The sequence below is a fragment of the Pocillopora verrucosa genome, chromosome 8 (assembly GCF_036669915.1).
Source record: "Pocillopora verrucosa isolate sample1 chromosome 8, ASM3666991v2, whole genome shotgun sequence".
In the NCBI taxonomy this organism is placed as follows: Eukaryota; Metazoa; Cnidaria; class Anthozoa; order Scleractinia; family Pocilloporidae; genus Pocillopora; species Pocillopora verrucosa.
In genome coordinates this window covers 2,417,696-2,560,191 of record NC_089319.1, presented here as the reverse complement: position 1 = coordinate 2,560,191, position 142,496 = coordinate 2,417,696, and the positions used below count along the sequence as shown (strand labels likewise).

The 142,496-nt window shown below is 38.2% G+C and overlaps 9 protein-coding genes, 4 long non-coding RNA genes and 4 pseudogenes across 26 annotated transcripts; 5 read left to right on the top strand and 12 right to left on the bottom strand.

The window, feature by feature from the left end:
- LOC136282858 (uncharacterized) overlaps positions 1-3,025 on the bottom strand; it is a 4,957-nt pseudogene extending 1,932 nt beyond the window's left edge.
- A 111-nt stretch (positions 3,026-3,136) lies between these two features.
- On the top strand, positions 3,137-7,483 carry LOC131790250 (uncharacterized). The gene is made up of 4 exons (XR_010718449.1): positions 3,137-3,468; positions 5,400-5,557; positions 5,992-6,077; positions 6,180-7,483. It is a non-coding gene; the product is annotated as an uncharacterized lncRNA (long non-coding RNA).
- Positions 7,340-19,071, bottom strand: LOC131783203 (NACHT, LRR and PYD domains-containing protein 12-like). Of its 2 annotated transcripts, XM_066170669.1 has the most exons (4): positions 18,954-19,071; positions 18,748-18,797; positions 17,341-17,466; positions 7,340-11,435 (listed from the first exon to the last, which is right to left on the bottom strand). In XM_066170669.1, exon 4 carries the CDS (start codon positions 11,290-11,292, stop codon positions 8,188-8,190), a length of 3,105 nt encoding a protein of 1,034 aa, XP_066026766.1. In that variant the 5' UTR covers positions 11,293-11,435; positions 17,341-17,466; positions 18,748-18,797; positions 18,954-19,071; the 3' UTR covers positions 7,340-8,187. The 2 variants fall into 2 exon arrangements, with proteins under 2 accessions (XP_066026766.1, XP_066026765.1); XM_066170668.1 differs by lacking the exons at positions 17,341-17,466; positions 18,748-18,797; positions 18,954-19,071 and having other exon boundaries at positions 7,340-11,615.
- On the top strand, positions 18,228-19,246 carry LOC131783205 (uncharacterized). Its single transcript, XR_010718450.1, has 3 exons — positions 18,228-18,310; positions 18,758-18,844; positions 19,077-19,246. It is a non-coding gene; the product is annotated as an uncharacterized lncRNA (long non-coding RNA).
- Positions 19,247-35,486: 16,240 nt separating this feature from the next.
- Positions 35,487-45,770, bottom strand: LOC131781170 (uncharacterized; annotated as a pseudogene).
- A 6,325-nt stretch (positions 45,771-52,095) lies between these two features.
- On the bottom strand, positions 52,096-88,038 carry LOC131770158 (uncharacterized). 11 transcript variants are annotated; one of them, XM_066170672.1, is made up of 15 exons: positions 87,990-88,020; positions 87,597-87,690; positions 87,429-87,503; positions 82,086-82,181; positions 81,395-81,517; positions 70,502-71,213; positions 69,996-70,161; positions 60,987-61,478; positions 59,140-60,173; positions 58,251-58,293; positions 53,718-53,828; positions 53,470-53,592; positions 52,765-53,042; positions 52,313-52,358; positions 52,096-52,191 (listed from the first exon to the last, which is right to left on the bottom strand). In XM_066170672.1, the coding sequence occupies exons 6-13, from the start codon at positions 71,199-71,201 to the stop codon at positions 52,766-52,768; spliced, it is 2,946 nt and encodes a 981-aa protein (XP_066026769.1). In that variant the 5' UTR covers positions 71,202-71,213; positions 81,395-81,517; positions 82,086-82,181; positions 87,429-87,503; positions 87,597-87,690; positions 87,990-88,020; the 3' UTR covers positions 52,096-52,191; positions 52,313-52,358; position 52,765. The 11 variants fall into 11 exon arrangements, 1 of the variants encoding a protein (XP_066026769.1); XR_010718434.1 differs by lacking the exons at positions 52,096-52,191; positions 52,313-52,358; positions 52,765-53,042 and adding exons at positions 54,699-54,850; positions 55,085-57,391 and having other exon boundaries at positions 53,556-53,592; positions 53,718-54,079; positions 87,990-88,038; XR_010718435.1 differs by lacking the exons at positions 52,096-52,191; positions 52,313-52,358; positions 52,765-53,042 and adding exons at positions 54,036-54,079; positions 54,699-57,391 and having other exon boundaries at positions 53,565-53,592; positions 87,990-88,038.
- LOC131778400 (uncharacterized) lies at positions 74,032-75,565 on the bottom strand. The gene is made up of 2 exons (XM_066170814.1): positions 75,353-75,565; positions 74,032-75,219 (listed from the first exon to the last, which is right to left on the bottom strand). Exons 1-2 carry the CDS (start codon positions 75,563-75,565, stop codon positions 74,032-74,034), a joined length of 1,401 nt encoding a protein of 466 aa, XP_066026911.1.
- On the bottom strand, positions 76,137-86,434 carry LOC136282857 (uncharacterized). Its single transcript, XM_066170813.1, has 2 exons — positions 85,245-86,434; positions 76,137-76,417 (listed from the first exon to the last, which is right to left on the bottom strand). Exons 1-2 carry the CDS (start codon positions 85,870-85,872, stop codon positions 76,137-76,139), a joined length of 909 nt encoding a protein of 302 aa, XP_066026910.1. The 5' UTR covers positions 85,873-86,434.
- Positions 88,039-91,018: 2,980 nt separating the features above from the next.
- LOC131769429 (uncharacterized) lies at positions 91,019-97,550 on the bottom strand (annotated as a pseudogene).
- A 155-nt stretch (positions 97,551-97,705) lies between these two features.
- Positions 97,706-99,240, bottom strand: LOC136282785 (uncharacterized). The gene is made up of 3 exons (XR_010718451.1): positions 99,129-99,240; positions 98,728-98,749; positions 97,706-97,815 (listed from the first exon to the last, which is right to left on the bottom strand). It is a non-coding gene; the product is annotated as an uncharacterized lncRNA (long non-coding RNA).
- Positions 99,241-100,722: 1,482 nt separating this feature from the next.
- Positions 100,723-104,852, bottom strand: LOC136282856 (uncharacterized). Its single transcript, XM_066170812.1, has 5 exons — positions 104,773-104,852; positions 104,312-104,645; positions 103,311-103,499; positions 101,559-101,578; positions 100,723-101,194 (listed from the first exon to the last, which is right to left on the bottom strand). Exons 1-5 carry the CDS (start codon positions 104,850-104,852, stop codon positions 100,723-100,725), a joined length of 1,095 nt encoding a protein of 364 aa, XP_066026909.1.
- Positions 101,228-128,350, bottom strand: LOC131786187 (uncharacterized). 2 transcript variants are annotated; one of them, XM_066170707.1, is made up of 14 exons: positions 128,208-128,350; positions 127,710-127,867; positions 122,471-122,509; positions 122,265-122,314; positions 105,986-106,055; positions 105,821-105,892; positions 105,490-105,542; positions 104,312-105,180; positions 103,625-103,804; positions 103,311-103,499; positions 102,400-102,565; positions 101,835-102,250; positions 101,521-101,578; positions 101,228-101,432 (listed from the first exon to the last, which is right to left on the bottom strand). In XM_066170707.1, exons 4-8 carry the CDS (start codon positions 122,306-122,308, stop codon positions 105,147-105,149), a joined length of 273 nt encoding a protein of 90 aa, XP_066026804.1. In that variant the 5' UTR covers positions 122,309-122,314; positions 122,471-122,509; positions 127,710-127,867; positions 128,208-128,350; the 3' UTR covers positions 101,228-101,432; positions 101,521-101,578; positions 101,835-102,250; positions 102,400-102,565; positions 103,311-103,499; positions 103,625-103,804; positions 104,312-105,146. The 2 variants fall into 2 exon arrangements, with proteins under 2 accessions (XP_066026804.1, XP_066026803.1); XM_066170706.1 differs by lacking the exon at positions 127,710-127,867 and having other exon boundaries at positions 128,208-128,310.
- On the top strand, positions 106,233-110,235 carry LOC136282784 (uncharacterized). 2 transcript variants are annotated; one of them, XR_010718447.1, is made up of 4 exons: positions 106,233-106,710; positions 108,682-108,907; positions 109,550-109,651; positions 109,754-110,235. It is a non-coding gene; the product is annotated as an uncharacterized lncRNA (long non-coding RNA). The 2 variants fall into 2 exon arrangements; XR_010718446.1 differs by having other exon boundaries at positions 106,312-106,710; positions 108,682-108,839.
- LOC131785892 (NACHT, LRR and PYD domains-containing protein 12-like) lies at positions 110,906-115,918 on the bottom strand. The gene has a single exon (XM_066170661.1). It carries the CDS (start codon positions 115,454-115,456, stop codon positions 111,758-111,760), a length of 3,699 nt encoding a protein of 1,232 aa, XP_066026758.1. The 5' UTR covers positions 115,457-115,918; the 3' UTR covers positions 110,906-111,757.
- Positions 119,631-122,932, top strand: LOC136282782 (uncharacterized). The gene is made up of 7 exons (XM_066170705.1): positions 119,631-119,760; positions 120,051-120,139; positions 120,891-120,995; positions 121,194-121,272; positions 121,746-121,827; positions 122,275-122,361; positions 122,649-122,932. The coding sequence occupies exons 2-7, from the start codon at positions 120,124-120,126 to the stop codon at positions 122,670-122,672; spliced, it is 393 nt and encodes a 130-aa protein (XP_066026802.1). The 5' UTR covers positions 119,631-119,760; positions 120,051-120,123; the 3' UTR covers positions 122,673-122,932.
- LOC136276761 (uncharacterized) lies at positions 122,527-126,921 on the top strand. The gene is made up of 5 exons (XM_066170703.1): positions 122,527-122,774; positions 122,971-123,102; positions 123,367-123,411; positions 126,086-126,152; positions 126,631-126,921. The coding sequence occupies exons 1-5, from the start codon at positions 122,682-122,684 to the stop codon at positions 126,897-126,899; spliced, it is 606 nt and encodes a 201-aa protein (XP_066026800.1). The 5' UTR covers positions 122,527-122,681; the 3' UTR covers positions 126,900-126,921.
- Positions 128,351-137,347: 8,997 nt separating the features above from the next.
- Positions 137,348-142,496, bottom strand: part of LOC131786907 (uncharacterized) — a 6,595-nt pseudogene continuing 1,446 nt past the window's right edge.

Here is a 142,496-nt window from a genome sequence, read left to right as displayed (position 1 = left end):
ACATAAAACAAGGACGTTAAAATTGTACACTAATAAGCTTAGCAAACATAACAAAAAATAACTGATTGTTCTTACTGTATCAACAATGTGGTCATGGTGAGCAAGACCATACATTGCTGCACCCAGTCCAAAAAATTCACTGTCACTTTCATGTTCAGACATGAGTATGGATAATGAATTATAAAAGCAGTTTCCATCCCCACTTGAGTAGAAGGGCTCCAGACCAAGCTCATAAATGGACTAGTCAACATAGCTGGAAAATCTCTAAAAGCAATAGAATATAAAGTTAATAACAACCAATACAATAAAATTTATAAATGAAAATAATGATAATAGTAATAATGATGATGATAATCATTCCAAGTCAATAACTCTTACTGAACTTTTTACTGCTCAGGAAGTCTGCACTGATTCTCACTGCTGTTAAACTGATGTGAAGAGATCTTCGGGAGATGTTCCAGACTGTGAGGAGATAAATTTAAGGTCACCTCCCAAGGCAATCTGACCATGCACCCTAAAATGTCCCTTGCAATTTGGGGCTTTATGATTGTATGGATTTCAGTCTAGGAAAGGAAAAAACACCTTGCATTAATAGGTAGATCACAAATTGGTAATAAAACAAAAAAACATTAATATTAATAGTCAAAGGTTGTTAATTAACTCTCATTATTGTTTGCCCTCATGATGGATTCCTCATTAAATGCCCCAACCCTAATCAATAAGTTGAAAATGAAACTTTTTGAACATCACACTAAAGAACTGGAATTGGCCTGGCATTAGTGGACCCTTAAACAAACAATATCCACCTTTTGGAGTTAGTAGGACCAAACTGCTTGGACATAGCCCCCTTAACAAGTTTCTAACTAAACAACTGGTATTAAAACTTTAGCTGACAGCTGATGAAATGACATAGAGAATGTTCAGGAATGGTAAATTCAAAACAAAATACTTGCATCCTAGACAAGATTAAATTGTGAAATAAATAAATGAAATAGTATGTTTGTTTGCCACACATACATGCACAAAAAAGTAATGAACAAAAAGAAGGAGTTCAATTAATAACAGGAAGCTTACATCTTCATCCAGTTTTCCTAGAATACTTGGCATCTTTGATGTTTGGATCTGATTCAGTTCACTGCAGGTTTGCAGTACAGATTGCCACGTATTACCACAGTAAACTGATTCACTCCCAAATTTCCTCTCAACAATGTCCTCAAATAGAAGAGAAGGCAGGATGTGACCTTTGGGAGTTGCAAAGGGAGAATCAGAAATGGAAGTGGTGACAGCAGATGTTGATGAAAGAGCAGGAGGACAAATGGGGCTTGCAAAAACTTCAGGGGCAGATGAGGGAGGATCAGAAATAAAAGCAGAAGCTGGTGCTGATGATACAGGAATGGGAATCACAGGACTGAGAGCAGAATCATCTAGACTGTGATGTCAACCTCTTGAGGGTGCTGTTGTTGATTCCAATTTCTGTATGAATGCATTATTGAAATTAAATCCTCCAAATGTGGTCGCTTGCTGCTTTTATTTTCATCTGTGAGCTCAACTTCTTCAGGCCACCAAACTTGTCTGCATGCTTCTTTCCCCCATCCAGGCTCAGATCTCCTGACATGAAAATACACCATATATATTCTGCAAATTTATGGGAAAATTGACAGTGGGTGCTTAAATTTTTATATTTAACAACTGCATTACTACTCAATTTAGCACTTTAAAGAAACAAAATTGTGTGTTGTATGATTAGAATAGACAAATTGCATAGCCTTTTAAGTACATCACCCCCAAAACTGTTTGCATTTGTGAAAAATGAACTGTTTATCCAGTTTGCTTGCTAAAATTTCTTTACTGTTTTCCTCAGATCTACTACTCTAAATTGCACAGGGTCTTCTGGTGGTATGTCATCATCAGCTGCCATTTCTTGAGCTTAAACTTGTTGCACTATAGGAAATAAAAATTCAAACTGTATTGTACTGTAAATTAAAATCTGGAAGCAGAAAGGTGGGTACTAGACTAACAAAATAAAGTACTTATAACAGATGCAAAGCAAAATGAAGCTAAAATGCACTCAGAATTTAATGAATTAAACCAGTTAAAATAAGTATTACTTGTATAGAGAAGTGAATGAGAAATCAGAAAAATGTTCCATATCTTCCAAGACTTAAAATATACTGTGGGCTATAAATAACATCAATCAGTGCCTTAAACTGTCAAAGCATTAAACCTGTTGCAATCCAGAACTGGCCTTACCAAAATGCAAAGCAAAGTGCTGACAGCTTAGTCCTAGCATACCATTCTTGCATCTAAAAACAAAAAGAGAGAAATAGAGCAAAAATAGAGGAAGAAAGCCACGCAGACAGACAGAAAGGAAGGAAGGAAGGTAGGGCTAGTTTAGAATAAAGAAAATTCCAGAGGTACTGCATTGTTAGGGATGTAGATACAAACAGTTTCAAACCCGATATCATGGGCTTAAAAAAACAATTTTTATTTAAAGTCTTGTTAAATTACATTGGGAAATTCAAATAAATAAATAAATATAAAAACAAAAATATAAAATTAAAAAAAGGAAACACTGAAATACTTTTGTTTGCATAGACTTCATGTACTGTATATCCATCTGGTTGCGCTTGCTTGAGTCTGTCTCAAACGCCTCCTGAAAGAAAATAGAAAATGAAAATCTCATATACAACAGCTTACAAGCTGAACAAAAAAAATCATGCTCCCACACGTGAAATATAAAACTTACAAAAAAAGGACTCTCTTTTTCTTGCACGACCAGCAGTAGCTGGGGGATCCTCCTCGTGACTTTGGGCTTCCTAAAAAAATAAGGAATATCGAAAATAGATCGGTGTGAATTAAAAAAATTAAATACAATAATACCACACGATCACGATTCTCCGGGAAAGTCTGATATGCTCGTTGTAACAAAAGAAAAGAACTATGGAAGAATGAATGTCAGCGCCGAGAAATATACTTGCTCCTTTTTACAAAATGTGATAAAATTAAAATGCGTTCTTTCCGCCATAATGATGGGCCACTGTAATAGGTGGTGTATGTATCATAAAGTGTACCAGCAGCTGGTGGTTATTTTCGTCTCAAAGCCCCTCACGGTTTCAAAATGCCGAATTATCGTGGGACACTCGTTAAATCATATCTCTTGTGACTCGTCCTGGTTCAGCCCTGACACTGGCCAACGCTCTTCGGAATCATGTTTTCAGGGTGTCACCTCTGCATGTTGATATTGTTATTGATTGAACGTGAAAGCTGCCTCATCAAACGTTCTCACAGTTGTGCGTTTTACTCCCCTTAACCATACAACAGATGCACGTGAAGTCATAGACTGACTTTTATTTTGTATTAGTTAACTCCAAGGAACAAGCGGAACGAAAACATCGTCATGTTGATGTTTCAGGAAAGGAGAAGGTGGTGACGACGAGAAGCTGCCGGAGGAAGAGTCTGCAGCTTTTAGTGAGTGAAATGTTTTTATCTGGTACAAATTCAACATAGCAACCTTTGATTTCTGCATGTATATCCTCAAGAATGATCAAGATTAACTTTATTTTTCGCAGTAGATCAGTATGTTCGTATTGAACGTGACAATTTTTACTCCATTTGAATGATAGTTTTATTTGAATGTGTAGTTGTTGACCCACCCCCCCCTCCACGTTTCCCTCAGCTTCTGCTGCTCCCAGTTCAGCTTCTGCTGCTCCCAGTTCAGCTTCTCCAGTAGTTAGTAGCTTTATACTTTTCAAAGAGCATTAGACTAACTTTCGAGATGATGAAGCTGTTAACAGGCCTGTAAATTATTCTTTTGATGATTTCCCAATGACATTGTTAGACAGTCTTTGAGAATTATGAGTCACTTGTGAATATCAAAGTGAAACCAGCCCCCTGTTCCTCTTCCTAACCAATGTCCTCCCCAAGTTGGTGGAGTTTAGGAGTATTTTAGTTTTCCAGTTTTCTCTGGGAAATAGATATGCGTAGTGGTATGTCTACAAAAAGGCAGGGAATCTTTAAGAGTTTAGTCTTACCACAGTGACCCATAAAGTCAGAAGTACATTAATACAAATGATGATTCCAATTGCTGCACAGTGTGTCATACTAAGGAGTGTTGTCATGATAGTTAAATATTTAGCATACTATTTTACCCTCTGCTTGGTTTTAACCATAGGCAATGGTTTAAGATTTTTTGTTTCCTTAAAGAATAATACCAAAGAAGAATTAAAAAAAGAGAAAAAACAAATTGAAAATGTGAAGAAAGGAAATACAGAATACCATAGTTACCACTTTATAGCATTTATCTTTGTCAGCCACAAGGTATGATAGTTGTGTTTTAATTCTTAATTTGTTGGACAGGCCTCCCATTTGATGGTAGGGATAGTGAAAGGCAAAATTGTTCACTTGGTAACACTTCAAGTACTGTCCCTGAGCTGAAACACCCCTTATTTTTGTCCAAAAATACTCTTTCACTGTTGATATTAGTTACTGACAAGGACATTCTTAAAACATAGGCATGCTATGCATGCAAGAGAATTTTTTTTTTTTTGATGGCTGGGTCAAAATGGGAAACTAAGCAACTGATTTTTGCATTTTTGTAAAATGAAAAAGAGTATTTACCTATGAAAGATTCTGATGAAGATATTGTTAAATGGAGAGTAAAGTTAGCAAAAATGAACAACATTAGTGCAGAAAAGTGGTGAGAAAAGTATCATATTTCAAAGCATAACAACATGGGCTCTTTATTTGGTAATTGCCTATCTATACTTTGCCCCATTTGTGTGGAATACACGATAAGATGCAGGCTGTCTAGAAGGAATTGACATGTGATGGGATGAAGTTGACTAACAGTAGCATTTAGTTCCATGTGAAATTTTTTCAGTGGAGTGGGGTTGTGTTGTAAAATTTAGGTTGTTTACTGGAAAATGGCATACTATCTGAGAAAGTCTAATCCATAGCAACAAGTTAACATGTAATTGTATCAGGAAAATACCTTTTAAACACAAGATGACTAACAGAAGCATGGAGAACTTTTAAAAGCAAAAATAAACAGATAGTCCACATGACAGTTGACACAGAAAGTAAATATAACTTTGTGATCTTTTCAGCTTTTGCAAAAAGAGCAATCAAAAGGCAAAAATTGTGGTACCCTAATTTCATGATGTGATAGGCATGAGGGACAGTATTGTGACACTCTGATTGGTGTAAGCATACCTCATTGCTGTGATCTGATTAGTGTGAGATACATACCCTGATGCACAAGTCAGATTAATGCAAGATACATATCCTAATGTGCCCATCCAAGATAAATATCTTTTTATATGCCAACATAGGGTCATATACTTCATATTTCAGCTAATAACTCAAAAATCACTAAAAAATTAATCTTTACTCTTTTTCAGGAAATGTGAATTTTCAGGAAATTCTGATCTGTCTGAGTCAGAGCATCTGCTGTATTTATCACTCTTCAGGGGAACAAGCCCCTAAAACTCAGTGCTACGGTTCTGGCTCAGTAAAACACATGCACGCATCATATCTGTTGAAATGGTTCAAACAAGAGGTAAAGAAAACTTGTGAATTGTGCCATTTAAGTGATATCAAGAAAAAGGGCAAACCATATATGCTGAGGTAATTGTTATTTCTAAGCCCTTTTCTATTGAGTTGTATTGGTACAGTTGATCTTCATTTTACCAGGGTCAACATATTTGTTTTGATTGTCACCATTTTCACCACCTTTGTAACCTTTGTCATACCCCTCCCCTCTTGGTCCTCTCTTTTCTTCCCCCCCCCCCTCTCTTTGAACTTTCGTCCCTCTCTTCTCCCATGTTTCTGTTGGGAAATTGAACAAAACAAAGGTGTTTGATAGATTAAGGATCTTTCTTTACTGAATGAAGTAGAGGAAGCAAGACAGTGGGCTACAAAGAAAATTGAATGTTTTTAGAACCAAAGTTAAAACCATATCCTTTTACTATTTCCAAATTTTCACATTTATAGACTGCCAAGTTAAGATACATGCAACCTAGCTAAAGAATTATTGGCATATTTCCAGAATTCCACATTTCCAGACTACTGAGATAAATGTAAGTTAAAGACTAATTTGCATATTTCTAGATGTACCAAGTTAATATGCTTGTGAGTAAGCTAACTGACATATCACATATTTTTACACATTTTTCTCTAAGGTGATGAATTTGATGTGTAGCACATTCCATTGTGATGACGTGTTCTGTGCTCTTCTACCCCAAGTTAAAGTGCAATTTGTTTATATTGAGACAAAGAACTCCTAACAATAATTGCAGATGAGCATGTCTTAATCCTTTACTTCTTGGAAGCGATTAACATGTAGCTTCTCCTTGTTGTATTCATACATTTTCCAGCACAAAAGTAACGAGAATACCTTCAAGTTTTAATCTTGATCTAACTTCAAATTCTCAAAACTAATTTACAATGAAATGTATAGCAGCTGCAAGGGAGAAGTAGCATTCAGTCCTTGAAAGTTAATGGGTTATAAGCCTCAGAGAACAGAAAGTATTATGGTTATAGTTGTTACGAATACTTAAGATTAAAATTGTTAGTAGGTGACAGATTCACATGTTCATGTAAATAGGGTATTGAATATTTTTTAACTTGTGAAAGAAACTTGATTAAAAATAGGGTCAAGCAATTTTTCATTGTGTGTTAACCCTTTGAGCCTTTCACTCCCATGAGTGACCAAGACAGAATTTCTCCTTACAATATCAATACAATATCAAGCAGACAAGTGATGGGATTGAAGAAAATATCAGCTGGGGGAAGGGGAAGGGGATTATTAGTTGATCCAATACCAAATTCTCAAAACTAAACATGCATATTATGAAAAAACTAAACATGATTGTGTATGATGAAAATTTGGACCAGAATTTTCAATATCTGGTTGGGCATTTATTTGAGGTAATAAGCTATTTTCATTTAATTTTTTAAAGATGTTTTATTTCTGGTTTAAGACAGGGTGTGGAATTTTGGTCTAGGTTTAAAATAGGGTTGGAATAATTTTGTATTTCAACCTAAGGCAGGGCAACAGTTGATTTTAAGAAGGGTGCTATCTCTGCTAAAGAAAAGGTACCGCTGAAAAAAACCTCTATTTGAGCTGTTCATGTTTCTCAGATAAATTATTTATACTTTTGTTTGATATTGAGAAGGCTTTACCAACCCCTCCTTCCCTTGCCCCACCCCCATTGTCTTCCTTTGTCCAATATTTGTTTTGTTTCAAAACTTTTTGTAAAGCTCTTTACTCTGTCTGATATGTCTAACCATAGGGGCTGAATTGATAGCAACACAAAGAATAAATCTGCTTACATGATTTATTCAACAATCATCTGATAAACTTAAGAGTTCTGCTCTTATCTACAAATACTAGTCAGTGAAATCTCAACTGTCAGAGTTTTTCATTTCAACATGGTAATAGTAACAGGCAAAAAATATGTGCAAAAATACTCCTATATTTAAAGCTACTGCATACACCTTTAAAAAAATTGTGTAACGTAATATATGTCTCTCTAACCTACAATAAAGTCTTTTGTCTTTGAAAAGTAATGGATTTACATATTTACAATTTGTGTACAGTATGAAACTACTCGAACCGGATTCTTTTGATCGAAAAGAAAAACAAACAAAAAAAGAAAAACAAACTAAAAAAAAAAAGAAAACTGTTATCCTTGCAAGCGATCTGAATCGTATTTACTCATCTGATCCGCCTATAATCTCCAAAAAAATTTCAATAAACTAAACGGAAAACTATTTCGTGTGACAGACATAAATGATCAAATCATACAAAAGCATACAGTAAATTTAGGATCGAAATAAACCAATCATAAAATGATAAAGTTTCCTGAGAGGTCCGAGGTTTGTTTGTTTTCTATGCAGTAAGTTTTGTGTTTTAACTTCAATGTTAATTGGTTCGTTTACAAAAAAAGACACTTTGACATCCTTTGTTCTCAATAAACATGTTCATTGGTTCATTTTTCTTCATTTCGATCCGGTTCAAATAATCTCTCTGCTCTGAGCGCTTCACAAACTTTGTTTTCTTTCGTTCATTCACGATTTTAGTGGTTGTGTTGTAATTGTCACTGAGCTGGTTGCCTCACATTTTGAATTGTAAGTGATTATTTAACTTTTTTCCCAGATTAAGCAATTATTTGTGAATTGGCGATGTTATATAATAAGGCGACAGTTAGATTGACTATTGCTAAGTAAATTATTTGCGTGTTGTTTACCTGCTTCTGTGATTTTATTGTACTTGAGCCGTAACGTGTGTAGCTGACAGTTGTTGTTGTTGATGGCTTCAGCCAAGTGCTGTGCTCCAATGTCTGAGATGTTATTGTATGTGAGGTCTAACGTGCGTAGCTGACAGTTGTTGTTGTTGATGGCTTCAGCCAAGTGCTGTGCTCCAATGTCTGAGATGTTATTTGCTCCGAGGTCTAACGTGCGTAGCTGACAGTTGTTGTTGTTGATGGCTTCAGCCAAGTGCTGTGCTCCAATGTCTGAGATGTTATTGTCTGCGAGGTGTAACGTGTGTAGCTGACAGTTGTTGTTGTTGATGGCGTCAGCCAAGTGCTGTGCTCCAATGTGTGAGATGTTATTTGCTCTGAGGATTAACGTGCGTAGCTGACAGTTGTTGTTGTTGATGGCTTCAGCCAAGTGCTGTGCTCCAATGTGTGAGATGTTATTTGCTCTGAGGTCTAACGAGCGTAGCTGACAGTTGTTGTTGTTGATGGCTTCAGCCAAGTGCTGTGCTCCAACGTGTGAGATGTTATTTCTTGCGAGGTTTAACGTGCGTAGCTGACAGTTGTTGTTGTTGATGGCGTCAGCTAAATACTTTGCTGCTTCATCTGTCAATTGATTTCCTCTGAGGTCTAACCAGCTTAGTTGAGATTTACTACATTTTAACAACTTACAAATTTCAAAACAACCTAATGGACCAAAGTTATTGAAGGCCAAACCTAAATGTGAAATTTGTTGAACATTCTTAATTACAGTAACTACTGAAGCACAATCAACAGGTGTGAGTTGACAATCATTAAAATTTACAAAATTAAAGTTAATTTGTTGTAGTTTTCTCTGAACTATTTCCTCCATCTCACTACTTTCGTTAATGCATTTAAATAATGTCACTGCTAAATGTTTTTTGTCTTCAGTCGGCCAACAAGTTACTTTCCTTGGCTCCATATCGAATGTCCACTCTTCGTTGTACCACACGTTTTCTTTCTCTTCAGTTTCCACAGGAAGAAGGTCTGTGATGATTTCGCTCGGTAGGTTTTCTTTCTCGTTCATTAGTCCTGCTAGAAACTGAAAAACCAGCTGCCATTTGCCGTCTGCGATGTTCGTAGAAACAAAGTTCCTCAGTTTTTTTTCATTCATGTTTGCTAGGTGCCTCGCAGCGAAAAACTCTTGCATTGTTAAATGAATGAAACAGAATTGTTGTTCACGTTTTAGCGGGGTAGTTTCACGGTCGGGTAAACGGTGAAAAAGAGCGCTGCCTTCCAATCCGCGTACTTCGTTTCCCCCGAAGACCAGCCTTCCTTCTTTAATTCCTTCAAATGCCATTTTTTCAAGTTTCTCGAATTTCTTTTCCACGTTAGGGGGCAAATTATCTGATTCAAAATCTTCGCGAGTGAAATTCTTGCCACGGAATTCTTCGCTGTGTCTTAAGTAAAATATTTTCACTGCTTTCTTGTAAATATCTGTTAATTTCGTTGGTAGACTTAGACTTTTAGAACCGTAGAACTTCGCCATTTGAAAGAGACTTGAGCAAATGATGAAGCAACTCGCAGGAATGTAGCATAGAGAGAGAATGTTCGTGTTGCCGCCGATGTGTCGCCATATTGTTTCGCCCGCATGCTTCTCCTCTTCAGCAAATTTGGTTACGTACTCTTCGACTTGTTCGGATGAGAAGCCGAGGATCTCGAAGACTTTGTCGAAATTAACACGCTCGATGCATGACAAAGCCGTAGGTCTCGTGGTTGTCAAAACGGCAGCTCCGTTGAGAAGTTTCCCGGTCGCGAGTTTCTCGTATAGAGCATACAAGGGCATCTTCTTGTCTGCGCAGTTTTTAAATTGAGGCTCGAAGTTTTCCTCGCCGATCTTTGAATTAAGTTTAAATTCATCGATTCCGTCGAAAATTAGGAGAACTCTTTGGGGGTTCTCAAGGATGTAATTCCAGACTTCATCATCTATGTGATCTGAGTGGGAATGTTCTGACGATGTGAGCAGTTCCCGGAGGCTAAGGTCGGTTGCCGCGTTGAATGCTCTGAATTTGATGAAGAAAGCAGCATCAAAATGGATTTTATCATCAGATGATTCATGGAATACTTTGTTAAATGCCCAGTCTCTGAGGAGTTTGGTACAGCAAAGTGTCTTTCCGATTCCGGGACGACCAACAATCAAAACGTTTTTGTTTTCGTGGTTAAGAATGTCCTCCGGCCCTCTTGGTGTTGTGTTTTCCCCACCCGATCTGGTGTAGACTTCGAGTTTCTGTCGTCTGTCTCCAGTAAAGTCATAATTAGCCATGTCTGGAACAACGACAAGGTTTGTATAAATCTGATCCAGAGTCAAATGTTTAGGTGGGCGTCCTTCGCCGGGAGTACTTGAAAAAGGCGACCGGAGTTGGGGAGGTTGATTTGTCTCTTCTTTAATAATTTCCTTTGTATTCTCGATGAATTCCTGAAGCGGTGGTTTTCGGAGTTGTTGAGTTTCTTGCTCTGTTCTTTTTTCTTGCTGCGGAGGTTCAGGTCTCGACAGAGTCGATGTGGTAGCATTTTGCGAGTCGGCATGGAAGGGATTCAGGTGAGCCTTTAGAAAGTTGGAATTTTTCATGAAACTATCCTCTTTCCTGGCTCGTAGCAAAATATAGACGGTTTCTAACAGAATGCCAAAGAGAAAAATTCCGTTCACGACAAGAACAGCGCGCATCCAGGAGTTTTTCTTAGTTGCTCGTTGATTATGACAATCGTGCCAGACGCCAGTAGAATTCCTTGGCTGACTCCCTCCAGAGGTTAGATAACAAGGGAAGTTGGGGGGGAAGTCCCGAGGATAAATAAACTGTTTTTGTAGAACCATGAAGAGAACTCCTAAAACAATCCTTGCGAAAAGTTGACAGCAGTAAGCGATAAACAGCTTTTTACTAGAAAGTACGTTTCCTTGGTCGCGCAACTGCCCCTCGAGATCACGGTTACGAGCGCTTGGCGACAGTTGATTGATTGTGAGGCTCGCTATTTGGGAGTAAATAGCACAGACAGTTCCGATGAGGAAGAAATTCATGATCACGAAGGCATAGATAGGAAAATCGTGTTTGTTATACTGCTTCTCGTATAACTCGAAACATCTTCCACGGACAAGGTCGATGTTCTCACTCTTCGCCCCGCCACAGCGGAAATCATACCTGGATTCGCTGTTTTCTGCGTCTGCAAAAATGCCAAGGAAGATTACACCGATCAGGATCCAAATAACAACTACGGCATGGCTAACTGTGTTAAACGTTTTTGGTTTAAGTAATTCCTTGAGATTATCCATTGTTAGCGTTTGTATTCTCACTGTTTTCGATCAGATGAAAATCGCATTATGTCGTGAGTTGAAATACTGAAAGTATGGTGACTTCCGGTCAGTCATTGCTACATAATTCACAGTTTCATTATTGGAAGAGCTACAATTTTAATTCTTGGCAAAGTTACAGCTGTCAACTATTCAATGGTTTGTTTCTACCTGTCATCTTTTCTCGATCACTCAGGAAGCTGATATGGGAAACGGAGAGAGGAAACTCCCTAAACATATCTCTACTTAAGTGCAGAAATGCACGCGGTGACCGAAATGGCAGATTTGAAGAAACTTTGTCAAACCGAGTGGTTGTTCATGGATTTGGCGATTTTGACGAATTATAGTGAAATTCGTCAGAGCGATTTTGACGAATTTTCGCCGTTTTTGTTACTGCACGCATTTCTAGACTTTTTTCGGAAACTGAAATGGATACGTGCTAAAAGTGTCATTAATCCGAAATTATTTTGATAGAGGCTTTAAAAAGACAATCACAAGTATGGCGAAGGCTTTTGCTTTCTGACTCAAATTGCACGCTTAGTAGTGTAACCAGAAAAGATGTGACTCGTCGCTGCACAATCTCCTTCACCTTCCCCCTCTATCTAAGCCAAATTAATTTTCTAACTAATTACGAGCGCCTCTAGACCCGCCTTGGTTGTTCGAATTTCATTTTTCTCACCAGTTTTCAAGATCGTTTTTTCCGATTGACTTGTGCGACTGCCAACTGTGATACAAAAGTGAAGACATAGGAGACATTCCCGTATGAAATTGAAACTACGGATCATTTCCAGCGTCAAAGGTTCTCTGTTGTACTGCTTTTTAGAGATTTACGTTGATGCAGAGGACCCCGTCATTTATTTGTTTGTTTGGTTGGTTTTTTTTTAGTTTCAATTTTTTGCGAAAGTTAAGGGATAAGAATAAGCACTTAGAGTGAAGAAACGATGCAGGAAAAAAGAAATTTAGGCTTCGACGGAATTCGGACCCGCTCCTCCCAAATACTAGTTGACCACCGTCGGACCATCTAACCTGAGAATCTACGTAAATTTGGCTGTTCCTCTTCCTTCATGCGGCTACGTAGCTCAGTTGATAGTCTCGGAAGGCACGGGCTGGAAATCCCTCCGAGTTTGAACCTTCTCAGCATTTCAGGCTTCTTTTTGGCAATCACTTCAACTGCAACTTATCTGAGAAGATCGGTTCATCTCCCTTACTCAGTGGTACTTTATGTGGCCAGAACTTAATTACATGATTTTGGTGATACGGTATTTTGCGGGGTTATACTTTTACGATCTCAAAACAAGGCCGGCAAATACAAAAGAAGGGAATAAAAATTCGCGATTCAAACGTTTCAAATTCATTTTAGTTTCCAAAATGTCGTAACTTTTGACGACTGGACGAAAGATATTCGAAGGAGTTTGACCAATCTAGCCGATTCAGATGAAGATGATAGCGAGAATCTTTGTAAATTAAAGACAACACTTCGCAACAGAAGGTAAAAAATTAACTGAATTACCAGTAGGACCAGTTAATAAAATTTGTGTTTGCCGATACATATCCTGTATATGTTGTTTTTTTACATTTCAGATCATTTTTTCTGTAATTTAAATGTTCTATAAGGAATTAAATTTGGCGAGGATTTTTATCCGCTGGACAATAATTTCACATTTTTTCTACAGTTTCGAAAAAGGCGAATTCAAGCACCCATAAAGGGTATCACCCACAAGCCAAAATATCATAGATCTCAAATAATGAAGTTCACACTATCGCTATACACCTCGTTCTTACAAATAGGAATATTTACGCGCATCGATTAATTATTTTGATAAAAACAGCATTTTCCTTAAAGTCTTTTTAGTTTAAGGTAGCTGGAAAGAGCTTTCCGAAACACGTACTGACTGTATTGAAAGCGTTCAAAAATCAACACTTCCTCTTCGGTCTCCTCGCTGAGGTTGAACCAATTTCACACTTGTTGACTAAAGGATGGAAAAAAGTGCGCGTGACTTGGCAATCGCTATTATTATGCTAATGTTATTATACAATTTTTAGGGACTGTATCGGAAATTCCTCGATCGGTATCCTCGCAACTTCAAGATTTTCTTTTTCGCGATAACGCGCCACTGTTGGAAATTTTAACGACTTAAATCTAACCGTTTCAACGTTATGATGCTGCTAAGTTTACATTTGACTGATTTAAATCAATGTAAAGAAATCGAAAGATTCCTTTTCCTTTTTCGTTGGGTAAATTTTCAACATGTCCTCCTCTTTGTTTTATTTCTGTTTGTTGCCAATTGGCGACTTTTGTCGAAATTTCAGTCGCCAAATGTTGTCTCGCAATGGCGACCAAAATGGTCGGAGCTTGGGGAGCTGCGCTAGAGCCTGAAAGATGATAAATTGTAAAATGATATGGACATTTGACAATCCTTGAAGTTTTATTTAGGTTTGTTTCTGACAAGAATGTGATAAGTGGAGTATGTTTTCAGGGAAATTTGTTTTCAAATTAAAAAAATTGAAATAAAAGTATTAGATACCAAGTTTTGTCTGCATTTATAATTAATAGAGCTAAGCATTATTTTGGTGTCATAAACAAACCACATTACCACAGTTTGAAATGGAAAACAAACAAAACAGTTTTGGAAGTGCTTTTTTTTCTACTTGGCACCTTGTTTTTCTCTGAAGTCTCCAAAATACTTTGTTTGCGTCAACTACAACTTCAAAAGTATCTATCTTCGCTTCCTTTGAGTTTGATTTTGGCTTCTTCGAAAGAGGAGAATAAATGAAACCTGAAGCGGACCTTTTGATTTGCTTGTCAGACTTGGAGACAAGTTGACAATGGATCGAAATTAAAATATTTGGGTGGCATTGTTAAAAGTTGACAAGAATCGTAATTCATGCACACCCTTAAACCTGTTAAACCGCTGAGGAAGGAAGGCATCGGGGTCTATTAGCAACCGCAATCACTAAAAACACACAACCGCAAAAAAATTAGATCAAAACCGAAAATCGCATGCAAAACAGCCTTAAATTTCCACATCCTAGTGATCAAAACGCTGATCGATCCGATGCAGTGGTGACAAGTGGAGCATACAGAGCTTTTTGCGGCTATTCGGGATCAGTGGAGACGCATATTTTCCGCTCCGATCGAAGAGAAACGGGACCCAAATAGTAAAAACCGAAGTTTTCTGGCACAAAGACCGAAAAACCAATCTTAAAAATAGCCAAAACCGCAAAACCGAAAACCCCAATACCCCAACCTAAAAGTGACTGGGATCTAATTTCTCCTTACAATATCACACCTGAATCAAACATTGAGGTCACAAGAATACAGAGAATTATCACCAAATAAAGCAGCTCTTGTTTGTTAAACGAACTCTCCTTACCAGCCCCTCAGAAAATGTATGACAAAAAGTTTGGAGAATATGTATACTGATGTTTGGGTGTAAAAAGGTAAACAAAAATTAGCTGATGGGACTTCAAACAAAAAGGCAGAGATCAGTTTGTTTTTTATTTTTTAAATCAACATCAATCTAATGGAGGAAACCACTAAATCTGGTCAAAATCAACTAAATAATGATTCAATACTAGTTGGTCTGTACAATTTTTCATAACTGAGCATTGACCATAGTATTCATACAGTCAACTCTTCATTAAACATTGATGTCCTTCCTTCCATTCAGCTGTCATAGGGGAAATTTTATTTACAAATTTCATTCCTTTTTTTTTAATGATTTACTAATATGTTTTCTTTCCTCAAATTTTTCAGTGCGAGATTCCATTCTCTCCTCTAAACGATGCTGTTATTATCATGGGGAAAATTTTACATTCCTTATGAATAAAAAATATGCTAATTTGTACTGTTCAGTTTTCTTTCATTACATGACAGGTAGTAATATTGTCAGTGTGAAACATTAATTCCTGATTAGTGCAAATTACTACAAAACTAAACATAAATTGGATATATAATTGTACTCCTTCTGGGTTTGTGGTATGATTAAATCTAGAGTGAATATTCAAATTGGTTTCTTTAGTGAAATGAGAATTTGTGTGCTTATTTTTGAGCAATGAAACATTTTGATGTGAAGTGACCTCAAATATTTGTTTTCAATTGAAGGTGGAACAAATTGATTTTGTTATCATAGTTGTGTCTGTCTACTTGGTCCACTTGCATCAAAATTGCATTTAAGCCTGTCAGGATCTCTGGATGCCATATTAGAAAAATCTCTGAATACATCATTGAATGTAACATCACCAGAAACAAAAAAATGACAGCAGTTAGTATGGCGTAAGAAACCGTTCAAAATTCAGTCAGGGTATAAAGGTGTTTTCAAAATATGCAGTATGCTAGAAGTTTGGATTCATTGTAATCATATATTACTATGTGGTGTGGTAGTCTCGATGTAACTCCAAGGGTACTGATTGGTTCTTGCTTGGTTGGTATTTTTTCTGGTGGAGAGTTTCCACGGAAACAGACATAAGCTGTGCTGTATTATTTTCTTTTTCTCGAAAACCGCAAAAATTCAAAGTAAACATATATTTTCCAAGAACCATATACTAATCTACTTACTAACATCACTAGCTCAAGCCATACTGAGGAATATTGTCCCTTAGTTGTTTTTGTATGGACCTTACTGTACCCAGTCTGTACTGCCACAGAGGGTCAGCCTTTTCCTGACTTTTTTCAAGTAGGTATGCTTTACACAATGAGATATTCTTTCTCCTTTTTACTTTGTTATCACATTAAAAGAGGCCTTCAGATGGCGGTGATTGTGATTTTAAAGGCTTCACACACTCTCTCTTCTGCAGAGAGAGACATGTTGAGATAGCTATGATTATCATTTTAATAAGTATCGGGAATGTTTTTCAATATCTCAATTTTCTACATATGTATCCATACCCATACATACTGTTCAGTTACCACATCTCCCACTCTATGTATTCCTTAAGCATTTCAAATTTCTTATTTTTTGGTTATACAGTGACCTGAATAATGCCGTCATAAATGGAGATTTTCCCGAGGATTGCCTCTTCTGGATATCTTGCATTGATTCCATGGATGGAAAAGAAGGTGCATACATGATATAGGGCCACTAATGAACTACAGTATTTCCCTGAACAAGTGCCTGGGCGCTTATTTAAAATTATCAGCTAAAAGGGGAGGTGCTTATTTGAAGGAAGGTGCTTAATTGAGATAAGTTTTCCTTTCAACAAACTGTATCTTTATTTCAACTAAATCTTAAACAGAAAATAAAATGCTATACTGTTATTCATGTAGATGTTAAGTCAGTATTAACTGAGCTGTCATTATTTATCAACTATTTTCTTCAAATGCATCCCAATAACTTTATAATCAATGAAATTACAGGTCTCTGTAGAATAGAGAATAGTGTAGTTGAGCCTGGGAAGGCTAGAGTATTTACCAAGGGCAGGGAAATAGGACAAAAATGAAAAGAACAGATAATGCACAGAAAAGAACTCTGTAAGCACATGATGATGGAAATAAATAGAAGTGAGTAAAGGAAAAGGAAGTACTTTTCTTTACTGATTCTGCTGAAGTTGAAGGTTAAATAAATTGGCCATAAAAACAGGTTTTCCCTGTATCCCTGCTAATTTAAGAAATTGAGGGGGGGGGACTTATTTGACATTTAGGCCCAGGGGGTGGCTTTTTATTCAGAGGAGGGGGCATTAATTAGGGCATGGGCACTTATTCAAGGAAATGCAGTAACCAAACACCAAACATGATATTAAGCTTTTACATAAATTGTGTAGATCCCAAGCTAGTCTTACCATTAGGAGGAAATTAAATGATTTTTTTTCTGTTTCTAGCCATGCAGGCACTTGGTGGCCAAACTCTTGGTGCATCTCAGATTATTCTGTGTACACCATCCATGGGGGGGTCAAGCCAACTCACACCTGTGGAGAGATATGCAGGTAAAAAATTCAATTGAGTTTTGCTTTACTCTAAGATAACTTCTATTCTGGAAAAGCCTCAGCCATTAACTGAAAATTTGAAGGCTACTGTGGGAACTCTCTTGATGCAAAAGTATGGGTATTTCCTCATAGTGCATGCAAAACAAGAAAATCAAAGCTAAAGCTATTATAATTAACTTTTTTTTGTTATTTTTACAAGGAGCTTTTTTGACTTATCCCAAATAAGTGAGGCGGTGCAAAGGGCAGCAGAAGCCGTGGAAATTGCACATGCCAACTGGTAATAGATCTTTCTGGAGTCCCTTTCTTGTTGGACAAAGCTTTAATTTTATGTGCACCATGATATTACAATATGATACAATTTTGTCTGATACATGGACAAAACTGATTAAAGACCTCATGTAATCAAAATAGTGCTCAAAAAATTGTTGTCAACAGTACTGAGCAACTTACTGGACATATTTTAATAGCCCAGGCTTGCATAATTGTCAGGCTGAAAAAAATGTTCATTTTGCCCAAAAATGGCCATAACTTGGATCAAGTTGTAATCAAATAAATTAAACCAAGCTTGCATCGCAGAAAAAACTGTTAAGTCCTGTAATCAACTATACCTGTCACTCTGATGAAGGGCTAACACTCAAAAGGCAAGCGTAGAAACTCTTTACAGTGTCCAATTTGCATTTATTTAAGATTATCTTGTTTTACCCTATGTGTCAATTGTCTCTAAACATATTTGATTACTGCTAGGAGGAAGATTTTGGAATCACGAGCTTTGCAGAGTGAACAAGATGAGGTGTTCCATGCAGCTCAGGAAGCAGATGCTTCTAAAGTATGGTTATTTCAACAGATTTTTACCTTAAAACAAGGAGATTTCTTTAGCCTTCTTCTGCCTTAACCTTCATTATCACAGTGGTTGATACAGCCTTTATTTTCATACATGCAAGTTATAGATTGATTGGCTAGTGGGCAACAGGTTAAATGTTTTTTGATAATTATATGCACCAAACTAGTTAGCAAGAAGGGAAAAAGGATTGAATGGTAATTTAGAATTTGATTGCATCAACCATTACAAATCATTTGAGGAAATTCATTAAAATAAAATGATACAAATCCCAACGTATCAATGAACACATTTGCATTCTTCCAAATGATGAAAAAATTGATTTCTTTTTAGAACCAGCTGCAAACAAATATTTCTGTCAATAACACTTAAAGTTAGAGACTTAAATTTGGTATCAGCTACATCTTAATTAAAAATGTTCTTACTTAACAACAGAGGAACCAACAACAAGGTGCAGCAAGGCCAACATTTCAACCTACAGAAAGAAAAGACAGAGAATTAAGCCTCCCCGAAAATGATATGGTAAGTGCTTCATATCTGAAATAATTAAGACTGTATTTGTGTTGTTTTAAAATGCTCTTTCAAATAATGCAAACCCTTTTGCAGCTTACTTAAATGGGGTTATACATACATTTAAACTCTCACAGCCAGCAAACATGCTCGATAAGATCTGGAAAAATATAATAATATAAGAAGAAATAGATAAAATATTTCAAAGGTATACATTTTCTATCATTATGTTGTCTTTTTCAAGATACAAGTAGCTCTTAAGATGAATGGAAAACAAATGTGTTTCTGACACAGGCCGAAGAAATACGCAATTTGCGAGAAAATCGGATGAGAAAAGGACCAAAAGATGGTGTAAAGATTAAAGTTTACACGCCCAGTGGTTTGTTCAAAAGAACGTTTCACAGAGGAGGTTGCTATCAAATAAGTATGCATGATAACCTTGAAAGCAAATACAGCTTTAAAATAATGTACACAATAATCCAAATGTTTTGATATTTTAAGAAATTATAAGAGTTATAACACCACAACATGAGAGAGGAGATTTGCTTTTAAAAAGTGCTGCTGCACATCCCCTCATGTAGCTCATATTATGCAATTTTTTATTAACTACTTGTAGGAGGTGTATGACTGGCTTGGGAGTAGCCAGATGCAGCCATTGTTCTTTTTCCTGGAGACACAGGAAAACAGGACAGTATTTCCAACAGAGGCTATTAAACCTCCTGGAGAGGTGCTGCGGCTAGTAGAAAAGGTATTGAATCAATTAACCAATTCAAGTATTGGTGTGTGGTATTTTTAACCCTTGAATTAGGTTCAAACCCCATGTTTCTTTTTTTGCAATCAAAAACTGCAGATTATTTGATAATGCCATTCAGAGAACTTTGTTATCTTGTGAGCAATATTCAGTTTTCATCAATCACTGTATGTTGGGCAACACTCTAAAATGAACTACATGTTTGAACATTCTTTGCCAGTCAGACTAGAATTGAGTTGAAGTTTTTTTCTTTACTTCCAGTCTGAACAGGAAATGGAAAAACTCATGTCAGAGTCCCCAGAAAAAGTAAGTACACATGTTGTACTTACAAGTTGAGGCTTTTTAACACTCTATTTCATCTCTCCTGACTTTTCATACTGCTTCATCCACATGGCCACATTTATCATAACATGTACCAGAACACCTCTATATGTGTGTATCATCTGTTGCCTGCAGATTACAATTCTTTCTGTCTGTGTAATTTTAGTCAGACTTATTCCAGTTTTTTTTTTGTCTGGTTTAAATGTGGGATTAGGTGATATAGGAAACCTTAGCTAGGGTTAGATTTGCCAGCAGCTGCTTGGCTACAGCCCTTGCAAAATGGCTTTTGGAATTCCTAGGAACAAAGGTGTGAATTTTCACGGTAAATTCAGACTGGGAATTCCTAGGAATTCCTAGGAATTCCCAACCATAACAACTCTGGTTCTAAAAACCTAGAAATTCCTAGAAATTCCCAGATATTCCAAGTTTATAGCCAACAGGACTTGGAATTCCTAGGAATTCCAACTCAGAGAACCAATGACTTTCCCTGAAAAGCTGTAAATCTAAAAAATTCCTAGGAATTTCTGGGAATTTTTGGGAATTTTTAGGAATGTTTAAGAATTACTGGGAATTTTAAGCAAAAATTTGAGGCTAAAATTAAAAAAACCCAGCTAAAATTCAAGTATTCAATGAAATTTATTTAGAAGCTTAATTAAGGCTTTCATGTAAAATATTTTTGATTAATTATTAACATCAATGTGTGGTAATATTAGGATGGAATTTGATTTATTTTTCTTTTCTTGAAAACTTCATACGGATTAATCCTCAATTACAGCTATTCATATAAAATAGTTCTAATCAATCATTAAATTTGGTTTGACACAAATTTAATTTTAATTTAATTGTGAATAAAATCTGTTGATTCTTTTCCATAAAATACAATATCTCAAGTTATATTTGAAAACCAAGCACTCTTGGGAGTGAAGGGGCAAATTACAGACAAATAAAATTGATTTTTTGATTAAAATCTTGTTGTAACTGTAACAATAAATTAGAATGAAGTTATCCTAAACTGAAAACTTAGCTGCTGTTTGTACTGTTTGTATTTTTTTTCCTGGGCTCACGATGAGTTGGCCTTGAATGAGGTTGTCTACAAGAACCTTGACCATTTTGTATCTGGATTCCTTGACATCTGAATTTGAAAAAAAAATGTATTAAAATATGTATATTTAAAGCTCAGACCAGGCTTTTAAGATGGCTATGAGGAAAAGGGCATTCATTGGATTCTCAATTTGAGAAATCTCTGTTATATTGAGTGACTTTTATATTGGAGTTAGTACATCTCTCTCATGGATTTTACTAAAAAAGGGCTGAACACATTATTTTGTTTTTACCAAGGAGGGCTTCTTTATGTACTAAGGTTTGTTTAATAACAGTTCCTATTATAAATCTTGAATGTTCCCAAACGTGACTAGAGGAATCTTGAAACCTTACAGATAGGTTTCTTTCATTGTAATTCACAAGCTTAAGAAACTGCGGCATGCATGTGACCGATTCGATTCTCAGAATTATTCTAGTTTCAGTTGCGCCGAGCGTTATGTAAGCTTAATTCAACCCGCTACATCTATTCTTTTATAGGATTTTAATCACGTAACGAATATCGCAATTTTTACTCACCACAAACTTTCAAAATCGTAGCTTTACAGATGGCCACTCGATCCTTGTTTGTACCAGTCAATATGTCAACTGTTGTCCCTTCTTTTAACTCCACGGCGCCAACGACTTTCTTTTCTTTTACAACACTCACGCTATTCTCGTTTTCCCATTGAACCACAATAAAAGCTATCTTTAGAAATGTTATATAAAGCAAAACAGTTGAGAAAAGCGATCAACCGATGAAAAGTACATTCAAAGATGAGCGCCAAATGGAGTCTTCTTTGTTTCCAATCACGGTCATGAGCACGTGGATCTTTTAGGCTAGCACAGTGAATCCGCTGGCTTGCCGATTGCAGTGTTAAGAGAAGCGCACAACTTTATTCTGACTTCTCCAACCGGTTCTCTGCTTCTAGAAGATGGTACCTTGGTGATATAAATAATGATGTGAGCTCACTCTATGTAGAAATAATCGACAAGAATCGATCGTATTACAAATGCACGATTTGTGGCCGAAAGTTGTCGAGGAAACAAAGACTCGAAACTCACTTGAGTTGTGTTAATGGCAAAGGTGAGAAATAACACAAGCCAATCACAGTTTTGAATGCGACTACAAATCGTCTTTTACCCTCATATTTATAAAAGAAGGATACCACATTCGGAAGTATAAGAGATACATAGATGATCCCAGTGTACCAGTACCTAAATCTACAAAGCTTGACCGTAACAAGCGTTCAGCAACACGTTCCAACACCGCCATCTCGATTCCTCAGTCAGTCGTTTCCACTGAACTTAAAGCAGTATTGACAACAGAGTAGAGTGCGTCTTACAAAGGAGAAACATTTGTACAAGAGACAGAAGTAGCTATATGCGATTACAGAGGTGCGTTGGAACTCTGGTCCACAAATAGTTATGCACTACCCGAAGTATAAATTAAACAATTTTGTTGATAGCTGACAGACAGAGAAGAACAACAAGTAAACTTAAGAGCTGTTATTATTGAAGTGTGACTAGCACTTTTCATTTTTATATAAAGAAGGACTTGTAATTTGCACCAAAAATAAAAAGATGTAATATTTTTTGGGAGATCCAGTGATTGGGACATTTAAGAAATTAAGTTATGAAAGGAAACTTGGTTGGTACTTCTCACTACTAACAAGTCTTGTTGACAAATATTTTCAGATCAGGGTTTCAAATAAAGTAAATTGAAGACGTCATTTAAAAGGTGTTTTTTCTCAAAGGGAACATTGACTACCTCTGTCTTGTCTGCATGCCAAATGTTTGCAAAGTGTGTGGATGATCCACAAGTATTGGAACTCTTACAAAAACGTTTTGTAAGAATAAAAACAGCAAAACAAATTACAGCAATTAGTCATGAAAATAGAGCAAAAAACTGAAAAAAAAAAGCAGCAACAATAATCATGAAAAAAGAAAGATTAATTAGGTGTTGAATTTGTTTGTCTAAGGCATGAACTTTCTACTAAAAGTATTGTCAACAAAAAGTCTCTGACAGCGTTTGAGGCAACTGAGCTTGACTGTTCCAAGGTTTTCTAACAAAAGCAACCAGTAATGTAGGTTAGGGAAGTAAGATAATAATGTAATTATTGTTAATAATTGTGGAAGTTGACAATTTCCATTTAACATAACTGACAGCTGGTTCATGAGAAAATCCATATTAATGTAAAGATTTACAAAAACTTAGTTTGAATAATAAATTTCATGATTTTTAAGTTATAAACATGTACATGTATGTATATCTCTTGGTAAGTTTTGTATAGCATACCTTTTATTGAGCCAAAGTTTTAAGCCTCTGAAATTACTCTTTTTCTTAAAACCTTCACATTCAAGGTATTGAGAATTTCTTAGAAGTTATGTGGACCTCAGGGTATTAAAATTGCCTCAAATTCAATTCCCAGAAATTCCCAAGAGTTCCACACTTCTTAAATTATGGGTAGTTTGTAAAGCTGAGAATTCCTAGGAATTCCTAGGGATTCCAAGTCCTCACAAAACTGGAGTCTTCTTTTCCCAGAAATTCCCAGTAATTCCAAGCTTTTTAAATCAGAGTTAATTTGCATAGTTGGGAATTTTTGAGAATTCCTAGGAATTCCTAGGAATTCCCAGTGTGGTGTTCGGATGGCACGAGAAACGGAGATATATTCTTTGATTTCAACACAGAACTTTTAATAACTTCTAACATGTGTCGTCGCCATTACCGGAAGTGATCATACATCGAATCATGAACGGAAGCGAGGCTGAATTAATGTAAACGTAAATCGAATACAGCACATCTCCCCCTTTAAGATAATAAAAGAGAAACTACTTAGACATACTTGTTTCTTATCTAGCGTGAAATTCAAAATCAAAACAACGTCAATCAAATGTCCTCAAGTAATCGTCATTTTGTTAAGAAACACATCCTGGGTAGCTATTGTCGTTTGTCTCTGCACTAAGTCTCACACACACTAGAATACGCGTTCATAGTTATGACTTTCTGTCTGAGAAACCAGAGAAAATCTGGCCAGAAAGTATAACTTCACTTATGGCACATAATCCTTCAATCTAGATGAGGGCTTAGATTGACGGCCAGATCTGGTGTACACTTTTGATGTGCCAGTTCCTTCTGCAGTGTTAGCAGTTTGGGGTGAAGGAAGTTTAGGTGATGGAGGTACTGGCACCGGTGTGGGTTTGGCTGGAGATGTAGCTGCAGCTGGGGGTGGGGGTGGTATCTTGTTGATCTGTACTCTATTCCTTCTATATGACCCAGTGTCCGTATGGATCACATAAGAACGAGGTGTGCACTTCTCCACTACTATTCCAGACTGTCCTCTGTCTTGTACCATCACTTCATCTCCCTTCTCTAAGGGAACAAGAGGCCTCGCTGAATGCCTTCTGTCAAAGTGCAGCTTCTGTTCGGTTTTGTGATTGTCTTCAAACTGACGTAGGGCATGATTCTGCACAAGGTTTGGGGACAGCTGAGACGGGGCCACCGGCACTTTGGTTTTTAGCCTCCTTGACATCATTAGCTCAGCTGGAGAATAACCATTAGCCAATGGTGTCGCTCTATACTGTAGCAAAGCAAGATAAGGATCTTGAGAGCCAGCTAGGAGACGTTTAGCTGTTTGCACTGCTCTCTCTGCTTCACCGTTGCCTGAAGCATGACCTGGGCTGCTAGTGACATGTCGAAACCCGTAATCTAAAGTGAACATCTTAAATTCCCTTGATGTATAGTAGCTGGCATTGTCAGATTTTACTTGATCTGGAATTCCGAATCTGGAAAATGCACGTTTCATCCTGTCTATGACCTCTGCTGAGGCGGTTGAACTCAGACTAGCTACCTCTATCCATCTGGAGTAGTAATCAATCATTACTAAATACAGTCTTTTATTGAGTTCATAGACATCAGTGGCTATGTATTGCCATGGTCGTTGTGGGAGCATGGTAGGAACTAGAGGTTCTGGAGGATTTTTCCTGTTAGACTGACACTTGCGACAGTTTTCAATTAACTCCTCTATATTCTTCATCATGCTTGGCCACCACACTGTGTTTCTGGCCAATGCCTTGCACTTGACAATCCCTTGGTGACCGTCGTGGATCTTATCCAGGACTTCCAATTTCATAGACGATGGTATAACGACTCGAGGTCCCATCATCAACAGCCCTTTAACCACTGTCAGCTCTGCTCTATGAGCAAAATAAGGGCTGACTAAACCCTTGACATTATGTTTTTCAGGCCAACCTTCAGCTACATAGTTCATAATTTGCCTGCATGCTTCATCCTCCTGTTGATGGATCATAATATCATCTAATTTGCTATCACTGATAGGCATTCCAGCTATGACTTGATGAGCATATAAGTTCACTTCCTCATGAAATGAATCACCTGATTTGGCTGGTGTTGGAGAACGGGATAGCGTGTCGGCAGTGTACAACAGTTTTCCTGGCACATGAACAGGTGTGAACGAGTATCTCATGAGCCTCATTCTCATTCGTTGAATACGTACGGGTAGTTGATCCAACTCCTTCGTGGATAGCAGTGGTACAAGAGGCTTATGATCAGTCTCTAGTATAATATCCTTTCCCAGAATGTAATCTGTGAATCGTTCACATGCGAAGGTACTAGCTAAGGCCTCCTTTTCAATCTGGGCGTACCTTTTCTCTACATCCAGAAGGCTTTTGGACGCATACGCCACTGGCGCCCACCTGTCACCGTGCTTTTGCAAAAGCACTCCGCCAAGTCCGTATGAAGACGCATCTGCTGACACCTTGGTCTCTAGTGAAGGATCATATATTTGCAACACTGGGCTGCTCGTCAAGCATTGTTTAATCTCTTTAAAAGCCTGTTCCTGTGCTGGACCCCAGCACCATGCACTGTGAGAGCTCAAGAGTTCACGTAGAGGTTGTGTCATAGTAGCAAGGTTGGGTACAAACTTCATGAGCTGGTTCACTGTACCCATCAGACCTCTTACCTCACTCACATTCTCTGGAGCACGCATTTTCAATATAGCCTCAACCTTCTCTGGAGAGCTTTCCACACCATTAACTCCGATCCGATGACCTAGAAAGTCAATCTGGCTTTTGCTGAATTGGCACTTATCCTTATTCAAGGTGACACCTGCTGCTTTCAGCCGTGTTAATGTCTGTACGAGTCTCTCGTCATGTTCCTCCTGGTTCTTTCCGAACACGACAATGTCATCCATGAGACATACCACACCTTGTTGACCACCTAGTATTCGGTAGATCTCACTCTGAAACTTCTCTGGGCCAGATTTGATACCGAAGGGAATTCGCTTATATCGAAATCGACCAAATGGTGAGATGAACGTGGTCAGTTTCCTTGAATCTTCATCCAAGCAGATTTGGTGGAAGCCCGCATTGGCATCCAGTTTAGAGAAAACCTTAGCACCTCCCATCAGAGCAATTGTATAATCCACTGTGGGGAGCATGATTCTTTCTCTCTTCACTACTTCGTTAAGCTTCGTGAGATCCACACAGATCCTCACTTTGCCATTTCCTTTAGGCACCACGACCATAGGAGAACACCATTCCGATGGTTCTGTGCACCGTTCTATAACATCTAGCTCGATAAGCTTGTCAAGTTCAGCTTTGGCTAGAGGAAGTAGTGGAATAGATATCCTCCTGGGAGTCATCACACTGTATGGCTCTGCGTTTTGCTCGATCTTAATCTTATATTCTCCTTCTAGCTTTCCTAAGCCTTTGAACATTGATCCGAACTCCGCTGACTGGATAGGATCTGACGTAACTTTTCCAATGAACTTAACGACACCTAGATCTGCACAAGCGTCTCTACCTAGCAATAGAGAGCCTTTTGGGAACACATATATATCCTCTCTGATTGTCTGATCACCTTTCTTTAGTTCTGCAGTAAAGAATCCAAGAGTTGAAAGGTTGCTTTGATCTGGGCCACTAAGAGGCCTGTCAGGCTTCTGCAAAATGAAGTGTGAAAACTGTGTATCATACACAGCTTTGGAAATGACTGTCACATCTGCTCCAGTATCAACAGCAAATTTCAGGCTCTGACCTGACACCTGGACTTCCGTAAACCATGCACTCCTACGTTTCCTGTTGTTGATACTCTCAATAGAGTAACTTTCATCACTGATGCTTCCTAAGAAGTAGTACTCATCTGAGTCAGACTGCACTTCTGCTACCTCTTGTACAGACCCTTTTCCTTTACTACTCCTGCAGACCTTGCCCCAATGTCCTGGGCGTTTGCACTTGTTACATTTACTGTCTTTTGCAGGGCATCTTTCTCTGGGGTGCACCTCCTTTCCACACCACCGGCATGACCGGCTATTCGACGCCTGGGAGCAATTTGATGCACTTCCTTGCTGCCCGTTACTACGTGGTCCCTTGTCACGAGGGCCTCCTTTCCGCCTATGTTGAACTGCCTGCACTTTAGAAGTCTCTCCTTTTATATCCTGAGCCCACCTTCCAGAACATTCTTCTGCTCTACACTCATTTATCGCTTTTTCTAAAGTCAGTTCACCATCTCTCAACAGCCGTGCTCTGACCTTATCACTATTTATACCCAATACGATCTTATCTCTGACAAAATCGTCCTTTAGTTCACCGTAGGCACACGTAGACACGAGAGTGTTAATTTGTGATAAGAAATTATCGAAACTCTCACCTTCTGATTGCGTATACCTGTGAAACTTGTAACGTTCATAAGTAACATTTGTTTTCGGCGTGCAGAACCTCTGGAATTTCTCCAGAATTAATTCCGGATCCAGTTTGTCCTCTGCTGGTACATGTTCCTCCCCTTCGGGGTCACCTACCGCTGGAGCCCATGTGAAGCCATTGTAGATTTTCAGCGCCTCCTCACCTGCGAGATTTAGCAGTATAGCACTTCTCCTTTCCTTACTGGCAGTAGATAATCCAATGGCGTTCACATATAATTCGTACTGCTGCTTGAACAACTTGAAATTCTCACTTGCATTTCCCGATAGACAAAGAGCTTTCGGTGGTGGAAGATTCGTAGCCATATTTCCGCGTAATTCCTGATCACTGATCGCTAAATATCCGTTCTGGACACAGTTTATATCTTCTTGTTCACTTCTGACACCATGTGGTGTTCGGATGGCACGAGAAACGGAGATATATTCTTTGATTTCAACACAGAACTTTTAATAACTTCTAACATGTGTCGTCGCCATTACCGGAAGTGATCATACATCGAATCATGAACGGAAGCGAGGCTGAATTAATGTAAACGTAAATCGAATACAGCACACCCAGAAAACTGGGAATTCAGTTCGCAAGGGAGATGCTTACACACACAAGCCTGATTAATTTGATGACCATTATCTTGGTTATATTGTTAGTCACTAATTCCATATGTTCTCATCAAAATAATATAATTGAACATCATTATTATAAAATACTATAATAGATTACATTTACTTTATAAGATCCTTTTAATGCCTATAATGTACATCCCTTGATATTTTGAAAGGTTATTGTGAACATTCATGTTATATTAAAGCATCTACAGTTAGTATAATGAATTTCCTGAACACCTGTGATGATAAAAAAAGACCCTGTCCTTGCTTAAATGACATAAAACACAAGGGATGTTTTCAGAAAGTGTATAAAAATTTTTAAGTATGAGTTTGAACGTAAAGATTTTGCATTTAAGATTAAGTGGATTGGAGAAATTCAGCACGTTTAGTTATTTTAAATGCCCCAGTTTTCTATGTTTTTAACTTTTTTAAGTGCATCTTTTTTTTCTTCTGGTCAGTGTTTTCTGTCAATGCCAAATCCAAGAGCAATTTTGCGAGCATTGCTTTAATAATAGGTACACATGCACACATTTATAGATAATTGAAAAGGAAAAAGGGAGGGCATTGACATCTGTCCCTTTACGTACTTTTGCAACTAGAGAAAAACACACCTGAAATTCCTCAACTCAATGTATTTCAGAAAATCTTACAGCTAGATTTAGTGTTGGAAGGTGCTTTTGTACCTGGAACTTGCAACCTGTACTATAGAGGTGGATGGTGTGTTCCTTTGCAAGGTCTCACCTAGAGCTCTATTGCTAGATTTGACAGCGGAAGGTGCTTTTGTACTCTGGAGCTTGCAACTTCTACTATAGAGGCCGAAGGTGTATTTGTCTGTAACGGCACAACTAGGGCAGGGGTTCACCTGGTGTTCTATTACTAGATTTAGCAGTGAAAGGTGCTCAAGTACGCTGGAGCTTGCTATTTCTACTATAGAGGCAGAAGGCGGTTCCTCTGCGAGGTTTCACCTGGAGTTCTATGACTGGATTTAGCAACGGAAGGTGCTTTTGTACTCTGGAGCTTGCAACTTCTACTATAGAGGCAAAGGTGTTTTCTTCTGCAGCCCTGGGCGAGGACTCACCTGAAGTTCTATAGGTAGATTTTGTGGCGGAAGGTGCATAGGTACTCTGGAGCTTGCAACTTCTACTATAGAGACGGAAGGTGTATTCCTCTGTGGTGCTACAACTAGGGCGAGGTTTTACCTAACGTTGAATAACTAGATTTGGTGGCGAAAGGTGCTTTTGTACTCTGGAGCTTGCAACTTCTACTATAGAGGCAATAGGTGTGTTCCTCTACAAGGTCTCACCTGGAGTTCTATAGCTAGATTTGGCAGCAAAAGGTGATCAAGTACTCATTAGCTTACAAATTCTACTATAGAAGCGGAAGGTATTTCCTCTGTGGCACTGCAACTAGTGCGAGGTCTCACTTGGAGTTCTATTACTAGATTTGGCGGCAGAAGGTGCTTTTGTACTCTGGAGCTTGCAACTTCTACTATAGAGGCAAAGGGTGTGTTCCTCCGCAGCCCTGGGCGAGGACTCACCTGTAGTTCTATAGGTAGATTTTGTGGCGGAAGGTGCTCAAGTACTCTGGAGCTTGCAACTTCTACTATAGAGACGGAAGGTGTATTCCTCTGTGTCGGTACAAGAAGGGAGAGGTCTCACCTCAAGCTCTATAAGCAGATTTGGCGGTGGAAGGTGCTTAAGTACTCTGGAACTTGCAACTTCTTCTATAGAGGCAAAAGGTGTGTTCCTTTGCAAGGTCTCACCTGGAGTTCTATTGCTAGATTTGGCAGCAGAAGGTGCTTTTGTACTCTGGAACTTGCAACTTCTACTAGCTAAGCGAGTATGACGTTAGCGAGAAAAGAAAAAAAATACATCGCACGTGAAAACACTGCATTATAACCATAAACATGATTTAGTTATTCTTCTTTTTGTAATAAATAAAGAGACAGTTTCGTTGAGATGGTCAAACTATACGTTAGGCTAAAAGAGTTCCATTGCCTTTTTAAAATTGCTTGAGCCAAATTTGAATCATAGGCTGACGGCAATGAGACCAATTTCGGACCCGACGATTGTAACGAATAATTTAAGGACTCGAGCATTAATATAAAGCACGGTGATAAGTCGAAATCCATTTAAATAGTAAATACAGACATGGGAAATAATATCAGACACGGAAAATAATATTAGACACGGGAAATAGCAGACAATGAGGAGGTCTGAAAGAGGCCAACAATAACGGACCCTGTTAATTGATTTCCGACACGAAAATTAATTTTTCGATAGGGAAAATGCCCTGACTGAATTTTGAACGGTATGTTACGCCATACACACGCCCCTGTACACGACACCAAAGGAACCTCGGCCAAGCTCATCTCCCGCTGCAAAGTTAATTTCTTCCTTTTCCACAACAGGCAGTGGGGTGTAGTTCGCCTTGGCGCTTGTGTCGGAAGCAGAGACACTCGGAGGTTCCAAATCACTTAATTGCAAACCAAAACTGGCTCCGACGTAGTCTTTTGTTCCCCGCAGTGCACCTCGATATGATAATTACTTGGTAAAGAAGCTGGCAGACAGCAATGTTTGTTACCTGCTTTGATCTGGATTCCATCACGATACCACACGTACCATGCATTTGATTACATATAGCAGGATGATACAACTCCCAATATCAGCTGTTTGTCATCGTAGCCCCAAACCTCAGATGGAGGGTGCACGGTAAGGCTACTGGATTGCACATCTGCGTGAGGAAACACTACCTTGAAACCTTCTTCAGACGTGGGGTCGTCACCCCGTTGAAGAAAGACTTTTTCACCTTTAGAAATGTCGACAACGTTGAAGCCACAGTCCAATTGGTCAAAATCGGTTAACGGCATGTCTTGAATTATAGGATCTTGAAAAGAATAAACGTCGTAGCACCGTGCTCTTGAGAATGACATAACTCTCATTACCACATCAGAAAATGACGAGTTTGTAACGCTTTCGTAGGTAATGTGCAGTTTATTACCACTGACAGTTTGATCGGGGAAGGGGCTTTTTCCTAGCTGGTTCTTTAACACTAGGAGGACGCTTTGGTTTTCTTCAGTTGTGCTGACGTCTTTTGTGTACTAGTCGCCATAAGATGCTCGAAATCTCCAGATATCTGTGTTTTCCTATCAGCGCCATTCGCTGATCCTTCCGCTCCGTCTCTTACGAATGTCGACATCAAGTAAACGTGAAATCGGCTGGCAAAAAGGCCCCGTGATTTTAGATACTCTTGAAAGGTGTAGGTTTTTTTCATCAGTATCAGTGAATGTTATTATTATTTCCTGTGCGTAGTTACCTAAATGCAAACACATATCCGGCGTTCTAGGGCACCAAACTTAGACACTTGTTCTGGGAAGAAAAACTTTGTGGCTTTTCCCTTAAGCAAATCCACCGAGATCTCATCGACATCACTGTACTTGAACTCACAGACGCCTCCACCGTCTTCTAGTCTTACTTGTTTAAAGCGAGAGTTACCTGAGGAATGGTGAAGCCAGCCAATGTGCATTTTTCGTTGCTTTACTGACTTCTTATCCACTTGAGTTCGGGCGGCGTGGGTTTTTCGTTTCTCATCTTTAGCTCTATTTTTTTCTGATTTTGTCGACTAGATTCCTAATTCTGGCCTCTTTTTGAACTGCGGAAAAAATTATTAATCACGTCATATTACATGCAGTTTTTTTCAGTAACAGAAAATCTGACGAAAGAGAAAAAGTTTATAACTGCAATGAGCTTTCTTTTGGGTGAGCAGCTCCAGTTGTCTTTCTATTCTATCGACATCAGAGATTTTATTTAGTCCAGTGGTCCAAAATGATTTTAAAGTAATAAGGCACACATGAAAATCATTCCCTTCCCACTATCATCCAAAATGATCATAAGCGAGAAATACGGGGTTATATATGCAAATAATGTGAAGTAGGGTTTCCAGGAACCTTATATTTTGTGGGGTGGAAATACTGCGTTTGTAAGCTTTTAGCAAGCTCCCCCAAAGACGCAACATACCTTCTGATATCTGGGCTCCGCTGATTTCAGCTGTTAAAGCCTTTATCTTTCCTACATGACCTATAGCCAGTCCCATGCTTTCAAACTGAGTATCTGAAATAATTTTCAAGGTCTGCATACTGTAAACCTGTTAGAAAGTAATGCAGACGTCACTTTTAGCGATGGAGGCGAATAGATTGTTCACCACAATAATTCTCCTTCAGCATGCAGTGGATTTTATTTTGATATGTGTTATTGTAATTTAATCTTTTTTATCATCTCTTCGCCATCCTCATTCAAATACACTGGCCACTAAAGACGTAACTTCACGGTAGCTGTTTGATACATTTGACGCCTATGAGTCTCCCCTCAACAACTGAAAATTACCTTGTGTTGCTCAAATATTGGTTTTAAATCCTGCATAGCAGAATTCGTTCGGAAAAGGGCCAGCTGTAAGACAAAATGGGGATGTTTACTAACGGCCGCTGTCACGCAACATTATAGCAAAGTCACACAACAGAGTGAAAGCCTTTGAGAGGTTACAGTTACTTTCGATGCGACGTTATTTTAAAATGCATGAAAACTGCTTACGGTTAAAAAAAAGCCAAGATTTTCACATTCACGATATTTTTGAAAATGCACTTCTTATAGTATTAATCATACAACAATTTTCTTTGCGAGTTAGATTGAACACTGTGTAACGTAACACGATTATCTCGTTATTCAGGGACAAGCTGATTGCTAGGGTAGGGCCCGGATCGCACTTGGACTTTTTTTGTTTGTTTTGAGTGAAAAATCTGTCAAAAGAAGCGTGAAATAAGTGCGACCCCCAGTTTTACACGCCTTTCGCAATTCGTCAAAAATTTTCTACAATCGTCAGAGAACCCGATGTCCTGCCTCAGTGGCCTCCAAATTTTGGCCAAACAAACATTTATGTTTTCTTAAACATTCAGCTGTCATGATTTGAAGGCTATGTCTAGACAGAATTTCATCGGGAAAGAATATTTTAGTCTGCTTCTCTAGTTTTTCGTGCGATAGCAGAATTTTCTTCGTCCATCCAACCCTTTTTCTTTCGAGGGAAACGAATTTGAGCGCCAGCTTTATTCAAATGTCTATGACTCGTGCTCCGGGTCTGGTTATTCTAGCAGCAATTTAGAGAACATATGTCTGTGATTCGTACCCCGGGTCCGGTTGTACAGGCAGCAATTTAGAGAAAATATGGCTTGAACTAGAAATTCTCCAACCGGTGCAAGTATTGAAGCCAGCGTCGACCAAAACGCAAATGATCAGCTGGAAAAAATTATCCGTTCCTCCGTAGCAATTCGCGCAAGATTTTTTTACATTTTCTTTTTAGAGTGAGATGGGTTTGTGATTGACATGAATCATTCCGTGAATTTTTGGTCAATGGATTTTAGTTTGATGCGACCGCAGCTAAAAATTTGGCAAATATTTGAATTCGCTCTTAGTGTGACCCAGCGTTAATGCTTAATACAAATGATTAGAGGCTGCCGGTCTCAAGAAGATAAAAAATTTCGTAAATCATGGCACGAGCGAACGAGTGAGGTTTTTGACGCATCACAACTCGTGAATTAAAATCGTTCGTGCACATTTTCCATGATATTATGCTTTCATTTCATACATACTGATATTTTTTCACGTTTCAATTCAAAGGTTGGATGCGAACGACTGCGAAAATACATCGTTCGTTCAATCGGAGACACTAACGATAGTACTTCACAATGAAAATCACAGTATGTATGAAATAAAAAAATCTTAAGAGCAATTTTAGACTCTTGGGATCCTTGGGGCCTCTGTACACAACCTAGATTGACATGATTTGTAGCATGCTTTCGCTGCAGACGAAATATCAGTAACATGCGTCTGCCATTCAATTTTTGGTTGCCTTATCGTTCCAAAACAATAGTGATTTGACACATTCGTAACGAAAAGGGTTGTAGAGACTTGCCTAGCAAGCGTTACTGACTCAGAAGGAGTAGAGCAAGCTCAGTTGTCGAACAGGGGCTGATAATCGAACTTAGCTCAGGCCTCGAGCTGTATCACTTTAACTAATAAAAATTTATAAGGTCGCGTCTATACCTTTATTTAGCGGCGTGCGGCTCGCGATTTTCAAAAAGTGTCGAGGCTGGTCTCGACTTGAGTACTATTTTATGGGCTCCCCTTTAAATAAAAGTCAGATATAAAACACACTTCTTTATTCCCTTAACATCTGATTGTTGTATAACCGTTGAAAGCCGTAAGCTGAGAGTTCAATTAATATAAAGTATATTGTAAGAACTAAGGTAAATCTTTGTATCGTGTTAAATGATTTAACCCGTGATAATTTCTTACGAATAACACACTCCGAAACTCACTAAATGCTAATAAACATCCTATACTAGAAAACGACGACGCCCTCAATTTAGCCAAAGGGAACAAAACCTAACTGATTGCCTGCAAGACCAAAACCTTGCTTCCAACAAAACTACTGAGCAAGGGCTTATTTCTAAAATCATTTTGACGAAAGCGTCACGGTGCTGTCAGTTGCAGAGATAAATATTCGAGAATTAAACTTAAGCATCGATATTTGATCGAAGACTAAAGAAAGAGGTTCTTCACTAACATAATAATCTTACGCTGGCCTCTTTTTGATCTTTGTTTTCTCAATAATACGAAGGCACGAAATTAAAAACAACTGAGCTAAACTAAAACGATTACGTGCCGTGAGAGCGGGATATCAAACAAGCTACTTGATTGTTCTGTTGAGAGTTAAAAGACGGAACCAAGGCCTTTCAGTTAACCCTAAACTACAATAGACTGTCTAACGGTCATCACACTTCCCCCATTACGAAAAATCTCTTACTTCCTTATCAATAGATTTGATCGCACCCGAAATATTCCATTACAGTTTTCTTCAAGCTTGTCCATTGGCAAAATGTTCACCTCTGGGAACAGCTAAACTCCGCGGCAAAATATCGCGTTTTCTACTTGATTGCTTTGGTCGCAAAGTCTTGCTTCAAAGCATGTTTTGCTAAATTTAAAAAAGCAACATGGAAATAGATTTCTACCTGGTATTTTTGATATAAAGAAACATAGGGTATGCTTATTTCCTTTTTTTTAAGATTAATCGACCTTAAAAAAGCCAGCAATGTAAATATAACAAACAGCAAATATAGAAACTATAGTGCGCAATTGTCGAAGACATACCAAGTCAGCCACCCGCTAGAGGCACAGAAAATTATGTTGTTTATAAAATATCTTCTCACGAGCACAAATCATTGACTATGCAAACGTTCGTTAATCTTTCCCTCCCAACTGAGGGAGATGCTGAGGTTGCCGCTGACGGAGTTCACCAGAAAGGGTTCCCTTTGTTGAGGAAGCTGCTCCAGAGACGGTCATTTCCATTGATTTGCAAGCAGCTGACTCTAAATAATAACAGACAGATCTGGTTTACACATTAGGATCACGAGGAGGGCCCACTAAATAGCAGTCCTAAGACGACTACCTGCTTTAAAACAATGCCAATAAATTAAATTTTGTGCGCACACAATAATCTGATATCTGGCACTGATCATTATCCTCTGAAGAGTTGTGTCACAAAAAAACTCACTTGCTACCCACCACCTAAGCCCCCAAGCCCATGTTACATTGTTATGACCCAACCCCCCCCCCCCCCCCACATACACATACATATACACATACACATACACACCCACACGCACACACGCACGCACGCACGCACACACAATAATCTAATATCAGGGACTGATCATTATTTATCCCATGGAGGGTTATATCACAATAAAACTCAAACTCATTTGTTACCCACCCCCAAGCCTATTTAACATTTTTAGGACCCACACCCCCCTCATTTGCAGTAAATTGGCATTCAGTTTTCTATAGTCTCCCACATATACTCTGTTAGTGACGACCGATCCCCTCTCCATATCCCCTGAGAACCATATAATCCCCCCCATTCGTCCATCCCCTTCCCTATCCCCCCCCCCACCTCATGCGATGAGTTATGAGTTGTGGTGTGAACGGGTGGTGCAGGGAGGTCTTGGGTCTTTCGAGGATGTAAATTTTCGTGGCGCCTATATTTTCCACGTTTCACAAAAACCTTTCTAAGTTTATCCGAATGTTTGACGATGTCTGTATATGATGACTTCTCTGCTAATTTGTCTGTCTATTTCATCAATAAACATGGTGGTCTCCCGATGCAGCATGTGGAAAAGAAGTGATATTATTTTGCCCTACCTTTCTTTGTACATATTCTGTGTCGCAGACATGACGCCATCTAAAACAGACAAAATAAGCACTTTTCACTAATGTATAGACAGCAGATATTTCATTTGTTACTTCTTATCATAAATAAAACTTCTAAGTGTAGCATTCATATTTTGTAGAGGGTCGAAGCTGTTTCTTTCGAACTCGAGAGAGGTGAACCTCTATTTTGGGTTCTCCTTTCTCTTTTTTCAGAGATGACTAAAATTTCCTTTTCCCTGATGAAGAGTGAACAAATCGTAATTGATTTTTCCCTTTTCTGCCGGTTTTTGAAAACTTCATAAATTTAATGACTTGTTATTTTACGCAAGGGGTATCATACCTAGAGCCTCTTTCAGCATCTTTCCATTGTACTTCAAAGAACAGAGCTTTTCTTTTCTAGCGTAGATTTGCTCTATGTGCAGATTTCCAGACTCTCCCTCAGAGCGCGATGCCATCGTTTCGATGAGGAGTTTTTTCTTCTCCTCATAAGCCTGTTTTTCCTTCACAAACTTTTTAATCCTCTCAGGGTCTCTGATCTCCTTCTCCTTAGATTCCTCATCTTGGATTAGCATGTCGATGTACTCGCCAAAGGCATCGTTATAGGGGATCATGGCGTTATTTTTGAGAAAGACGCCGAAAAAGCATGCGCTTTCATAGATGTATTTCTTTTCTTTCTTCAATTCATCAATTTGCGCTTTCAAACAACTAATGAACTCTTCCTTCTGGGACTTCATATCTTTTTTCTGCAAAATAATCTTCTGTGTTTCCTTAGATAAGAATTCCTTCTGTTCGAGATTAGTTTTGTAGGTGGTATGCATGTGGAGTTTGTAGCTGTGAGGACATTTGCTGCAAACACCATCATTTCTCATTGCTTTACAATCACGAAGCTTCTCGTTGTTGAGAGTCTTATAAGGCACTCCTGAAAGGTAGCAATGATCATGGCAGATCTGACTATAGACAGTACGCCTCACACGATCTTCACCAACATTCACATACGTCTTACATCCTTGACCAGCACAGACAGTTGTGGGGTATTCTTGCTTCACAAACGTAAGATCAAACCCTTTGAACTTTAACTGTGCTCGAAAACGGTTGATGTCGTTGTCGCAGGCTTTGCACTTCTCTTTTTCCGTTTTAATCGTCTTCAAGTTGAAATTAATTATTTCGACAGCTTCCGCCATGGGTTTGACTAAGGCCGCTGTGTATTCCCTTGCATTGTTTAGGCTCAAAGTCTCTTTCGTCTCATGTGGCTTCATTTCCATCACTTTATGAAAGAGCTTGGTCGTAGTTTCGCGCGACAGGTCCCAACTCTCTTTGTAGATGCCAACCATTTTCGGTGTAAATTCAATTCCTTTCCTGCTGCAGGCAAGAAATCTGTCGATGACAAAGCATATTAACATGCATAAATACGAAATAATTTGTCGATAGACATATCTATTTAGTATTGAGTAAAACAGTAGATAGCGTTGAAGGCGTGCCCTAATTAGCTACTCAAACTCCGGCTATTCTTTGCCATTCACATCCAAGCAACACGCGCAGGATTTGTGTCCTAAAATATTGTAATCGTTGCAGTAAGAAATGAGTTTAAGTCATATCTTTGTACTAGCCTCTTCCATCCCGGTAATTAGTTGTTAAATATTTATTATCTACAGGAGAATGAGAAATTTTCGAGAGTTCAAGGGAGGAAAGGTGAACAACTTTCGACGGTCGAAGCTGTTAAAAGTGATGTACTATGGATGCAGTGCAAAGTAGGAAAGGAGCTTTAAAAGTAAAAAAATGGGCTTCTGACCTCACATTTTGTTTTCAACTGTGGTATGATTGAATTATTTGATTGAATTATTTACAAAAATTTAAATAAGTCTCGTAGTTTTAACGGATATAAATTTACGGCAAAAGTAATATTGATCATTGCGTGGCCACGCGAAGAAAACGCAACCGTTAAAAAACCCCTTTCCTTTAAAGTTTAACAATCACTCAATTCTGTAACTTTCCTTATTTCAGAGGCCATTGAAGCGCGATGAATTAAAACCCAGTTTTCAATGATATTTCTCGCGATCGATACGGGGGAGTCCTGAAATTTATTTCATTAAAAAATTATGATAACACATTACTGCTGAACTTTAAGTTTTTTTAAAATCTGTTTAACTTGAAATCCTCCTTAGTCTTAGCTTATTTAGGGTCTGGTGTGTGAAAAAGGAATAAGAAATAAGTAGATGAATTTAAAAAAATCTGTGTTCTCTGGAATAAAGTTTAGACCTTGGAAAGATAAATACCTGAAAGCTTCGTTGTCGAAACAAAAATAGTTGGAAGGCGAAAGATCGATTTAAAGCTTGTTTTTCTCCAGGAGTTCCTTGAGAACTGGCAGGGTGTCTCCTGGCTGGTAAAACGTTCCCCTGGAGTTAGTAAAGGCAAATATAATGTTGGATTGCAGTGATTTATGAAGGTGCTTAAGCAGCTCCAAAACACAAAACCTGAAGGCCACAGTCAACCTGGGATTGTTTGGCTTGAGGAGCACCACCACGGCGTGGATCTTGTCGTAAATGCTGAGAAAGGCCATAATTTCTTCAAAGTGTTCTTTGTCTTTGTCAGTTCCTCGACAATCCCCAATGCCTGGAGTGTCGATAAGGTGGAACTTGGCGATCTCTGTCTCAAACATATACTCCCGAGGGGACTGGGTAGCAGACCGACCGGTGGCGAAAATTTCATTTGCATCAGAACCAAAGCAAACTTCCGTCCCTTCCCCTTTCTCATTCGTATAGGCAAACCTGGAATAAATAGACCATTTTACTGTCAAAATAATATATATTTTGATTAAATGTATTACGATGTATCTCTACAGGCCATCTTAATGACAGAGGTTTGGGTTTTCCTGACGGGAACTCGACTGTGTCTTAACTCCCTATAATTTATCGGCCAGAATTGTGTAGTACAAACTCAAAAACAATTATATTTGTTTTACTTCTCAAATATTTCAATTCTTTGAATTTCACAAACTCAACATATCGATCAAAAACGTAGACATGAATAGCTGCCAGACAGGTTTTGGTACCGTCGTCCACCAGGGATTTTCAGGAACGAGTGTGAAGTAAACGCCATGTAGATAAATGTTCGTTGAATGAGCAACCTCCTCAATTTGAAAGAAATCTAATACAGGTCTCCAATAGACTACACAAATGAGATAACGTACTTCAGTGAATCCCAATAGTCACAGGAGGAGCAAGAGAGAGAAAGCGGGTGGAAAACGCGTAGAAAAGCAAAGCCGCAACAATAGTTTGAAAGGTTTGATAAACAATTGAGACAAGTTGTCTGCTAAATAGCCCTCGTCGCTACAATTATAAGTATATCTATGGCAAAGAATGGCGAAGAAAAGTGAAGAAGGTAAAGAAAATATACTGGTAAAATCATGCAGGACTCGTGCGATTAAGTAACCTAAACCGCTGAAGCAGGTAAGACTCAAGAGTGTTGCTTCTCCATATGGATATACCAATTCATTCTCCTGGGTGGAGAAAGATACTCTAAGAAAGAAGTGCTTTTCCCAAGAATGCAATTACCTACTCAGGGCTCGAACTCCACTCGGTCCTTTCGATCCGCAGTTCAGTTCGCTAACCGTTGGGCCTAACGTCTTTCGAAGCATGAAACTGCTTCGTATTATCAAAAAATTCAACAAAATGTTTAAATTACCAGAAGGTTCATATTTTTACCTAAAAGGTATCAAAACAGTGAATTCACGGGCATCAATGGCGGCTTGAAGAGAGCTATGCTTCAAATAGTTGACAATCCCATTGATCCAGGTGGACTTCCCGACTCCTGTCTCTCCCAGTATCAGAATATTAACGTCCTCTCTTCTCTCCATTTTCATGGAATTACCTTAAGCAAACAATGAGAAATAAATCTGTTTAACAACCCTTGACGTGACTTGCTTATGTCTCCCTATCTCTATTTGCCCTCTTCATTCAAAGGTTACACGAACGCCTTTTCAATTTTTTATCATGTAATTGTGGTCCTGATCTGATGAACGGATGCATGAGAGCCATCGGACGTTCAACAAACGAGAACAGTCCGGATTGAGAAAAGCTTTGAAAACATGAATGTACTCTAATATTTTAAATATATATTTGGTAAATATAATGCTTTATTCACTTTTACCTCCTGTTTCCTTCCTCCTTTCAGGATCGAAAATTTTCACTTCCAAGTCATCAAACCTCTTATCCAACTCTTCTTTCATTTTATCCAATCTTTCCTTGATACTGACTTCATCCATCACCCACCGTTTAAGAAGCTCTTTGTAGTGTTCCGCGAAATCAGGGTCTATGCATTCCTTTTTCAGATCATCGATAGCACTTCGGTAACCAGCTCCTCCCAGTCTCACCAATGCATCTTGGATGTCCTGCCAGTATTGTTTAAATGTTACATCATCAACTGAGGCCTCGCTGGCATGACCATAAACTGTGTTTCTGTAGTACTTGATGCGCGCAATGTCCGCCTCAAGGGTTGTGTCTGTCACAGGAGGAAGTGTATCCCAGCCGGTAGCTGGACGAACAAGACCACAAATGTTCCTCAACAGTACCACCAGTAGAGTGATATCGAAATCTCTTGATGAGACTGATGATTTGATGGCAGGGTACAGTTTGCCCCATTGTGATAGACTCAGTACTTTTCTTCTTCTGAGTTCTTGTAGCGCATCACGAATCTCTGGAGTTGACAGAACTTTTTCCAGGTTTTCTGGTGGACGCTTTTTGTCAAATGTCTCTCTCAGGATATGGGAACTGACATCCACTAGAAGTCTGCATAACCGGGCGTAATTAGCTGTCTTTTCTGTTGCATGAAACGATGGGGCCGCTGCTGAAGCCATTTTTCCTGAAATACAAAAATTCACCCCGCGTCAAAAAAACACAAAGAAGCGTATCACGATTCTGAAGAAATTACTGAAGAAAAGTTTGGAACCGATGGGAAGTTATCTGGCCTTGAATTAATTTCGCTCTGGATGCTGTGTGTATAGAACTATCCATCCTTCCAACAATCAAAATGACGTTAGACGGTAGACGGTAGACGATGGATTGTGTGACGGAACATAATCAAGAAGTTTAAAATTGTCACGCAATCGCGTGAATGTCACATAAATCCTCCTTTCGCGAGGCGTTACGTTACGAAATTTAAAATTGACACGCAATCGCGTGAATGCCACATAAATCTTTCTCTAACGGCGTTACGTGGGTGACCGCCTAATACAAGTTCCACGAGACAGAAAAACAAATGGGAAAAAAAGGAGCATTTTTTGCCATATTGGGCCACCTTATTCACAAAAACTTGCTTAAACCACTTCTGACATGGACGAGAAGGAAGACAAAAAAATTGTCAAAGATCGTGGGAAAGTAAAGATATTGAAAGATCCTAGTCGAACACGGCTCTGTTTTTGTTTACACACGGGAAACTGCGGAGAAAATCGTACGCCTGGCAGGAGTCGTGCTGACCTGTCAAAACTTTTTACTTGGCGTATAGAAAGAATTCGCAAAGGGAAAGCGTTACGCATCATAAGAACAAATTTGGTGCGCTCCGCTCTTAATATGAACGTACAGAGATTCAAAATATGCTTGAAGAGGGGAACAGATGATACCCGAGGAAGATCAGGAGAATTATGAGTCTGTAGTTGTATGCTCCTGAAGAAAAGGGTCACTTAAAAACAAAGAAAATAGCACACAGAAGAAAATATTGAGTTTTGTAACGCAATATTATCTGGCTTTACCCAACCCCAAGAACATACTTAATCAGGGCTAGGGCATCCCTCAGGGTCAACCAAAATGGACGAAAATAAATTTGATGCATGTTTAATACAATTTTCCCCACCCTGTAAATTGACCAGTGTGCAAACACTGTTCACCATATTGGACGACCGCTTTTAAAATACAGGTTCGATTAACGTAACGCATTGCTCCGTGAAAGAAAGATTTATGTGACATTCACGTGATGGCATGACAACTTTGAATTTCGGGATCAGGGCCCGTCATATACCGTCTACCGCCTTCCGTCTGTCGTCTACCGTCTATCATCTGTGTTTGTGGGCATGCATGATGAGGCAAAAGAGTTCACACGAGGAAAAGTTCGTTTTTTTTGATTAAGAAATTTTTTCTTTTTTTCATCAAGCGACGCACTCCCCTGAAAATGTTCAGCAGTATAGGCGAAATCTCCTGGAACATTTCCATTAGAAAAGACTAAATTCCCTTGCGACAATGACGGATTCCTCTTAAGTTGAATGAGTAAAGACAGTACGTTTCTAAGGAAACTGTGGTGCTGCGTCAGTGGGAGAGTATAACAGGGTAATTTAGTGTTAACAACTAAGTTGAAAAAATTGGCCACCGTAAAAATTTTAAAGGCTGACGTTTCGAGCGTTAGCCCTTCGACAGACCAATTGGAGGAATTGTAGGTTGTGTGTGGGTTTATATGCAGAAAATGGAGCTACGTTATTGGTGGGAACATGGTGACGAGAAAACAAGAATAAATTAGTTAGATGAAAAGCGCTCGTTGACACCGTGAGTATTAAAGGTGCTGATTTGGAAGATAAGTTTTTATTCTAGAGTTTTTCGGATTTCCGAACTGCCAACATGTGGGGAAAGACCGCAAACTGCTACATGCTGTTTAGAATGATTAGGGAGATTAAAGTGTCTAGCGACTGGTTTGGATGCGCTATGCGTCCTTGTCATTTCTTTCTACGTCGCGAAGGTGTTCTTGGAATCGGTCACCTAGTCGTCTTCCTGTTTCACCGATGTATAACTTTTTGCAATACGTGTAAGTTATGCAGTTAAATATATACATGAAAAAGTTACTCAGTTCTGGTTGGTTAAGATAAATGCATTTTTAAGGTAATTCGTTGCAGAAGAGAGTTAATTTTGTGCAAAGAAAGTAACAAACCAGACATTCTGATTGGTCAATAATCAAAGGAACTCACAGATAGCCAATCAAATGCGAGTCTTGGATGTCGCAACATTTGGCTACGCAGAAAATTTGCGACCGAATAAATGATCGGCGTCCTATGGAAGTCTTTTTCCGCCACCGCAACATCAGTACATCAGCTGAAAAACAGCTCTAACAACGAAAACACTGTAAAAAGCACTGCTTCTTGGTTGTCGGTTTGGAAAAAGTGGTGTTTAGAGAAGGGAATTGCCAAGGAAATCAAAATTACTAGCCGATCCAGCTTAACACTTTGCTCGAGTGATTCTACGCCGAAATTGAAAACAAACATGGTTAAACCTCGCAAACGACGATTCCATTCCATCGAAAGTGATTCGGACACAGACTGAACAATTCCTTGAACTGTTTAGCCGGACTTTGAACTTTTTTGCGCCTCAAAGATGTAAAAATATCATCATATATTACTGTTTTGATCGTACGCGGTTGTTTTGACCGAATGCACAAGTTTGAATAAATTATTTTTGCACTTGCTGCGAGGGCTTTGCTTCTGCATAACAGTGATAAACTATCTTGTATGTTTCCATGCATATTATTAATACGTAATCATATGATTTTTCTCGTGCAGTTTGGAATAAATAAGCACTTGTTCATTTTTTCAAAGACCACAAATTGCACTTTCTACGCCGAAATTAAAAACAAATATGGTTAAACCTCGCAAACGACGATTCCATTCCATCGAAAATGATTTGGACACAGACTGAACAATTCCTTGAACTGTTTAGCCGGTCTTTGAACTTTTTTGCGCCTCAAAGATGTAAAAATATCATCATATATTACTGTTTTGATCGTACGCGGTTGTTTTGACCGAATGCACAAGTTTGAATAAATTATTTTTGCACTTGCTGCGAGGGCTTTGCTTCTGCATAACAGTGATAAACTATCTTGTATGTTTCCATGCATATTATTAATACGTAATCATATGATTTTTCTCGTGCAGTTTGGAATAAATAAGCACTTGTTCATTTTTTCAAAGACCACAAATTGCACTTTCTACGCCGAAATTAAAAACAAATATGGTTAAAACTCGCAAACGACGATTCCATTCCATCGAAAATGATTCGGACACAGACTGAACAATTCCTTGAACTGTTTAGCCGGACTTTGAACGCGGTTGTTTTGACTGAATGGACAAGTTTGAATAAATTATTTTTGCTCTTGATGCGCGCGCTTTGCTTCTGCATAATAATGTTAAACTATCTCGTATGTTTCCATGTATATTATTAATACGTAATCATATAATTTTTCTCGTGCAGTTTGGAATAAATAAGCACTTGTTAATTTTTTCAAAAAATCAGATCACAAATTGCACTCGCCCTACGGGCTGTGCAATTTTGTCAGTCTTTGGAAAAATTGAATCGTGCTTATTTATTCCAAATTGCACTTGAAATCATGTGATTACCTCTACAAATGACATTGGCGGAGATGCACGTAAAGTGATCAGTGATCAATGGATCTCTTGGGTCCCGACATTTTCTACGTAAAGTGGAGAGAATGTCGGAACCCAAAATAACCAGCACTTTTAAAAAAAACCTCTAGAACAAAAATTAATCTTCTAAATCGGCACCTCGAATCCCCACGGTATCAACGAGCGCTTTTCCTTCAACTAATTTATTCTTGTTTTTTCATCACTATATTCCCACCAGTAGCGTACTCCATTTTCTGCATAGAAACCCACACACAACACACAATTCCTCTTGAGCTGGCCGCCACAACACTCCCTATTTTCTGTAGATTCCACGAATTCCAAACCCCACCTACACTATTTGAAATTATTTTCGGAATCTATGATGAGTTGAATTCTGTACAACTTCCGAAAATTCAAGTTATTTTGGCTAAATTGTTAGGCCGCTTCATATGTTGTAAGACGGAGCAAAAAGCACCCCGTCAAATTAGCCTCCTGTACCACGTCGATCAGTCATGGAAAACGTTCTGAAGATACACAGTCGCCATAGTTTTAAAACTCTTCACCGAAATAGAAGTCAAATTATCGATAACGCCTACAGTGAGAGCCAAACGAGGAAATGGTGAGGGATCAGAAAGTAATCGACCTCTATTTGGGTATAGAACGTGACTAGAGGTGAAACTCTTACCTCATAGGCTGAAGCGTGATCACCTGCTGAAAAGGAACCCACTAATCCTTGTGGCAAGGCCAAAATTGATCCTGTTATAAGTTGTCGATCACTTTCAGCTGTCTAAAGAGCGAATGGCAGTGAATATCGCCAGGAAGAACTAAGATACAAGCTGGATTTTTTAAAACCCTCTTCTTTCGATGCCTATCATTTAGTCCAAATGAGTCAACTCCGCCTAAGACCGCAATTGAGGCATTCAAATATGAAAAAGGGTGTTTCGAAAATAACATCCAGTGTATTTTGCTTTCAAAATCCTAACCTTTTGCCCTCCTTTTTCTATTCCTATTATTTATACCAAATGACTCTGCAGATAACAAGACACAATACCTATAATCTAAAGGCTAGATCTCAGTAGTTTCCAATTACAACAAGTTACGATTTGAGAATGATCCATTACTTCCTGGTTCCATTTCCCACTAAAACAAGTTATCAGGCGGGTATCGTGTTTTTTATTTGGTCATTTTATTTCTTTCCATCGCATATTAATAACATATATGGCGCAGAACTTTTCAGGAGCAATCTGTGGGTAGACAGACTGACGACAAATGAACTCAATTCTTATTAGAATAATTGGTTGTTTGTTTAGCAGAGCGTAATCTCACTCTTTTGTGTTCATTGCGTTGTTATGGCCTTTATTTGGCACCTGGAGAAGGTTGTTTCTTGACGTAGTCTTCCTGGGGCTTATTCTTAGATCTACTGAACCTCCTGATAATCTTCAGCTTTAATCCACGAGTATCGTGGGTTCCAGTGATTTCTCACCATTTTCCAAATCGTTTGTCTCTAAAGTTTGTTATCAAATTATGCAGAAGCATTTAAAGGCTATAAATAAACTTCACGGACAAAAGTGTGGAATACAAACGAAAAGTTGTTAAGATCTGATCTGATTTGCCTCGTTTAGGTTCATTGTTATTCTTTTTTAACATCTTTCGGGGCATAGAACTCCATGCATTTGGTTGTTCTTTTCATTTAAGTAAGTCACCCATAACCCTTCGATAACAATATACTCCTGAGGCTCGCGTCTAGAAATTAATCTGTGGGCGGATCAATGTAAGTATCTGAACAGCTCTGCTTCTACCCCTCACTTAACCCAATATGAACCCTTAACACCCTAACATCAGTATCCAAACTCCCCATACTCTTCTCTCTACGTTTCCTTGGGTACTGACAAGGAGAATTTCGCTAGCAATCAAAGCTTCTTGGGTTGGCGATCATGTCCTTTATTCTCATGATCTTAATGACCAATTCAGCATTATTACTGTTAGGAGAAATTAAATGCTGGTCATTGTTAGGGTTAACCCTAACTTGATATCAGTTGACTGTTGATGGACCAGGGGAGGGGTAGGTGCGCCGTTGCTGAGATACTGACATTGGTCCGTGTGGGCTAAGAGACGCTCGTCATCGGTCTATGCTGATGAAGACCACAGAGAATTTCAGAAACGCTGAGGCAGGGTGGGTGTTTAATTCGTTGAATTTGCATGGGGAACACAAAGAGATCAATGGGAAGGAGGAAAGGAGTCTCATGAAAATTTCGTCTTCTTCATTCACCTGAACTTCACAAGGGAGTAAAGTTTGAACCAGTAGAGGGGAGGGTGGGTTGCATTTTGACTCCCATAACATAGGAGATAAAAATCATTGATACACCCACAGAAATGGTGCATACTTTTACTATGTAGCATTGATTATTGTAAATACAATCAAATACAATCTGCAATAATTTTCATTGGAAATCAATTGAACATCATAGCATGTGTTTCATGAGTTTTGTCCAGTTACCCTCTATCGCTAATTTCAGCATCAATTTGTTCATTCTTTTCTTCGCAATTTCCAGCTCACAAAAATGATTTAGGCATTTTCAGCTATGATATATCAGATCTCCATAAAATATTTTCATCCATAAGGCTAACAGATTTGTACATGATCAATAAACCTACAAATTAAATATGAGATCATAATTTAAGTACATCAGACTGTTCACTTAAAACTTTTGAAAGAACTAAATGGATGCTAAGCAAGAGCTTGTCATAATTATTTTTCAGGCCAAATGAAAATACTGCTTCTTTGAAAATTGAACCATTTCTTTCAAGAGTGACCAAAAAGGAAATCCTCTTTACAATACCAAAACATTTTTAAGCAAAAAGATGATGAGCAGTAAAATATAAACAAATGGATATTGCTTGATTTAACCCTTTACACCCTAACATCAGCATTTATATTCTCCATACTGTTCTCTGTATATTTACTAAGGTGCCAAAAAGGCGAATTTGTCTGACAATCAAGAGTTGGTGATCATTTCCTGTATTCTCATGATGTGAATGTGTGATTCAGTGGTGATATTGTAAGGAGAAATTAGATGCCAGTCACTCTTAGGGGTTAAAGGGTTAACATCAAACTCTCAGAGCTAAAGTCATACAAAATAGATACTATAAAACAGAGAGTGCAGAGAATTGATGGCTAGATTTTCAGAACAGAAATGTTGACTCAGTTATTAGGCTCAGTAGCCTCCATATGTCTGCATAATTTTTCTGTTTACCAAATAAATCAGTCTGATTATTTCAGCCCTGAAAAACCTTCCCTCAATTAAATATTTTTGAGCTCTCCACACAACTATTCTGTTATTACAAAACAGTATTTCAGTCATGTGACCAATAATTTGAGATCTTCCATCAAAATAAGCAATAATTAGCAAGCAATGGAAATGCTAGAATGCATTTGATTGAGGGCTTAATTTGTCATTCTTTCACTGTGTATTCATCTTTCCAGGCTAACAGCTTCCATCTCTGTGATTCTTCTTTCCTGTAATTTACAAGTGACTCACATCAGGAGAATCTTCTGTTAATATCTGACCATTTGGTTCTACCTCATTACCAGGACTAAAATGACAAGAATGTAAAAATTCAGTAAAACACAAGTCAAAACAGAAAAACCAAAATATGACCAACCCATAATAGAGCCTGTCAAGCATCAGGGTTAGAATTCTGCTGGATTTCACCCACCTATAATTATATTGATTAATACTTAATGGCATGTAAATTTTAAAGTTCTATCACAGAACTGAACATTTCTGGCAGTATTACTTAATTTTTTCGAGCACCATGTTACAATAATTCACAAGTAGACTGCATTTGTCCCTGGCCCTAGTCTGCATTTCGGAGGTTCTTCGCAGCATTCTCTTATTTTCTACCCTGTACAAAACCAGCCCCACAACACACAACATCTCGTAAGAAAGCTTTTCTTCCATCTTCCTCTCAAGAAATATTTTCATAAGATCTAGAATACATGTACATATATCAATGACCAAACTACAAAAAAGGCAACATCATTCACAGGGGAGAGAGGAGATGAAGATACTAATAATTGTTTAAACCAGAGACCAAGTGCCCTATGAATGCCAATTATCTAAGCAATTTTGTCCAAGATAAAAAGAAACTGGATCTCTTACCTCTTGGTCTTCTTCTTTTCACTTTTTCCTAACACAGAAAACGATGGAGGAGGAGGAGGTATCAATGGTGATCTGGCCTCCACAGCAGCACTACTGTTGTCAATTGGACCTGGAGAATAATGTAAAGATGCTTCGATCAGCCTTGATTGGTATTTTGATAATTTAGTTTTCCAGAAACAAACAACAAGCTTACAGAACAAAAGATTTCAAATCAAGTGCTGAAAATAATCCAGGATTGCTTTCCATTGGTTTAGCTTCATTCAGCTATGTGATTGGCTAACAGCATATTGCACCACAAGTCAGATGCAAAAGGAACTACATTGAAGAGCCAATCAAAAGTTCTTGAAGGCTCCCTACGATATCTGACTTTGTTGTGACTGGCTGTCGAAATGACTTCCGTTTGAACAGTGAACAAGGTATTGAAGCTAAATGTACACAATTTCTAATTCCAATCATATGCTTTCCCACACTGTTATTGTCAATTTTAAGGTGAATCAAAACAAGAAGCTTTAAAAAAATACACATAAAAAATAAATAAAATAAAAACAGTCCCATGTTACAGAATTAAAACTTTTAAATTTAAATTGTGAGTTATATCCTTCAAGTTATACCTGCAATTTTCAACAACATGCAATTTCAGAAGTTGTGGTCAGCCATTGTAAAAATCAATAACAAACAGGAAAATGAACAGAACTGATCTACAGACACTAATCACGACTCAGACGCATGAAGTTTCAACTCGAGTCCTTTGAAATGTTGCATTTATCACATACACACTTAGCATGATACCTCTTAAATTTCACAACCCACATGAATATACATGAATTTTAGAAGGCACTGGTTTTGTTTAATTCAGTCAGCCAACTTTATGCAACAGCCCACTACACAGTACACGTACTGTACCTGACAGACCAGGGGTGTTCATGGATGATAGGCTGTTTACTTCTGCTTTGTTGTCCAGCTCCATGTAGTCTGAAGGAGGATGGTATAATGCATCTGGTCCAGCACTTGAATTATGCTTCAATGACTTGTGGCCAGCACTGGAATCTAGTGTAGGACGCAGATGAATTCCACTGGCAGGTAATGTATGACTCACTGAGGGACTGCAGGAAAAGTTATATACATGTGCACAATAAAATGATTACAGTGGAATATACAAGCAAAAAGTTATTCTACACAGATACATGTACATGCATATAGGAGTACAGTGAATGGACAATGCTGAGAGCACTTGTCTCCCAACTTGAAACCCGAATGTCAACTGTCACATTTTGGTGAACCCTTTTGCTCCCAAGATCTGATTATTTATTCTCCCCTCAGGCTGCTACACATTTCCTATTTTTTAATTAAAACCAGTGCCGTCAAGAAAATGTCAGAGTTAAGAAATTTGACATATCACTTGAGTTTGGAGCATTTAAAATATTTGAAAACTTTAAATAATCAACAAGCATGCACGAACATTGTAGTCTTCAGATGACGAGCTACTGGTCATAAACTAATGACTAAAACAAGACATTTAAGGAATGCAAAGTTCAGTGGCAAATGCGATGTTTAAAACCAACCCCTCCATTGAACTTACCTGTCTCTGGAGAAACATTTCTGTTTAAAAGTTCAATGATGGCTGTAGAACACTCAATGTCTTTGTGTATCTGATGTGTGAGTACAAATAATAAATAAGGATAAATCATGATTGAGAAAAATCATGAAACCGTTTCAGTGTTTAAAAAATCACATATTAAATGTATGAAACAAATGAACAACAAAATGAAAAGACAGACCACTGAGAAGCAGGTAGCTATACAAAGATCATAAACAGATGTCACCAGTTGTCCAAACCCAAGGTTTTCAAGCTGCCATTTGGCTGACTACTTTTGCTGAAAATCTAGCAACCAAAATGGTTGTAACTTGGAGTGCTGATTACAAGCAAAAATATAAAATACACACTGAACACACAAGTACCTTTAGTCTTGCGATATTGGAAACCAAAGCAGCTCCGACAGTTTGGAGTTCCAAATCTTTGCTGAGACAATTGATTGTCACAGCAGGAAGAGGTGTGGGGTGACTGTCACCAAGCAAGGAGGAGAGACCAGACTGATGGCTGATAGCACTGCAAAACTGCCATGAAAGAAAAAAAATGTATCATCAAGGTAGCAAAATAAAACAAAACATTACTTTGGCTAACACTATATGGTATTCATAAAAAATTTGATAATTTCTGACTTGGACTGTTATCTAATTCAAGACCTGAACAATATCATTTACGATAGCATGTTTCATTTACCAATTTGATGCACTTAACTTGAGTTACAGAGATGGAATGCTTGGGAAACTCCCACAGGCCTTTTTTACAGTCTCCTGTAGCCCTTTTTATGATAAAACAAGTACATAACATTTATGGAATCAGCACAGAGTAATACTCAAAAATTCTCCTCCCCCTTCATATCATAAAAATTAACCCAGAGACACAGGTTTGCCTGATACTGTAACAATTCACATACAATTTACAATGCATGTTTGCATGCTGGTATCATATGCTAATTAGGAAAGAGAGAATAATTGTAAAAACATATAGAAGTACAAGAAAATGGGATGGAATATGTTCTTAGTTAACAAAATATTGATTTTATGTCAATCATCTCACCTTTGGAGGATGAAAACAATTTTTCTCACTGTGATAGCAACTGCAGACTGAAGTTTTAAAGTGAGATGTAGTGCCTCATTGCCTTCCTCTGTCAGGTATTTATCAATAAGCTGATCTGAAGAAAAAAAATCAATATTTAATTAATAGGAATGTAGATCATTCATTGATATCTGAATAAGTATTTTATTGCCCACTAAAGTGATATATCTTTTTAAATAAAAGAGGGGTTTGATAGTTGTATAATACTAAGAATCTGGTTACTGTTGAAGCATGGCTCAATTCAGTAGGAAATCTATTACAGAATATAACTTACCTAATTTTTTAATTTGGCTCTCATTCGCTTTTGAAAGGTTTTCACCTTCAAAGCATCTTTTAAGTTCATCAAGGTAAATTAGATCTTCATCCGACAATTCTATTTTTTTAAAACAGTCTCTCAGATCAGATATCGATGATGGCCCCTTTGGAGACAAACAAATATATACATATCATAGGAAATAACCAGAAAAATACTTTCATTTAAAACTTGGTGCAGAGCATATGAACATATATTTTTTATCACCATATCATCTTAAGACTTACTTTAACATCCTTGTAAACATTAGGTTTCTTTGATATGGCGCCTTGACTAGAGTTTGAGCCAAAAAAAAAAAAGTTAATTAAATACAGTACAAATGTAAGTCCCTATTAAGTTACTTGGTGAATGATAATATTTACTCTATTTGTTAATCTCAAATAGTTATTAGTATGACAGTATTAGCCCCAAGAATCAAGCTTACTTAGTCTGTAAAAAGTAATTTTAATTATCAATTATTAAAAATAAGGTCATCATAGATTCATGGAGCTTTTCCAAAATACTGGTGTACATATTGGGTATATATGGGTGTTTTCAGCTGATCTATGGTTTGAAATACTACTTAAAATTCCTTTTGGGTTACATATTGTATATAGAGGAATTATAAAAGTTTTAAGAAATTTAGGACAAACTCAATCCACTTTCAACATGTGCTATGTACATTGTGTATATGTACTACCTTAGCAACTGTACATGCCAGTGAGCACAAACTTATATTTTAACTTGCATAGCTGCTGGTTTGGAAGCTGTTCAATAGAATGATGCAACACATCCAAAGAGAGCCAGCCATCAGGTGGTTTCCTTTGCCTAGTCTTTCCAGGGGAACTATTTCTTGGCTCAGATATTGATTTTGGTGCTCTTGATGTTGATGTTGATGGTGCAGGGGATATTGATGTGCCTCCTGAAGGCCTCACAGATACAGAGTCTGTGATGGGTCTTATCATCTGACCAAATGAACTGGAAAAATTCAGTTCAACAGTTATTTATTGATTATCACCAAACAATATATTAATTTTTAAGAATGAATCTACCATGACTAAACTGGGGCCATTGCAAAAATGAAAACAAAAATTACCCTGCCTCATGGTCAAAATTCTTAGTATCCTCAGACCCCCTAGCTGTATATTACACCCCCATTAGGCTCCCAATCGATGCTCCCTCCCACAAACAGTAGAAACCACACTTGTCTACTAAATTTTTTTCACTTCTTCATATACACCCTTCTTCCTGCCCTTTTTCCCTGTATTCAAAGTCTGAGATCTTCACCACAATTGGTCACCAATTCAAACATAAGGCTGTCCTGTGTCAACAAATCAACTTGCATACTGTATAAAAATGATTCTATCATTACTGTTAGTAATAGTTGTTTACTGTATGCATTTACCTTTTCAGAACTCCTGAGGGAAGGTCTCGAATATGTTGTGGTACTTTATTCCCAGTCAGGAACATGGCAACTTCTGATGAGAAGGTGTTGCAGTTGTGTTCAAACAAGTTGTAGTTTTCTCCTCTAATAATTAGTTCAAAACAAAAAGGTAGCAGCAAGTGTTAAGTGATTTCAATAGCTTTATTTAGAGAGCTTTATTTACTTGCAAGTTTTCTGAAAAATAGAAAATAAAGGGAATCAACATGTACCTAAAATCTTGTTGTCCAACTGCACTTAAAAAAATCAATGAAAAGATCTTGAGTTGTTTCTGTATCACCAAGATCAAAAACCTCATCTGGACTACCAAGAATTGTTCCACCCTGACAAAAAAAGGAATTGTTTCAATCAGTAGTAAGTAACCTATGGTACAAGTAAAAGGGAAAAGAAAGCTGTAGTAGTCATGCTACCAGAAATTAACAATGTCTTGTTCAGATTTCAAAGTTGAACCAGGTGTCCAGATTTACTTTAAGACCTTACAGTATTTCTTGAATTACTATAGTTAGAGAAAAGATTAAGATATTAAATACCGGGAGACAAAAACTCCTCACCATAACACACCAGGCCTGTATGCCTAAAAGATGTATTTAAAAATAATCAAAAGAAGGCACAAGAAAATAACACATCATTTTAAGTACACACTTGGTCCTGAATCAAACAAAAAGTAAATTTAATTTACAAACAAAAAAAATACATACATGTGATCACTTGCAATTAATTGCAGATTGACATTAAGTAGTCGAGAAACAAGATTACAAGTCATATCTATTCTGAGGCTCTCGGGTCATACAGAAGCAATCTCTCCAATTATCAACATATTGGCCTGATTTGCAACAAATTCTCAGGAACAGCCAAAATTAATTTACTGCTAAATGTTAAGAGAATTAGTGTTCAGATCTTAGTGATAATTTTGGACTAAATTGGAGAAGGTAATTATACAGTGTATGCAATGCTAAAAATGATTGATTCTGATCAAACACCTCAAAACAAGCAATGCTCTTTGTTCATAGCTTTTTAAAACCTTGTACGAATAGCTAAGTGCCAAGGTAAACTAAAAATTATAAATCATAATCACACTACTGATGTGAATAATAGAGAACACAATACAGTTTAAGTCTTAACTATAATTATTCTAGGCCAGGATTAAAAAAAATCAGCCAATATTCTATTCAGAAAAAAAAAAGGGCACGTACCAAATTTCCATGGATTTGCAGAAAAAATAACTAATAGTTGGTGTGATGTCTGTACAGATTTTACCAACTTAATAAATGTTGATGTAGATGATGACGTATTAATTAAGCTGGCTTGGTATCACATCTATATACTGAATGAACAGACCTAACAGCTGTGGTGTAATCAAAAAGAAGAAGACGGATAAATGTTTCATTTGCCCTGAATTTTACTTAGTAAACTTAGTAAACTTAGTAACACTGAGCTTTTATTCCAAAGGATTAAGCGCTTAACAGTCGCATCTTTGCTGAGTCACAGTGTACATGCGAAACACAAAATTGAAAAATATTTCAGCTGGGATATTTCTCGCAAATTAAAATAAGCAGTCTTCTATCATTATCACGCTTACCAAGTATAAAAGGTGACAGCTGTCTTTCCATACCTCTAGAGAGGTCGTAAACGTACAATTTAACTGGAAATTTTGCCATCGATCTACAGGCTCTGCAGTGAACCTTTCAAAAGCATTCAAAACATTGAAACTTGTTGCGACACACTGGATAACAAAATCGGAAAGCTAATAAAAGGAGGACTGGAAGCTACTATATTGTGTAACACAGTCACGACGTATAACGTTTCTGCAAAGGATACGGGAAATAGAGTGCGTTGTGTGACGAGACCAAACAACGGCTGCGAAGGAGACAACAGTAAGCGTGGCACCGAACGAGTTAATCACTCATTATCCAACACATAGAAATAAGAATACCCAAACTTAACAGGTAGAAGTTGTCATCTTGATGTAGCACCAAATTCTCCTAACTTATTTACCAGAAATAATGTAAAAGCTGGAGGAGAGAATGAACAATCAGATCTTGGGAGTTAAAGGGTTAACAGCATCGCAACTCCTGTATAAACATAGGCATGCGTACATGCAAGAGCTACTTTTTCGGCTGGGTGGTGAGATGGGACAGTTTGTGTACTTAATGTTATCATTTTTGTCATCGAAGAGAGCATAGGTTTCAAAAACTAAAATATCGAAGAAAGAAAGAAAAAAACCTAATTTATCCGAACTTACACAGATATTATGTGATCTACTGTCTCTATTGTGAATAAAAACACATCACAGGAAAACGAAATTTCTTAAGCATGGCCAACAAGAAGCCTGACTTAGGTTAAGTTGACCATGATAGCCGTAGATTTACCTCGGTTTAATACTGAAGTGAAACACACCGAGCGAAATAAGAAAGGCAAACACCTGGGGATATTGTTTGGAGGTTGTTAATTAGACCCTTATCTCGCACCCACAAATTTGCATTAAATTTAAAGAATTCGCAGGCTTTGCTTCGCAGCGCAAAACAAAGGTACGACGAACAAGTTTTCATTGTCCAAGATATCGAAATTGCCGATGTGTGATGAAAGTCTATCGCTACTACCTTCAAGGCCAAACAAAGTATACATGAGCTATGTTAAAGCTAACTCGGTAATAAACGGCTGTGAATATATGAAAGTCATAAATTTGAACTGAGGATAAAGACGTGAATATGAAGGCAATATTCGCAGTAATGAACACTACTTAAGCAGTAGTGAAAAGAAGGCCTGGAAAAAAAAAATTCAAGCTTGTACATAGTGACGGGATTTGAACCCATGACTTCTGCGATACCGGTTCAGTGCTCTACCAACTGAGCTAACAAGCTAACTGGGAGCTGGCAACTGTGTTGGTTCCAATAATAAGTAATTTGTAAACTGTCTTTCCATAGCGGCTGCTGTCAAAACAGGACCTGGACAACGAAGAATGCTTTCCGTTTGTAGGGACAGGACCGAGTTAGTGGTGATGAAAACATATGCATGATGGTCTTAAATCAAACCTCAAATAAAGCAATTTGACTTTTGAAATGTTTATGACGGGTGAAATTGCTGATATTCCTAAGCATAGGTAACTTTGAAAAAATAGTCTTGTTCAGTCAAAACCTTTTTTTCTAGAAAAAGGGAAACATAAGCATACCAAATGTAAAATGTCGTACATAGTGAAGCAAGAGCTTGTCTCGATAAATTGGCTCCACATTGGCTCGAGTTGCTGCAAGGTTCGAGTCATCGTAAGTCAGCCTAACTTGACATCATGTTGCACGGTAACCTGATTTTGGCATCACTTAATACATCTAACCTAAAGCGGGTTTCTTGAAATGCTTTATCTTTAATGCGAATCAAATCTCTTTTTAGCGCCAACGCCAGATAAAAGACCTGTATTACTGATACCTATAAAAAAGGTTGGGATTATTATTTTCCTTTGCTGATATACAAGATAAACAGAAAAAAGTTAATTTACTCTCCCATTATCTGAAAAATTCCCTTTGAAAGGTTGTATGTAATAATCTAACTAGTCTGTTAATCCTCTGTTTCAACTAACGTCATGTGTACTGGACGTACAGTTTGAAAATACAGTGGTTGGCTATATAAAGTTTGTCATTACGGACCGAATTAAGTGGCCTACTGAACCTGCTACGAGTATCCTCTATAGCTCAGTAGTAGAACATCCGAAGTACTGATCAGAAGGTCGTGAGGTGGACTCCGATTGGGAGCACTCGGCATTCTTTTCTCCGAATGTGCCTGTGTCGTTTATTGATTAACATCACTGTTCACTATGGGTCTCGTCCTGATCAATTTTTGAATAAGTTCCAAGAACCATTGATTGCCATGGGTACTGACTTGAAATTGGCTTTTCCTAAAAAGAGATTTGATTCGCATTAAAGATAAAGCATTTCAAGAAACCCGCTTTAGGTTAGATGTATTAAGTGATGCCAAAATCAGGTTACCGTGCAACATGATGTCAAGTTAAGCTGACTTACGATGACTCGAACCTTACAGCAACTCGAGCCAATGTGGAGCCAATTTATCGAGAGAAGCTCTTGCTTCACTATGATGAGAGTTTCTAACTAAACAAATAAAAAATAAGGAGGAAGCGCTGTGATTCGCACTTCGTGCCGCCTCGAGCTTGCCTCCATTCGACTGAAAAACGCCAAAAAATTACGCCCATTCTACAGTCTATCACGCAATCCAATAGCCAAGTCTAATTTAGCAAGGCGGTTTTCTACTCAATTATCGTGCACAATCACTGGGTACTTTGATATTCCTGCCACAGTCTACTTTTTCAGTCAAAGGTAACACATGATGAATGCTGAAAATTGAAACTAAAGGCTTGTGCAGTTCGACGAAGCCTGGTTCCTATTGCTTGATTAATCATAATTTATGCGCGTTGCTCTTTTCCGCACGGTGCTATAATTGGCATTTTACAGGCTGCTATTTCAATTTCGGGCTACAAAAAAACTACTAAATTAGAAATAACTCTATTTACAAAATGAAGACCTCACGACGCTGAAAACTTCCCATGAAGTTAATGTTTAAGAGGTCTTTTGTATATCGCAGGTAAAACTGTACTAGCACTTGTTGCTTTTGGATCTTTGTGACGTCACGTGAAAACCAAAGATTTGTTGAAATGGCAGCGCGATTTGACACTATTTGGATCAATTGCAGCTTACATGTATGGAGGTTTTAGTCTAGTTATTCTCTTTATTTGCCTTTACCTTTCTTCTTCGTGCATTCTCTGCCTGGCCGACATGACACCATCTAAAGCAGAAGCAGAGAGTATAATTAAGTAAATCTTCCGTCTTTTATAACAGGTTTACCCTGTATTTATCTATCGATAATATGTAACAGTTGTTTTCAGTCATATCTACGAAATGCCTTGGATCTATACATGGACGGACCTGCGTGGTCCAGAGGTCAATCCATCATGATACAGATAGACCGAAAATGATGTAGAAGTTCACCATTTGCTGAAATCTCACCCGATTTATACCGCGATAATGTCGATATGCAAACCTTTCCATACGAGTATCCCTTCTGCTTATCTGCACTAGAGGAAGGATCGTAATAATGTTTCCCTTCACGCGAATTAGGCAAGATCCTTAAAAGTCATTCTCCGTTGGAGAATCAAACCCGTTGAGGTCGAATGTTAGGAAGTGAAACCCTGGCTCGCTGTAAATGTCTTATGATTTTACTAAAAATCTAAGTTCGATCGATTTCCGCCGCTTTCTCCTGGGTAGCAGCTGGTCATCGAGTCCATTGATAAAACAACACAGTTTATTTTCTTTGGCATAAATATGTTTTGGGCCCCACCCAAAATCATTTAAGTCTGAGCCGCTAGGCGAGGGTTAAAATGACTCTGAAATGGGCCCAAATATATCAATACCAAAGATCATAAACTGAATTACTATCAGTATTACTTTAGGGGGTTTGAAGAAAAAACTGAACGAAATAACTACAAAACAGTCTGAACAATCAATAAAGTGAGCGAGCAAGCGGGCTAAAATACATTTTAACCCACCAAAATCTCCATTTCAGCCCGCAAAATGCAACACATCGCTCGAAAAAGTGATGATAATAACGCTTGGCAAACTAAAATCATCATACCTAGAGCTTCTCTTAGTATCCTTCCATTGTGTTTCAGAGAACAAAGCTTTTCTTTGCGGACACTGATCTCTTCTATGGAATCGGTTTTGAACTCTCCGTCGCGGGGTTGTGATGCCACACTATTTCTTAAAACCTCTACCTCCTCTTTGTATGCCCGCAGGTCTTCTTTCAACTTCTTGATCTTCTCGTCATCTCTGATCTCCTCCTCCTTACACTCTTCATTTCTGATAAGCAATTCCATGTAATCACGAAAGGAGTCGTTATAAGGGACGATTGCATTCATTTTGAGGAAGGCGCCGAAAAAGGTGGCACACTCTAAGATGCAATCCCTTTCAGATGCAAGCTCTTTGCTCTTCTTAGCCAACACAGCGATAAATTCTTTCTTCTGAGACTTCTCGTCTTGCTTATCCAAAATTTTCTTCTGCACTTCTTTGGATAAGAATTCCTTCTCTATCAGAGAAGTTTTGTATTCGATATGCATGTGCGTTCTGTAGTTGTGAGAGCATTTCAAACAACTGCCCGAAGACATTGCGATGCAATGGAACAGTTTATCGTTTCCGATACTCTCAACCATTACCCCTTGTAAGTAACAATGATCATGGCAGATTTTTTCATAGACGGTACGTTTCACATTTTCCTCACCAACAAATACATATTTCTTGCATTCTTCGGCTGCACAAACAGTCATGGGATAGTCTATTTTCAAAACCTTCAGATCGTACCCTTTAAACTTCAGTGACATTTTGAAAGAGTTAATGTCATTGTCAAAAGCCTTGCATGTGTTTTCAGCACGTTCAATCTTCTCCAAGTTCATTTGAATTAATTCAAAAACTTCCCCCATTGGCTTGCTTAAGGCCAGCACGTAGTTCCTTGCATCGTTTAGGCTTAGCGTTTGCTTTGTGTCGTGGGGCTCCATTTCCATCACTCGTTGGAAGAGCTTGATAGTAGTTTCACATGACATTTTCCAACTCTTTGAAAAGCTATCAATTTGTTCCTGTCCAAATTCAACTCCTTTCTTGTTGCAGGCAAGAAATCTGTCGAGAACAAATATATAATATATACACTATATACACACAATAGAAAGAATGAAATGGCTATCGACCGAGTAGCTCCCAGTTGAAGGATCCAGGAAGATACGGATATCTTTTCCAAAATGTTAAGTATGTGCAAATCACGAAAGAGAGAAGAACAACTCTAACCTGTTCCGGCGATATAATACTACGTTTCGTGCTACGGCCTTCGTCAGGAACATACGAATTAAGAGGAGCAAATTAAAATTTGAAGAAGGTCGAAACTTAGCATTAAATCAACGGAACAGTGTACAGTTGTTCTTCTCTCTTTTCTCACATGATCTGGGCCATTGGCAGAGCTGCCACAAGGCATGAGCCTCACCGCGAATCTTATGAGACAGTCGAATACTACAACAGGCTGAAGAGACCTATCCCAAGATTTCCACTTTTATCAAAAAGCAAACCCCTTTGACTAGTAAGTAAGTAAAATAACCTAGGTGTTAGGTGTTTGCAATGTTAATAGAAACGCCCTTCGCAAATCCGATGCCTTTGACGCTAAACCACCCTCTAGCTATTGGCCTACTGAACGAGCAGTGTCAGGACAATAGGCATGATGGCCAGTCTGGCAAAACACTGCATTTTCAAACTGAGCTGAGAAGCCCCTTTCAATCTACAGGCACACTATAATCGGCTGAGCGTTGGGGAGGGTAGGTTTTGGACTTTTCAGTCAAGGAAGGTTTGCTTTTTGGTTAAAAGTGGTGTCTTGGAAGAGGTCTCCCACGGGTCACAGTCAGGCTATAGAGGGCCCCGATCAAATATGCCTATGGTTAAATATACCTGAAGGCTTCGTTGTCGAAGCAGAAGTAATTGGAGGGTGAGACATCAATTCCAATCATACGTTCACTCAGGAGTTTCTTAAGAACTGGTAGGCTGTCTCCAGGCTGATAGAAAGTTCCTCTCGAGTTAGTAAAGGCAAATATTATGTTAGATACCAAGGACTTGTGAAGATGTCTCAGCAGCTCTAACACACAGAACTGGAAGGACACAGTCAACCGTGAATTGTTTGACTTTAAGAGAACAACCACCGCATTAATCTTTTCGTAATTGGTTAGGTAGGCCAATGTGTTGGCAAAGTTTTCTTTGTCCTTTTTTATTCCCTTGCAGTCTCCGATTCCTGGAGTATCAATTAGGTGGAACCTGGCAATGTCTGTCTCAAACGTGTGCTCACGAGCGAACTGAGTGGCAGACTGACCGATAGAACAAACTTCATTCGCATCATGACCAAAGGAAATGGCTTTCTCTTCTCCTTCTTTAGTTGTATAGGTAAAGCTGAAATATTAAATGTTTAATTAGCGATCTCTTCTCTTTCATATTATTATTTTTAGTCTGGTGTGTCACCAGCTGTCTGTGCGGTTTAAACATAAAATGATTCTAAGCTGTGACGTTACTATTTTTGCTACACATCAGAATCAAAATAGACAATAGTGTCACTTAGTCAGGAGATCATTACGTGGACTAAATGATAGATGATAAAACGATTTCACCTGACCGCAAGTTGGCTTTTGCCAATACAGAATCGAACGCGCGTGTATGCATCCGGGATATATAAGTTCTCATTGTAGTGCGCAAGCCCGTAGAGGCTATTAATAAGATAGTGACATCGTTACATCTCCCTTCTTTCAATAAAGAAACAACAAAACAATAGTAGATCTCCTTGCACGTGGACGAATCTGAGTATCGACCTTTGACTGCGCTTTATCTTCGTCTAGCATCCCTTGGAAGTTCTCCGGAACTTTGTTAAGATGTGAACGATTTCGGCGGCCGTAAAGTCTACCACCTTCTGTGCTAACTATATAGCAGCGTACCGCTACCTGACGACTAACTTGCGTTTTAAAACATTTTGGCTGATATGTTAAGGGTCGCATCCGCACCACATCTCTGACTTAGAGTGGTGGCAGCCCCTTAGCTCCTCTGTCGTAATAGAAGGAAGCGCTTATGTTTCCTTTATTGCAATTTAAGCTTCAGATCAGGAATAACTTTTGACTGAAGCAGATGACTAGCCATGGGGAGGAAGTGCGGGTTCTGCGTGCGAAGAGACGCTGTGCGGGAGTGCTGTCCATCCCTTCGGATGGGGTGTTCCTAAAGTTCAGTAGTGGTAGGTGAGGGTCATGGCCAGCATCAGTAGCTTTCCTCAAGCTGTCCTTTGCTGTTTTAACACTGTTCTCCGCCTTACCGTTGGACTACTGATATCGTGGCGAAGAATTAATATGTTCAAACTGATACTCTGCTACAAACTTCTGAAACACGTTTAAGTCAAACTGTGGTCCGTTGTCCGTGGTGATACGGTCCAGAAGCCAATGTCTTGCAAGGTGCCGCTTTAGTTTGCCAATAAACCCTCTGGCGGTCTTAGATGTCAGCATATCTAACACGAAGAAATTAGAGTAATGGTCAGTGGTAACCAGGTCGTCGGTGCCGTTAAGCTCAAACAGGTCGGCTGAGATGCTCTGCCATGGTCATGTTGGTATTTCGTAACATACTGAAGGTTGTTTCTGCTGTACTGGCTTGTACCTGTTGCAAATGCTGCACCTTTAGATGAACTCTGTAATTTGCTTGTAAATGCCTGACCAGTAGAAAGCTTTTTTAGCTCTCCTTAGACACCCCTGAACACCCAGGTGACTGGCATGTACTTTGTCTATCGTTGATTGCCTTAGGGTAGATGGTACTATAATTCGTTCACCCTTGAACACGACACCGTCCTGTATGAACAGTTCTTCTCTGAAAGGAAAGTATCCCTGCAACTTGAGTAGTACATCTGCCCTGCTCTCTGACCTTACATACATACATACATACTTTATTTGTCACGTAGGTCGATAAATGGCAGCTAAAAAGCTGATGTGGACCTACAAAACTAAAGAGTGTCTACAAAATTTAAATAATAACAATAACAAGTTGCGAAATTATGGTAAGTAAGAAAGGATGTAAGACCTAGTAAGATAATATACAGTTAATTTACAGTAGTAATAAAAAGTAATAAAATAAATAAAAGTAGTAAAATAGCTTTAATATATGTAATTTACAACGTCTTTATTTAGTCCCTGTAAACCATTAAATGTTATTTTATCTAAAATGTCGGATTTTGCTTTGAGAGCAGATTTGAAAGAAACAATGTTCGGTTTGCTCTTCAAGTACACGGGTAAGTTGTTCCATAGAACAGACGCATGGTGAGAAAAAGAAGATCGACGGAAGTCACTTTTAGGGCGTTGCACGAATAGCTTCAGATTGTCCCTTAGATTTCTCAACGGAGAGTGTTTAGTAAACAAAGAGCTTATAGCAGCCGGAGCTCTATTGTAAAATGCCTGATAGGATATAGTGGCAATCCTCTTTTTATAGAAATATGATAAGGACTTCCATTTTGTCGCTGCCAGAACTTCAGTATTGGGGGTAGATTCCTTTAGGTTAAAAATAAATCTCGCGGCTCCAATGTGAATGTCTTCCAGTGTCTGAAGTGACTTAGAAGATCCCCATAATGCAATAGAATACGCAATACTTGGAATGATACCTTTGAAATAAATTGACTCTAAGAGGCGATTGTCGAGTCCTTTTAGGTGTTTGAGTTTCTTCACTCTTGCCGAAAAACGTTTGCTCAAAGATTTTATATGTGGCGACCAAGAGAGTTTATTATCGATAAGAATCCCTAAACATGTAGCTTTGGAAACAAATGATAACTCATTTTGCCCTAAACAAATTTTCTGTAGGGGTCCGATGAATCTTGATTTTGATAACAACATTAGTTCACTTTTTGCGGGATGAATAGTCATGAAGTTATCCTTAGCCCATTTGTTTAAGTCAACGATCGCTTTCTGTATCTTAAATAAAACTTCATCAACAGTATTTCCAATGCAAAAAACAGTAGTATCATCTGCAAACATTTCAACGGAAGCGTTCGTTGTGGCTCCGGGCAGATCATTTGAGTAAATGCTGTAAAGTCTAGGACCAAGTAAAGACCCTTGGGGTACACCCGTATCTATTTCCAACAATTCTGAGTTTGAACCATTTACGGTGACAAATTGTTTACGATTATCAAGATAATTTAAGAGCCAATCGTAAAAAGAGCCACTAATACCTATAGAGTGTAATTTATCCATAAGAACTGTGTGGTTGACGCAATCGAACGCTTTCCGAAAATCAATAAAGACTACGCCAATAATATTGCTTTCATCCAAGGCTAAACGCCATCGTTCTGTAACGGAAAGTAAGAGCAGCTCGGGTGAGCTTCCTTTTCTGAAGCCCCATTGATTTAAGGAGATCAGATTGTTGCTATATAAGAAGTTATCAAGTTGTTGGCTTACAACATTCTCCAATAGCTTGCCCGGAATGCTGAGAAGGGAAATAGGCCTGTAGTTTTCACAGTCGAGAGTATTCCCCTTCTTGTGAAGACATTTTACCTGTGCCTGTTTCCACTGGCTGGGGAGTTTGCATTCCAAAATACTTCTTTGAGCCAGTGGCATAAAGCAATCCAAAAATGCGTCTCCAATAAGGTACAGCTCTTTGCTGGATATGTCATCAGGTCCACTCGCCTTGCCAGGTTTCAAACACCTTAGAGAAGATTTTAAAAGATCTCTGTTAAGGGCTATGTTATAAAGAGAGGCACTGTTTTTTCTTGCGGACTGACAAGGAGAGTTTACTGAAGAATCTTGTGTTGATTTCGAGAGGGATTTTCCAACATTGACAAAAAAGGAATTTAAAGTGTTGGCCTTTGATGTATCGTCTGCGTGAATAACTCCGGAACTATCTTTAATCGGTCCGATATTTGTAGCTGTTTGTTTTCCCTCGAAAGATCTTACTGTCTTCCAAAAATCTCGAGCAGAGGTTGTCTCATTAAATTTTGTTAGCCAATAACTTGATTCCGCTAATCTAAGGAGTTTGGTGCATTTATTTCTTGCCTTCTTGTAATCTATCCAGGCTTGTGAGCCCTTCGGTGTTTTCTGTGCTTTAAGGAGTAATTTGTAGCGTTTGTTCAGCTCTTTACGTATGGAAGAGTTCATCCAGGGTAGGCCCCCTCTTCTTATCTTTACTCGTCGAGCATGAAGGTGAGATTTCATAATGTCCTTGTATAAATACTCCCAAGCCCAAGTAGCATCGTCCAGATTGTGAAAGACATTGCAGATACTCCATGGGGCTGCAGCAAAGTCCGTTCTTAATGAGTCTAGATCTACTTTTTTATAATCGTAGACTGTTTTGAGCGTTGGTTTCTGACGTTTTCTTTTGAGATTTACGATTGCATATATTAAGTGGTGATCTGAGATTCCTAAATCACAAACACCCTGGTGAGAAATTTTTGAGGTGTCAGAGCAAATCACCAAATCAATCAGCGTTGTGGAGGTGTCAGTGATCCTTGTTGCCTTGTTGATGACATTCTTTAGATTAAATCTATTCAAAAGTTGACGGAATTTCCAGGTTGAAGAATCTGTGTCCCTGGATTTAGGCAAAAGATTAAAATTGAAGTCCCCCAATAAAATTATATTCGTTCGTTTCATCCATATGCGATCCAAAGTAGAAGAAAATTTATTTAAAAACGTAGTGTCATCGGGTGGGCGATACATTGAAGCAACTAGAAGTTTCTGAGACGCCACCGTAACGTCAATCCACGCAGCTTCTAGAGAGTTGTTTACATTTATGTCTCGACGCTCATATGCATCTAAGTATTCAGCAAAGTAGATGACCGTGCCACCGCCTTTTCGGCCATCGTTTCGATCGCATCGAGCAGTTTTGTATCCAGTAATGGCGATTTCGTCGTCAGTAATATCCTTACCTAGATGGGATTCAGTTATGGCTAAAATGTCAAAATTCATCGAAAGTAAAAGAGCTTTAATTTCCAATAACTTGTTAGGAAGACCATTTACATTGATGTGTGAGATCTTCAAACCTGGTAGTTGCAAGTCCGCTTTGAGTGATGGATAAAGATGCGAATCAGATGAGCAACCTAGTGTTGGTAGTTGCAGGTCCACTTCGAAAGATGGATAAAGATGCGAGTCAGATGAGCAATCTAGGTTTGTCTCATTGTCGAATGGTAAAGACGACCAAAGGCAAATCGGACACCACCAGGAAAATGAAGGAAGTCTTTGATAGTTCTTATATTCGCTTGGCCTGATCGAGGCACATTTTATGTGACACCACATGTTGCAGTTATCGCAATTTACCGCTCGATGATTTCGGGCAACACGCTTGTTACACACTGAACATTCATCTGGACCAGGATTTATGTCGATGTCCCCACTTGTGTAGAGTCGCATTTGATGGAATGTTGAGTGCGAGTTCGCATAGTAACATATCCTGGTCGCATGAAAACCTCGCACATGCCACAACAGGCCAAGATGGCGGATCGTTTTCGTCTTCCGTTGATTGCAGAGGCTTGCGTATACTGATATGAGATCAAAAATGATGATCGTTGATGGCTTTCAGCTTATTTGGATCAGCGCCGAGACCCACTGAAGATATAATGTGTCCCATGTAGTTAACTTGTTTCTACCTTGCTTGATCAAAGTGGCTAGTGCCTGAAGCTCTGCATGAACTTCCGTGGCACTTTTGATTTCTAAGAGAGTTAATTGTCGAATGGGAACAAATGCAATCATATCTACATGCTCAATCTCGATTTCTGTTGGTGATCTCATGTCAATGACTCTTTCTCGATCTGCGCATAGTTAGTTTCCGTAGGAGTGGGGGCCCTCGAAGCATACGCAACAGGGTCGGTGCCCCTCTTGTAGCAAACAGGCCTCCAGACCACTCAAGGAGGCATCTCATTGAAGCACCGCTTCTTTCGAGGATCGAAGAACTTGAGCACAGGCACTTGGGTTAATACTTGCTTTACTTACTCTAGGTACTTGCCATAAACTCCTTCCTCCCATACAAACTCATTTTCCTTCTTGACAAGGTCTCTCAGTGACTTTGCCAAATCTGCTAGATTGAGTGTAAACTTCGGCACGTAATTCTCTGTGCCTAGTACTCTCTGGACGCTTGCCTTATCAGGAGGGGGCGGCATTTCGTTGATGGCTTTCAGCTTATTTGGATCAGCGCCGAGACCCACTGAAGATATAATGTGTCCCATGTAGTTAACTTGTTTCTACCTTAACTGTATCTTCTCTGAATTCAACTTGATACCTTTCTGTCGACAGCGGTTGAACACCTCTCTCAGGTTTCGGTCGTGATCTTCAAGGCCTTCTTCATCCGTGTCTCCTGCTCCAAAGACCAGAATGTCGTCTGCTCTGGTAACCCTTCTAGTGCAATATCAATCCTTCTCTTAAATTCCTCTGGAGCTGGTGATACTGCAAATGACATACGAGGTCAGCGATACTGGCCCCATGGTGTTCCGAAAGTAGTTGCATAATTGCTTGGCTCATCCAACTGTACGTGCCAGAACCCATTTTTCGCATCAAGTACTGTGAACTCACAGGCCGCTGATTGGAGAGGCAGCACATCATCTATTGTGGGTAAAGAGTTATGATTTCTGCATAGAGCTTCATTTAAGGGTTTCGGGGCAGTGCACAGCCCCACCTTGCCATTCTTCTTTGCTAAAATCCACTCAGTCTGTGTATCGACCTTTCGAATCCCTCTAGTATTTGATAATCTGTCCAATTCTTGTTTTAAAGATTCTCTGAGGTCAATTGGCACTCTCTGTGTAGGTAGCTGGACTGGATAGACATTCTTGTCGCTCTCCAGATGGAGTTGTCCATCCAGTTTGCCTTCTCCAGTGAACACATCCTTGTATTGCGACATTGTAGTCTTGCACCTTAGAACCGTTACTCTTCACACCATCCGAGTCCACAGCGAGGATATTCTGTTTGTTAATAGTTAGCGATTGAAGATGTTCATGCTTCACCACTAACAATAAGGAACTCAATGCTGCACTTTTTATTGTTCTTTAGGTTAGGTTATTGTTCTTTAGGTTAACAACCTTGAGTCTTCACTTGCCCAAAAGTTTAACTTCTGACTGGTTGTACATTACCAGAGTCACTGGGGTTTTCTCTGACTCATTCAAGCTGTTGTGCCCACAGAGCCTCGTCACCGTCTCATCAGTCATAATTTTTACAGTTGATCCACTGTCCTGTCGAGACTTCTCCTTTCCATTGACAAGCTGGGTGGCAAAGACTTAGGTAGGGCGTCCACTTTAGGCTAATGCACTAACCTCCTCTTTTACCTCGATCTCAACCACATATTCATATTCCTCATTATTACCACAATTCCTGCAAGAGGTTGATCCCCTGGTCTCTACGATTGAAAACATACCTCTCATAGGTCTCATTGCACTTCCCACTGCAGTATTTTTCCATCTTCTCTGGGATCACTACTAGATCTTTTCTTTGGTCTTCGATCTCAAATTCCATAGCATCAATAACACCTAACGCATCCAAGCTAATGCACGCAAGTAACGTGGCGGTCCTTCGTTCCTTGTTCCGATCCAGATTTTCCGAGTCCTTAAGCTGGGCCACGATTTCAAAATTTGACCACGCTCGACTGAATCGATGCCACTTGACAAGGAGGTTTCCACCGCTTAAATCCAACTTTACTGGAAGTGGTATGTTTACAGGAACAGTTATCACACTGGACTGTGTACCCGAAGAATTTTGAGTCGAAGCGGGATGGCTTGCTCCGCACCCGGTTGGGTATATCGCGGAAGTGTTGACACGATTTTGCACATAAAATTGCTAACAAAACTCCCCAAGTTTGCTTCCAACAAGGCCACGAGCGACAGTTCTATTCGGACTTCACTTCTGACACCATTTAACTTGGTCAGGAGATCAATACGTGGACTAAAAACACAGCTTGAGAGGACAACGGTGTAATCTGACCGTAAATACAGAATTGAACACGTGTTCGTCAGAGCGATAGGGCTAACGCTCGAAACGTCAGCTTTTTTACTCTTTACGGTGGCTAATTTACGTTTTCAACCCAGTTGTTAACACTAAATTACCGAGTTTAGGACATTTCAATTAGCGTTTATTGTATGGTAATAGCCTATTTAAATTTATTGTATTGCAGTTTTTACGAACTTTCCAGTAATTAATAAACCAGTTGAGATTGATTGACGCCTGGAGGTCCGTTAATATAAGACATTTCCCCGACGCGGCGTTATTCAAGTTTAATGTCAGCGTCCGCCCCATTACAGCGAGTGAATCTATTGATGAGAACTACTAAGCTACCTGTGAAAAAATTTAAACTTTCGGTAATTGTTGAGGCTACTCTTGGCGATTTAAGCTTTATGTACGACAAGGCAAACTTTGATTGTCCTTCAGTTGTGCCTTCCAGCCTTCTAGCGTTAACAGCTAGTAAGTCAATAAACGACCTCTTTACCGTCAAAGTGTATCGAAAATATTTCGTTTTAAGGTTATCAAGTCAATTACAGCTTTCCAATGCGAATTTTTTACGGTTTCTTATATTAGAAGTGAGGTTAAAAGTATTCTTGTTTGTTTACCTCGTCCCCTAATCCAGTACAATCTCGTAGGTAAATAAAACTGTACCTTCTTCTAAAACTTAAGCTTTTTGTATTAAATGGAGTCTACTCTCCCTGGATCGTAGTTTGCCCTCCTCGCTTTCAGCGTTCGAATTTTCAAAAAGCGAATTTGAGCATATAAGCCTTGTAGAGAGGGAACGCTTGTAATATGGTAAACAATAAATAGAACCGCCGCGGTACTTGCCTGGCATTTTGCGCTATTTTCTAATTTGCATAATCCATAATCGGCCCGTGGGCGTTACCTCTGCATAATGCCCTGCTCTAATATCGATAAGCCAGTCGGAGTGCGCAATATCGGCCACAAGCCTAAGCGGTACAATAAACTAACAAATTGTTACCTGAATGGTATTAAGACGGTGAATTCGTTGCTCTTTCTTGCTGCCTCTAAGGAGTTGTACTTGCTATAGTTGGCAATCGCATTGATCCAGGTGGACTTCCCGACTCCTGTCTCTCCCAGTATGAGAATATTGACGTCCCTTTTTATCCTCATTTTCGTGAAATCTTCTAACAGAAATAAAAACAACAAACTATAAGACACACTGTTAACTGGAATATCAAGAAGGAAGTGAGTGAATCTGCTCAACAGACCTTGATACTCGTTTAAAAACGAGGTTTTTCCCACCCTTCTAAGAATTCACTCAGCACTCCTCTTAATTCGTATGTCTCCCAATCTCTATTTATCCTCTTCATCAAAAGACCGTCAATGTTTATTCATTTAATTGTGACACTGATGAACGGGTGGACAAGAACCACCGAACGTTCAACTCACAAGACAGCCCGGATTGAGGAAACATTTCATAACATGAACGCACTTAAAGATTTTCAATATCATTTACATATTTACTTGAAACTGCTGCTTCATGATCATTCATTTTCACTTCTAAGGCCTTAAGACCCTTATCAAGCTTTTCTTCAATTCCATCCAATCTTTCCTTGACGCTGACTTCACCTATCACCCACTGTTTAAGAAGCTCTCTGTAGTGTTCCTCAAATTCAGGGTCCATACATTCCTTTTTCAGATCATCAATAGCACTTTGGTAACCAGCTCCTCCCAGTCTCACCAATACATCTTGAATGTCCTGCCAGTATTGATTGAATTTTTGGTCATCAACTAAAGCCCGGCTGGCATGACCATAAACTGTGTTTCTGTAACATTTAATGCGAACGATATCTGCCTCAAGGGTTGTGTCTTCTGCAGGAGGAAGTTTATCCCAGCCGGTGTCTGGAGGAACAAGACCACAAATGTTCCTCAGTAGAACTATCAATAAGGTGATGTCGAAATGCTGAGATGAAACTGAAGATTTTATGGTAGGATAAAGTTTTCCCCATTGTGATGGATTGAGCACTTTTCTTGTTCTGAGTGTTTGCAGCACTGCATAAACTGAGGGACTTGATAAAACCGTGTCCAGGTTTCCTGGCGGACGCTTCTCTTCAAATTTCTCTCTTAGGATATGGGAACTGACATCCACTAGGAGTCTGCATAACCGGGAGTAATTAGTTGTCCATTTTGTTGGACGAGACAGTGGTGGCGCTGCCAAGGCCATGAAGGATTTTTCCTGAATTAAAAATAAACCAAAACACTAAACAGTGGACACACAAAAGTTTTAAATATAAAATTGCAAAATGAGAATCGCTTAATTTTTGAGGGACCCCAAAGGTTTTTTAGGGAAAAGCAGAACATAGCCCATTTGAACAGCGAAACAGGATAACGAAGTAAAAACATGTTCATTAAAGGACTTAAATTTATTTTTGGAAATTCCAGGGACAAATTAAAAAGGATGAATACGTAGATGAAACTTAAAAAAACTGAGAAAAAACAAAAATAACAAAGCGTGTAAGTGTCAAAGAACATCCAAAAATGAAATTTTTTTTAGATTCATTTGAACTTCTTTTGAACTAAAAAGAACCAAATCACGGTATTTTTCTCGATTTATTTTAGAGAAAGCTCGATAAAACTCAATCTGTCGCTTGAATTCATGGTACCATGTCTACCACATTGTAAGGGTAAGCGAGTCTTCATTTACGATTAAACAGTTAGACAAAAAGTTATGATACTTATGCTTATTGTCATGGTTTTGACACTCTTCTACGAATTAAATAGAAGTTAGAGTAACAATAATGCTCAAACGAGCAGATGGCGAAAGTTCTAAAAATAATTTAGAACGGAGAGAAACTCACAAACTTTATTGAAACACGTGACACCAAGGAGCCAACGAAAGCTCGTTGCAAAAATTTACGTGTATCAACAAGAAGAAATTAACAAATAAAGAACAGGTAAAACCTAAGTATTAATGGTAAAAACGTCTTTCTTTGTTATCAGCTACAACATATTAATCAGAAAAAATTTACAACACACTCGTCCTGGCCCACCTTAAGTTTCTAAGGCCTTGCACCTAATTAAATTCCTGAGATTTGAAGGCTCCCTAACATGCGTGGGTAGATTGTTTCAGAGTCAGAATGCAATATAAGAAAAAGATACGTCCTACAAAATAGCATTTGGAGCCTGCTCGAATCAGAACTCAAATTGATGATTTGAAATCGTTAATCGCCCAAATTTGTTATACATTTACATGGACGCATTCCCAAATCATGGCTGTCAATAGACTATTTACGGGGAGATATACTTAATCCGAACCAAAACTCTTGTATATTAGACGTTTGAACCATTCTTACTTCGATTTGTTTTGGTTTATAATTGCTGTTTTTGTAAACATTGTTTTTAATTCCTCAAATTGTTACATGGCCCCCTTGAGAACATAGAGCTAGTATTAGGAGCCTGCTGGTCGAGTCTTCTGCAATTCAGTTCCGTCAAGATTGTTGTAACAATTTTTCGATACTTAACATGTTCATTAAATAATTAGGATAGCCTTGAACAGAGGTGTGAGAGCTTGGACCAGGCGCCTACACTTACTCGTATCCCGATTATACTACGATAAGTTCTGCTCGTAACTAATAGACTAAGGTATATGGAAAACAGTTCTGAGTGTGTAATAATTGCCGTTATTTTCAATTTGTCAGATAAAGTGTGATTAATTCCTCTTTGAAGAGGGCTACAATATTCGATGCCTGGTAGGATGTATGTCAGTACCGTAGATAATTTCAGCGCAGTGTTACTATGGTGAAAATTCCTAATTCTGCGAAGGGTGGCTATCCAAGCATAAATTTTGTTAAGAACCAGCTGAGTCTGTGAGGAGAACGCTAGCTAGTTGTTAGTTGTTGCTACCAACAATTTGAGTTTAGCGATAATCTGGATGTATTTGTGATCGATCTCCCTTCGCATATAGCTTGCAGCCAGAGATCAGGGTCGTAACGAGGTATATTTTTTCGTCGCTGATCCCGTATTTTTACGCAAATTTTTAATCCCTGATCCCAAAAGTGATGAAAATTTTGATCCCTGATCCCACAAAATTTTGTTGATCCCAGTGTATTTTCTATCCATAACTTTGTCTGGTAATCATTTTTTACCAATTCGCCAATGCGACATTAGACTAAAATAAAAATGAGCTACTTCACATTTCTTTCACTATATTATGATGGTCCAAAGTATTAGAGTCCTACCTGAATTATCTCGGTTCCCACTTCTTTTGTTCGTTTTTATCATTGTAGAATATTACCTTTGGCAATCATCGTTGAAGGATCCGTCACTTCGTTGACACGTGTTAACAATCTTGATTTTTGTCAAATTTAACTATCAGGTGAACTTCACTTAATTCAAAACACACTAACTAGTGCAATACTATACAAATTCTAAACGTTTTATACGGGAAACACGAGGAAACAAATTTTTCCTAAAAATCTGATAACTTTCGAATCTATCCGCTTGAAAAACCAGACTGCTTGAAATTGACGTTGATATTAGCCTCATAAACTTTAATAAACTTTCTTATTAAAAGAGATTTCTTAAAAGATAAAACGGTAAAAACGAACGATAAAATCCGACGTTTCGGAGTAGTCATGACTCCATTATCAAGGTAAAAGTTTAAAACATGCAAATAACAGTATTTAAGCGATGTGGCGCGAAAAATTAACATAATAGGTGCGAAGATTATACAAATACTTTCGCACGAATAGAGTCCGATTGCACGTTCAGGTTTGGCTTTAAAGTTCTTATATGAAGCATTTCGTACAATAAGCAGTCAAATTTGTTCCTGCACTTCTTAAGAACTTCCAAGCATTTCAGTAGGTCCTGAGGGATCGTCCCGTGTACGTTCTTGCAATGTTTGGCAATGGCTGAGGATTGTTGTTTATGTCCTTTTAAACGATTGTGTAAATGTCCGCGTGTGTATCCTATATAACCTGCATCGCACAGGTCACATTGGTATTTATAAACAACACACTGTTCATTTACGATCGATGGCTTTGCTTCTTTCACATTCAGTTCTTGATCAATTTTCGGCTGACAAATACGGGCTGGATGTTGGTGTTCACTTTTAGGCTCAGATCCTTGAGTTGTCCTTTCACAAAATTTGCTGAGGTTTGGTCTTTAAATGGTAGAACCACTCGAATTGTGTCATCCGTCTCTTTAGTTGGTAATAATGGTCGCTGCTGGTCACAAACCTTTGAGTCAACGAAATTATTGGTGGCAGAGTCGATGAGGTGTTTGGGGTACTTTAAACGCGAGAATACTGTCTTCAATCGGTCACATTCGTCTGAGAAGTGTGACCAAGAAGAAGATAAACGATGTGCTCGACCCAGCATAGTTCGGAGTAAACCCTGTTTGTATCGATTGTCAACGTGACTTTGGTAATGTAAGGGGAGACTTGAATTCGTGGGTTTTACGTACACCTTTGTCTCTATTTGGGGCGATCGGTTCAGTAACTGGATGCCCAAAAAAGGGAGCATGCCATTGCATTCGGTTTCCATCGTAAATTTTACGGAAGAACGTGCCTTGTTAAGCGTGTCCAGGAAGTTAGATGCTGTTGCGATATTTGGCATGATAGTAAGTGTATCATCAACGTACCTTCGATAGAAGGAAGGGAGTTTACCCTCTCGCTCGAGGTTTTCTTCAATTGAAGACATAAACACATTAGCTAGCAGGGGACCAAGGGTGGAACCCATGGCCACGTCATCCGTCTGTTCGTAAAGTGCTTCATTATACTGGAAGAGTTGTCCTTTTGTAGCTACACTGAAAAGGTCAACAAGGTCCGTTTTGGTCAGGTTCAGGTCATAGGTTGAATTAAACCAGTCGTTGTCAAAAGCTCTGTTCGCGAGTATCTCAATTGTTTCATCCAAGGGTACGTTGATAAAGAGGGAGGACACGTCGTAAGAAACCAGAATGTCGCCGTTTGATATTTCCAATTCGCGAATTTCGTCGGCAAATTCAAAAATGTCAGTTACTGTGTAGCGATTCAGAGAGAGAGGCTTAAGTTTAGTGTCGAGCCATTTCGCCAGTGCATAGTTGTAAGTTTGCGTTGCTGATAGTATAGGGCGCATCGCCAAGCGCTCCTTGTGTGTTTTCGGTAAGCCGTACAAATGTGCTAATCTGGAACCTGTAGGACGAACAGTATCTGCTATGGACTTAGGCAGAATTCTACGAACAATGGCGTCTAAATCTTTCTCTTTCTTTAAGAGGGGGTGGTAATATGTTGGCGGTCTACCTTTACTCGAGGGCCTTTCCAGGGGAACAGCTTGAAATTTACTGGAATCATTGATGGAAGCTTCGGATAATAGTCGCAGATATTCAGATATCCATTACGACCACTCCCGATCCTTTATCTGGTTTGGTGATGACGATATCGTCACGTCGTTTCAGTTGTTCGATGGCAACCAAAAGTGTCTTGGGAGGTTTCTGTACTTTGCGCTGGATGTAATTCAGAGCTACGGATCGTAGGGTTGCGGCCGCCAATTCTTTCAAATCATCGCTTTCAAGATGAGGTTCAAGATGAGGTTCAAGGCTACTCGTCAACATCCGTTTCTTTGTAGAGTAACCTAGCGATCTTCTTTGTGTGAGTGCTCATTACCTCCTGATAGTACTTGTTTCTGAGATTGACCATTGTGCGTAGGATGCAAGTGTAACGGAACAAGCTGCAGCTTCGACGAATTTCATCGTAGATGGAGTTGATCTCGCACTTAAGAGATGCACTTTGTTTGATCTTTTCCTTCAGCTCTTCAGAAACTACATTCCTTTCGAAGGCTACCGATGACTGCTTCCATTTAGAACTCCTTTCTTTGTCAATCTTGGCGAAACTTTCTGTAACCAAAATTAGAATAAAACGTATTTATCGCAGCGACCTTCCTCGACATTCGTTTGAAAAAGAAAAACCGTTTGGTGATGCTATAAACTTTAAAATTTCATGAGCATGCGACCTAGTCAGTTTATGATACAAGTTTTTGTTATCATCTATTTGCAGTATCTGTGCTATTTGTTAATCCGTTTTCTAGACATCTGAAAAAAATCTATTGAAAAATATCTATCGAGAAAATGTACAACGTGTGTGAAAATTTGACTCCGGAAAGGCCCCGGAATTGTTCTGTGCTTGTTAAAGCACAAATCGTGTCACCCTCCTGCCAGATCTACTGCGTCCAGCTTCGAAACGAGTCGGTTGGTCATCATCGTCTTCACTTTTGTCGCCATCACTGTCGTCCTCACTACTGCTATCATAATCAGCCTCGTCAGGGCCGTTAGCCAAGTTTTTTAGGCGTTGCTCCTCGTTTCGGCATAGAATGAATTTCTCACCATCCTGAACCACCGTTACAATATCTAAAATACACTGAGGTGGGTTGTTGTTGTCTTCATTGCCGACAGTGTATAATAGTGCATCTTCGTATCAAGAAATGGCCCATTGTTCCGGGTCAACTTTTCCAAACAAAAGTCCTGAGTAATTGGTAGTCCTGAGGGACTTTGGCCGAAGGGAGGCGGAAAAGCTTGTAACTGATCGAGAAAATTATCGGAGTGGCAATTTTGCTGCACTAGGGGAGTGGGTGGTGTAAATATGAACTAGTAAAATCAATCTCCATCGGTGTACCCAGGGGTAGACTTGACCCTCGTTTAGCGCATTGAGCCAAAGGTTCGCAAATTCAGAAATAATTAAATTTATCCGTATTGCAGTGACTCATTTAAACCACTTCTCTCTATATGTAAGTCAAGTCGCCTGGTTTTTACCAGTCAGTTTTTTCAACGTACAAATATATTTTTTGGTCTTACTACTGATGTTAAATGCAATCGAAAGTGACGGTTTTCTGTGGAGAGCCTCGAGGCGATTGAAGACCTTGTTTCTGGCGCACAGCTGTTTTCAAACGAGGCATTCATCGTTTTTAGAACCAGCATGTTTACCTAACACGAGGATCCTTCTTTGCAAAGGCGCCGAATTCGTGTAACTATGTTGATGATGCAAGATATACTGATCAAAGCAATGATTTCTAGTTTTTGCGAGAGCATGTATTTGAGTTATTTTCGTTTTCAATCAAACGCGTGGCAAGATGAGGGTGTGATATTTTTTCTCTCACAAGTCTCACAATGAAGAAGGTGCGAGTTTTTTTATTTATCATTTACAAAAAAAGCAGGTCCTGCTTAAAAGTAAGTCTCTCTCATTACATTACTACCAGTTTTACAGCGGATTTTAACAATTTTTGTTAAAAGTAAGGAGCTGTCAACAGCTTCTCCAAATTTTTCGCAGAGAGCAGGCGCTGGCGCACAGCTGTTTTCTAATGAGGTGCTGACTTTCTGGAACCAACAAGTCTACCTAAGAAGAGGATTCCTTCATTTAGGTACTTTGAGACTGCTTGAAGTTGAAGTGACCGTTCTACTTTTAAAAAAGGAAAAGCAGATCTTGCTCGTACAAGAATTTTCTAAAAACTGTCAAAACTGAATTCTAGAAATGTTTTTAGAATGAAATACTGTTAAAAGCAAGTTTTTCGAGGTTTTGGCAGAGCGCGTTTGTTATCACTTTTTATTTGTTCCTTTTGTCTTTTACCTTGGGCGTGGCATCCAACGAAGGTGTGATTTTTTCATCTCTTTAAGATGTGGCGAAGAAGGGCTAACACTCGAAACGTCAGCTTTTTTACTCTTTACGGTGGCCAATTTACATTTTCAACTCAGTTGTTAATACTCAATTACCACCTGTTTTTAATTTTGTCTAGTATTTTCAAAGCGCCTCAACGTTAAATTATCACGATAGGATTTCAATTGAGTTTTTTTTCTTTTTGCTTTAGGAAATGTTGCACTTGTTTGTGGTTTTGAAAGTTAGTTCTCTAATTTAAAAAGGACTTTCATCAACCTGTCACGTAATTTTAGTTTGAAAACTTGCTCTGGCCACGAGGAAGTCTTTGAGCAAATACTGACGATTCTTGTCGGAATTTACTATGAATATTTGTACAGCTCCACCTTGCACGAAAGCCACGATGACCATAATTCACGGACGTCAAGAAAACGCAATACAAACGATCTGCTCAAACCTCAAGGGCTTCAGAGCTACAATACAAATTTAAGTTGACAATGAGGACAAACAGATTAAACAAAATGCGATGTAAATTTACGCTGATATGCCAAATACTAAAAATTTGTCGATAAATATTTTTAACACGACAGTTTTTAATGAGTCGTCGACATTGTAGTTCAAATAAATGTATGTAAATTTATGACTATTTTTTTTTCGCCATACACACTATCTTGAAATTTGCTTACGTCCTTTTCATATTACTCATAGTTTAATGAATTGTCGTCTGTTTTGTCTCACGCAACGTTAAATCAACACGTAATAATGACTCGAAATTATTTGAAAAGTTGCTATTCTTGTAAAATCGTTCATTTTTCTTCCTACGGCTTTGTCACCACAAGTTAGACAAAAAGCACAACGTTTTCCGTCCTCATGATAAAATCATCCCGACAATTTGTGCACGATGAAACATTTAGCCGGCTTCACGCACTCCGTAGGAGTTTTAAAACATATTTTAGGCGCACTGTTACCAGAATAAACAGTACATTTTCCCCCATTATTTAACATAGTAAATGTTTTGTTCAAGATGACAGACAAGACAGATACCAGAAGCTGTTTATGTCTTTCTATAAGACACCAAAAGACTTCATTAATAAATCATCTCCTATATTTTTCCAGCTTGTCTAATTCTTCGGCGCAAGTTGCTCGAATTTTGAATTCAAGTTACACTTGAAATTGTTTAAGTTCTCATTAGGTGTGATATGCCACTGAAAAACAGCTTAGTAAAACGTCGGAAAAATTTTGTGATTCACATTTCTAGTCATTAAGTCTCTATTGCTTACATATGCAATTGTATTAATCTTAATGCACGGATGGTTTAATTTGAAAACTGTCAAACAATCTTTAGAACTTATGCATGGACGAACTTTTTTCAACAGTCGTTACCTATTTGTTTTGTATCTGAGGCGAAGAACTGAACATAAATTCAAGAAAAAGTTCCAGTAAAGAAGAGTGAAATTGTTTCAAAAAAAGCTTTAAGAGATGGGGTTTTGCCTAAGTTAAAGAGGCTTGCATTTTTCAGGGAACTTATTCAGCGTCGCTTTTAAGGCCCTGTTTACCATTCGAGTTGTTATCAGATAGTTGTCTTTTAACTGTCGACTGGTCTCATTCGCGTTTTCAACGACGTAGAGAGTACTTTATTTAGGCAGGCGATAAATTAAATCGTGCTATTTTTTGCAATTACGTAGAGACCAAACTGTTCGAGTAAAGCTCCTGTGGACTTATTTTCTATCGATTACGACTCATATTTCGTTAAATGTGTTTTATTGGCGCCTTGAAACGAAGTAAGTACGTGCATATGTATAATATGGAATTAACAATCAAGGAAATACAAGACTAGAAATACAGAATATTGTGGTGAAACTTGTCTTCATCCTGAACTTTTCATCTTACACTTAACGAAGGGTAAATTAGGATTTGCATGGTTTTTACTAAAGCATTCATGAAATAATCAGTTCGGGAAGTTAAACGCTGACAACCATAGCAATACTGCTTCCGATGAAGGAAAACAACTCAAGGCCTCTCAGAAAGTGGCATTACATCGTCGTTTTATAATCGATAACAGAATCCTTGGAATTTTTTAGCCATCACGGAAACATTACAGCATTTAGGTTTTTAAAATCATGTAGGAACATTAGGGAGCAGGCTCGTAGTACATCAAGGTGGTAAGACATCCAATAAATTTTATTCGTGCCTTGAATTATGCATTGCCTCTATTTCATTTTTTACGGTCTTTTTTAGGACAGGAGTCTATGAGGAAACGGTTGCTAGATCCTTTTTTCCTTATAAACTATACTTTTGGTGTGCTGTCTTGTAAAAAAAACAAAAGAAAAAAAAAAGAAAAATTATAATTTCCGCGTAACTTAACCAGCCCAGGGAAAATGGAGGAAAATTAATACTGCCTTCATTTGCGGATTTTTGCCTATCTGATAACAGGAATTTAGGATAATTTTATGTCTCAATTCCGCGCTCAGATATTTCCTCATGATTTCAGCTGAGATAAAGGAGGTTAACACATAAAATGCTTGGGACAAGACAAATTTGAGTAAAGTTTTTAATTGTTTTTGTTGATGTCACTGTTACCGCTGTTATATTTTAAATTCCTAACTTTTTGTATAAAAAGGCCCTAGATAAATAGCTCCAGCCCTCTCCCTTCCAAAAACGGTAAAAAAAAAAAGTTGAAACAAGAACAAAAATTGGTAGCATCGAGCATCATTTGTCTTTTGTAGAGAGCATTTTCGATATTATTTTAGGGAAGAGAACAAAAGCCATTAATAAAAGCTATACGCAAATTTTTCTCAAGTTCCTTTTCTATTTCATGATCGATAAGTCATAAAACTTTATTCTTCTTTATAAACCTTTTTTCTCTTCCTTCATTATACAGGTCCTTGAAAATTCAGATTTTTCCTACTTGAGTTTACACGATCGCCTTTGGTTATTTAGACCGATTATCATGGAAAGAGGAAATTTATGCTAATTTCAATCGAGACAAGCCATCTTTTTTCTGGCATCACGCCACAGATTCATACATGGGGTGATGTATGAATAAATTCAGTATACATTGGACAATTCGACTTTTTCCCGGAAATAGTAAACTTAGATTAAAAAATGTCAAACTCTATATTTCCCAAACCAGAAATATCGAAATAATCGGCAATTTAACGGTCGACAGATGCCACCTTCTATTGAGGTGAATACCTTTAAACTAATCATTGAACACGTTTGTGATAATAACTTTCTCTTTGACTTGCACAATACGCGATTTTAACTTTTGATAGATAAGCTATGTTTATGGACGAATATACAACAAAAAATTGCAACTATTCTTTGCCATATGTCAGTACTGTTCTCTTGTAAAAATAATTTTTCAGATATGATTGAGAGCGGTTAAAATGTGCTTCCGTACGATGCAGAAAGATCAAATTTCCGCCTAGTAAAACGCGGGAAAATTGAACATAACATAGTGTCATGCTTAAATGTTATTGAGAGAGGAGAGATGGGAATGTAACTATTTTAAATGAAGTAATTCGTATTTGCCGAAGTCTTTAGTCATTTTGCATCTAAAATCCAATTTTCTGAATAAGAAACGCTAAAAAAACTTTCGTTAAATACCCTTTAATTTTTCAAGAATGAGTTCCAATCATGGGTAGATGTTGAATGTCGGATTTTGACTTAGTTTTTGCTAGTTGTTGTAACTTTAATTCTTTTTGTATCAGTAAAATAGAATAGGAGAGATATATAAATGAAGTTGTACTCATAAGTGAATCGAAGGATAAAAAAATGATTCGCCGTCTGCGACTCACCTTTTCCAAAAGTGAAGTTAGTCAACAATGCAGTCCAGGTTTTCTGTTTCTACCACGCGCGTATGACACAAGTTTTAAGTTGATCGCTAGCTCCAAGCAATGGATTAAGCTTCCCAAATCGACCTGTCGTTATGAACAAAACCTTTCTATGAAAATAAATTTTAAAAAAATGCTTGCAGCTGTCAGTTCCATGTGGAAATTAATGCAAATGGCGCAAATGGATGTTATCCGCTTCGCTCGATGGAGAGATGTGGGTCTCTTAGGAATATCTTCACATATTAACATACGTATTTGACACCGAAATTAGTCCTTTGACCAACATTGTAAAAATTTCGATTAATTCTTTTAGGTCCAATTGACGGCGAAAAATGCTAGGAAAAGCAGATACTTAGACGTTAAGTTGTACGTTTTTAAACCAAAACCTTTTGGATTTAAAACTCCCTATTATTTAACATAGTAAATGTTTTGTTCAAGAAAATAAAATTTAAGGATAATGATCTAGTTTCTTTCAAGCAGCTGGAGATATTTTCTCGCCAAGTGTTTGTGATACCCACATTTGGAAACTCGGTAAATTTCATTTTCGTTTTATTTCAACTACACAGAAATAGGAGTTAAGGCTGAATATCAAATCTTATCATGGGGTGAAAGTCAAACTCAAGTTTATCATGCATTAAGTACAGTCATCTCCTACCTTTCAAGATCCAACGTTCTTTGGTGCCCAACACTAGACTTATTTAGCCAAACGCGTTTTCTTTTATTAGTCTGGTAGCTATGGTTACGATAGAAACTGTTGGTTTCAAGCCAAGATGAAAATTAATATTAGAAATGAACTTCCCACTTCCTGTTTGGGCTCTTTGCACAAAAAGCTAAATTGGTAGAATAATACGCGGTGAAGAATTTAAATTAGTACGGATTGACTGGAGTAATGTGTCTTGGACAATAAAATGTCATTATTAATTCCTTGAAAGTGTCGCAAGTCACGTCAGGTGCAAATGCATTATAATTGTAGATCGTCTTTGGTAATTCATGTCAAACAAACGCAATGCAGGTGAATTCGAGAGAAGAAACGAGAGACTTTAATAAGAATTAAAGGCAAGTCCAGCGAAAATGGTTTTGAGACTCACACAAACATAGATAAAGAGGAAAATTTTGCACTTCGTACTCCTTAGCTCGATGAATTTTATTAAATTGATTACAGTGTGTATATAGTTAATCTATGTTAATGAGACTGGAAAGAAATATGTTTTCTTTCTGTCATCCATAATTTTCTGAAACGTGTTGATTTTCCTTGTATGATTCTTTATCTTATTTTCTACAATCAGTTTATAAAATAATATAAAGATAAAATAATAAAGATTTGAACGGCTGCCCATGCACTAGAAGTGATTATCAACATTGTCTGTGTGCGTACAGCGTTTAAAGTCTGGTTAAACAGGTGTTCTTAGGCAATATTGCCTGATGCGTTATAGTTAAACAAACCCCTTAGAGACTGGGGCTCCACGCTGTGGTAGACCAAGCACACACCAGGGCAGGTGAGATCCAGATATAGAAACTTCTTTCCTTAGTGTAGAGGCAGTAAAATCATTGTGTTTTCGCTAAAAAATTGGACTGAAATGGCCGTGCCCATAAGCTGCACTTGCTAGGCTTGAAATTTTGAGGACTATGTCACTCCAACTAATCTATTAATAAAGTTTTCATTGTGAGACATACGTTCTAGGGTTGTTTAGTGCGATTGTAAAGGGACTGTTTGCGTCCGTCTGCGATGACGGACGTTGGGTTATTTTTCTTTTCATCAAAATGCTCCATTCAAATCTCCTTTCTTCTTTTCTTCAAAAAACTTTTTTCTTCATTAAAAACCTTGTTTCTGGCGCACAGCTGTTTTCAAACGAGGTGCTCATCGTTTTTAGAACCAGCATGTTTACCTGACACGAGGATCCTTCTTTGCAAAGGCGCCGAATTCATGTAACTATGTTGATGATACAAGATATACTGATCAAAGCAATGATTTCTAGTTTTTGCGAGAGCATGTATTTGAGTTATTTTCGTTTTCAATCAAACGCGTGGCAAGATGAGGGTGTGATATTTTTTCTCTCACAAGTCTCACAATGAAGAAGGTGCGAGTTTTTTTTTATTTATCTTTTGCAAAAAAAGCAGGTCCTGTTTAAAAGTAAGTCTCTCTCATTAAAAACTATCAGATTCTTACAGCGGATTTTAACAATCTTTGTTAAAAGTAAGGAGCTGTCAACAGCTTCTCCAAATTTTCGTAGAGGGCAGGCGCTGACGCACAGCTGTTTTCTAGCGAAGCACTTACTTTCTGGAACCAACAAGTCGACCTATGAAGAGGATTCCTGTTTTACAAAAGCACAGAATTCTTGCAACGATGTTGATGACACACGATGTACTGATCGAGGAAATTATCTCTAGTTTTTGAGAGGACATCTATTTTGAGTCATTCTCGTTTTCAGTCAAACGCGCGGCAAGACGAGAGTGTGATATTTTACTCACAAGTCTCACAATGGAGAAGTTACGAATTTTTTGTTTTTCGTTTGTTCTATATTCTCTTTCGGAGAAAAAAAAAGCAGGTCTTGCTTGAGCTTACATAGTTTTACGACGGATTCAAACAGTCTTTATGAAAATTATAAAGCTATCAACAGTTTTCCCAAATATTCCCTTTGTAGAAAGCGGACCTTAGGACTTTATGTTTGTTCTCAATCAACCGAGGCGGCATTTAACGAATCAAGGGGTGTGATTTTTTTCGCGTGTTAAGTTTTTGCTGGGCTTATGCATTTACGCTACGGTAAGCAAATTATGGGAGGCGATTGCGCAGCGCTTTATGCAAACTAAGAAAATAGGATAACTTTCGTAGCGCGAAATTGGATTGCCCTAAAATTTGGTAGATTAATCTGACAGCATCAGTGATGTGATTGAATACACGTAACCTGTTGAGCTAAAAAAAAAAAGGAAGAAACTAGCAGAACATGACTATGCGAAAAAAATCTCACCTCCTGCTATCACACAAAAGGATGAATAGGTATCAATTTGATGTCGGTTTGTGTAAACACAAAAAAATTGTGGAAGGAGATTATTCAGTTTTTCTTGCTTACGAAGCGCGAAATTTAAATATACTCGGATTGAACAGTCGAGTCGAATGGGAGAAATTGACGAGCGTGTGCGACTATTTCCACTCGCCATTGTTTTTTTAACTCCTTTCGTTGAATTGAAATACGGAAAGAGAAAGATACCCGTAAAACTACATGAATTAACGACGCGCGAGGCTTCGGACGTTATTACCAGGTTTTAAATCATACGCTAGAGGAAGGAGAATATGAACCTTTTTGTGCACATCAGGAACAAAATCTCATTCACGCAGCGCGAAATTTAAATACCCGCACATTAAACAATCGAGCAAATGACGAAAGTCTTCTACATAATTCAACGGCGTGGTAGGCTTCGGACGTTAATACCGGTTACACATGTTCTCAGCACTTTTGTATCGCACAGTGAGCCTCTAATTTAATATATCTTTCGCCAGTTTTAAGCAATGTAAAGGAAAAAACGGTGACATTTCTTTACTTCAGATACGAAAGCTACAGTCGCCCCACCATCCACCCCACCGTGACTATTTACATCCTAAAAAATCTACCATAATCACCCCCACGGGGAGGATTTGTCGTATCATCAGTTTTGCCAATGGTTTAAATCTGCCGCTCTTATGATAATCGGAAATTTGAAAAATCCCGCGTGTATTTTAAAGCTGTTTCCGCCATTGTTCCAAAGTAGCCATATACGGTCATTGTTAATCGTTAAACAAAGCCTGCTCAACTTTCAGCTGATCCGCTTTTCTTGATACGTTCCTCTGACGGCTCAAGCCAGTTAATACGCATGGTACGCTCAAGGATGCCACCATTACTGCAATGAAGGTCCTCCTGAAGATAAGCGAGGAAAAAGGGCTCCAAATAACGTTTCCAGTTGTGTTTTAGGGCGACTACATCTCCCTTTGAAAAACGAACTGGACGAGTTTCAATCTGTGCTGTTTCAGGTTGTCCTGCGTCTAAGGCTTGAAGCTCTTCAAGCATGTCAACAACATTTTGAGTTTGGTTTGTTTGAACTCTTCGGATCATGCTTAGAGATAGAGGGAGAGTTCCAGCCTTTTCTTTCGTTTTGTCTCTTACTCTTTGCTGCCGTACGCCTTGCCCAAATTCTTTAGCAAACAGCCTAAGTTCCCTTGATTCTTCACGCAAAACATCCTTCTCCTTAACACTATCTTCTTGCCTAAAATGTTCTTCGCTAAGCTTTGCACGATCATAAAGCCACTCAGGCTCCCTCTTGTTTATTGTTCGTTCGGTGTAGTGGCTTTGGGGTCCCGTATACACTGAAAAGGAAGAGTGATACACCTTCTGTACGGATTCAACAATACAGCTTGGTCTGCGGCTGCCATAATCATGCATGTCTGGCGTTGGACGACTTGGGGTTCTCATTCCCGCAAAGAAATGTTCCACATGTAGTGTCGTGAAACTTGGAAAGCATATATCCTTTGCAATATGCTGCAAATCGTTTTCAGAGAATGTTTTCTCAAATCGTTTTCAGAGAACGTTTTCTCAAATGACGAATGAAGCATTTTAAAAGCGTCCCTCGTAGGTTTTGACAATGCTGGATCAGGACCCTGGGGACATCTTCGACCTGTTCGAAAATACGCCTGCCTCTCTACGTCTTTCATGAAATCCGCCGCTTCTTTGAGAATAATCAACCCGTCTTCCAAACTTGGTTGGAAACTTGGCTTCCTTGATAGTTCTTCTTCAAGTTGGAAGAGTTCAATAAATAGCCCCAATTTCTCTCCGAGATATTTATAGCTTTTTAAGCTTGAAATTAGTCTGACAGCTTGATTGCTGGTGTCACAGACAAATATAGATTCTCCATATGACACAAGCGCTGATGGCGAGTGAAACCTAACTGTAAAGCCGTCTTGCATCCCCGGCTGGCTTCCTCCCAGTGAGTGAATTACCTTGCCATCAATACAAAAGTTAACTGAATGGTCATGAGAATCAGAGAAGACGAGCTTTTGTGCTGTTTTAGTAATGCCAAGGATAACTGACGGGTCCTTTTTAACAACACTGGTTAGTTCGACAGAGACCTCTTCACGAGAAAGACATTCAATTCCTTGGTTGTGCATCGAGATCAGGAGCCCTTCCGGAGCGTCATAAATGCAAAGCGGTTGACCCTAGTTTACCACAAAATAAATCTCCAGTTGGGCTTTGTAACGCTTCTGCTGAATGTCAAAGTCAAACTGCGATATTTTGAAAATGGTCTTCTTGTCAAAGGTGTGGTGTTGCTGATTGTTTATATCGGGAGAAAACGTGACTAACCTTTTAAAATCTCTATTGCTTTACAAACCCGGCGCACGTTTTTAGAGGGATGTCGGCCCGCAAATTGACTTGCAGATAAAGACCAGAAATTTATAGATCTTTTTATAAATTTCTCATCCTTAATCCCGTTTCCCGCCGGAAATAATAAAAAATTCCCGTGTCCCGCCAGAAAAATAAGCAACTTCCCGCTTCCACGTTATCCCGCATCCCGCCTTAAAATTTCCTTTCATCCCGCATCCCGGCAGCTAAAAACGCCTCATCCCGTATCCCGCCAAACCTATGTTAGACCCTCTAGATGGGGATCTGAATTTTGGCCGCGGGGTGTCCGCAAGGCAAGAGTTACTGTAATAACATTTACCAGTAAACCTAAAACTGATGACATTAATTTTATAAAAAAAATCCTTCAAATTAATCCATCTATTATTTTCCTTGATCAAAAGAAAACTTTTCTTTCATATAAATTGCCTTTAGAATAAATACTACTCGGGTCCACGCTAAATCCCACAACACGACGAAATCTCATAGTCCATTTGTGCTATCAGTTTTCAATGTGTTATCAGTTGTTACATCATGTTTTTGTGTCTGGTCTTTTCGCCGTTTTAGAAGAAATTCTATGTATACTCTAGTCCTTATAATTGGTAACTACACAAACACTCATTATTCTAAGTTACCTGCTTGTTGAACGTCGCCTTGAGCTTCGCTCATGCCGTTGATCGCCTTTTCTGCTGAGCGACCAGGAACGTGACCTAGAATGTCGAGTTTATGAAATTAAATTTTGCCAAGAGATTGCAGATTTGAACCAGAAAGAAAACCGTAAATCAACGTTTACTCCAATCTACCTTCTACGTGTGTGATTATCTTTTCTCTTCTTTCGCTTCCCCATGGAAAAAAACTTTCTGAAATGTTGACTTTTTTAAAAAACGATCCAGTAATCTAACATCACGGGCGACGAGCGGGGGAAGAAGAAAAGATAGAAATACGAGTGGTCAGCGGGGGAAACAAATTTAATACCTCGTGTAGAGACATATCAGTTGTAGCTGCAGAAAACAATACTGTTGTAAAGCCGAAATGTTAACAGTATACTTCGCTAAATAAAATTTTAAGCAATTTTTCAAAAGTTTTGATGGTACGTATGTCTTTCACTGCTGTAACAAACAATGGAGGCATCAGAAAAGGCATCGGTGGCATCCAGAAAGGCACCAAGAAGAATTATATTTAAGTTTGTAACTTACTGCGTGACATGCGTGACGAAAAAGAGAAAACCAAAACCGTGGTCCCCAAATGAATTCTCCCACCTTACCCCAAAAAAATTACAAATTTTTCGCAACTTCACCGCAACTTCACCTGTTCCTATTCGTAGGTCCGGCCAAACCTTTACGGTCATTGGCTCCCGTATAGCCGCTAACTATGGCTTATAAAGACAGGTGTTTAGTGTTAAATTGTAAAACTCCCCGAAGAAGTCTACGACAGTTAGACGAAACGCGTCGGAGAATAAAGAAATTTTACAACTACTGTTCGTAGAGTGCTGCTCGCCAGTCTAGTTTCAAAGATTTTTTAAAAAATTTGTTGCAATAGCTGTTGTCAGTTTTTCCATTTTCCATGCAGGTTGTCTGGATATACCTTTCGCAGAGACGTGGAGGGGGGGGGGGGGGGACAGAGACATCAACATAACATTTCACCTGCCGTTCGGTTCGAAAGTGAAGTTTTCATACCGAGTTCATTTGTTAAATTAAATAGGAAAAAAGAACTCTTCGAACGGAAAACAAAATTATTTTAATGTCTGGATCTTTTGAAAATAGGTCTCCTGAACGAGTGGCCCTGACTATAAATATTTAAACAAGGTAAACACATTAGCCTTAAATTGGCTGTTTCTCGAAGCTCAGTGTTTTCCTACATGCCTTTTAGAGTCAATATTTACATGGGGGACAGAGACACCAAACAACATTTCACCTGCCGTTCGGTTCGAAAGTTAAGTTTTCATACCGGGTTCATTTGATTAAATAGGAAAAAAAACACTTCGAACGGAAAACAGAATTATTTTTAACGTCTGGATCTTTTGCAAAAAGGTCTCCTGAACGAGTGGCCCTGATTATAAATATTTAAGCAAGGTAAACACATTAGCCTTAACTTGGCTGTTTCTCGAAGCTCGGTGTTTTCCTACATGCCTTTTAGATTCAATATTTATACAGGGGACAGAGACACCAACACAACATTTCACCTGCCGTTCGGTTCGAAAGTGAAGTTTTCATACCGAGTTCTATTGTTAAATTAAATAGGAAAAAAGAACTCTTCGAACGGAAAACAAAATTATTTTAACGTCAGGAACTTTTTGAAAAAAGGTCTCCTGGACGAGTGGGTGGCCCTGATTATAAATATTTAATCAAGGTAAACACATTAGCCTTAACTTGGCTGTTTCTCGAAGCTCAGTGTTTTCCTACATGCCTTTTAGAGTCAATATTTACATGGGGGACAGAGACACCAACAGAACATTTCACCTGCCGTTCGGTTCGAAAGTGAAGTTTTCATACCGAGTTCATTTGTTAAAATACAGCAGTTAAAATACAGCAGTTAAAATACAGCAGTTAAAATACAGCAGTTAAAATACAGCAGTTAAAATACAGCAGTAAACGATATATGTGCCATCAACACTTTTGAAAAATTGCTTAACATTTTACTTAGCTAAGTGTACTGTTAACATTTCGGCTTATAACACTATTGTTTTCTGCAACTACAATTGATATGCATCTATATGAGGTATTAAATTTGTTTCCCCGCTGACCACTAGTATTTCTCGCTTTTCTTCTTTCCCCGCTCGTCGCCCGTGATGTAGTAACTCCCGCTCAAATGACCTATTCATGGCATATTGTATGACATGATTGAACGTCATGCAGCGCGAGTAAGACAATAAAATCCTGGCAAGTTATTAACAGATTAACGACCCAATGCCTAACCAGTCAAGTTTGAGTCAACTAGTACTCTTTGATTCTGGTCTCCGGTGAACTATCAATCAATAAGTCCAAATACCAAGGAATACTGTATAAAATGGGTCATAAAATTTCAAAAAGCTTTAAAAATCCATGTTTAGGCGCGCATCGTAAATTATTGTTGTTATCTAGACGCTTGATCCTTGAGCCCATGGAAAACACGCTGATCCCGATCCCGAGGGCTTTGATCCCGGATCCGAGGCTGTGATCCCTGATCCCACCCTTTTTTAGGCCTTTGATCCCTGATCCCATATACCTCGTTACGACCCTGAGAGATGAAACTCCTATCGTCACTATACTCTATCACTCACCTACAAAGCTCTCATTGATGCATTGTCCTCAATAGGCAAGTTTTATCCATGTACAAGTGTCAGATCGCTTTCAGTCAGTCTCGAGAGCGAATATACAGGCACCGATCAAGAACTAAGATATATAAAGCTGGATTTAGCCTCTCTTTTCTACCTGCATAAGACAGATCAAGATCGGACGCATACCGATATACAAAACAGTGAGTTTCTCAAAGCATCTAGAACTTTCGCTTTAAATTCGATATCCTACCCTTTTGCCCTCCAATCTGCATTCCTATCATTTATGCCAAATCAGTCATTAGCTAAACAAAACATATATATATATGTCTATTAACAGCTAGACCCCTATAACGAACAGTTTCGATAAACAGCTGTGTTTGTTCGTTCAGAAAGAGCTAATTTGTAATATAACTGATGCCATTTCCTTGTAAGTAGCAGTATTTTACTTTACCTTTGATCATTGATGAATACAATTATTAGTTACCTTAAAGAGTAGCTATTTTGATTTATTATGCCCGGGGCTCATTCTTAGATCTGTTGATCTGATTTCTTTTGAATAAACTCAACATCCATTTAGAGTTGATGATTTGAAATCATTTATCGCCCAAGTTTGTCACACATTTATATGGACGCATTCACAAATCAAGGCTATCAATAGACTTTACGGGGAGATATAATGAATCCGAAGAAAAACTCTTGTATATTCTATGTTTGATCGTGGGTTCAAGATACACTCGAAAACGGCGGGGTAGGTGTGTACCGTCGTTGAAAGTGTAAAGGGTGACACAAAGAGTATTAAGGAAAAGAGCAAAGAAATCTGATGAAAATTGCATCGTTTTCATTCCCTCCTAAAACCATATATAAGACTTCACAAAGGAGTGAAATTTCAACCCAAGGAGGGATGGGGCAGGTCGCATTTTGACCCCAATAATACGAGGGATGAATTACACGAATGATAAAACTCATCGATGCAACCAAAAAAAGGACAAATACTTTTAATGTGCTGCATTGATTATTGTAAATACAATCAAACATAATTTACAATACTTTTCATTGAAGATCTGTTGAACATCACAGCATGTGTGTCATGAAATTTTGTACAGTTACCTCAGTCTGTCACTAACTTCACTATCAATTTGTTCATTTTTTCCTTTGCATTTACAGCTCACAAAAATAATTTAGGCACTTTCAGCTATGATATATCAGATCTCCATAAAATATTTTCATCCATAAGGCTAACAGATTTGTACATGATCAATAAACCTACAAATTAAATATGAGATCATAATTTAAGTACATCAAACTGTTCACTTAAAACTTTTGAAAGAAATAAAAGGATGCTAAGCAAGTGCTTGTCATAATTATTTTTCAGGCCAAATGAAAACACTGCTTCTTTGCAAATTGAACCATTTCTTTCAAGAGTGACCAAAAAGGAAATCCTCTTTACAATACCAAAACATTTTTATGCAAAAAGATGATGAGCAGTAAAATATAAACAAATGGATATTGCTTGATTTAACCCTTTACACCCTAACATCACTATTTATATTCTCCATACTGTTCTCTGTACATTTACTAAGGTGCCGAAAAGGAGAATTTGTCTGACAATCAAGAGTTGGTGATCATTTCCTGTATTCTCATGATGTAAATGTGTGATTCAGCAGTGATATTGTAAGGAGAAATTAGATGCTGGTCACTCTTAGGGGTTAAAGGTTAACATCAAACTCTCAGAGCTAAGTCATACAAAATATATACTATAAAACAGAGAGCGCAGAGAATTGATGGCTAGATTTTCAGAACAGAAATGTTAACTCAGTTATTAGGCTCAGTAGCTTCCATATGTCTGCATAATTTTTCTGTTTACCAAATAAATCAGTCTGATTATTTCTGCCCTGAAAAACCTTCCCTCAATTAAATATTTTTGAGCTATCCACACAACTATTCTGTTATTACAAAACAGTATTTCAGTCATGTGACCAATAATTTGAGATCTTCCATCAAAATAAGCAATAATTAGCAAGCAATGGAAATGCTAGAATGCATTTGATTGAGGGCTTAATTTGTCATTCTTTCACTGTGTATTCATCTTTCCAGGCTAACAGCTTCCATCTCAGTGATTCTTCTTTCCTGTTACAAGTGACTCACATCAGGAGAATCTTCTGTTAATATCTGACCGTTTGGTTCTACCTCATTACCAGGACTAAAATGACAAGAATGTAAAAATTCAGTAAAACACAAGTCAAAACAGAAAAACCAAAATATGACCAACCCATAATAGAGCCTGTCAAGCATCAGGGTTAGAATTCTGCTGGATTTCACCCACCTATGATTATATTGATTAATACTTAATGGCATGTAAATTTTAAAGTTCTATCACAGAACTGAACATTTTTGGCAGTATTACTTAATTTTTTCGAGCACCATGTTACAATAAGTCACAAGTAGACTGCATTTGTCCCTGGCCCTAGTCTGCATTTCGGAGGTTCTTCGCAGCATTCTCTTATTTTCTACCCTGTACAAAACCAGCCCCACAACACACAACATCTCATAAGAAAGCTTTTCTTCCATCTTCCTCTCAAGAAATATTTTCATAAGATCTAGAATACATGTACATATATCAATGACCAAACTACAAAGAAGGCAACATCATTCACAGGGGAGAGAGGAGATGAAGATACTAATAATTGTTTAAACCAGAGACCAAGTGCCCTATGAATGCCAATTATCTAAGCAATTTTGTCCAAGATAAAAAGAAACTGGATCTCTTACCTCTTGGTCTTCTTCTTTTCACTTTTTCCTAACGCAGAAAACGATGGAGGAGGAGGAGGTATCAATGGTGATCTGGCCTCCACAGCAGCACTACTGTTGTCAATTGGACCTGGAGAATAATGTAAAGATGCTTCGATCAGCCTTGATTGGTATTTTGATAATTTAGTTTTCCAGAAACAAACAACAAGCTTACAGAACAAAAGATTTCAAATCAAGTGCTGAAAATAATCCAGGATTGCTTTCCATTGGTTTAACTTCATTCAGCTATGTGATTGGCTAACAGCATTGCACCACAAGTCAGATGCAAAAGGAACTACATTGAAGAGCCAATCAAAAGTTCTTGAAGGCTCCCTATGATATCTGACTTTGTTGTGACTGGCTGTCGAAATGACTTCCGTTTTTGTTCCTCCTTTGTTTTGTTAGAAGTTCACAATCAGAAAGTGAACAAGGTATTGAAGCTAAATGTACACAATTTCTAATTCCAATCATATGCTTTCCCACACTGTTATTGTCAATTTTAAGGTGAATCAAAACAAGAAGCTTTAAAAAAATACACATAAAAAAATAAATAAAATAAAAACAGTCCCATGTTACAGAATTAAAACTTTTAAATTTAAATTGTGAGTTATATCCTTCAAGTTATACCTGCAATTTTCAACAACATGCAATTTCAGAAGTTGTGGTCAGCCATTGTAAAAATCAATAACAAACAGGAAAATGAACAGAACTGATCTACAGACACTAATCATGACTCAGACGCATGAAGTTTCAACTTGAGTCCTTTGAAATGTTGCATTTATCACATACACACTTAGCATGATACCTCTTAAATTTCACAACCCACATGAATATACATGAATTTTAGAAGGCACTGGTTTTGTTTAATTCAGTCAGCCAACTTTATGCAACAGCCCACTACACAGTACACGTACTGTACCTGACAGACCAGGGGTGTTCATGGATGATAGGCTGTTTACTTCTGCTTTGTTGTCCAGCTCCATGTAGTCTGAAGGAGGATGGTATAATGCATCTGGTCCAGCACTTGAATTATGCTTCAATGACTTGTGGCCAGCACTGGAATCTAGTGTAGGATGCAGATGAATTCCACTGGCAGGTAATGTATGACTCACTGAGGGAATGCAGGAAAAGTTATATACATGTGCACAATAAAATGATTACAGTGGAATATACAAGCAAAAAGTTATTCTACACAGATACATGTACATGCACATAGGAGTACAGTGAATGGACAATGCTGAGAGCACTTGTCTCCCACCTTGAAACCCGAATGTCAACTGTCACATTTTGGTGAACCCTTTTGCTCCCAAGATCTGGTTATTTATTCTCCCCTCAGGCTGCTACACATTTCCTATTTTTTAATTAAAACCAGTGCCGTCAAGAAAATGTCAGAGTTAAGAAATTTGACATATCACTTGAGTTTGGAGCATTTAAAATATTTGAAAACTTTAAATAATCAACAAGCATGCACGAACATTGGAGTCTTCAGATGACGAGCTACTGGTCATAAACTAATGACTAAAACAAGACATTTAAGGAATGCAAAGTTCAGTGGCAAATGCGATGTTTAAAACCAACCCCTCCATTGAACTTACCTGTCTCTGGAGAAACATTTCTGTTTAAAAGTTCAATGATGGCTGTAGAACACTCAATGTCTTTGTGTATCTGATGTGTGAGTACAAATAATAAATAAGAATAAATCACGATTGAGAAAAATCATGAAACCGTTTCAGTGTTTAAAAAAATCACATATTAAATGTATGAAACAAATGAACAACAAAATGAAAAGACAGACCACTGAGAAGCAGGTAGCTATACAAAGATCATAAACAGATGTCACCAGTTGTCCAAACCCAAGGTTTTCAAGCTGCCATTTGGCTGACTACTTTTGCTGAAAATCTAGCGACCAAAATGGTTGCAACTTGGAGTGCTGATTATAAGCAAAAATATAAAATACACAGTGAACACACAAGTACCTTTAGTCTTGCGATATTGGAAACCAAAGCAGCTCCGACAGTTTGGAGTTCCAAATCTTTGCTGAGACAATTGATTGTCACAGCAGGAAGAGGTGTGGGGTGACTGTCACCAAGCAAGGAGGAGTGACCAGACTGATGGCTGATAGCACTGCAAAACTGCCATGAAAGAAAAAAAATGTATCATCAAGGTAGCAAAATAAAACAAAACATTACTTTGGCTAACACTATGGTATTCATAAAAAATTTGATAATTTCTGACTTGGACTGTTATCTAATTCAAGACCTGAACAATATCATTTACGATAGCATGTTTCATTTACCAATTTGATGCACTTAACTTGAGTTACAGAGATGGAATGCTTGGGAAACTCCCACAGGCCTTTTTTACAGTCTCCTGTAGCCCTTTTTATGATAAAACAAGTACATAACATTTATGGAATCAGCACAGAGTAATACTCAAAAATTGTCCTCCCCCTTCATATCATAAAAATTAACCCAGAGACACAGGTTTGCCTGATACTGTAACAATTTACGTACAATTTACAATGCATGTTTGCATGCTTGTATCATATGCTAATTATAAAAGAGAGAATTAATTGTAAAAACATAGAAGTACTAGAAAATGGGATGGAATATGTTCTTAGTTAACAAAATATCAATTTTATGTCAATCATCTCACCTTTGGATGATGAAAACAATTTTTCACACTGTGATAACAACTGCAGAAGTTTTAAAGTGAGATGTAGTGCCTGACTGCCTTCCTCTGTCAGGTATTTATCAATAAGCTGATCTGAAGGACAAAAAATCAATATTTAATTAATAGGAATGTAGATCATCACTGATATCTGAATAAAGTACTTTATTGCCCTATGAAGTGATATATTTTTTTTAAATAAAAGAGGGGTTTGATAGTTGTAGAAGACAAAGAATCTGGTTATTCTTACAGTGTGGCTCAATTCAGTACAAAACCTATTGCAAAATATAACTTACCTAATTTTTGAATCTGGCTCTCATTCACTTTTGAAAGGTTTTCAGCTTCAAAGCATCTTTTAAGTTCATCAAGGTAAATTAGATCTTCATCTGACAATTCCATTCTTTTCAAACACTCTCTCAGATCAGATATCAATAATGGGCCCTTTTGAGACAAACAAATATATGATTGTGTGGTCATCCAAAATAACCAGCAGTATACTTTCATTTAAAAACTTGGTGCACAGCATATGAACATATATCTTTTGTCATCATATTGTATTAAAACTTACCTTAACATCCTTCTAAACATTAGGGTTCCTTGATATGGCACCTTGACTAGAGTTTGAGTCAAAAAAAATATATATATATATTAAATAAATAAATACAGAACAGATGTAAGTTCCTATTAAGTTACTTCATTTGGTGAATGATAATCTTACTCTATTTGTTAATCTTAAATAGTTATTAGTATAACAGTTATTAGCCCTAGAATCAAGCTTACTCAGTCTGTAAAAAGTAATTCTAATTATTAATTATCAATGATTGTAAATAAGGTCATGAGAGATTCTGTCAAGTGCAATTGACAGGTTTTGAATTGGAGTTTTTAAAAATATTGATGTACATGTTGGGTATATGTGCGCGTTTTCATCTGATCTAAGGTTTGAAATACCTCTTAAAATTCCTTTTAGGTTAGATATTACATATAAAGGAATTATAAAAGTTTTAAGAAATTTAGGATAACCTTGGTCCACCTACAACATGTGCTATGTACATTGTGTATATCCAATACCTTAGCAACTGTACATGCCACTGAGCACAAAGTTATAACTTAACCTGCATAGTTGCTGGTTTGGAAGCTGGCTGTTCAATAGAATGATGCAACACTTGTAGAAACAAGCCAGAGAGCTGTGGATAAACAATTTGTTCCCTCCATTCCTCTAATTTTTAACAACTCCATCAGTAAACACACCCTAAAAACCATAATTTTGCTCAGGGTGCATGTATATGTGCAAAGTCATTTGGTAACTGTAGAAATGTTAATTTTAGTGAGCTTAAGTTATTTCTCAAGGCCAAAAATAAATAGTACAGTTTCTCAATTATTTTTATGATCTAATAGACCAATTACCAGCCATCTGGTGGTTCCCTTTGCTTAGTCTTTCCAGGGGGACTATTTCTTGGCTCATATATTGATTCTGGTGCTCTTGATGTTGATGGTGTAGGGGATATTGACGTGCCTCCTGAAGGCCTCACAGATACAGAGTCTATCATGGGTCTTATCATCTGACCAAATGAACTGAAAAAATTCAGTTCGACAGTTATTTGTTGATTATCACCAAAAAATACATTGATTCTCTTAATGAATGAATCTGCCCTTGACTTAACTGGAAGCATTGCAAAAAAAGGAAAAACAAGGAATTATCCTACTTCATGGTCAAAATTCTTAGTACCCTTGGACCCCCTGGCTGGGCATTACGCCCCCATTAGGCTCCCAATTGATGCCCTCTCACAAACAGTAGAAGCCTCACTAATAAATTGCTTTACTTCTTCATATACACCCCTCCTCCCACCCATTTCCCCTGCAGCCTGCCTCATATCAACAAATCAACTTGCATACTGTATAAAAATGATTCCATCATTACTGTTAGTAATGATTGTTTGTTGTACGCAGTTACCTGTTCAGAACTTCTGAAGGAAGGTCTCGAATATGTTGTGGTATTTTATTCCCAGTCAGGAACATGGCCACTTCTGATGAGAAGGTGTTGCAGTTGTGTTCAAACAAGTTATATTTTTCTCCTCTGATAATCAATTCAAAACAAAAAGTTAGTAATGAGTGTTAAGTGATTTCTACAGCTTTGTAAAGAGAGCTTCATTTACTTGCAAGTTTACTGAAAAATAGGACATAAAATGAATCAATATGTACCTAAAATCTTCTTGTCCAACAGCACTTAAAAAATCAATGAAAAGATCTTGAGTTATTTCTGTATCACCAAGATCAACAACTTCATCTGGACTACCAAGAATTGTTCCACCCTAACAAAAAAAAGAAATTGTTTCAATCAGTAGAAAGTAACCTATGGTACAGGTAAAAGAGAAAAGAAAGCTGTAGCAGTCATGCTACCAGAAATTAATAATGTCTTGTTCAGATTTCAGAGTTGAGTCCAGATTTACTTCAAGACCTTACAGTATTTCTTGATTTACTATAGTTAGAGAAAAGATCAAGATATTACATACCGGGAGACAACTATTTATTCCATCACCGCCATAAAAAAACTCCCTATCATAACACACCAGGCCTGTATGCCTATAAACAAAGTATTAAAAGATAATAAAAAAAAAGGCAAAAGAAAATAACACAGCATTTAACTCCACACTTGGTCCTGAATCAAACAAAAAGTAAATTTAATTTACAAACAAAAAAAATTACATACATGTGATCACTTGCAATTAATTGTAGAATGACACTAAGTAGTCTGAAGCAACAAGATTACTGAAAGTCATATCTATTCTGAGGCTCTGAAGTCATACAGAAGCAATCTCTCCAATTATCAACATATTGGCCTGATTTGCAACAAATTCTTAGGAACAGCCAAAATCAAATTGATTTACTGCTAAATGTTGAGAGAATTAGTGTTAAGATCTTAGTGATAATCTTGGTCAGGACTAAATTGGAAAAGGTAATTATACAGTGTCTACAATGCTTAAAATGATTGATTCTGATCAAACATTTCAAACCAAGCAATACTCCTTGTTCATGGCCATTTAAAACTTTCTACGAATAGTTTGGTCATGGGCCAAGGTAAACTGAAAATTATAAATCAAAATCATACTACCGATGCGAATAATTAACAGAGCACACAGTACAGTTAAAATCTTAAATATATTCTAGGCTAGGAATGAAAAAAAATCACCCAATATTCTATTCAGAAAAAGATAAGCACATACCAGATCCCATCGATTTGCTTGCCTATGGATACAAGTGCAGAAAAAATAACTAATAGTTGGTGTGATGTCTGTACAGATTTCACTACCTTAATAAATGTATATGTCTAGATGTTAGACTAAGATGTAATAAGCTGGCTCGGTATCACATCTACATACCAAATAAACAGACCTGACAGCTCGGTTGCAATTAAAAAGATGAAGTCGGATAAATGTTTAATTTGCCCTTAAAATATTCCCTGAATTTTAAAACTTAGTAACTCTGGGCTTTTATTCTAAAGGATTAAGTGTTTAACAGTCGCATCTTTGCTGAGTCACAGTGCGAAACACAAAATTAAAAAGATATTTCAGCTGGGATATTTCTCGCATAATAAAATAAGCACTTCTATTATTATCGAGCTTACCAAGTATAAAAGGTGACAGCTGTCTTGCCATACCTCTAGAGAGGTCGTAAACGTACAATTTGACTGGAAATTTTGCCATCGATCTACAGACGCCGACGTGAACTATTCAAAATCATTCAAAACATTGAAGCTTGCTGAGGTAGACTGGGTACCAAAATCGGAAAGCTAATGGAGGACTGGAAGCTAAAAGGTCGAGTTAAACAGTCACGACGTAACACCTTGTATGACGTTTCCGCAAAGGATTTGTGATTAGGTGGTACTTTACAAACCGGGGGATCGACAAAAGCGAAGACGATTAGAAACAAAATGGTCAGAGTTTCCATCGGGAGAAATGATGTTGTGTCATTACGAAAGCCGAGAAGGGACTTCAGACTTATAAAATATGAATTAAGAGTTAAGACTTAGTTGAGGCTTTACACTTCACGAAATCATACTTCTCACTACAGAATTCTGTCCTTAGTCTTAATTCAGTCTTCAGTATTCAGGAGGTGAAAAAATTTTTTAAGTCCGTCAATGTGCGTCGTTATGTTTCGGTGAGCGAAAAGTCCCTGATCCTTAATGGTTTTAGTCACACAACTACTTGATAAATGTGGACATCAAGGATGTAACTCTTTGCAAAGAAATGTATGCTGAGAGTTGTGTCGAACATAACAAGGATTTAGAAGAACTACTGAGATTGATCAAACCAGATTATAGTTTAATTGAACGCGAGGCTCTTAAATTGTACTGTGAGATTGTCCAATTTCTTAAAATGGATGACTTAATCCGACCGTTGTGGTTTTCTCTCGCCGCATTTTACCAGCATTCGCCCCTCGTCTTGCGTGTTGACTAGTGTGGGAAAAGCACATAACAAGTAAAGGTAAAGCAACAGTTTCATTACTTACATTATGTTGTCCGTATGTGGCATTTTCATGTCCCGTAACAAAGCTATTTCGAGTACTTTTTCGTTAGGATGTCCGAAAGAGAATAACTTGTCATAACTAGAACATAACTGTAATAGTACTATAACAGGACATAAAGTTGTAAATTGTACTAACACTGATGCTAATGTTGAATGGTCAGTTAGTCTATCGATCGATAACGTACAAAATCTTCGAGTGTTAACTAAAAATATCAACGATAGCGTCAAAAATGTTGATTGCCAAGAAGGAATATATGAAAATTATGGAATGACGCCGCCTACTTTGTTTTCCGACTAGAACCTCTTAATTATCTCACTGTGCTTGAGTAGTCATAATTGAAGCTTATTATTATATAGATTCCACACTCGTCAAAACATGTTGTTCAATTATGCCTTCTTAAAGGCAGGCCAGACGAGGAGAGGAGGAACGGTGGGGAATTACCGAGGAATGAATGTGGCATTTTTATAACAGATCACTCAACATCTTGCCTACTACGCCATTTCAACTGACTCATGTGTGTCGATGAAACAACACCTAGACTTTCCTAATACTCCTCCTTCCTCAACTAAACTCTAACAGCCTTAGTTGTGTCCTTGAACAGAAACATTTCATTGTTGAAAAATTAACAAAATATTTAAACGGTTAAACTGCTACAAGCATTATTCACACTGACTGGTGAGTTCTAAGAACCTTTACGAAAATGCATTTACAAGGTCAATAGCTCTTGGCCTCATTTTTGTTTCATACTTGAAACAGTCCACGAGAATACCCCGAAGGGAAGCACCAACTGTGTCTGGCAAGAATTCTAGTGAGCGCGGGCATTCTTTCTTCCTCATGATGGCAATAAGTGACTCAACGTCGCTGTCGAAATCATCACTTTTCCTTCCAGCCGCTGCTTCCTTACCTTCCAACAGTTGCTCCCAACATTCTATCTCGGTGAAAAGTTCAACGAGCGTACATGCCAATGACCAGACATCTGAATGGACTGCTGCTTTCTTCCTCTCAAGCAGACATTCGGGGGCCATGTAAGAGGGAGTTCCTCGGATTGCTGAGCTAATCGTGTGAGTAAGGGATAGCGCGGACTTCAGTTTGCTCAAACCCATGTCGCACAACTTTGTGATGTGAGGTTTCTCAGCTGCCAGCACATTGGCAGGTTTTATGTCTCTGTGAAGCAAAGGAGGTTTCAAATTATGCAAGAACTTATGTCCTACAAGCGATTCTAAGTATCGCAATTTTTTTTGTTCAGATATTTTTAAATCTCCAAATGGAATTACCGCGTGTACTCCGAGGGGTCCAGTTGCTACCAACCTCATCAAGTCTCGGTGCAACAAAAGACGATGTTTGGTGTTCAGTGCCAACCTTAATGTATACTTTTGTTAATTAGGAGTTCTGTTGTTAATGTCTGAAAATGAAAGGAAGCAATACAAACTTTAACCCGTAATTTAGATTTGATAAATTCTTTATAATAATTGTATCGTTAACGTACAAACCTTCAAATATGCCTTCGCTAGAAACCGTAGAATGCTACCTTGGTTTGAGTACACCGATCTACAAAATATAATGGATAAAATGAACAGAACGCTTAGTTTAAAAACATTATAAACGAGCCAAAACAAGACAGGGAAAGTACAGTGGAATCAAGATTTTTTCTAACATTCAAGATAAACAAAACTTTGTTCAAATAATAAGGTAGCTTTAGGAGTCGGTGTAAAGTTACAGTGTTTGACTGAGGGAAGGGAAACAGCATTTCAAGGGTTCGAGTTATCAGGAGGTTCGAACAATAGGGATTCCACTGTACACTCACATGTCGTGGCTCCGATATGGGTGGGGCAACGTTCAGCCACAATCCACTATGGTGGAATCCTTGGCCTCTTCGAAAGAAATGCCCAAACAAACGCAGTGGTAGCACTCAAAGCAGGTAAGGCACTGCACCATCTCATTGCGACTTGAAAGTTGGGTGTTAAATCCTCGCCTGAAAAACGCACAAGAAAGCATCTAATGCACCACAATTCCACGGCAGAAGGAGGCATATATGGTTGAAGGTGTTTCCTTGTCCTGTAAGTGGCAGCCAGATGATGTGAAAAGGCCCCTCTTCCCTGTCTGGCTGGAAGCAACAAGGAGGACTTTGTTTTGTGTTGTACCATACAGCCCCAGACAGTTCGCAGTGCTGTTGTATTGGTTTCTTCAAAAAGCCGGCAGCAAAGGTTACCTGTAAGAGTTCTTTAAAAAAATGCGAATGTCAGTATTGTAATGCCAACTTGCCTGGAGAAACGAGCTGATAACTGGTCGTAATAAGATGACAAAGACGTGGAATTGATTCAAAAGAATGTGAGCCAGTCCTTAAAACGAACAAGTAACAAGTTAGTTACCAATATCAGTAAAATTCTTTAAGGCATTGAAGACTTGGCTTTGGACACTTTTTGCGACAATTTCCTGAATGGATTTGCCTTTAATTTCCTGAACCTCGTTTGATGAAAGACTCACACTGGCTGCCCACTACAAAGCATCGCCTCTATCACTAAAATGCCACGCATTCTGTAAAAAGAGATATGACAGAAGCACAAAGTAACTCCTTTTAAAGTTATATTGCCAACGGAATATAATTTTTTGAAATGCAGTTTAGTTACTTCTAAAGAGAGGGTTATAAGTAACTACAGGAATGGTTAACACGACACTGAGATGACTACTATTCCTACAATTTTAGCCAGTATTGTATTGTAAATAATCATGCAATTCAGCCTTATTAGGCTGCCATGGGATTTTTAATAAAGCTATCTATCCAGCTACTACAAATATTAGTTTATTGGACAGTTGTCAAATATGATTGAAAACCATGTGCATAAAAAATCATTGTGTAATTATCAAAAGTGATCAAAGGATTTTGGGTTTTGCAAGCAGTCAATGAAACAAATGAAGTTGATGAAAAGAAATGAATTGACATGAATGGCAGTTAGTGTTTAGAGGATAACGAAAAAAACCACAACCTTATATTGCTTGCTAAGTAATCTGAGAATATCAAAGTAGCAAATTTCTCTAACAGCTGGATTAAAATATTTCTGTATAACAAGCAACCACATAAACAAGCACCTAAAGAAAGAACTAATAAATGAATTTTCAAAGATTAATTTGAGATTGATTTATTATGCCTCAGTCTCAGCTTTGAAAAGGAGATCCAGAGGTAAACCTCTGTTAAAGTTCACTTAAAACATAAAACAAGGACGTTAAAATTGTACACTAATAAGCTTAGCAAACATAACAAAAAATAACTGATTGTTCTTACTGTATCAACAATGTGGTCATGGTGAGCAAGAGCATACATTGCTGCACCCAGTCCAAAAAATTCACTGTCACTTTCATGTTCAGACATGAGTATGGATAATGAATTATAAAAGCAGTTTCCATCCCCACTTGAGTAGAAGGGCTCCAGACCAAGCTCATAAATGGACTGGTCAACATAGCTGGAAAATCTCTAAAAGCAATAGAATATAAAGTTAATAACAACCAATACAATAAAATTTATAAATGAAAATAATGATAATAGTAATTATAATAATGATGATGATAATCATTCCAAGTCAATAACTCTTACTGAACTTTTTACTGCTCAGGAAGTCTGCGCTGATTCTCATTGCTGTTAAACTGATGTGAAGAGATCTTCGGGAGATGTTCCAGACTGTGAGGAGATAAATTTAAGGTCACCTCCCAAGGCAATCTGACCATGCACCCTAAAATGTCCCTTGCAATTTGGGGCTTTATGATTGTATGGATTTCAGTCTAGGAAAGGAAAAAACACCTTGCATTAATAGGTAGATCACAAATTGGTAAACAAAAAAACATTAATATTAATAGTCAAAGGTTGTTAATTAACTCTCATTATTGTTTGCCCTCATGATGGATTCCTCATTAAATACCCCAACCCTAATCATTAAGTTGAAAATAAAACTTTTTGAACATCACACTAAAGAACTGGAATTGGCCTGGCATTAGTGGACCCTTAAACAAACAATATCCACCTTTTGGAGTTAGTAGGACCAAACTGCTTGGACATAGCCTCCTTAACAAGTTTCTAGCTGAACAACTGGTATTAAAACTTTAGCTGACAGCTGATGAAATGACATAGAGAATGTTCAGGAATGGTAAATTCAAAACAAAATACTTGCATCCTAGACAAGATTAAATTGTGAAATAAATAAATGAAATAGTATGTTTGTTTGCCACACATACATGCACAAAAAAGTAATGAACAAAAAGAAGGAGTTCAATTAATAACAGGAAGCTTACATCTTCATTCAGTTTTCCTAGAATACTTGGCATCTTTGATGTTTGGATCTGATTCAGTTCACTGCAGGTTTGCAGTACAGATTGCCACATATTACCACAGTAAACTGATTCACTCCCAAATTTCCTCTCAAAAATGTCCTCAAATAGAAGAGAAGGCAGGATGTGACCTTTGGGAGTTGCAAAGGAAGAATCAGAAATGGAAGTGGTGACAGCAGGTGTTGATGAAGGAGCAGGAGGACAAATGGGGCTTGCAAAAACTTCAGGGGCAGATGAGGGAGGATCAGAAATAAAAGCAGAAGCTGGTGCTGATAATACAGGAATGGGAATCACAGGACTGTGAGCAGAATCATCTAGACTGTGATGTCAACCTCTTGAGGGTGCTGTTGTTGATTCCAATTTCTGTATGAATGCATTATTGAAATTAAATCCTCCAAATGTGGTCGCTTGCTGCTTTTATTTACATCTGTGAGCTCAACTTCTTCAGGCCACCAAACTTGTCTGCATGCTTCTTTCCCCTATCCAGGCTCAGATCTACTGACATGAAAATACACAATATATATTCTGCAAATTTATGGGAAAATTGACAGTGGGTGCTTAAATTTTTATATTTAACAACTGCATTACTACTCAATTTAGCACTTTAAAGAAACAAAATTGTGTGTTGTATGATTAGAATAGACAAATTGCATAGCCTTTTAAGTACATCACCCCCAAAACTGTTTGCATTTGTGAAAAATGAACTGTTTATCCAGTTTGCTTGCTAAAACTTCTTTACTGTTTTCCTCAGATCTACTACTCTAAATTGCACAGGGTCTTCTGGTGGTATATGTCATCATCAGCTGCCATTTCTTGAGCTTAAACTTGTTGCACTATAGGAAATAAAAATTCAAACTGTATTGTACTGTAAATTAAAATCTGGAAGCAGAAAGGTGGGTACTAGACTAACAAAATAAAGTACTTATAACAGATGCAAAGCAAAATGATGCTAAAATGCACTCAGAATTTAATGAATTAAACCAGTTAAAATAAGTATTACTTGTATAGAGAAGTGAATGAGAAATCAGAAAAATGTTCCATATCTTCCAAGACTTAAAATATACTGTGGGCTATAAATAACATCAATCAGTGCCTTAAACTGTCAAAGCATTAAACCTGTTGCAATCCAGAACTGGCCTTACCAAAATGCAAAGCAAAGTGCTGACAGCTTAGTCCTAGCATACCATTCTTGCATCTAAAAGCAAAAAGAGAGAAATAGAGCAAAAATAGAGGAAGAAAGCCAAGCAGACAGACAGAAAGGAAGGAAGGAAGGTAGGGCTAGTTTAGAATTAAAAAAATTCCAGAGGTACTGCATTGTTAGGGATGTAGATACAAACAGTTTCAAACCCGATATCATGGGCTTAAAAAAACAATTTTTATTTAAAGTCTTGTTAAATTACATTGGGAAATTCAAATAAATAAATAAATATAAAAACAAAAATATAAAATTAAAAAAAGGAAACACTGAAATACTTTTGTTTGCATAGACTTCATGTACTGTCTATCCATCTGGTTGCGCTTGCTTGAGTCTGTCTCAAACGCCTCCTGAAAAAAAATAGAAAATGAAAATCTCATATACAACAGCTTACAAGCTGAACAAAAAAAATCATGCTCCCACACGTGAAATATAAAACTTACAAAAAAAGGACTCTCTTTTTCTTGCACGACCAGCAGTAGCTGGGGGATCCTCCTCGTGACTTTGGGCTTCCTAAAAAAAATAAGGAATATCGAAAATAGATCGGTGTGAATTAAAAAAATTAAATACAAAAATACCACACGATCACGATTCTCCGGGAAAGTCTGATATGCTCGTTGTAACAAAAGAAAAGAGCTATGGAAGAATGAATGTCAGCGCCGAGAAATATACTTGCTCCTTTTTACAAAATGTGATAAAATTAAAATGCGTTCTTTCCGCCATAATGATGGGCCACTGTAATAGGTGGTGTATGTATCATAAAGTGTACCAGCAGCTGGTGGTTATTTTCGTCTCAAAGCCCCTCACGGTTTCAAAATGGCGAATTATCGTGGGACACTCGTTAAATCATATCTCTTGTGACTCGTCCTGGTTCAGCCCTGACACTGGCCAACGCTCTTCGGAATCATGTTTTTCAGGGTGTCACCTCTACATGTTGATATTGTTATTGATTTGAACGTGAAAGCTGCCTCATCAAACGTTCTCACAGTTGTGCGTTTTACTCCCCTTAACTATACAACAGATGCACGTGAAGTCATAGACTGACTTTTATTTTGTATTAGTTAACTCCAAGGAACAAGCGGAACGAAAACATCGTCATGTTGATGTTTCAGGGAAGGAGAAGGTGGTGACGACGAGGAGCTGCCGTAGGAAGAGTCTGCAGCTTTTAGTGAGTGAAATGTTTTTATCTGGTACAAATTCAACATAGCAATCTTGATTTTTGTATGTATATCCTCAAGAATGATCAAGATTAACTCTATTTTTCGCAGTAGATCAGTATGTTCGTATTGAACGTGATAATTTTACTCCATTTGAATGATAGTTTTATTTGAATGTGTAGTTGTTGACCCACCCCCCCCCCCCCACGTTTCCCTCAGCTTCTGCTGCTCCCAGTTCTGCTTCTCCAGTAGTTAGTAGCTTTATACTTTTCAAAGAGCATTAGGCTAATTTTCCAGATGATGAAGCTGTTAACAGGCCTGTAAATTATTCTTTTGATGATTTCCCAATGACATTGTGAGACAGTTTTTGAGAATTATGAGTCACCTGTGAATATTAAAGTGAAACCAGCCCCCTGTTCCTCTTCCTAACCAACGTCCTCCCCAAGTTGGTGGAGTTTAGGAGTATTTTAGTTTTCCAGTTTTCTCTGAGAAATAGATATGCTTTGTGGTATGTCTACAAAAAGACAGGGAATCTTTAAGAGTTTAGTCTTACCACAGTGACCCATAAAGTCAGAAGTACATTCATACAAATGATGATTCCAATTGTTGTGCAGTGTCATACTAAGGAGTGTTGTTATGATAGTTAAATATTTAGCATACTATTTTACCCTCTGCTTGATTTTAACCATAGGCAGTGGTTTAAGATTTTTTGTTTCCTTAAAGAATAATACCAAAGAAGAATAAAAAAAGAGAAAAAACAAATTGAAAATGTGAAGAAAGGAAATAGAGAATACCATAGTTACCACTTTATAGCATTTATCTTTGTCAGCCACAAGGTATGATAGTTGTGTTTTAATTCTTAATTTGTCGGACAGGCCTCCCATTTGATGGTAGGGATAGTGAAAGGCAAAATTGTTCACTTGGTAACACTTCAAGTACTGTCCCTGAGCTGAAACACCCCTTATTTTTGTCCAAAAATACTCTTTCACTGTTGATATTAGTTACTGACAAGGACATTCTTAAAACATAGGCATGCTATGCATGCAAGATAATTTTTTGTTTTGATGGCTGGGTCAAAATGGGAAACTTAAAGCAACTGATTTTTGCATTTTTGTAAAAGAAAAAGAGTATTTACCTATGAAAGATTCTGATGAAGATATTGTTAAATGGAGAGTAAATTTAGCAAAAATGAACAACATTAGTGCAGAAAAGTGGTGAGAAAAGTATCATATTTCAAAGCATAACAACATGGGCTCTTTATTTGGTAATTGCCTATCTGTACTTTGCCCCATTTGTGTGGAATACATGATAAGATGCAGGCTGTCTAGAAGGAATTGACGTGTGATGGGATGAAGTCCTAGGCAGTTAAAAGTGAATTTGATCGCTCGATAATATCTCAGCACTTGAGAATTACATGGAAAATTGACTAACAGTAGCATTTAGTTCCATGTGAAATTTTTTCAGTGGAGTGGGGTTGTGTTGTAAAATTTAGGTTGTTTACTGGAAAATGGCATACTATCTGAGAAAGTCTAATCCATAGCAACAAGTTAACATGTAATTGTATCAGGAAAATACCTTTTAAACACAAGATGACTAACAGAAGCATGGAGAACTTTTAAAAGCAAAAATAAACAGATAGTCCACATGACAGTTGACGCAGAAAGTAAATATAACTTTGTGATCTTTTCAGCTTTTGCAAAAAGAGCAATCAAAAGGCAAAAATTGTGGTACCCTAATTTCATGATGTGATAGGCATGAGGGACAGTATTGACACTCTGATTGGTGCAAGCATACCTCATTGCTGTGATCTGATTAGTGTGAGATACATACCCTGATGCACAAGTCAGATTAATGCAAGATACATATCCTAATGTGCCCATCCAAGATAAATATCTTTTTATATGCCAACATAGGGTCATATACTTCATATTTCAGCTAATAACTCAAAAATCACTAAAAAATTAATCTTTACTGTTTTTCAGGAAATGTGAATTTTCAGGAAATTCTGATCTGTCTGAGTCAGAGCATCTGCTGTATTTATCACTCTTCAGGGGAACAAGCCCCTAAAACTCAGTGCTACGGTTCAGGCTCAGTAAAACACATGCACACATCATATCTGTTGAAATGGTTCAAACAAGAGGTAAAGAAAACTTGTGAATTGTGCCATTTAAGTGATATCAAGAAAAAGGGCAAACCATATATGCTGAGGTAATTGTTATTTCTAAGCCCTTTTCTATTGAGTTGTATTGGTACGGTTGATCTTCATTTTACCAGGATCAACATATTTGTTTTTGTAAAATTTAAAAAAAAAAAAAAACGATCTCTGGCTAAAACTTTTAAAAAATATAGGAGCTTTCGGCTGTTTGCGCTACAGCCTTCAACGGGTAAAATGATAAAAAGGTAAGAAATACTAGGTGTGAAGTACAAAGTAAAAAATTAAAAATACTGATAACTAAGAATGTTTGTTAAAAAGAATGTTGTATTGTCCGGGCAAAGGACAGGAATTGTTGTCCGCATTGGGAGTTAACTTGGAATGCCACGCTTCTAGTGTTTTTCTTGTTCTAAAACCTTTTCTTTTTTCTTGTTTTTATTGTCACCATTTTCACCACCTTTGTAACCTTTGTCATACCCCTCCCCTCTTGGTCCTCTCTTTTCTTCCCCCCCTCTCTTTGAACTTTTGTCCCTCTCTTCTCCCATGTTTCTGTTGGGAAATTGAACAAAACAAAGGTGTTTGATAGATTAAGGATCTTTCTTTACTGAATGAAGTAGAGGAAGCAAGACAGTGGGCTACAAAGAAAATTGAATGTTTTTAGAACCAAAGTTAAAACCATATCCTTTTACTATTTCCAGATTGTCACATTTATAGACTGCCAAGTTAAGATACATGCAACCTAGCTAAAGAATTATTGGCATATTTCCAGAATTCCACATTTCCAGACTACCGAGATAAATGTAAGTTAAAGACTAATTTGCATATTTCTAGATGTACCAAGTTAATATGCTTGTGAGTAAGCTAACTGACATATCACATATTTTTACACATTTTTCTCTAAGGTGATGAATTTGATGTGTAGCACATTCCATTGTGATGACGTGTTCTGTGCTCTTCTACCCCAAGTTAAAGCGCAATTTGTTTATATTGAGACAAAGAACTCCTAACAATAATTGCAGATGAGCATGTCTTAATCCTTTACTTCTTGGAAGTGATTAACATGTAGCTTCTCCTTGTTGTATTCATACATTTTCCAGCACAAAGGTAATGAGAATACCTTCAAGTTTTAATCTTGATCTAACTTCAAATTCTCAAAACTAATTTACAATGAAATGTATAGCAGCTGCAAGGGAGAAGTAGCATTCAGTCCTTGGAAGTTAATGGGTTATAAGCCTCAGAGAACAGAAAGCATTATGGTTATAGTTGTTACGAATACTTAAGATTAAAATTGTTAGTAGGTGACAGATTCACATGTTCATGTAAATAGGGTATTGAATATTTGTTAACTTGTGAAAGAAACTTGATTAAAAATAGGGTCAAGCAATTTTTCATTGTGTGTTCACCCTTTAAGCCTTTCACTCCCATGAGTGACCAAGACAGAATTTCTCCTTACAATATCAATACAATATCAAGCAGACAAGTGATGGGATTGAAGAAAATATCAGCTGGGGGAAGGGGAAGGGGATTATTGGTTGATCCAATACCGAATTCTCAAAACTAAACATGTATATTATGAAAAAACTAAACATGATTGTGTATGATGAAAATTTGGACCAGAATTTTCAATATCTGGTGGGGCATTTATTTGAGGTAATAAGCTATTTTCATTTAATTTTTTAAAGATGTTTTATTTCTGGTTTAAGACAGGGTGTGGAATTTTGGTCTAGGTTTAAAATAGGGTTGGAATAATTTTGTATTTCAACCTAAGGCAGGGCAACAGTTGATTTTAAGAAGGATGCTATCTCTGCTAAAGAAAAGGTACCGCTGAAAAAAAACCTCTATTTGAGCTGTTCATGTTTCTCAGATAAATTATTTATACTTTTGTTTGATATTGAGAAGGCTTTACCAACCCCTCCTTCCCTTGCCCCACCCCCATTGTCTTCCTTTGTCCAATATTTGTTTTGTTTCAAAACTTTTTGTAAAGCTCTTTACTCTGTCTGATATGTCTAACCATAGGGGCTGAATTGATAGCAACACAAAGAATAAATCTGCTTACATGATTTATTCAACAATCATCCGATAAACTTAGGAGTTCTGCTCTTATCTACAAATACTAGTCAGTGAAATCTCAACTGTCAGAGTTTTTCATTTCATCATGGTAATAGTAACAGGCAAAAAATATGTGCAAAAACACTCCAATATCTAAAGCTACTGCATACACCTTAAAAAATTGTGTAACGTAATATGTCTCTCTAACCTACAATAAAGTCTTTTGCCTTTGAAAAGTAATGGATTTACATATTTACAATTTGTGTACAGTATGAAACTACTCGAACCGGATTCTTTTGATCGAAAAGAAAAACAAACAAAAAAAGAAAAACAAACTCAAAAAAAAAGAAAACTGTTATCCTTGCAAGCGATCTGAATCGTATTTACTCATCTGATCCGCCTATAATCTCCAAAAAAATTTCAATAAACTAAACGGAAAACTATTTCGTGTGACAGACATAAATGATCAAATCATACAAAAGCATACAGTAAATTTAGGATCGAAATAAACCAATCATAAAATGATAAAGTTTCCTGAGAGGTCCGAGGTTTGTTTGTTTTCTATGCAGTAAGTTTTGTGTTTTAACTTCAATGTTAATTGGTTCGTTTACAAAAAAAGACACTTTGACATCCTTTGTTCTCAATAAACATGTTCATTGGTTCATTTTTCTTCATTTCGATCCGGTTCAAATAATCTCTCTGCTCTGAGCGCTTCACAAACTTTGTTTTCTTTCGTTCATTCACGATTTTGGTGGTTGTGTTGTAATTGTCACTGAGCTGGTTGCCTCACATTTTGAATTGTAAGTGATTATTTAACTTTTTTTCCAGATGAAGCAATTATTTGTGAATTGGCGATGTTATATAATAAGGCGACAGTTAGACTGACTATTGCTAAGTAAATTATTTGCGTGTTGTTTACCTGCTTCTGTGATTTTATTGTACTTGAGCCGTAACGTGTGTAGCTGACAGTTGTTGTTGTTGATGGCTTCAGCCAAGTGCTGTGCTCCAATGTCTGAGATGTTATTGTATGTGAGGTCTAACGTGCGTAGCTGACAGTTGTTGTTGTTGATGGCTTCAGCCAAGTGCTGTGCTCCAATGTCTGAGATGTTATTGTTGTAGAGGATTAACGTGCGTAGCTGACAGTTGTTGTTGTTAATGGCTTCAGCCAAGTGCTGTGCTCCAATGTCTGAGATGTTATTGTATGTGAGGTCTAACGTGTGTAGCTGACAGTTGTTGTTGTTGATGGCTTCAGCCAAGTGCTGTGCTCCAATGTCTGAGATGTTATTGTTGTAGAGGATTAACGTGCGTAGCTGACAGTTGTTGTTGTTAATGGCGTCAGCCAAGTGCTGTGCTCCAATGTCTGAGATGTTATTTGCTCTGAGGTCTAACGAGCGTAGCTGACAGTTGTTGTTGTTGTTGATGGCTTCAGCCAAGTGCTGTGCTCCAATGTCTGAGATGTTATTGTTGTAGAGGATTAACGTGTGTAGCTGACAGTTGTTGTTGTTGATGGCTTCAGCCAAGTGCTGTGCTCCAACGTGTGAGATGTTATTTGCTGTGAGGCTTAACGTGCGTAGCTGACAGTTGTTGTTGTTGATGGCTTCAGCCAAGTGCTGTGCTCCAATGTGTGAGATGTTATTTGCTCTGAGGTCTAACGTGCGTAGCTGACAGTTGTTGTTGTTGATGGCTTCAGCCAAGTGCTGTGCTCCAATGTGTGAGATGTTATTTCTTGCGAGGTCTAACGTGCGTAGCTGACAGTTGTTGTTGTTGATGGCGTCAGCTAAATACTTTGCTGCTTCGTCTGTCAATTGATTTCCTCTGAGGTTTAACCAGCTTAGTTGAGATTTACTACATTTTAACAACTTACAAATTTCAAAACAACCTAATGGACCAAAGTTATTGCCAGACAAACCTAAATGTGAAATTTGTTGAACATTCTTAATTACAGTAACTACTGAAGCACAATCAACGGGTGTGAGTTGACAAACATTAAAATTTACCAAATTAAAGTTAACTTGTTGTAGTTTTCTCTGAACTATTTCCTCCATCTCACTACTTTCGTTAATGCATTTAAATAATGTCACTGCTAAATGTTTTTTGTCTCTAGTCGGCCAACAAGTTACTTTCCTTGGCTCCATATCCTCTGTCCACACTTCGTTGTAGAACTTGCTTTCATCCTCTTCAGTTTCCACAGGAAGAAGGTCTGTGATGATTTCGCTCGGTAGGTTTTCTTTCTCGTTCATTAGTCCTGCTAGAAACTGAAAAACCAGCTGCCATTTGCCGTCCGCGATGTTCGTAGAAACAAAGTTCCTCAGTTCTGTTTCATCCATGTTTGCTAGGTGCCTCGCAGCGAAAAACTCTTGCATTGTTAAATGAATGAAACAGAATTGTTGTTCACGTTTTAGCGGGGTAGTTTCACGGTCGGGTAAGCGGTGAAAAAGAGCGCTGCCTTCCAATCCGCGTACTTCGTTTCCCCCGAAGACCAGCCTTCCTTCTTTAATTCCTTCAAATGCCATTTTTTCAAGTTTCTCGAATTTCTTTTCCACGTTAGGGGGCAAATTATCTGATTCAAAATCTTCGCGAGTGAAATTCTTGCCACGGAATTCTTCGTTGTGTCTTAAGTAAAATATTTTCACTGCTTTCTTGTAAATATCTGTTAATTTCGTTGGTAGACTTAGACTTTTAGAACCGTAGAACTTCGCCATTTGAAAGAGACTTGAGCAAATGATGAAGCAACTCGCAGGAATGTAGCATAGAGAGAGAATGTTCGTGTTGCCGCCGATGTGTCGCCATATTGTTTCGCCCGCATGCTTCTCCTCTTCAGCAAATTTGGTTACGTACTCTTCGACTTGTTCGGATGAGAAGCCGAGGATCTCGAAGACTTTGTCGAAATTAACACGCTCGATGCATGACAAAGCCGTAGGTCTCGTGGTTGTCAAAACGGCAGCTCCGTTGAGAAGTTTCCCGGTCGCGAGTTTCTCGTATAGAGCATACAAGGGCATCTTCTTGTCTGCGCAGTTTTTAAATTGAGGCTCGAAGTTTTCCTCGCCGATCTTTGAATTAAGTTTAAATTCATCGATTCCGTCGAAAATTAGGAGAACTCTTTGGGGGTTCTCAAGGATGTAATTCCAGACTTCATCATCTATGTGATCTGAGTGGGAATGTTCTGACGATGTGAGCAGTTCCCGGAGGCTAAGGTCGGTTGCCGCGTTGAATGCTCTGAATTTGATGAAGAAAGCAGCATCAAAATGGATTTTATCATCAGATGATTCATGGAATACTTTGTTAAATGCCCAGTCTCTGAGGAGTTTGGTACAGCAAAGTGTCTTTCCGATTCCGGGACGACCAACAATCAAAACGTTTTTGTTTTCGTGGTTAAGAATGTCCTCCGGCCCTCTTGGTGTTGTGTTTTCCCCACCCGATCTGGTGTAGACTTCGAGTTTCTGTCGTCTGTCTCCAGTAAAGTCATAATTAGCCATGTCTGGAACAACGACAAGGTTTGTATAAATCTGATCCAGAGTCAAATGTTTAGGTGGGCGTCCTTCGCCGGGAGTACTTGAAAAAGGCGACCGGAGTTGGGGAGGTTGATTTGTCTCTTCTTTAATAATTTCCTTTGTATTCTCGATGAATTCCTGAAGCGGTGGTTTTCGGAGTTGTTGAGGCTTGCTTGGCAGATGTGGGATGTTCGTTTCATTTTCTTCACTTTCCTCTTCCTGGTGTTGTTCTTGTGGGGTGTTCGTTTCTTGCTCTGTTCTTTTTTCTTGCTGCGGAGGTTCAGGTCTCGACAGAGTCGATGTGGTAGCATTTTGCGAGTCGGCATGGAAGGGATTCAGGTGAGCCTTTAGAAACTTGGAATTTTTCATGAAACTATCCTCTTTCCTGGCTCGTAGCAAAATATAGACGGTTTCTAACAGAATGCCAAAGAGAAAAATTCCGTTCACGACAAGAACAGCGCGCATCCAGGAGTTTTTCTTAGTTGCTCGTTGATTATGACAATCGTGCCAGACGCCAGTAGAATTCCTTGGCTGACTCCCTCCAGAGGTTAGATAACAAGGGAAGTTGGGGGGGAAGTCCCGAGGATAAATAAACTGTTTTTGTAGAACCATGAAGAGAACTCCTAAAACAATCCTTGCGAAAAGTTGACAGCAGTAAGCGATAAACAGCTTTTTACTAGAAAGTACGTTTCCTTGGTCGCGCAACTGCCCCTCGAGATCACGGTTACGAGCGCTTGGCGACAGTTGATTGATTGTGAGGCTCGCTATTTGGGAGTAAATAGCACAGACAGTTCCGATGAGGAAGAAATTCATGATCACGAAGGCATAGATAGGAAAATCGTGTTTGTTATACTGCTTCTCGTATAACTCGAAACATCTTCCACGGACAAGGTCGATGTTCTCACTCTTCGCCCCGCCACAGCGGAAATCATACCTGGATTCGCTGTTTTCTGCGTCTGCAAAAATGCCAAGGAAGATTACACCGATCAGGATCCAAATAACAACTACGGCATGGCTAACTGTGTTAAACGTTTTTGGTTTAAGTAATTCCTTGAGATTATCCATTGTTAGCGTTTGTATTCTCACTGTTTTCGATCAGATGAAAATCGCATTATGTCGTGAGTTGAAATACTGAAAGTATGGTGACTTCCGGTCAGTCATTGCTACAGAATTCACAGTTTCATTATTGGAAGAGCTACAATTTTAATTCTTGGCAAAGTTACAGCTGTCAACTATTCAATGGTTTGTTTCTACCTGTCATCTTTTCTCGATCACTCAGGAAGCTGATATGGGAAACGGAGAGAGGAAACTCCCTAAACATATCTCTACTTAAGTGCAGAAATGCACGCGGTGACCGAAATGGCAGATTTGAAGAAACTTTGTCAAACCGAGTGGTTGTTCATGGATTTGGCGATTTTGACGAATTATAGTGAAATTCGTCAGAGCGATTTTGACGAATTTTCGCCGTTTTTGTTACTGCACGCATTTCTAGACTTTTTTCGGAAACTGAAATGGATACGTGCTAAAAGTGTCATTAATCCGAAATTATTTTGATAGAGGCTTTAAAAAGACAATCACAAGTATGGCGAAGGCTTTTGCTTTCTGACTCAAATTGCACGCTTAGTAGTGTAACCAGAAAAGATGTGACTCGTCGCTGCACAATCTCCTTCACCTTCCCCCTCTATCTAAGCCAAATTAATTTTCTAACTAATTACGAGCGCCTCTAGACCCGCCTTAGTTGTTCGAATTTCATTTTTCTCACCAGTTTTCAAGATCGTTTTTTCCGATTGACTTGTGCGACTGCCAACTGTGATACAAAAGTGAAGACATAGGAGACATTCCCGTATGAAATTGAAACTACGGATCATTTCCAGCGTCAAAGGTTCTCTGTTGTACTGCTTTTTAGAGATTTACGTTGATGCAGAGTACCCCGTCATTTATTTGTTTGTTTGGTTGGTTTTTTTTAGTTTCAATTTTTTTGCGAAAGTTAAGGGATAAGAATAAGCACTTAGAGTGAAGAAACGATGCAGGAAAAAAGAAATTTAGGCTTCGACGGAATTCGGACCCGCTCCTCCCAAATACTAGTTGACCACCGTCGGACCATCTAACCTGAGAATCTACGTAAATTTGGCTGTTCCTCTTCCTTCATGCGGCTACGTAGCTCAGTTGATAGTCTCGGAAGGCACGGGCTGGAAATCCCTCCGAGTTTGAACCTTCTCAGCATTTCAGGCTTCTTTTTGGCAATCACTTCAACTGCAACTTATCTGAGAAGATCGGTTCATCTCCCTTACTCAGTGGTACTTTATGTGGCCAGAACTTAATTACATGATTTTGGTGATACGGTATTTTGCGGGGTTATACTTTTACGATCTCAAAACAAGGCCGGCAAATACAAAAGAAGGGAATAAAAATTCGCGATTTAAGCGTTTCAAATTCATTTTAGTTTCCAAAATGTCGTAACTTTTGACGACTGGACGAAAGATATTCGAAGGAGTTTGACCAATCTAGCCGATTCAGATGAAGATGATAGCGAGAATCTTTGTAAATTAAAGACAACACTTCGCAACAGAAGGTAAAAAATTAACTGAATTACCAGTAGGACCAGTTAATAAAATTTGTGTTTGCCGATACATATCCTGTATATGTTGTTTTTTTACATTTCAGATCATTTTTTCTGTAATTTAAATGTTCTATAAGGAATTAAATTTGGCGAGGATTTTTATCCGCTGGACAATAATTTCACATTTTTTCTACAGTTTCGAAAAAGGCGAATTCAAGCACCCATAAAGGGTATCACCCACAAGCCAAAATATCATAGATCTCAAATAATGAAGTTCACACTATCGCTATACACCTCGTTCTTACAAATAGGAATATTTACGCGCATCGATTAATTATTTTGATAAAAACAGCATTTTCCTTAAAGTCTTTTTAGTTTAAGGTAGCTGGAAAGAGTTTTCCGAAACACGTACTGACTGTATTGAAAGCGTTCAAAAATCAACACTTCCTCTTCGGTCTCCTCGCTGAGGTTGAACCAATTTCACACTTGTTGACTAAAGGATGGAAAAAAGTGCGCGTGACTTGGCAATCGCTATTATTATGCTAATGTTATTATACAATTTTTAGGGACTGTATCGGAAATTCCTCGATCGGTATCCTCGCAACTTCAAGATTTTCTTTTTCGCGATAACGCGCCACTGTTGGAAATTTTAACGACTTAAATCTAACCGTTTCAACGTTATGATGCTGCTAAGTTTACATTTGACTGATTTAAATCAATGTAAAGAAATCGAAAGATTCCTTTTCCTTTTTCGTTGGGTAAATTTTCAACATGTCCTCCTCTTTGTTTTATTTCTGTTTGTTGCCAATTGGCGACTTTTGTCGAAATTTCAGTCGCCAAATGTTGTCTCGCAATGGCGACCAAAATGGTCGGAGCTTGGGGAGCTGCGCTAGAGCCTGAAAGATGATAAATTGTAAAATGGTATGGACATTTGACAATCCTTGAAGTTTTATTTAGGTTTGTTTCTGACAAGAATGTGATAAGTGGAGTATGTTTTCCGGGAAATTTGTTTTCAAATTAAAAAAATTGAAATAAAAGTATTAGATACCAAGTTTTGTCTGCATTTATAATTAATAGAGCTAAGCATTTGGTGTCATAAACAAACCACATTTCCACAGTTTGAAATGGAAAACAAACAAAACAGTTTTGGAAGTGCTTTTTTTTCTACTTGGCACCTTGTTTTTCTCTGAAGTCTCCAAAATACTTTGTTTGCGTCAACTACAACTTCAAAAGTTTCTATCTTCGCTTCCTTTGAGTTTGATTTTGGCTTCTTCGAAAGAGGAGAATAAATGAAACCTGAAGCGGACCTTCTGATTTGCTTGTCAGACTTGGAGACAAGTTGACAATGGATCGAAATTAAAATATTTGGGTGGCATTGTTAAAAGTTGACAAGAATCGTAATTCATGCACACCCTTAAACCTGTTAAACCGCTGAGGAAGGAAGGCATCGGGGTCTATTAGCAACCGCAATCACTAAAAACACACAACCGCAATAAAATTAGATCAAAACCGAAAATCGCATACAAAACAGCCTTAAATTTCCACATCCTAGTGATCAAAACGCTGATCGATCCGATGCAGTGGTGACAAGTGGAGCATACAGAGCTTTTTGCGGCTATTCGAGATCAGTGGAGACGCATATTTTCCGCTCAGATCGAAGAGAAACGGGACCCAAATAGTAAAAACCGAAGTTTTCTGGCACAAAGACCGAAAAACCAATCTTAAAAATAGCCAAAACCGCAAAACCGAAAACCCCAATACTCTTCATTAAACATTGATGTCCTTCCTTCCATTCAGTTGTCATTGGGGAAATTTTATTTACAAATTTCATTCCTTTTTTTTAATTAATGATTTACTAATATGTTTTCTTTCCTCAAATTTTTCAATGCGAGATTCCATTCTCTCCTCTAAACGATGCTGTTATTATCATGGGGAAAATTTTACATTCCTAATGAATAAAAAATATGCTAATTTGTACTGTTCAGTTTTCTTTCATTACATGACAGGTAGTAATATTGTCAGTGTGAAACATTAATTCCTGATTAGTGCAAATTACTACAAAACTAAACATAAATTGGATATATAATTGTACTCCTTTTGGATTTGTGGTATGATTAAATCTAGAGTGAATATTTAAATTGGTTTCTTTAGTGAAATGAGAATTTGTGTGCTTATTTTTGAGCAATGAAACATTTTGATGTGAAGTGACCTCAAATATTTGTTTTCAATTGAAGGTGGAACAAATTGATTTTGTTATCACAGTTGTGTCTGTCTACTTGGTCCACTTGCATCAAAATTGCATTTAAGCCTGTCAGGATCTCTGGATGCCATATTAGAAAAATCTCTGAATACATCATTGAATGTAACATCACCAGAAACAAAAAAATGACAGCAGTTAGTATGGCGTAACATACCGTTCAAAATTCCGTCAGGGTATAAAGGTGTTTTCAAAATATGCAGTATGCTAGAAGTTTGGATTCATTGTAATCATATATTACTATGTGGTGTGGTAGTCTTGATGTAACTCCAAGGGTACTGATTGGTTCTTGCTTGGTTGGTATTTTTCCTAGTGGAGAGTTTCCACGGAAACAGACATAAGCTGTGCTGTATTATTTTCTTTTTCTCGAAAACCGCAATAATTCAAAGTAAACATGTATTTTCCAAGAACCATATACTAATCTACTTACTAACATCACTAGCTCAAGCCATACTGAGGAATATTGTCCCTTAGTTGTTTTTGTATGGACCTTGCTGTACCCAGTCTGTACTGCCACAGAGGGTCAGCCTTTTCCTGACTTTTTTCAAGCAGGTATGCTTTACACAATGAGATATTCTTTCTCCTTTTAGCTTTGTTATCACATTAAAAGAGGCCTTCAGATGGCGGTGATTGTGATTTTAAAGGCTTCACACACTCTCTCTTCTGCAGAGAGAGACATGTTGAGATAGCTATGATTATCATTTTAATAAGTATCGGGAATGTTTTTCAATATCTCTATTTTCTACATATGTATCCATACCCATACATACTGTTCAGTTACCAAATCTCCCACTCTATGTATTCCTTAAGCATTTCAAATTTCTTATTTTTTGGTTATACAGTGACCTGAATAATGCCGTCATAAATGGAGATTTTCCCGAGGATTGCCTCTTCTGGATATCTTGTATTGATTCCATGGATGGAAAAGAAGGTACATACATGATATAGGGCCACTAATGAACTACAGTATTTCCCTGAACAAGTGCCCGGGCGCTTATTTAAAATTATCAGCTAAAAGGGGAGGTGCTTATTTGAAGGAAGGTGCTTAATTGAGATAAGTTTTCCTTTCAACAAACTGTATCTTTATTTCAACTAAATCTTAAACAGAAAATAAAATGCTATACTGTTATTCATGTAGATGTTAAGTCAGTATTAACTGAGCTGTCATTATTTATCAACTGTTTTCTTCAAATGCATCCCAATAACTTTATAATCAATGAAATTACAGGTCTCTGTAGAATAGAGAATAGTGTAGTTGAGCCTGGGAAGGCTAGAGTATTTACCAAGGGCAGGGAAATAGGACAAAAATGAAAAGAACAGATAATGCACAGAAAAGAACTCTGTAAGCACATGATGATGGAAATAAATAGAAGTGAGTAAAGGAAAAGGAAGTACTTTTCTTTACTGATTCTGCTGAAGTTGAAGGTTAAATAAATTGGCCATAAAAACAGGTTTTCCCTGTATCCCTGCTAATTTAAGAAATTGAGGGGGGACTTATTTGACATTTAGGCCCAGGGGGTGGCTTTTTATTCAGAGGAGGGGGCATTTATTAGGGCATGGGCACTTATTCAATGCAGTAACCAAACACCAAAAATGATATTAAGCTTTTACATAAATTGTGTAGATCCCAAGCTAGTTTTACCATTAGGAGGAAATTAAATGATTTTTTTTTCTGTTTCAAGCCATGCAGGCACTTGGTGGCCAAACTCTTGGTGCACCTCAGATTATTCTGTGTACACCATCCATGGGGGGGTCAAGCCAACCCACACCTGTGGAGAGATATGCAGGTAAAAAATTCAATTGAGTTTTGCTTTGCTCTAAGATAACTTCTATTCTGGAAAAGCCTCAGCCATTAACTGAAAATTTGAAGGTTACTGTTGGAACTCTCTTGATGCAAAAGTATGGGTATTTCCTCATAGTGCATACAAAACAAGAAAATCAAAGCTAAAGCTATTATAATTAACTTTTTTTTGTTATTTTTACAGGGAGCTTTTTTGACTTTTCCCAAATAAGTGAGGCGGTGCAAAGGGCAGCAGAAGCCATGGAAATTGCACATGCCAACTGGTAATAGATCTTTCTGGAGTCCCTTTCTTGTTGGACAAAGCTTTAATTTTATGTGCACCATGATATTACAATATGGTACAATTTTGTCTGATACATGGAAAAAATTGATAATTAAAGACCTCATGTAATCAAAATAGTGCTCAAAAAATTGTTGTCAACAGTACTGAGCAACTTACTGGACATATTTTAATAGCCCAGGCTTGCATAATTGTCAGGCTAAAAGAAATGCTCATTTTGCCCAAAAATGGCCATAACTTGGATCAAGTTGTAATCAAATAAATTAAACCAAGCTTGCATCGCAGAAAAAACTGTTAAGTCCTGAAATCAACTATACATGTCACTCTGATGAAAGAAAAACAATCAAAAGGCAAGTGTAGAAACTCTTTACAGTGTCCAATTTGCATTTATTTAAGATTATCTTGTTTCACCCTATAATGTGTCAATTGTCTCTAAACATATTTGATTACTGCTAGGAGGAAGATTTTGGAATCACGAGCTTTGCAGAGAGAACAAGATGAGGTGTTCCATGCAGCTCAGGAAGCAGATGCTTCTAAAGTATGGTTATTTCAACAGATTTTTACCTTAAAACAAGGAGATTTCTTTAGCCTTCCTCTACCTTAACCTTCATTATCACAGTGGTTGATACAGCCTTTATTTTCATACATGCAAGTTATAGATTGATTGGCTAGAAGGCAACAGGTTAAATGTTCTTTGATAATTATATGCACCAAACTAGTTAGCAAGAAGGGAAAAAGGATTGAATGGTAATTTAGAATTTGATTGCATCAACCATTACAAATCATTTGAGGAAATTCATTAAAATAAAATAATACAAATCCCAGCGTATCAATGAACACATTTGCATTCTTCCAAATGATGAAAAAATTGATTTCTTTTTAGAACCAGCTGCAAACAAATATTTCTGTCAATAACACTTAAAGTTAGAGACTTAAATTTGGTATCAGCTACATCTTAATTAAAAATGTTCTTACTTAACAACAGAGGAACCAACAACAAGGTGCAGCAAGGCCAACATTTCAACCTACAGAAAGAAAAGACAGAGAATTAAGCCTCCCCGAAAATGATATGGTAAGTGCTTCATATCTGAAATAATTAAGACTGTATTTGTGTTGTTTTAAAATGCTCTTTCAAATAATGCAAACCCTTTTGCAGCTTACTTAAATGGGGTTATACATACATTTCAACTCTCACAGCCAGCAAACATGCTCAATAAGATCTGGAAAAACATAATAATATAAGAAGAAATAGATAAAATATTTCAAAGGTATACATTTTCTATCATTATGTTGTCTTTTTCAAGATACAAGTAGCTCTTAAGATTTAATGAATGGAAAACAAATATGTTTCTGACACAGGCCGAAGAAATACGCAATTTGTGAGAAAATCGGATGAGAAAAGGATCAAAAGATGGTGTAAAGATTAAAGTTTACACGCCCAGTGGTTTGTTCAAAAGAACGTTTCACAGAGGAGGTTGCTATCAAGTAAGTATGCATGATAACCTTGAAAGCAAATACAGCTTTAAAATAATGTACACAATAATCCAAATGTTTTGATATTTTAAGAAATTATAAGAGTTATAACACCACAACATGAGAAAGGAGATTTGCTTTTAAAAAGTGCTGCTGCACATCCCCTCATGTAGCTCATATTATGCAATTTTTCATTAACTACTTGTAGGAGGTGTATGACTGGCTTGGGAGTAGCCAGATGCAGCCATTGTTATTTTTCCTGGAGACACAGGAAAACAGGACAGTATTTCCAACAGAGACTATTAAACCTCCTGGAGAGGTGCTGCGGCTAGTAGAAAAGGTATTGAATCAGTTAACCAATTCAAGTATTGGTGTGTGGTATTTTTAACCCTTGAATTAGGTTCAAACCCCATGTTTCTTTTTTTGCAATCAAAAACTGCAGATTATTTGATAATGCCATTCAGAGAACTTTGTTATCTTGTGAGCAATATTCAGTTTTCATCAATCACTGTATGTTGGGCAACACTCTAAAATGAACTACATGTTTGAACATTCTTTGCCAGTCAGACTAGAATTGAGTTGAAGTTTTTTTCTTTACTTCCAGTCTGAACAGGAAATGGAAAAACTCATGTCAGAGTCCCCAGAAAAAGTAAGTACACATGTTGTACTTACAAGTTGAGGCTTTTTAACACTCTATTTCATCTCTCCTGACTTTTCATACTGCTTCGTCCACATGGCCACATTTATCATAACATGTACCAGAACACCTCTATATGTGTGTATCATCTGTTGCCTGCAGATTGCAATTCTTTCTGTCTGTGTAATTTTAGCCAGACTTATTCCAGTTTTTTTTTGTCTGGTTAAATGTTGGATTAGGTGATATAGGAAACCTTAGCTAGGGTTAGATTTGCCAGCAGCTGCTTGGCTACAGATGCTTACAAACACAAGCCTGATTAATTTGATGACCATTATCTTGGTTATATTGTTAGTCACTAATTCCATATGTTCTCATCAAAATAATATAATTGAACATCATTATTATAAAATACTATAATAGATTACTTTTACTTTATAAGATCCTTTTAATGCCTATAATGTACATCCCTTGATATTTTGAAAGGTTATAGTGAACATTCATGTTATATTAAAGCATCTACAGTTAGTAATTAATTTCCTGAACACCTGTGATGATAAAAAAAGACCCTGTCCTTGCTTAAATGACAGAAAACACAAGGGATGTTTTCAGAAAGTGTATAAAAATGTTTAAGTATGAGTTTGAACGTAAAGATTTTGCATTTAAGATTAAGTGGATTGGAGAAATTTAGCACGTTTAGTTATTTTAAATGCCCCAGTTTTCTATGTTTTTAACTTTTTTAAGTGCATCTTTTTTTTCTTCTGGTCATTTTTTCCCCCTTCACACAGTTTTCAAAGTTTACCTGGTTAGTCTTTTAATGCATTTGGTGATTAAATTTTAATTTACTGTTAAGAACATCTACAGTGTTTTCTGTCAATGCCAAATCCAAGAGCAATTTTGCGAGCATTGCTTTAATAATAGGTTCACATGCACACATTTATAGATAACTGAAAAGGAAATAGGGAGGGCATTGACATCTGTCCCTTTACGTACTTTTGCAACTAGAGAAAAACACACCTGAAATTCCTCAACTCAATGTATTTCAGAAAATCTTACAGCTAGATTTAGTGTTGGAAGGTGCTTTTGTACCTGGAACTTGCAACCTGTACTATAGAGGTGGATGGTGTGTTCCTTTGCAAGGTCTCACCTAGAGCTCTATTGCTAGATTTGACAGTGGAAGGTGCTTTTGTACTCTGGAGCTTGCAACTTCTACTATAGAGGCCAAAGGTGTATTTGTCTGTAACGGCACAACTAGGGCAGGGGTTCACCTGGTGTTCTATTACTAGATTTAGCAGTGGAAGGTGCTCAAGTACTCTGGAGCTTGCTATTTCTACTATAGAGGCAGAAGGTGTGTTCCTCTGCGAGGTTTTACCTGGAGTTCTATGACTGGATTTAGCAACGGAAGGTGCTTTTGTACTCTGGAGCTTGCAACTTCTACTATAGAGGCAAAGGTGTGTTCCTCTGCAGCCCTGGGCGAGGACTCACCTGAAGTTCTATGGGTAGATTTTGTGGCGGAAGGTGCATAAGTACTCTGGAGCTTGCAACTTCGACTATAGAGACGGAAGGTGTATTCCTCTGTGGTGCTACAACTAGGGCAAGGTTTTACCTAACGTTGAATAACTAGATTTGGTGGCGAAAGGTGCTTTTGTACTCTGGAGCTTGCAACTTCTACTATAGAGGCAATAGGTGTGTTCCTCTACAAGGTCTCACCTGGAGTTCTATAGCTAGATTTGGCAGCAGAAGGTGCTCAAGTACTCATTAGCTTACAAATTCTACTATAGAAGCGGAAGGTATTTCCTCTGTGGCACCGCAACTAGTGCGAGGTCTCACTTGGAGTTCTATTACTAGATTTGGCGGCAGAAGGTGCTTTTGTACTCTGGAGCTTGCAACTTCTACTATAGAGGCAAAGGGTGTGTTCCTCCGCAGCCCTGGGCGAGGACTCACCTGTAGTTCTATAGGCAGATTTTGTGGCGGAAGGTGCTCAAGTACTCTGGAGCTTGCAACTTCTACTATAGAGACGGAAGGTGTATTCCTCTGTGTCAGTACAAGTAGGGAGAGGTCTCACCTCAAGCTCTATTAGCAGATTTGGCGGTGGAAGGTGCTTAAGTACTCTGGAGCTTGCAACTTCTACTATAGAGGCAAAAGGTGTGTTCCTTTGCAAGGTCTCACCTGGAGTTCTATTGCTAGATTTGGCAGCAGAAGGTGCTTTTGTACTCTGGAACTTGCAACTTCTACTATAGAGGCTGAAGGTGTGTTCCTGTGCGGTAGTGTGACAAGAGCAAGGTCTCACCTGCAGTTCCAAGATTTGGTAGTGAAAGGTGTATTTGTACTCTGGAGCTTGCAACTTCTATTTCAGGGTTGCAAGGTGTTTTCCTAGGTAGGGGCTCTGCCATTGTCACTGTTAGTCCAGATTTACACTTGTTTCATTGAATTAGGAATAAAGGGGTGTTTTTCTCACTTAAGTATCCTTATCAGTTGTAGTATTGTATCATTTCAAAGATATTTTATTTTAATATTAAAATAGAATTAAGGAACTGAAAGAAATTCTGAGAAGTCTTAACTTCCCATTTGTTAGACAAAACTTGGACGTTAAATTCTCCTGGAGAAAGACAAATGAAGATAATCTATTTCTGTAATCAATGATTCTTTGAGCTAGGGATGCTTCCACTCTTCTCCTATTTCCTTCCAGGTGTCATTCAAAGGAACTGGCCCTTTACAAACTGACAAAGATCTTAATTCAACCATTGGGACCAGAGGTATGTTTTGATTGGTTTTTGTTCTAGCCTTGCAAGTGCTTTTCACTTCTTATCTAGTTTGAATGCTTTAGAGTAATGCAAACAACACCATTACTACTGAAAGTAAAGTAACCAGGAAAGTTTGTATACTAAATTAAATTAATAAAATTGTACACTAAAATGGTGTTAATGACCCATTTTTCATCTTGTTTAAAAATAGTGAAAAATAGATGTGCTCCACCATTATAATTGGATAGTTACAAGTAGATGTACACAGAAAATATTAAGATTTTTTCCCAATATTGGAATGTTATTTGACTTTGGTATACATTAAAGAATGTCCTCATCATTTGGAAGTTTAGGTCATCAGTTTTTCAAACTTCTATAATCAGGGTGACCACAAAAATAGTGTGGTCAATAGCCAGGACTTGATTGAAGAAATACAAGTAAATAACATTACATATTAGTTTAACAATACTTTAAAAATTCAATTTTGCAGATGATAGTGACAAGAGCATTGGAAAGAAAGTTAAGAAGATGAAGAAGAGAAGAAAAGAACTGGACAAAAAGGCAACAAAAGGGAAATCAAAAGACACAGATGACAAAAAGAGGAAAAGAAAGAGAAAACCAGAAGACAACAACAAGTCAAACTTAAATGCAAAAAAAATGAAAGCCAAAGAAGATGACATTGAAATGAACAAAATAAGTAGACGTCAAATGAGAAGGCTAAGAGCTAAAGAAAAAAAGAAAAGTAAAACTAATAAGTAGGAAAATCTATCTTAGGTTTTATTGCAAGTGATCATCTATATATATGTATTTCCATTAAAACATTTTTTAGCTATTTTTCTCTGAAGTAAACTTGAAAAAAGGAAACTTTTTATGGACCTTAGCTAGTTATACAACACAAATGTGAGAGAACAAGTCGTACTGCGACTTGCTCCCTCACATTTTGGCTACAACATTTAATGAACTGAACTCAAGAGTCTTAACCCTTTCACTCCCAAGATCTGATAGTTAATTCTCCCCTCTAGCTGCTATTCATTTCCTCGCTAATTAGTTATGAGAACTTGCTGCTAGATCAAGATAGCAGCTTCAACCTGATAAGACTGAATATTCACATTATCTGTTTGCTGAATAATGTATGGATATTGTAGGGAGAAGTTTTGTGTTAATCACTTCCAGGAGTTAAAGGGTTAATGCATTGTTTTTATATCTCACTCGTAGGGAATTAATTTATCATCACCTCTCTAAAATACTGAATTTCATTGTATAATTTGTTTAGTTTGATTTCAAAGCACCAGGTGTAAATTAAGATATTTTCACTGATGATGATGTTTAATGTTGTTCTTTTTATTTAAGATTTTTACCTGATGTCCGCTGAATTGTACTCTGTTTGCAAGACAACTTTTTGCTTCAAATACACAACCATTAATACAAAAGAAAGAGAGCCCATAACATGTCATTAACCTTGCTGTTTTAAAATAAAAGATGGGCTTTATACATTGAATTCCGGTTGAGTGGTTACTGATCCCTTGCTTAGTTTGAGCTGGTCAAGTGGTTAACCCTTTACACTCTTACATTGTCAGTCATATTCTGTACCCTGTCTTCTTTGCATCCCCTTGGATCCCATTTCTTATAGTACAGACAAGGAGAATTTGTTTGACAATCAGGAGCCTCTTAAATTGGAGTTAATTTCCACCATTGTCTTGACTTTTACATTTGATCCAAGGGTGATACTGTAAGCAGAAAGGAGAAGCCAGTCGCAATTTGGGGGTTTTAAGGGTTCACTGATGGAAACAGTGAATGATAACCGAAATTTAGCATTTTCGTAGACCGTGCTTGAGATAGTGCTGTCAAATTACGCATTTACTGAGCAACAGCAAATGCATAATATTTAGTTTGACGTTCATTGAGCCGTACAAGGCTAGATTTGTGAAAAATACGACAATCAATTATCAGCTTATGTAACCGCGTGTGCCAGGTACACAAAGTTCAAGAGTTTGCTACACAAAGGTATAACATAACTAGTGGCTAGATTCTATGTGCATACTACGAGTAGAGATTTTATAACCCTACCTCAACAGTCATAACCTCCAAATCAGTGCTTGCTTCAATACTTGCGAAGAAGTGGTGCTTATCGTTTTTGTAAACTAAGTGAACAACTACCCCTAGCCAACGGTGTACCGTGGGAGGTCTGGGGCGGAGTCAACCCTGGATAATCCGACTCGTGATTGAGGAATTAATCAAACTCGATCAAACACTCGATTAGTGATGTAGGTTATTATAGGCCTCGATTCTCGATAAGTCTTGTTAGGCTCGGCGATAAGTCGAAATCCATTTAGATAGTAAATACAGACATGGGAAATAATATCAGGCTCGGAAAATAATATCAGACACGGGAAATAGCAGACAATGAGGAGGTCTGAAAAAGGCCAACAATAACGGACCCTGTTAATTGATTTCCGACACGAAAATTAATTTTTCGATAGGGAAAATACCCAGACAGAATTTTGAACGGTATGTTACGCCATACTGACTGAATTTTGAACGGTATGTTACGCCATACCAAATCACTTAATTGCAAACCAAAATTGGCTCCGACGTAGTCTTTTGTTCCCCGCAGTGCACCTCGATATGATAATTACCTGGTAAAGAAGCTGGCAGACAGCAATGTTTGTTACCTGCTTTGATCTGGATTCCATCACGATACCACACGTACCATGCATTTGATTACATATAGCAGGATGATACAACTCCCAATATCAGCTGTTTGTCATCGTAGCCCCAAACCTCAGATGGAGGGTGCACGATAAGGCTACTGGATTGCACATCTGCGTGAGGAAACACTACCTTGAAACCTTCTTCAGACGTTGGGTCGTCACCCCGTTGAAGAAAGACTTTTTCACCTTTAGAAATGTCGACAACGTTGAAGCCACAGTCCAGTTGGTCAAAATCGGTTAACGGCATTTCTTGAATTGTAGGATCTTGAAAAGAATAAACGTCGTAGCACCGTGCTCTTGAGAATGACATAACTCTCATTAGCACATCAGAAAATGACGAGTTTGTAACGCTTTCGTAGGTAATGTGCAGTTTATTACCACTGACAGTTTGATCAGGGAAGGGGCTTTTTCCTAGCTGGTTCTTTAACACTAGGAGGACGCTTTGGTTTTCTTCAGTTGTGCTGACGTCTTTTGTGTACTAGTCGCCATAAGATGCTCGAAATCTCCAGATATCTGTGTTTTCCTATCAGCGCCATTCGCTGATCCTTCCACTCCGTCTCTTACGAATGTCGACATCAAGTAAACGTGAAATCGGCTGGCAAAAAGGCCCCGTGATTTTAGATACTCTTGAAAGGTGTAGGTTTTTTCATCAGTATCAGTGAATGTTGTTATTATTTCCTGTGCGTAGTTACCTAAATGCAAACACATATCCGGCGTTCTAGGGCACCAAACTTAGACACTTGTTCTGGGAAGAAAAACTTTGTGGCTTTTCCCTTAAGCAAATCCACCGAGATCTCATCGACATCACTGTACTTGAACTCACAGACGCCTCCACCGTCTTCTAGTCTTAATTGTTTAAAGCGAGAGTTACCTGAGGAACGGTGAAGCCAGCCAATGTGCATTTTTCGTTGCTTTACTGACTTCTTATCCACTTGAGTTCGGGCGGCGTGGGTTTTTCGTTTCTCATCTTTAGCTCTATTTTTTTCTGATTTTGTCGACTAGATTCCTAATTCTGGCCTCTTTTTGAACTGCGGAAAAAATTATTAATCACGTCATATTACATGCAGTTTTTTTTCAGTAACAGAAAATCAGACGAAAGAGAAAGAGTTTATAACTGCAATGAGCTTTCTTTTGGGTGAGCAGCTCCAGTTGTCTTTCTATTCTATCGACATCAGAGATTTTATGTAGTCCAGTGGTCCAAAATGATTTTAAAGTAATAAGGCACACATGAAAACCATTCCCTTCCCACTATCATCCAAAATGATCATAAGGGAGAAATACGGGGTCATATATGCAAATAATGTGAAGTAGGGTTTCCAGGAACCTTATAATTTGTGGGGTGGAAATACTGCGTTTGTAAGCTTTTAGCAAGCTCCCCCAAAGACGCAACATACCTTCTGATATCTGGGCTCCGCTGATTTCAGCTGTTAAAGCCTTTCTCTTTCCTACATGACCTATAGCCAGTCCCATGCTTTCAAACTGAGTATCTGAAATCATTTTCAAGGTCTGCATACTGTAAACCTGTTAGAAAGTAATGCAGACGTCACTTTTAGCGATGGAGGCGAATAGATTGTTCACCGCAACAATTCTCCTTCATCATGTAGAGGATTTTATTTTGATATGTGTTATTGTAATTTAATCTTTTTTATCATCTCTTCGCCATCCATTTGACGCCTATGAGTCTCCCCTCAACAACTGAAAATTACCTTGTGTTGCTCAAATATTGGTTTTAACTCCTGCATAGCAGAATTCGTTTGGAAAAGGGCCAGCTCTAAGACAAAATGGGGATATTTACTAACGGCCGCTGTCACGCAACATTATAGCAAAGTCACACAACAGAGTGAAAGCCTTTGAGAGGTTACAGTTACTTTCGATGCGACGTTATTTTAAAATGCATGAAAACTGCTTACGGTTAAAAAAAGCCAAGATTTTCACATTCACGATATTTTTGAAAATGCACTTCTTATAGTATTAATCATACAACAATTTTCTTTGCGAGTTAGATTGAACACTGTGTAACGTAACACGATTATCTCGTTATTCAGGGACAAGCTGATTGCTAGGGTAGGGCCCGGATCGCACTTGAACTTTTTTTGTTTGTTTTGAGTGAAAAATCTGTCAAAAGAAGCGTGAAATAAGTGCGACCCCCAGTTTTACACGCCTTTTGCAATTCGTCAAAAATTTTCTACAATCTTCAAAGAACCCGATGTCCTGCCTCAATGGCCTCCAAATTTTGGCAAAACAAACATTCATGTTTTCTTAAACATTCAGCTGTTATGATTTGAAGGCTATGTCTAGACAGAATTTCATCGGGAAAGAATATTTTAGTCCGCTTCTCTAGTTTTTCGTGCGATAGCAGAATTTTCTGCGTCCATCCAATCCTTTTTCTTTCGAGGGAAACGAATTTGAGCGCCAGCTTTATTCAAATGTCTATGACTCGTGCTCCGGGTCTGGTTATTCTAGCAGCAATTTAGAGAACATATGTCTGTGATTCGTACCCCGGGTCCGGTTGTACAGGCAGCAATTTAGAGAAAATATGGCTTGAACTAGAAATTCTCCAACCGTTGCAAGTATTGAAGCCAGCGTCGACCAAAACGCAAATGATCAGCTGGAAAAAATAATCCGTTCCTCCGTAGCAATTCGCGCAAGATTTTTTTACATTTTCTTTTTAGAGTGAGATGGGTTTGTGATTGACATGAATCATTCCGTGAATTTTTGGTCAATGGATTTTAGTTTGATGCGACCGCAGCTAAAAATTTGGCAAATATTTGAATTCGCTCTTAGTGTGACCCAGCGTTAATGCTTAATACAAATGATTAGAGGCTGCCGGTCTCAAGAAGATAAAAAACTTCGTAAATCATGGTACGAGCGAACGAGTGAGGTTTTTGACGCATCACAACTCGTGAATTAAAATCGTTCGTGCACATTTTCCATGATATTATGTTTTCATTTCATACATACTGATATTTTTTCACGTTTCAATTCAAAGGTTGGATGCGAACGACTGCGAAAATACATCATTTTGTCTCCACTACACAACAAATAACACAGTAGTGTACACCAAATAAGTTTATTTAGGGAAGCCTGCCGAGAACCAACCCGAGGCATATATAGCCCGGGGAATGCATACATACATATCTTCGCAACTGATATACCATATACAATCCTGATATACAGTCAATTCCTTACACATTAAAAAAAGGTATACATTACTAACATGCAAACTTCACCAAGTCTGGATTAACAGAGATGGGCAACCGCTTACAAGGACATAACTACGGTTATACAGAGGCCAGAAAAAACCTGCCAGAAAAAACCCCTTTGGGGAAAAACATGACAGGAAATCTGGGTAGGAACCATGGCCCAAACTCAGAGCAGTTGGCAGCCCATCCTACGAGGCTTCACAGCTAAAGAAAATATGTTTTCAAATTAAAATAAATTTGTCATCAGCCAGAGGTGAACGGTTGGTTCTGAGGCCTAGATGGACATCACGTGCTATACTTTCCGTTATATACCACTGCATCATTACCCATGATGCCCGGGCCTAAGGCCCAGGCCTTGTCGTATCTCGTGCCGACAAAATATCTATTTCTGCCTTATTCGCAGACTCATTCGTTAGAAATACCATATTTTGTCTCCACTACACAACAAATAACACAGTAGTGTACACCAAATAAGTTTATTTAGGGAAGCCTGCCGAGAACCAACCCGAGGCATATATAGACTGCCAAAGAATTGGGCAAGACGCACGAGGCTAGGTGATATAATACCACCAAAAACACGAAAACGCCTTCAGAGCCCAAGAAAACGCGATACTTCGAGTCATTGTTCAAAATTATCGTCTACGTATGTGTCTTTGGCTTGTACCGATTTCCAAAAACCATGTCGTTGGAAAAACTCTGTCGTTTACTCCATTACTTGCTATCGTAATGGCTCCCCCAGATCTTAAAGAATGCAAACCCAACTTGGACGGTTCAACTCCGAGACTTTGCAGGTCCCAGCGAAAAGCCCCTCTAATTGTAGAGTAACTAAAGGGCTTATCAGGGGCAACAAGCTTGCAAGAGCCCTTCCCTTTAGAAATAGGCTTGAAATAAAATCTTTGGAATCAGGGTGTATCTTAAACATAACTAAACACCTCTTAAGCAACTCAACGGGGCATACAGAACTAGACAATTATAACATAACGACTTCGTCGCCTTTACGGAGCTGGACATTCTTGCTTTTCAAAACCTTAGTAATCATGAAGCCTTTTTTAAGGGAAATATCACTTCTTATTCTAGACACATCGTTAAACCATAACAGTCCCATCAGTCCCATTTGCTTTGGAAGAGAGCACAGTCGTCTTCGGTCGATCTTTCAGTCCCTCAAGCAAGTTGTCAAGCGGTCCGTCCCGGAATGCCCTAAATCCCGAACGAAAAATATCTAAACGAGAGATAAAAAAAAGGCAAAGTGAGGAGTACAATCCAACAAGAAATAACTAAAGAAATAGTCAAATAAAAATAGAATAACCGGGAATAATCAAACTCCAACAGAGAATACATAGATAACTGGAATCTGCAAAGTGGACCACAAATGGGTCCCTTTAATTTCAAACAATGCTGAATAAATTCGTGACACAAACTCGTGTCATAACGCAATACGCAATATTGACGAGCAATTCTATGATTTAAGTCACTTCAAGCCTGAGTAAGTGCCAAACAACCCATAAGCTAAGTACAAAGGACTTAGAGCAATTACGCTGGGATTGACTGAAACAAAATCACATTTGCACCCAGAAGAGAAAACTTCCGCGGTGAATACAAAAGCCCGCCGGGCTAATTACAACGATCACAGTCTTTACTGAACTTCGTACAGAAGCCTACGCCTACAAATGGGTCCCTTTAATTTCAAACAATGCTGAATAAATTCGTGACACAAACTCGTGTCATAACGCAATACTCAATATTGACGAGCAATTCTATGATTTAAGTCACTTCAAGCCTGAGTAAGTGCCAAACAACCCATAAGCTAAGTACAAAGGACTTAGAGCAATTACGCTGGGATTGACTGAAACAAAATCACATTTGCACCCAGAAGAGAAAACTTCCCCGGTGAATACAAAAGCCTGCCGGGCTAATTACAACGATCACAGTCTTTACTGAACTTCGTACAGAAGCCTACGCCTACCGATGGGTCCCTTTAATATCAAACAATGCTGAATAAATTCTTGACACAAACTCGTGTCATAACGCAATACGTAATATTGACGAGCAATTCTATGATTTAAGTCACTTCAAGCCTGAGTAAATGCCAAACAACCCATAAGCTAAGTAAAAAGGACTTAGAGCAATTACGCTGGGATTGACTGAAACAAAATCACATTTGCACCCAGAAGAGAAAACTTCCGCGGTGAATACAAAAGCCAGCCGGGCTAATTACAACGATCACAGTCTATACTGAACTCCGTACAGAAGCCTACGCAAGCACAGGGAGATCAGGGGCGGCGAAATCAATTCGAAGGGCTACAACATCAAAGTCCAGGGGTCTGGAACCGAAAAGCGAGTTTCGGGCTTTCCCTCTGATAAAGAGACCTGGGAACTTGGGTAAAAACACCCAGTCAATTACGAAACTGTTCCGTTGCACACCGTCTGTACAAAATAAAGTCCATAAGCAAGAGGACTTCCACAAGGGGAGGATAACCGCTCCTCTCGCCTTACACAATTCCATGTGCTTTACCACTCTAATTAATAGGCACACTGGAGGACAAATCCAATCATTATCGTGCCCCCAATCTTGGGAGAAGGCATCTACTACTACACAGCCGGTCTGAAAAAATCTCAGAGTTAAATCTTGGTACCTTAGCGTTATAGGGACAAGCAAATCTGTCAACGGTGTGGGACCCCCAAAATAGGTTAATTCTTTGAAAGATAGCTTCGTTAATGGTATAGTCATCATAATCGGTTAATCGCTCAGCCTTAGCGTTAAGCTCCCAAGGGATCCACTTAACCTCAAGTGATATGTGAAACTCAAGACATATTGGATAACTAGGAGGGCCAATTGGTGCATGTCAGCTACCCTACTACTGTTTTGAAGAATAGATTCGACGTTCTGGTTATCGGAATACCAAATAACCTTAACACCAGAAAGATGACTCGCGAAAGTTTCCAAGGCGAGGCAAACAGCTTTGAGTTCTCTCCATGTAGAACTTTAGGCACGCACTACAGGAGACCAGTTCTGATAAAATACTAAATTTGATTCTTTTACGAAAGCACCACAAGCCGAATTGGGGGCATCTGAAAAGGTGACCCTGACCGGAAGGGACTGGACCGACGAACAAACCTTGCTATTGAAGAATACCAAGTTGTTCTTCCAGAAACTGATTTCTGAAAGAGAGTCGTCTGAGAGAAAAACTTCGCTTTCCCATGAGCGCGCCGAATTCACGACCAAGAAAAGAAATCTAGTCATAATACGGGCGAAGGAACCCACACAGGGAGAGAGGGAAATTATTTGACCTGTTACAATGGCGACTCCCTTAACGTGCACTTTCAGGGAGGTTGACAAGACAGTAGCTCAACAAGGCCGGCGTTTAACTTTTCAATACGTTCGTCGGTTGCTTGTATAGTCCCATCAATAGTGTCGAGAATCACACCCAACCAGGTGATAACTAGGAGAGGCTCCCAAAGGGACTTTTCCTCATTAGGATCAAATCCAGACTTGAGCAAATCTGAATGGACGACTAAACTGTTAACTTTAGCAGAAACAAAATCTGTTCCCCCTCCTAAACCATCGTCGAGGAAATGAGCTATCGGGATGCCCTGGCTCCTCCACGATTTCTGTAATGGCTTAAAAATCGATGTGAAAACATACGGGGCTGAAGAAAACCCGAAAGGAAGCACAGAGGCTCTATGAGCTCTGAAAATTTTCAGAACTGAAAATATCTTGAAACCCCGTTCCCAAAATCCCAAGCAAAAGCGAGAAATTTTCTGTGGTCTGGGAAAATTTCAATGTGGTGATAACCAGACTGAAGGTCAAATTTAAACAAGCAATAATTACGATCAAAACAACTGCGTAACGACACCCAGATCTTCACATTTGAACTTCTGTTCGTATATTAACTGGTTGACATGTCGAAGATTCAAAACGAGCCTTTGCTTTCCCGAACTACGGGTAGAAACTGAAACTGGGTTAATGATATCGGGCTTACAAGCAAGTTATGCAATTAGGTCCAAGCGAAGTAAATCGCTGACAGCTTGCGAAACAAAAATCACTATTCTCACGAGCAGAAGTATTGTTTCTCTTAACAAAAGGTGTTGGAAGTTGGAGGAAGGGAATTTTGTAACCCTGCATAATAACATTTAGGACAAATTGCGAAACTTCCAAAGTACGTCAAAAATCCAGAAATTTTCTAAGCCCTCCACGCACAGAAGAGTAGGTCAAATCAACTGCAAGAGAGCCTGAATCCGAAGGAATCTAACAAGAAAGAATCAGCACAAGCGGCAACGCTAGGATCCGAGTCAATGGCACTGCCTAATTCCGATTGCGAAGGCAAACTACTAGCTTCGATATTAACAAAGGAAAGAACTACACCTGAGTTGTAGCGCTCCTCTAGTCACTTTGTTTTTCTTAAGAGACTCGTTGAATTTGAGGCGCTTGGTCTCCTTCATCTGACTTTCCGCCGATTCTTCGTTCGACCGTTTGATCTGAGAAACGGTCTGCTCCAAGAGGCCACTAAATTTGTCATCAGCCAGAGGTGAACGGTTGGTTCTGAGGCCTAGATGGACATCACGTGCTATACTTTCCCTTATATACCACTGCATCATTACCCATGATGCCCGGGCCTAAGGCCCAGGCCTTGTCGTATCTCGTGCCGACAAAATATCTATTTCTGCCTTATTCGCAGACTCATTCGTTAGAAATACCATGTTCGTTCAATTGGAGACACTAACGATAGTACTTCACAATGAAAATCACAGTATGTATGAAATAAAAAAATCTTAAGAGCAATTTTAGACTCTTGGGATCCTTGGGGCCTCTGCACACAACCTAGATTGACATGATTTGTAGCATGCTTTCGCTGCAGACGAAATATCAGTAACATGCGTCTGCCATTCAATTTTTGGTTGCCTTATCGTTCCAAAACAATAGTGATTTGACACATTCGTGACGAAAAGGGTTGTAGAGACTTGCCTAGCAAGCGTTACTGCCTCAGAAGGAGTAGAGCAAGCTCAGTTGTCGAACAGGGGCTGGTAATCGAACTTAGCTCAGGCCTCGAGCTGTATCACTTTAACTTTATTTAACTAATAAAAATTTATAAGGTCGCGTCTATACCTTTATGTAGCGGCGTGCGACTCGCGATTTTCAAAAAGTGTCGAGGCTGGTCTCGACTTGAGTACTATTTTATGGGCTCCCCTTTAAATAAAAGTCAGATATAAAACACACTTCTTTATTCCCTTAACATCTAATTGTTGTATAACCGTTGAAAGCCGTAAGCTGAGAGTTCAATTAATGTAAAGTATAAGGTAATAACTAAGGTAAATCTTTGTATCGTGTTAAATGATTTAACCCGTGGTAATTTCTTACGAATAACACACTCCGAAACTCACTAAATGCTGATAAACATCCTATACTAGAAAACGACGACGCCCTCAATTTAGCCAAAAGGAACAAAACCTAACTGATTGCCTGCAAGACAAAAACCTTGCTTCTAACAAAACTACTGAGCAAGGGCTTATTTCTAAAATCATTTTGACTGAAGCGTCACGGTGCTGTCAGTTGTAGAGGTAAATATTCGAGAATTAAACTTAAGCATCAATATTTGATCGAAGACTAGAGAAAGAGGTTCTTCACTAACATAATAATCCTACGCTGGCCTCTTTTTTATCTTTGTTTTCTCAATAATACGAAGGCACGAAATTAAAAACAACTGAGCTAAACTAAAACGATTACGTGCCGTGGGAGCAGGATATCACCAAGCTACTTGATTGTTCTGTTGAGAGTTAAAAGACGGAACCAAGGCCTTTCGGTTAACCCTAAACTACAATAGACTGTCTAACGATCATCACACTTTCCCCATTACGAAAAATCTCTTACTTCCCTATCAGTAGATTTGACCGCACTCGAAATATTCCATTAAAGTTTTCTTCAAGCTTGTGCACTGGCAAAATGTTCACCTCTGGGAACAGCTAAACTCCGCCGCAAAATATCGCGTTTTCTACTTGATTGCTTTGGTCGCGAAGTCTTGCTTCAAAGCAAGTATTGCTAAATTTAAAAAAGCAACATGGAAAGAGATTTCTACCTGGTATTTTTTATATTAGGAGACATAGGATACGCTTATTTCCTTTTTTATGACTAATCGACCTTTAAAAAGCCAGCAATGTAAATATAACAAACAGCAAATGTAGAAACTATAGTGCGCAATTGTCGAAGACATACCAAGTTAGCCACCTACCAGAGGCACAGAAAATTATGTTGTTTATAAAATATCTTCTCACGAGCACAAATCATTGACTATGCAAACGTTCGTTAATCTTTCCCTCCCAACTGAGGGAGATGCTGAGGTTGCCGCTGATGGAGTTTACCAGAAAGGGTTCCCTTTGTTGAGGAAGCTGCTCCAGAGACGGTCATTTCCATTGATTTGCAAGCAGCTGACTCTAAATAATAACAGACAGATCTGGTTTACACATTAGGATTACGAGGAGGGCCCACTAAATAGCAGTCCTGAGACGACTACCCGCTTTAAAACAATGCCAATAAATTAAATTTTGTGCGCACACAATAATCTGATATCAGGCACTGATCATTATCCTCTGGAGGGTTGTGTCACAAAAAAACTCACTTGTTACCCACCCCCCAAGCCTATTTAACATTTTTAGGACCCACACCCCCCTCTCTTGCAGTAAATTGGCATTCAGTTTTCTATAGTCTCCCATATATACTCTGTTAGTGACGACTGATCCCCTCTCCATTCCCCCTGAGAACCATATGATCCCTCCATTCGTCCATCCCCTTCCCTTCCCTCCCCCCCCCCCGTCTCATGCGATGAGTGATGAGTTGTGGTGTGAACGGGTGGTGCAGGGAGGTCTTGGGTCTTTCGAGGATGTAAATTTTCGTGGCGCCTATATTTTCCACGTGTCGCAAATCGTTAAAATCTTTCTACGTCTATCTGAATGTTTGACGATGTCTGTATATGACGACTTCTCTGCTTATTTGTCTGTCTATTTCATCAATAAACATGGTGGTCTCCCGATGCAACATGCGAAAAAGAAGTGATATTATTTTGCCCTACCTTTCTTTGTACATATTCTGTGTTGCAGACATGACGCCATCTAAAACAGACAAAATAAGCACTTTTCACTAATGTATATGTTTCATTTGTTACTTCTTATCATAAATAAAACTTCTAAGTGTAGCATTTATAGAGGGTCTAAGCTGTTTCTTTCGAACTCGAGAGAGGTGAACTTCTATTTTGGGTTCTCCCCTCTCTTTTTTCAGAGATGACTAAAATTTCCTTTTCCCTGATGAAGAGTGAACAAATCGTAATTGATTTTTCCCTTTTCCGCCGGTGTTTGAAAACTTCATAAATATAATGATTTGTTATTCTACGCAAGGAGTATCATACCTAGAGCCTCTTTCAGCATCTTTCCATTGTGCTTCAAAGAACAGAGCTTTTCTTTTCTAGCGTAGATTTGCTCTATGTGCAGATTTCCAGACTCTCCCTCAGAGCGCGATGCCATCGTTTCGATGAGAAGTTTTTTCTTCTTCTCATAAGCCTGTTTTTCCTTCACAAACTTTTTGATCTTTTCAGGGTCTCTGATCTCCTTCTCCTTAGCTTCCTCGTCTTGGATTAGCATGTCGATGTACTCGCCAAAGGCATCGTTGTAGGGGATCATGGCGTTATTTTTGAGGAAGACGCCGAAAAAGCATGCGCTTTCATAGATGTATTTCTCTTCTTTCTTCAATTCATCAATTTGCGCTTCCAAAAGACGAATGAACTCGAATGTACGAGAGTAGTTTTGTAGGTGATATGCATGTGGACTTTGTAGCTGTGAGAACATTTACTGCAAAGATCATTTTTCATTGCCTTACAATCACGAAGCTTCTCGTTGTTGATAGTCTCATAGGGCACTCCTGAAAGGTAGCAATGATCATGGCAGATCTGATTATAGACAGTATGCCTCACACGATCTTCACCAACATTCACATACGTCTTACATCCTTGACCAGCGCAGACAGTCATGGGGTATTCTAGCTTCACAAACGTAAGATCAAACCCTTTGAATTTTAACTGAGCTCGAAAACTCTTCATGTCGCTCTCGCAGGCTTTGCACTTCTCTTTTTCCGCTTTAATCTTTTTCAAGTTGATATTAATGAGTTCGACAGTTTCCGCCATGGGTTTGGCTAAGGCCAATGTGTATTCCCTAGCATTGTTCAGGCTCAAAGTCTCCTTCGTCTCATGTGGCTTCATCTCCATTACTTTATCAAAGAGCTTGGTCGTAGTTTCGCACGATAAGTCCCAACTCTCTTTGTAGATGCCAACATTTTTCGGTGTAAATTTAATTCCCTTCCTGTGGCAGGCAAGAAATCTGTAGATAACAAAGCATATTAACATGTATAAATATGAAATAATATATCAATAGATATATCTATTTAGTATTGAGTAAAACAGTAGATAGCGTTGAAGGCGCGCCCTGATTGGCTACTCAAACTTCGGCTATTCTTTGCTACTCACATCTGAGCGACACGCGCAGGATTTGTACCCTAAAATATTGTAATCATTACAGTAACAAATGAGTTTAAGTCATATCTTTGTACTAGCCTCTTCCATCCCCGTAATTAGTTGTTAAATATTTATTATCTTCAGGAGATAATAAATATTTATTATTTTAAATATTATCTTCAGGATAACTTTTAGAGAGTTCAAAGGAGAAAAGGTGAACAACTTTCGACGGTCGAAGATGTTAAAAGTGATGTACTATGGATACAGTGCAAAGTAGAAAAGGAGCTTTAAAAGTAACAAAATGGGCTTCTGACCTCCCAATTGTTTTCAACTGTAGTGTTATTGAATTTTTTACAATTTTTTACGAATAAATGTCGGAGTTTTAACGGAAATAATTTAAGGCAAAAGCAATGTTGATCATTACGTGACCAAGCGAAGCAAACGCAACCGTTAAAAAACCCCTTTCCTTTAAAGTTTCACATGTACTCAATTCTGTAACTTTCCTTATTTCAAAGGCCATTGAAGCGCGATGAATTAAATACCCTATTTTCAATGATATTTCTTACAATCGATACACTTCTTAACCAAGGTTTAAACACATATCGCAAAAATAAGCTTATAATACGCGGAGTCCTGAAATTTATTTCATTAAAAAATGATAACACATTACTGCTCAACTTTAAGATTTTTATTAAAATTGTTTAACTTGAAATCCTCCGCAGTCTAAGCTTATTTAGGGTCTGGTGTAAGAAAAAGGAATAAGAAATACGTAGATAAATTTTAAAAAAATCTGTGTTCTCTGGAATAAAGTTTAGACCTTGGAAAGATAAATACCTGAAAGCTTCGTTGTCGAAACAAAAATAGTTGGAAGGCGAAACGTCGATTTTAAGGTTGTTCTTCTCCAGGAGTTCCTTGAGAACTGGCAGGGTGTCTCCTGGCTGATAAAACGTTCGCCTGGAGTTAGTAAAGGCAAATATAATGTTGGATTGCAGCGACTTGTGAAGGTGCCTAAGCAGCTCCAAAACACAAAATCTGAAGGCCACAGTCAACCTGGCATTGTTTGGCTTGAGAAGCAACACCACGGCATGGATCTTGTCGTAGATGCTGAGAAAGGCCATAATTTTTTCAAAGTGTTCTTTGTCCTTGTCAGTTCCTCGACAATCCCCAATGCCTGGAGTGTCGATAAGGTGGAACTTGGCAATGTCTGTCTCAAACATATACTCCCGAGGGGACTGGGTAGCAGACCGACCGGTGGCGAAAATTTCATTTGCATCAGAACCAAAGCAAACTTCCGTCCCTTCCCTTCCTCATCCGTATAGGCAAACCTGGAATAAATAGACCATTTCACTGTCAAAATAATGTATATTTTGATTTAATGTATAACGATGTATCTCTTCAGGCCGTCTTAATGACAGAGGTTTGGATTTTCCTGACGGGAACTAGCTTGACTGTGTCTTAAATCCCTAAACTTTACCCGCCAGAATTGTGTAGTACAAACTCAAAAGCAACTCTATTTGTCTTACTTCTCAAATATTTCAATTCTTTGAATTTCAAAAACTCAACATATCGATAAAAAACGTAGACATGAATAGCTGTTAAACAGTTTTTGGTGCCGTCGTCCCCCAGGGATTTTCAGGAACGAGCTCCTCGCTAGATATCCGAGAGTGGAGGAAACGCCATGTCGATAAATGTTCGTTGAATGAGCAACCTCCTCAATTTGAAAGAAATCTAACACAGGTCTCCGATAGACTACACAAATGAGATAACGTACTTCAGTGAATCACAATAGTCACAGGAGGAGCAAGAGAGAGAAAGCGGGTGGAAAACGCGAAGAAAAGTAGTGCCGCAACAATAGTTTGAAAGTTTTGATAAACAATTGAGACAAGTTCTCTCCTAAATAGCCCTCGTCTCTACAATTATAAGTATGTCTCTGGAAAAGAATCGCGAAGA

Excerpts from the sequence above, each read along its gene's own strand:
- LOC131783203 (XM_066170668.1), bottom strand. The coding sequence starts at position 11,544 with ATGGATAATCTCAAGGAATTACTTAAACCAAAAACGTTTAACACAGTT.
- LOC131770158 (XM_066170672.1), bottom strand. The coding sequence starts at position 71,201 with ATGGCCTTGGCAGCGCCACCACTGTCTCGTCCAACAAAATGGACAACT. Across the intron at positions 60,174-60,986 it reads TTCGACAACGAAGCCTTCAG|ATTTCTTGCCTGCAACAAGA; the intron begins GTATATTTAACC and ends TGTTCTCGACAG. Across the intron at positions 53,043-53,469 it reads CCCTCAGGAGTTCTGAAAAG|TTCATTTGGTCAGATGATAA; the intron begins GTAAATGCATAC and ends GAATTTTTCCAG.
- LOC131778400 (XM_066170814.1), bottom strand. The coding sequence starts at position 75,565 with ATGTTGACGAGTAGCCTTGAACCTCATCTTGAACCTCATCTTGAAAGC. Across the intron at positions 75,220-75,352 it reads ATAAAGGATCGGGAGTGGTC|AAAGAGAAAGATTTAGACGC; the intron begins GTAATGGATATC and ends CCCCTCTTAAAG.
- LOC136282857 (XM_066170813.1), bottom strand. The coding sequence starts at position 85,872 with ATGAGAACCCCAAGTCGTCCAACGCCAGACATGCATGATTATGGCAGC. Across the intron at positions 76,418-85,244 it reads GCTTGAGCCGTCAGAGGAAC|ATGCACTATTATACACTGTC; the intron begins GTATCAAGAAAA and ends CTTGATACGAAG.
- LOC136282856 (XM_066170812.1), bottom strand. The coding sequence starts at position 104,852 with ATGTCAGTAGATCTGAGCCTGGATAGGGGAAAGAAGCATGCAGACAAG. Across the intron at positions 104,646-104,772 it reads AAGAAGTTGAGCTCACAGAT|TCCTGTGATTCCCATTCCTG; the intron begins GTAAATAAAAGC and ends TTCTGCTCACAG. Across the intron at positions 101,579-103,310 it reads ATGACCACATTGTTGATACA|ATCGGTGTACTCAAACCAAG; the intron begins GTAAGAACAATC and ends TATATTTTGTAG.
- LOC131785892 (XM_066170661.1), bottom strand. The coding sequence starts at position 115,456 with ATGGATAATCTCAAGGAATTACTTAAACCAAAAACGTTTAACACAGTT.
- LOC136282782 (XM_066170705.1), top strand. Across the intron at positions 120,996-121,193 it reads ACCTGTGGAGAGATATGCAG|GGAGCTTTTTTGACTTTTCC; the intron begins GTAAAAAATTCA and ends TTATTTTTACAG. Across the intron at positions 122,362-122,648 it reads GCCTCCCCGAAAATGATATG|GCCGAAGAAATACGCAATTT; the intron begins GTAAGTGCTTCA and ends TTTCTGACACAG.
- LOC131786187 (XM_066170707.1), bottom strand. The coding sequence starts at position 122,308 with ATGTTGGCCTTGCTGCACCTTGTTGTTGGTTCCTCTGTTGTTAA. Across the intron at positions 105,543-105,820 it reads TGAAGTCTATGCAAACAAAA|ATGCAAGAATGGTATGCTAG; the intron begins GTATTTCAGTGT and ends TTTTGCTTTTAG. Across the intron at positions 105,181-105,489 it reads GCACTTTGCTTTGCATTTTG|TGCAACAAGTTTAAGCTCAA; the intron begins GTAAGGCCAGTT and ends TATTTCCTATAG.
- LOC136276761 (XM_066170703.1), top strand. The coding sequence starts at position 122,682 with ATGAGAAAAGGATCAAAAGATGGTGTAAAGATTAAAGTTTACACGCCC. Across the intron at positions 123,103-123,366 it reads TGCTGCGGCTAGTAGAAAAG|TCTGAACAGGAAATGGAAAA; the intron begins GTATTGAATCAG and ends CTTTACTTCCAG. Across the intron at positions 126,153-126,630 it reads TTCAACCATTGGGACCAGAG|ATGATAGTGACAAGAGCATT; the intron begins GTATGTTTTGAT and ends TCAATTTTGCAG.